General features: G+C 51.1%; 7 protein-coding genes across 24 annotated transcripts; 2 read left to right on the top strand and 5 right to left on the bottom strand.

Moving 5' to 3' along the window:
* Window positions 1-4,637: 4,637 nt before the first annotated feature.
* LOC122365771 (post-GPI attachment to proteins factor 2-like) lies at window positions 4,638-12,343 on the bottom strand. 3 transcript variants are annotated; one of them, XM_043337297.1, is made up of 4 exons: window positions 12,235-12,343; window positions 8,424-10,314; window positions 5,680-6,019; window positions 4,638-5,362 (listed from the first exon to the last, which is right to left on the bottom strand). In XM_043337297.1, the coding sequence occupies exons 1-2, from the start codon at window positions 12,250-12,252 to the stop codon at window positions 9,565-9,567; spliced, it is 768 nt and encodes a 255-aa protein (XP_043193232.1). In that variant the 5' UTR covers window positions 12,253-12,343; the 3' UTR covers window positions 4,638-5,362; window positions 5,680-6,019; window positions 8,424-9,564. The 3 variants fall into 3 exon arrangements, with proteins under 3 accessions (XP_043193232.1, XP_043193249.1, XP_043193240.1); XM_043337314.1 differs by having other exon boundaries at window positions 5,684-6,019; window positions 12,235-12,337; XM_043337305.1 differs by having other exon boundaries at window positions 9,477-10,314; window positions 12,235-12,337.
* Window positions 12,344-14,227: 1,884 nt separating this feature from the next.
* On the top strand, window positions 14,228-20,085 carry LOC122366455 (acylpyruvase FAHD1, mitochondrial-like). 11 transcript variants are annotated; one of them, XM_043338770.1, is made up of 6 exons: window positions 14,228-14,247; window positions 15,062-15,143; window positions 15,831-15,924; window positions 16,846-16,992; window positions 18,706-18,911; window positions 19,624-20,085. In XM_043338770.1, exons 2-6 carry the CDS (start codon window positions 15,079-15,081, stop codon window positions 19,781-19,783), a joined length of 672 nt encoding a protein of 223 aa, XP_043194705.1. In that variant the 5' UTR covers window positions 14,228-14,247; window positions 15,062-15,078; the 3' UTR covers window positions 19,784-20,085. The 11 variants fall into 11 exon arrangements, with proteins under 11 accessions (XP_043194705.1, XP_043194731.1, XP_043194688.1 ...); XM_043338796.1 differs by having other exon boundaries at window positions 14,228-14,252; XM_043338753.1 differs by lacking the exon at window positions 14,228-14,247 and adding an exon at window positions 14,282-14,301.
* Window positions 19,666-27,185, top strand: LOC122366448 (peroxisomal membrane protein 11B-like). 4 transcript variants are annotated; one of them, XR_006253889.1, is made up of 6 exons: window positions 21,683-21,718; window positions 21,931-22,026; window positions 24,703-24,818; window positions 25,025-25,238; window positions 25,537-26,432; window positions 26,873-27,185. XR_006253889.1 is itself a non-coding variant. In XM_043338714.1 (5 exons), the coding sequence occupies exons 2-5, from the start codon at window positions 21,971-21,973 to the stop codon at window positions 25,850-25,852; spliced, it is 702 nt and encodes a 233-aa protein (XP_043194649.1). In that variant the 5' UTR covers window positions 19,666-19,791; window positions 21,931-21,970; the 3' UTR covers window positions 25,853-26,548. The 4 variants fall into 4 exon arrangements, 3 of the variants coding, with proteins under 3 accessions (XP_043194649.1, XP_043194639.1, XP_043194659.1); XM_043338714.1 differs by lacking the exons at window positions 21,683-21,718; window positions 26,873-27,185 and adding an exon at window positions 19,666-19,791 and having other exon boundaries at window positions 25,537-26,548; XM_043338704.1 differs by lacking the exon at window positions 26,873-27,185 and having other exon boundaries at window positions 25,537-26,548.
* A 4,731-nt stretch (window positions 27,186-31,916) lies between these two features.
* Window positions 31,917-37,551, bottom strand: LOC122366434 (putative vacuolar protein sorting-associated protein TDA6). 2 transcript variants are annotated; one of them, XM_043338685.1, is made up of 6 exons: window positions 36,854-37,551; window positions 35,015-35,145; window positions 34,039-34,248; window positions 33,374-33,615; window positions 32,914-33,054; window positions 31,917-32,586 (listed from the first exon to the last, which is right to left on the bottom strand). In XM_043338685.1, the coding sequence occupies exons 2-6, from the start codon at window positions 35,121-35,123 to the stop codon at window positions 32,200-32,202; spliced, it is 1,089 nt and encodes a 362-aa protein (XP_043194620.1). In that variant the 5' UTR covers window positions 35,124-35,145; window positions 36,854-37,551; the 3' UTR covers window positions 31,917-32,199. The 2 variants fall into 2 exon arrangements, with proteins under 2 accessions (XP_043194620.1, XP_043194628.1); XM_043338693.1 differs by lacking the exon at window positions 36,854-37,551 and having other exon boundaries at window positions 35,015-35,174.
* Window positions 37,552-42,398: 4,847 nt separating this feature from the next.
* LOC122366424 (serine/arginine repetitive matrix protein 2-like) lies at window positions 42,399-75,260 on the bottom strand. Its single transcript, XM_043338672.1, has 7 exons — window positions 75,027-75,260; window positions 62,933-66,000; window positions 57,509-57,667; window positions 51,860-51,988; window positions 50,439-50,595; window positions 44,304-44,447; window positions 42,399-43,238 (listed from the first exon to the last, which is right to left on the bottom strand). Exons 1-7 carry the CDS (start codon window positions 75,046-75,048, stop codon window positions 42,847-42,849), a joined length of 4,071 nt encoding a protein of 1,356 aa, XP_043194607.1. The 5' UTR covers window positions 75,049-75,260; the 3' UTR covers window positions 42,399-42,846.
* Window positions 75,261-76,266: 1,006 nt separating this feature from the next.
* LOC122365976 (dentin sialophosphoprotein-like) lies at window positions 76,267-99,313 on the bottom strand. Its single transcript, XM_043337677.1, has 4 exons — window positions 99,144-99,313; window positions 83,450-83,536; window positions 76,795-78,812; window positions 76,267-76,417 (listed from the first exon to the last, which is right to left on the bottom strand). Exons 3-4 carry the CDS (start codon window positions 78,615-78,617, stop codon window positions 76,267-76,269), a joined length of 1,974 nt encoding a protein of 657 aa, XP_043193612.1. The 5' UTR covers window positions 78,618-78,812; window positions 83,450-83,536; window positions 99,144-99,313.
* Window positions 99,314-100,400: 1,087 nt separating this feature from the next.
* Window positions 100,401-108,457, bottom strand: LOC122366411 (basigin-like). 2 transcript variants are annotated; one of them, XM_043338658.1, is made up of 7 exons: window positions 108,274-108,457; window positions 103,698-103,830; window positions 102,900-103,078; window positions 102,384-102,497; window positions 101,801-101,992; window positions 101,292-101,493; window positions 100,401-101,092 (listed from the first exon to the last, which is right to left on the bottom strand). In XM_043338658.1, exons 1-7 carry the CDS (start codon window positions 108,329-108,331, stop codon window positions 101,044-101,046), a joined length of 927 nt encoding a protein of 308 aa, XP_043194593.1. In that variant the 5' UTR covers window positions 108,332-108,457; the 3' UTR covers window positions 100,401-101,043. The 2 variants fall into 2 exon arrangements, with proteins under 2 accessions (XP_043194593.1, XP_043194599.1); XM_043338664.1 differs by having other exon boundaries at window positions 101,355-101,493.
* Between the last annotated feature and the right edge of the window lie 12,536 nt (window positions 108,458-120,993).

Here is a 120,993-nt window from a genome sequence, read left to right as displayed (position 1 = left end):
AGCGATTGGTACCCGCTTTTAAGGTTTCAGGTCAAACGGTGACCTCTGAGGTCAGGTCAAATGGCCCAAGGCACGGGTTCGGTTTTTGGTAAATAACTTCGCAAAAATAGCCGCAGAGCCATAATTTTGGCATCATCGTGCTCGTCTATCTCAGGCACGTCGAGTGGTATACTTTTTGTTCGGGTGAAGTCAACTTATTGTGTTGACCTCGGGTCAAAGCCAAATCAGAGCCCCTCAGGTCACGAAGATGGTCGAAATAGGTCATGTCGCATATCATTCAATTCGGCAGGCCTACCCGAGTCCAGTGGTGGCTTTTCCCAATCGTTAGCTCAATTTGATCGGGGGTTATTGACAAAAAAAAAACTACTATGACCCTAATGACATCATAAATGACGTCACGCCATGCAAAAGTAAAGCATGGGATCTTACAAGGAGCGCATGAAGTAACTTGCTTGTGCTTGAGATAGTTTAACCCGCGCATGACTAGGGGGCTCTACAGAGCCCCCCCTCCCGTTTTTCGGCAATATCTTCTCAACCGTTTCACGGATCAACACGAAACTTGCAGTGCCCTCAGCGGCATCAATTTGACACCTTGTGTTGAAATTTCAACTTTCTAGCTACCATAGTTTGGCCGTAAATGACGTCAGAGTGACGTCATGTCGGCCGATTTTGATGCAAAATATTGAATTACGGCAAACGCTCTCAAGGGCTCAGTTTTAAAGCTAGATCCAATTTCTTTGCATCAGTGGACTACAAATATAAGTAGCTATCAAACTGCTATCTCGAATTTTCGAAATTTGGATTTTTTTGAAAAATATATTTTTATAATAACAAAAAAATATATTTTTGATTTTTTCAAAAAGTTTTTTGTTTTTCGCAAAAACCAGATTATATGTGATAGAACACACACTGATTAACTACTCTAGCAAGTTTCAGCCCAATGCCTTCAAAAATAGCCAAGTTATTTCATATTTACATTATTGTCAAAAATTTACAATTATATATTTTTCAAAACCATTTTTCAGTGCATTTTTGACATCATACAGCAATATAAATGACATCATCGTGTTTCTGAGCTCAAACTGCATCTGATAGACACCTTTTTTGTTGAAAGATTTCATTTTCAAAATTTGACCTTTTCTGACCTGAAATTGACCTGACCCCCGGTAAATTCAGCTGAAAATGACCTCAAATGACCCTGACGACATTATTTTTGAAATCTACGTGTAAAATGAGCCATAAAACATGCGTCACTTGACCGATACATGATATACAATTTTCGTGACCTAGGATGACCTAACCTTGACCTGAAAAATTCGAAGTAAAAGTTCGGTACCCTCAGGGTATCTAAGTCATATACCAAGAAGCTCGTAAACCAAAAATGAGCCTGATCGGACTTGTCAGTCGGCGGTCAGAGCCTAAATTGTAAACAAGCAAAAAATGCCGATAATTTCTACTTTGACCTGACCTGTGACGTCATCGGTGACCTCGAGGTCAATGAAAATAGGATCCGTTCGACAGTTTTTCCGGGGCTATCAGACGCCGTATGAATTTTGTCGATCGGCCTAGTAGTTTCGGAGATAGGAGGGGGGGGGCTCTGGAGAGCCCCCCCTCAGTCACTCGCGTTATGGAAAATAAAAAAGGAAAAAAAAGTAATGCGCGAGTTAACCCGCGCCCCGCTGGGGGGGGGGGCAGAATCCGCCCCTCCCGTTTTTCGTCAATTACTTCCAAACGCGTTACGCCAGCGACGTCAACTTTCAGTACCTTATTATACATCAATTTAAGACGTTTCCTGAAAACTTGAGCGAAATCTGTTGGAAATTTTTTGAGGAAATGACGTTTAAAGGAAAAGGGCCACCTTTAACATGGGGATTGAAACTGAGATAGCCATCTTGTAGCCCGTGTCCGAAAACCTATCTGTCTACCTCCTTACGGCCGATTTCGGCCTCCATTCGTAGTTATCGGCAATTTTAAAAGAAAATACGCCAGGAATGCGTCCTTATCCCAGGAATGCGTTCTTATCCGACAATACAGCCACCCGCGGCGAGGCTTTGGTTTTTTACCAATCAGCTCCAACCAGCTCAGCTTTAAAGGTAGTGTGCCACCTTTGAAAGATTTCCCATTTTATTTTTCCTAGGATAAGAAGCTTCTGTTTTTACCTAATATCGCAAAAAAAAATCAAAAATGGGCCTGGAATAGTGCCTTTTTCGCCTAAAAGTTTTTCGGTTTTTAGATATGTATAACAACTGTAGTGGGCTCACCTGCAAACAGGCGTCGGGCAACAATCGCGAATGCGGCGCACTTGTGACAATAAGCAAAGGTCATTATAGTGTTACGACCATATGACGTACGGGAATGAGTTATCAGCTGTCTAATCGTAGACAACACAATGTCGAGCCTTAAACTGTAAGCCCGTATTGGTATTGTTTCTTTTATTTGGCTGTCGAACATTATTTATGGTTTGAAATATGATTTTATGTAAAATAATTGATATGAAAAAGCCGTCTTATAAGTTATGACCCCATTTCACCACACGCAAGTGGCAGAAATGACAATGATCAGCTGACGCATTTTTCTTGGCCGAAGTCAGAGCGCGCGGCCCGACGCACCACGCGTATTTGGAAATTCCGACCTCGACGAGCATCAGAAGCCACCTAACAGGCGTGTTCGAAACCGCAGGAGATGATGATGAACGGGTTTATCGAAACTTGATTGGATGAGCATATCGGTAATAGCGATTTCAGTGTGTGCATTTATTGTTCATAGTGGTGTGAAATGTGGTTGGGGTACGACCGACAACCCGTCGGGGCGAATTTCGCACTGGGGTACTCAAAATTTGAAGAATTTAAGACGTTTCCATGAGTTTTGAAGGTATGGATAAGTTCTAAAAATCCGGTTCTCCTTATCTGGGCCATTAACTCCATACGGTCCAAGAAAGCTGGCACACTACCTTTAACCAATCAGCTTATCTGACATAATCCGACGAGTCTGTCTTCTGAACGCTGATTGGCTTGAGTGTGACGTCATCGCTATGCCATCATACAGTAGGTGCCGTAGAGAGTATCAACATAGTACCAATATGTTAAATAGTTTTAAATACTTTTTCGCGAATTGTGCACTTCTGGCACCAGTTTTAAAAAGAAAATGAAAAACAATAATGTCAAAATGAAAAACAACGATATCTTCATATTTCACGAAGGTGGCCCTTTTCCTTTAAGTGACGTCATGTCCGCCATTTTCGCCTAAAAAACGGAAAAATTTCAAACGTCGCTAACATATTCATTTTTAAAGGAATCAAGACGCAATAAAAAAGGTTAAGCATGATTTTACTTTGTCTATCAAATAGCTATCACGTTTTTTGAAAATCTTGGATTTTGACACTTTTTTCATCAAAAAACTGACTTTTTTGGAAAATAATTATAAAATCAAAAATTTTGAGTGTATAGAAAAACCGGAATATATGTCAGAGAAGTGGTCTATGTGCACCTACATACCAATTTTTAGACGAACCGGTTGAAAAATGTGGGAGTTATTCAAAATGTTATGACGTCACGAGTACGACACACAAATTTTTTGAAAAAAAATGAATTTTTGGAAGTTCTAGACCTCGTAGGAAACAAAGTAGCACCATTCGATTCACCGTGAAAAACTGCATCAGATAAACACCTTTTTAGGCCTTAACAACCAACTTCAAAATTTGACCTCACTTGACCTGACCTTGACCTGACCTTGACCTGAAATGCATCCAGATGTGGTACATATCGCTTATTGAGTGTGTCTATTGAATTCTATGAATAAAATGACCCATAAAACATGTGTCGCACATGCCCTTTTCTATATTTCGTTTTTGGTGATCTGACCTGACCTTGACCTTGACCTTTGCATGACATTGTATGCAACGAATATTGTCTTGGTAGCCTTCTTGGTAGCCTAAGAACACGTTTTGGGCAATCAGTCTCAGTCCATTCTTCGGCAACTACGGTGCAAGGCCGATACTGTAGAAACTTGCATTTTGTACCCTTGACCTGACCTTGACCTGACCTCTAACCTACTTAAGCAAAAAATGGCTCTTTAGATCCGCCTTGTTGAGAGCTTTCGATGGCCGTTTTCCCTGTCTTTCTACGACCATCGGTTCGGAAGTTAGACAGGGGGCAGAATCTGCCCCCTCCCCCCCCCCCCCCAGCAGGGCACGTATGGCTGAAAAGCCCAGCGGGGCGCGGGCTAATATAGGTATAGCATGGATGAGATAATGAGATAGTGTTATCTCATCCATGAGTATAGTATATTTCGCTCAATCTGACTAGCAATAGGTCATAGTGCGACTATTTTAAGCGTACTATAACATTGTCGAAAGTCTCTTGAATAAATATATCACCTTCCATCTCCAGCCTATTTTTTTTTAAGATCGATGACGATTTAGTTTTTTTTTTGCGTTTTAGTGAAAACTGAAAAGTGCATGTGGAAACCATGTTGGGTATAGCCTAGCTTGCTCCACTTCAAATGGCCATCGTAATGTTTGCATTGCTATAATAGTTATTGTTTCTGTTCGTCTCATGCACTATTTTCATTTGAACTTGAAGTGATCCACCATTCCTATTAGTTAATAAAAACAGCAACAACAACAAGGAAACAACAGATTCAATGTAGTTTTGCATGCATTCTTATATTTATGGTTACATTGCTACTACATCACGAACTTTTCGAAGCATTATTTCACGAAACATTCGAACACTTTTGATGTTCAATCGTTTGATTTAGTTATCACGAATAATTCAACAACAGCATTAATAATAAAATTACAATTACCGTGCAACCAACAACTTAACGTGTTCCATAATAATAAAATAACAATTACCGTGCAACCAACAGCTTAACGTGTTCCAATCTATCGTCATTAAAATAAAGTAGCAACTGCTATATATCAAGAAGCGAAAACAAACTTTCGTTGATGATAACATCACTGCAACAGTGACCAGTGTATGAGGAAGGAAATATTTAAACAAATCAAATTCAATCAATCGCCGCACAGCCGCCAGTCGCAGCTTGAGCTGAGCCGTCACACAAGCTACGTGCGTGACGTGGTGCTCGGCGTGACGCGACCTGTCACAGAGCGCGTCACGTCACTGTTTGGCCTGTCTCCGTGACGGTCGGCGCTGGCCCCACGTGGTCAGCTGACAGCGGCCCGGGTCAGCAGTTTTCAGCCGACTTTCCATTGACGTGGCACTTCTAGATCGCGGATAGAAGGCACATGACACGTGGGTGACCTCACGTGACCTCACGTGACCTGTGCAGGTGGAATGGGGCCCGGCACTTTCTCTCGGCGCTCCCCGGGCGTGGCAAGTTTGGCTGGCTCGCCAGACATCTGAAATGACGGCTGATTCTGGTCATCTGGCTAACATCAGTCAGTGCATGGCCGATCGGCCACACCTACCTAACTCGTTACTCGGGTCAGCATGCCAGAAAAATGTCACGTAATTGCTTGAAAGACCCCTGTAAGGCAGAATAAACAAGATTGCAGAACATATTGCCATTCTACATTGAGGGGGATTGTTGTTAACCATACTATTTGTTTTGAACCACTTGTGACAAGCCGTAAGTAGATTACGAGCCCACTGGGACCCACGCACACATGGGTGCCACCTCTTCCCATCCCCAAACACACACGCAGTCCACACACACCTACGGCTCATAGTCCGGCGTCGCCAGAGATCGCCACGTGTCACTCCGGCTCTGGGCGGGGGCGGCCGGCGGATGCGGCGGCGTGTCTCACGGCCGCGCCGGCTGGAGGCACTCAGACGTCCCCGGGGGCTGACATGCGTCACTGCTTCCCACCGGAGCCAGGTGCCAGTGGAACGGTGTGTGTGTGCACCGTTAGGAGAGGTACCGGTTTTCCGGGCGTCAAATGCCGCAGCTCTACCGGCTCCGCTGGGTGAAAATGCTGCGGGTCTGTCTGCAGCATCGTTCCAACGTGGCTGGTCTGACCTTCGTAGAACGGTTCTAGGTGAACTCGACTGGTGACCTATAACACACCGGACAGAGCGGGTTAGAAAGGGAAACTGGTAATTTGATCGGAAAAAGATGCTCGTCTCGACCAGAACGAATGAGGAGGTTTTACATCAAACTTGTTACGGCGGAGTCTAATGAACGGTACCGGGGGACCACGTCATGGGACAAGGGGACATCGGAACACCGGGACTGTATAGCTACTATAGGGAATTATAAGCATCTTTCAGGTTGAAAGGATGAAAGTCAAAATAGTTGAAATATTGCAACCGCTTGGGATTTCTTTGACTTGCGGTAACCCTTAACCCTCGCCGGCCGAGGGGGGGGGGGGACGGGTGCCGTCCTCCCCCATAGGGTTTTTTCGTGATAGCTCCGAACAGGCTGGCGATAGAGAGCTGAAACTTGGCATACCTGACCTTTGATCCAAGCCGCATGTTTTGACACCAACCGCATTTTTGGGTCAGGTCAGGTCACTGACCTATGACGTCATAAGTGAACCTCTGCACGGTCTTCAGATGTCGCAACTTCGCAACGCCCTCACTGCCAGAGGAGATGTCACAGGGAAATGAAACTTGCAGGATCTAGTATCCATTATGAGTCTCACAACTTGTATATCTCGGATTTTTCCTAGAGGTCATATGAGGTCAGGTCATTTTCGTGACCTCACCATTGTAAGTCAATGGGGAAAAATTCAAACTGCTATTCTGGCGCCGGGAACGATCTCCAACTATCTCAAGCACACAAAATCGTGGTTTGATGCACTCCTTGCAAGGTTAGATGCTTCACTTTTGCAATGTTGACCTTCCGTGACGTCATTTATGACGTCATCAAGGTCATATTAGTTTTTCGTCAATAACTCCCGATCAAATTGAGCTAGCGAGTCGGGAAAGCCACCAATGGACTCAGGAAGACCTGCCGAATCGAATGATATGCGACATGACATCTTTCGACCAACTTCGTGACCTGGGGGTGCTGACCTGACCTTGACGAGGTCAACACTCCAAGTTGACCTGACCCGGACAAAAAGTATATCATTCGACGCGCCTGATCAAGGCGAACACGATGCTGCCAAAATCGCGGCTCTGCGGCCGTTTTTTGCGAAGTTATTCACCAAAAACTGAACCGTACCCTGGGGCACTTGACCTGACCTCAGAGGTCACCGGTTGACCTAGGACCTTAAAATCGGGTACCAATCTCTGCGTCTCGTAACGGCGCACACGCTCGTTTTTTTCCGCGACGCGCTAGCTCCACCAGGGGCGAAACGGCGAGGGGGGGTCGTACCCGCCCCCCCCCCCTCGGCCGGCGCGTATGTAGAAAACCAATAGGTCCGGCGAGGGTTAAAATTTTTAAAGTTTGACAGCCGATTCTGATCGTGGAGCGGACAACATAGGTAAAAAAGTACATCAACAGGAAGTTGCATAAAGCGATACCTAAATCTCTTTTCATTCAAGTAATAGGCAACCCAGTCGGTCTAGGATATCTCCCCCTTTGACTAATGGTCCAGCAGATAGGTAAATATGACGTCAGTTAGCACAGCCGGTTGCACGGTGACGTCACTGACTGGTGACGTCACAGCTCGGTGGGTGGCGGCGGAACGGCATTGACCCGCCGCTGGCTGACCCGCTCGGAAGCCGTGGAAGCGCCGCAGTGATCCAGTTAGCTGACCGGTCCTTACCCGGTAGTAGGGGAAAGGGAGGGGTGCTGTGCGGGCCTCGCGGGGTGGTAAGATGTGACCAGGGCTGGGTGGGAAAGGCGCGGGCGCAAGACAAATTGACTACTACAGCAAACGTGCTCAATCAAAGTTTTATAACGGAAAGGAGGGAGTGATAAGTCCAGGTTGAGGTAACGTGCATTCATGCAAAAAGAAAGAAAAACGCCAATGCCACTTAAAAGAAAGAAATGAAAGCAATGCCATTTAACTCAGCCGACTGAAGGGTATTTTTTGTCTGGTTTAGAAAAAGGGACCCTTTCAACTCACCATAGGACCTACGCCTACTGCATAGTGCATACCTATGCATAACGGTTAACCCAGCCAAAGGATCTCTAGAGAGATCATGAAAGCCCCTTTCATGTCGTAGCTTATACCTAAATAACGTTTGCCATAAAGAATATTAGAAAATTGAACATGTTCTCAATTTACCATACGAACCAACGGCCAAAGAGCATTCGGAGGGCCTGAGAGATCTGAATCTGACCCTCTGATAGCTCAGTAGGTAGGTAACTGACTATATAGCAATAAGGCAATATTTTCTACGGCATGAAAATCATTCGCAAATGATGACGGCATATACGGTGTCGTTCTAAATGGCTGTTCAGTGACTATGTATGTACATTGTACAGAATATGACAGAAAAAAACAAATCGGCACACAGAGAGAAAATCATGCTGAAGGACTATGGAAAGTATGTTGAAAGTATTACCTTTGGCCGGTCCGAGCAAGCCAGCGATTGACAGAAACAAGAGAAAAGAGCGAAAGACAGAGACAAGAAGATGATAACGATACGAAACAAGTAGGTACCTACACAGATGTCGATGAACTAAACAGCGAGTATCATCACACAGCACAGGCGATACAACAAATAGTGAATTATCATCCACATTTTCACTGTAGGATATAGGTTACACCCTGGGTAAATGTAAGTAACAGCAACTCGCAGACTATTTAAATGACCTCAGGATGAGCCATCTGTCTCCCCTAATTCAACACTGCAAAAATGGTCAAACAAAAAAGCATAAGCAATTAGCACTCAGCAGGCCTCGGATATGCAAGGTATACGGACTGGCTACCGACTACAAGAAAAACGACTATGCATACAGGAACCATATCTCGATGACAAGCAGCACAGCAGGCATTTATACCTTTTGACATATTCATGCAGAGCTAACTGGTGCGGTTGGGTGAAACGTATGTAGTAGTATACTGCAGGAACCAGGAACATTAAAAGATAATGGCATACTTTTTTATAAATCGCCCTTTTTGAACAAGAGAAAGCGGATAACTAAATCACTTTTGTTGTTTTCGTTACGAAGCCTTTTGCTGTTGGATTATTAGGCGTATTTACGTATGCCTAGGGATGTGAACTTGAGTGAATAATATGCACGGTTCACTTCGTATGAATACAATTGGTAGGTACTTGTCAAGGCAAGAACAGGCAAAAGGAAAATAAATAAGTACAACGATAATATTTAAATCACGCGGCGATTTCACTTATATCAGGTATAGGTAGGTACCCTATTTCATACAAATGCCACCAATGTCCAACAGTGCATACCTACTCAAGAACCAATAAAAAGGCAAAGCAGCATAAATAACATTGAAGAACTACAATGAAGCTTTTGCAAATGCATCCACAAACATCTACTGGAACGTTTCAATGAGGTCATCAACGATTTTTCAACAGCTTATTGCATGCCGGAAGAGTCGTAACTGATGACTAGAGCTCGATATCACAGCACTGGGTGCATTTACTAACTAGCATCATGCAGCCCAGCTGAGGTAAGAAGGTGCCGGATAGGTGCAGGACGGTGTCCGGCGAACATGCTGCCCTCCTCCAGAGTCCTCTAGTCCTGCGCCACCCTGGCGATGCACAGCTGCAGGTCGTGGAAGTCCCAGTAGGAAGTGAAGTGGAAGGCCATGTTGGAGAGCACCATGCACGTCTCGAAGATGGCGAACAGCGAGTACACGCCCGGCTCGCAGTAGGTGTTGTGCCGCACAAACAGGTACATGGCCACTACCAGGCTGAACACGTTCAGGGTGAGGAGGCGCTGCTTCCAGCGCAGCGAGGTCTGCTCGTGCGGCGGGGGTGGCGCGGCGCGGCACCGCGACAACAGCGCCGTCACCAGCACCATGTACGCCTCGGAGGCGGCCACGAACACGATGAACGACACCTTGTGCAGTGTGTAGTGTTCCAACGAGCCGACAAACGACACCCCAGAGAGGCCGGCCTGCTCGAGGGCGTACAGCAGCAGGCAGGTGGCCGTCAGGCGGCGGCAGCGCGGCGACTGGCGCAGCACGCGCGCCAGGTGCGCGTGCGTCAGGTAACCGAGCAGCACGCGCGGCGCCAGATGCAGCGCCAGCAGCGCGCGCCAGATGAACTTTTGCGGCGAGAACTTGCCGGCAGCAGACGAGATGGAGGGGAAGAAGTTGAAGACCAGACAGTGCGTCCGGTTGGCCAGGTCGAAGTGCATGTAGAGCGACAGGGCGTAGCAGAGGGTGAGCGCCAGCAGCGGCAGCAGCACGGTGACGGCGGCCAGGTGACGCACCAGCACCACCCGGGCCTGCCCGCCGGCGACCCGGTCCGCCGGCTGGCCCTGCCGCCAGAGGCCAGACCCCATCCGACCTCAGACCAGAGCACATCAACAACAGAACGCATCGGCATCGGCACCTTCTTGGAAGCTTAGGCTCAAAGTAGAGTCCGACGTGGTGAATGGTGATTGATACTTTTTCAAAAGTGCCAGGTGCCTAACGATTGATATTTGACATATTCCAATGCCTTTTTGGTAGTTTTTGAGTTAGGGAATCCTCCAAAATTGGTACCTACATATCCAAAACAATGCCAGTGTCATTTACGCATTTATTAAACAGCAAACGTCGAGGAAGTGTAATGCTTATTGCTTACCTATAAGCGATCGTTTGAAAACGCACGCTTTTTAGCATCGACTGTCTATGACCCGGACCCGAAAGGCGAAAGCTACCCCTCCTTTTTTGCAGATTATAAGAGAGGATTCAGGAAGAAATCCGCTACGAATCGCCGTATTGATTTTGCCTAGACTATTCTTGTAGTAGAGAAAATCGGGAACAAGCCTTTGGCATGTAAATGTCTCGTGATGCCTTCTAATTGGCCGTTGATATTAAACGGTCAATCAATTCTCTCCTAGTCCTCTGGACTGGTGGCGCAAAATTGGACAGAAGCCTCAGGCGTGACGTCTCACAATACATGTAACGTTTACCTTCTACAGACAACGACAGGTTATAGGTGCCCTTCAGAACTCATACTGAAATAGGGAGCACCGCCGCCGCTCGAAACGGGCTCTCGTAACCGGTCGGCTCAAATTGCGGGAAACGGATACCTACTTAGGTAGGGGCTACAACGCTAGTAGATAACTTCTTCTTTTTTTCTAAAAGCGCTTAACTTTGCATTATGTATTCCATAGACGGCGGAGGGGGGGGGGGGGGCACCGGGGCACCGTGCCCCCTTGATTTTGAGGTTTTTACATTAGCCCTATGGGCGTCGCATGGAAAGAATGGGAGGTGTTCCATCGCTACTGTAAATACGTTAAAGGGACCCTGCCACCTTCAAAAAAGTTATGAATTGGCATGAAAGTGATGTCGCTCAGTTCAGAAAGAGCGAAAACGAATATCTACCAAATTTCATCCAAAAATATTCACCGGTTTTCAAGATATTATACTTTTACTTTTGTTTACTTTTTTGGGATCTCCGCTGTTTCTAGCGACTTTATTTAAGAAGTGCGGCGTTTGCGGCAGATGCTGCGCGCAAATACCATATACCACCGCGTGCTACAAAGCGTTTTAGTCAAACATTTAAAAATCGTTAGATATCTGCGCTGACGTCACACATTCAGAGGGGTATTCCTAAGCATTAGCCCCTCTGAATCAAAATGCTGCAATTTTGAAATTCAATATTTCCGATTTAAGGCATTTCTCGATGTTGTGAGTGCCGAAACCGGTAATTGTGAGCCAGGGACCCCATTTTGGCTATCTCAACTCAAATCTAATGTTAAGGTGGGAGGGTCCCTTTAAATTAACTTTTGAGCTTTGTGTGCACGGAAATGAGTAAGTTAACTTATGTTATGCCCAGATTACGTCGTGCACAATAGATATGTGTCGCTGTCGGGCTTTTTGCACCACGAGCTGGGGGGGAGGGGGAGAGAGAGAGAGAGAGAGAGAGAGAGAGAGAGAGAGAGAGAGAGAGAGAGAGAGAGAGAGAGAGAGAGAGAGAGAGAGAGAGAGAGAGAGAGAGAGAGAGAGAGAGAGAGAGAGAGAGAGAGAGAGAGAGATAGATAGAGAGAGAGAGAGAGAGAGAGAGAGAGAGAGAGAGAGAGAGAGAGAGAGAGAGAGAGAGAGAGAGAGAGAGAGAGAGAGAGAGAGAGAGAGAGAGGGAGAGAGGGAGAGAGGGAGAGAGGGAGAGAGGGAGAGAGGGAGAGAGAGAGAAAGAGAGAAAGAGAGAGACCTTAAGTGTCAACTCCTCCAACAAATTACAATAAACTCACGTTTTGTTCCGGCTTCATCCGCAACTAGCGGGGAGACCCGGCGGGACCGTGACTCGGCGCCGCATTGCTGCAGAAATTTCCCCTCCCGGACCGAGGCGACGACAGCCCTATAAATCGATAAAGAGGTCAGTACGAAGCCACAATCCTACTAAATTGAAAGAAGTGCTAAATTTACCACTGAAAACTTTTTAAAAAAGTTTTCAAAAAAAAATTCAATGTTCTTCTTTACAAATTAGGCCAAAATTGAAAGGACTTCAAATTGCTTGCATGATGAAATAAATGCCGTGAAATAGAAATGAAAGGGACTATCAATAACATTGGTTTCTAGCAGGAAGAATCTAGTAGCTTAATTTGGTAGCAACATCTTGTGCTGCTACAAGGACGGCGCGTAAGTTACAAAACAAAACTGAAGCATATACACGGCCAGTACACGGCCTTGTAATGAAAAAATATACGTACATGGAGCATAGATCAGTAGGCGGAACTATGGTCAAGCGTACCCATTTTCGGGAACGCATTTTCGTTCCCATAATTGGGAACGATAAACCCAAATATGGGAACGCCATGTAGGCATTATTTAAAACAAGAAAAAGAACCGTTAAATGACGTCCAAAAAATATAAAACGATCGTGAACCGCCTGATAGTTGTCTCAATATTGTTGGGAAAGAGTTTGATATTGTAAGGCCCATCGTAGTTTCAAATCGTTCCCCTATTTCTAAAGCAGTCCATCACCCGGGCCGCGAGCCCAAATTTGGGAACGCTCTCGTACACTGGCGCTGCAAGCGTTCCTTATTATGGGAACGGCGTACCCAAAATTGGGAACGATTTCACCGACGCCTTTCAAGGGCTCTTTTCATTAACAAGCATCACGTCCAACGCCGCAAATTATTGTTAACGCAACAATCATCAGATGACCTTTCCGGCAAGACCGTTGCATGTTTCACCCGGTCTTCTGCGCTTTTATTCCCGTCGATCTCGCAGCGGGCACGCCCCCCTCTGCAGGATTACGTAATCCACAACGCTCAGCGATGTTCAACAAGGTCTTCCATACCTATATCCACCGTCCGTGCCGAGGGTGGAGACATGTCAAGCACCTGTCTGCTAATCACCGAGAGTTGACGAGCACAAGAAGTATCCAAAAATGGGAACGCTTAATATGTTACACCCTCAAAACACCTAGTCCCAATGAAAATCTAGTTTTTTCCTTTCTTAATGAGTGTAAGTGGCAAAAGGCCTGGTAGGATGGGCACGAGGAATGATCGAAATCAGCATAAAAATTATAAATAAGCCACACAGAGCGACCTATATCAGAGAAATTCCCCCCAAACGATCATGCTTAGAAACGCCGAAGACAAAAACCACGCTCATGACGCTGCTTATAAAACAACGCTAAACAGCTAGCATCCAAATAAAATATGTCTTTCAGGGCTGATAAAATACAGCTGAATGATTTTAAACCACTGAAACTGAGTTTACAACAGTAGTTCGGTAAAATCACTGACGTTTCACGCGGTCGATCGCCCCGACACCAAAAGTCAACAATATTACCTCGGGACTGTCCGCGTGTTCGCTTGCATATGTCAGCATCTGGTGTCGCTAGAATGAAACTTCATAACCAGGCGAAAATTATTATACTTGACCTCAAAATGTAAAAAATGCTTCATTTTCCTTAAAATTGCATGTTAAATGTCGTATAACCCATATTTCCACCATTCTGTCATTTTTAAAAAATCATTAAAAATATCATTCCACGGTCAATTTCCTTGTTCCACGGTCAGATTAAAGATAACTTTATGGAGATTTAGTAGATACTTAAATCAGCGTGCACTTTTTTGAGACGTGATGCACTTTTGAGTTTTAGTGGGCGAACGGCCGAAAAATTGCCTTCCGTTCTCATAAATGGGAACGCCCGTTCCCATATTTGGGAACTCCGTTCCCAAAAATGGGAACGTTCCTATATTTGGGTACTCATGACCATAGTTCCGCCTACTGAGATAGAATAAATAGGATAGGCAAGGAAAGGGCTTTGATGAATAATTAAATTTGATTGAATTCTCCTCTCATTAGTATTCAGTTCCATCCTTCTCGGTTTGCATATTGCTGGTATTCTGATGGAATGTCAAATGTGAATTTGAATTGTGATTGAACTTAGGTGTATCAATATAGGTACAAAGAATTGAAATTGTGAAATATGCTCAATCTATAAGTGAATCGTTTCACGTATAATGTGAGCAAAATCAGGTTTGATAATGCCTTAGTCCAGAAGAGCTCTTACAAAATCTGCAAAAGTACTAGACAGATAGTACTAGACAGATGGCTTTATAATATGCATATATAATCTATTTTTGCACTTGTAGAAATAGAGCTAGCGAGCATCATTGCTAAGACTGAACAAGCTATCAATGATGTTGTTTCCAATTCAGTCCAGTCAATCTCCCACAGCTGTGCTGTACAAGATTATATGGTATACTCGTATTATATGGTTGCTTGCTTTTCTTCTTGGGATCTTACTTCACTCAGCATAGGACTGGTCAGCATGAAGCTCAAATGCTCTCCAATTCCATAGCTTAGTTGCACATGTTGCAGAGGGATCAAAACTCAATAAATATATCAGTTTTCCAAATAAGTATGTATTCTTTCAGATACTGTGGTTTTGTACACTGTCTTGCAAGTTGCATGCACCACTTACTACAGTATCTGAGTGACAGTGATGCTCTATAAGACCACCTTAGCTTCTTTTAGTGAATTGCTGCACATGTTAACAGGTACCTATGTTTCCATAATGAATGTTTGACCTGACCCTTGACCCCTGGTCTCTTATTTCAGATAATAATTGAGGAATCATGTCCAGTTTTTCTCGCTTCACAGAGCTTGGTAGGAAAATTGTTGCAGTTGGAAGAAATTATAGGTGAGTTGGTTGTTATGATTTTGATAGCAGAATATGTCTATGATGCAAATTTTGATTACATACACCATTTTCCTATGATGCCTGCATCAAACTACCTACCTACTCATTCATTAGTCTTTCTTTAGTTGGAAATAATCAATATTCTACTTACAGCATGCAGTCATATTTTACATGTAGGATATCATCTATATCAGGGCCACTTCATTCAAATATGGATTTCCTATGTGATATATACATATTTGTATACAGAGATTTTCTGTAGTAGATGTTTTCTGAGCTTCTAGAAAAGCATTGTTTTCACAACCAATATATCTTGTGTTTCCAAGTGCATCAGACATAAGCATGAAACAATCAAAGTTTTGTCCAGTCACTGTAGAGCTATGTTCCCTTAAAATATATTATTTTGATAAGTATTTGTTGATATTTGGTGTATTTTGTTAATGTTTTGAAAATCACATATCGGAGTCATTTCCTTTGAGTTTAACATTTTCTTTTTGCCAAAGTGGGCTCTCAAAAGTCAAAGTGTACTGTATGTTCCCAATTTTGTTATAATGCATTTGGTAAATACTTGATTTTCTCTCCATAACTATGCAACTACGAGTATGAAGGAAGTTCAAAATATTGCACAGTAACAGAAAATGGTTACCTATGCTAAATTTATTTTTGCTAAGTTTCCATTGTTTTCAGGGAACATGCTGCTGAACTGGGCAACAAAATGCCAGACAAACCCATGCTCTTCTTAAAGCCAACCTCATCATATTTGACAGCAGGCAACATCAAGGCAAGTAAACCCTGATATTTATCGGGGTCGGATGAATGCCATCGGACTTTCCGAGATACCCGCGTAAACCCCCGCGAAAAAAGGAACGGCGGATAGCGATGGAACTTTCAGTACCCTCGAGCAAACCAATTTTACACCTATCGTGAAAATTGCATGACCTTCACCACTGATGTTTCCAATACTGAATTTTCCAAACACGAAGTGTATAACTTAAAGCGCCTGAGCGGCGAGCACATTAGCATAAAGGTCGTGGCCAGAAACTATTTTGTTTCTTTTTTTTTGCTTATTTATCAAAAACTGGATACTAGTCATAGGACCTTTAAACTGACTTCAGGCCATTATTTGAATATCTGAGATCTTGAAAGTGCCTACCAGTCGCTTTGCCACTGCATCATGTAAGGGCGTAGACGCTCGTTTTCTTCCTGCAAAACTCTAGCTCAATAAGGGCGCCTGAGCGAAACGGTGAAAAAGTTCCTTCAATTCCCCCATCGACTGGAGCGTACGAGTATGTGCAAATTCGATAGCTCCAGAGATGGCCAATCGTGAAAATTAAGCGGTTTCATTGGTCTGATTAGGTAATAGCTTTATGAAATGGATTTATTAGTTGGTTAATGGTTGGTTCTATTTCTGAAAGTTCTTATATTGTCCTCAGATTCCCTCACATTCGAAAAAAACGTTTGATTAAATTTTATTGACAAAATACGTGAGCAGACACCCTCCCCCCTTCTCGTGGAGCGTGAACGTATTGGAGCCCTAGTTAAGGCCGTATAAGAGAGGTACAGATAGCCCTAGAAAGGCAACCCTAGTAAGGCAGCCCCAGTAAGGTAGCCCTAGTAAGGTAGCGGTGTAACGATCAACTGGCGAGTACGTAGCAGCAGTGAATATGAGCTATTAGTCTCAATGCGTCCGTGTTCTTTTCAGATTCCCGAGGGATGTTCCGAGCTGCACCACGAGGTGGAACTGGGAGTTGTCATCTCTGAAAAGTGCAGCGCTGTACCAGAGGGCGCTGCCATGCAGCATGTGGCGGGCTATGCTCTTGCCCTGGACATGACCGCACGTGATTTCCAGGTAGATACACCGGACTCCGGAGAGTGGGTCAGATTATATTGTGCGAGGCAGGAAGTGGAAAGGGTAGGGCAAATGCTCTGTGTGACCTGTTGGATAAGGTGTGCTTGTTTATACTGTTGGCAGGGCTGGGTTGGATGCTGGTAAAGAGTACGCTATACTTCAATGTTACGGTTATTTTGCCTTCGTAGTTAAAACCGTAGAAGTTAAAATGCCTTATTTTCTTGTTCTTATTTTAAATACATTTATTAGCATGAGGCTTAGATTTTCCATCACATATCTGATATGATCATGAGCCTCAAAGCCGCGCTTTCACATATCAAGTTCTCGTAGAACTGGCCAACAGTGGAGGAACATGCTGCAAACATGGGTGGAGAACCTGCCCCGGCCACCCCGGCCGTGGCCGGGGTAACTTTCAGCCGACCCCGGCGCGGCCGGGGTAACTTTTTCTACTTTTGTAAATCCTAAAAGCTGTCTCCATACAAAAAACTGCCATCTATAAAAGCGTCTCTCATTATTCTTATCTACCTTGAAAAGTTCTTGAAAATTTACTTTATTGCATTTTGGAGCTTCTATGTTTTTAAGCCTCTTCATCGCGGAGCCAGACATGTTTCATCAAACAGATTACAGAAATGAATCATATTTAAGGGCCGTTATCGTAAGATGGCACTTAATAACATCACAAGACAGGACCAGGGTAATATCAGTGAGATAGAAGGACGAGCTGCTGGGGCTCCCCCGCATACTCCCCCGCTCCCGCGCCAGGGTGGTGGCCACTGGCCTTATCGTAACACGTTGAGTCGAGAGGTCTTTTCACGCTCCTTCTAACTCGGCTACTGGGATACGAGGCGAGAAGCGGAACGACGTTTGAAAGAGTGACAAACGTGATCAGAGAAATCTGGCCATGTTTTAGGAAAGCTCAATAATAAAATCACCATAGATCATCAAAAGCCAAATTTCTCTGATTTTAGCGTTCTCCGACAACTTTTCTCACAGTTCATGAACATAACGGAGCTTAAACTCTGCAAACAAAACATTCGATTACTCGTTTAAGGCTCGGTCGCGAATAATGTTTCATGTGCGAGCTCAAACCCATAAGAGGGTCAAAACGGTCAAATTTGACGTTTTGTTTTATGTGAGAAGGTTGCAACTTCCACGGAATAAGCTTTGCAAAGGGCATGATGGCATTTTTAGCACGATCATCCAGCAAATTGGACCTGATGACCTGACCTAGCACTATGGTGACATGCGTCCGAAATTTTAAGGCGTGTTTCAAAATTGTTGTTACAATTACGAAATCTTCCGCACCTGCGTGCAGCAGTTTTCCCTAAAAACGCACAAACGGCAGACATCCATTATTCTATGCCACAGAATAGGGGTTTGTTGATAACCGTTAACAAATATTTGCCAGCATCATCGTCTTTCTGACTTTCGGTCGCCGGCCGGGGTAACTTTTTCAAACATTCTCCACCCGTGGCTGCAAATACCTCCGGTAGGTGCTTATTACTGTCGGTTTGAATAGGTTCTTTGAAGCATTTCATGATTAGATGCCTGCATTAACACATTGTAACAAAATCGTATTGCGATCCGTAAATACCGATATAGGCAAGGCAAAATCCTGTGATGTATATCAGTATTCCTGTGATGTAGCGACCTTTGAGGGTATATAATTTAGTGCCCCATAACGCCAAGTCTCGCTATCCCGTTTTCTTTCAGAACGAAGCGAAGGCGAAGGGCCACCCGTGGACGATGGCCAAGTGTTTCGACACGGCGTGTCCGGTGTCGGCGTTCGTGCCGCGTGACCGGATACCGGACACTTCCGGTGTGCGTCTGCACTGTTCGGTGAACGGCCAGACGCGACAGGACGGCGCCACGGCCGATATGCACTTCAGCGTGCCCTTCCTCATCAGCTACATCAGCAGGTCGGTGACAGGAACGGCGGGACGGTCCTGGCCAAGATACCTATAAGAAACAGGTAGATCCGATGTTTGAAAGTAAAGCCCCAGTCACAAATTTGACGCACCTGTGACATTTCCTGACACCCACGTGACTATTGTATTAACTTTTGTGTTTTGCGATGTTTTGACATTATTTAAAGTACTGAAAGCTCAAAATGTATGATTAATGTTGTTTAAAGCAGCATATTAATAGGTAATTATGTTTGTAAATTATCGATAAGCTGCTTATAGCATGTCACGTGATTGCTACCAGATTATGTGCTCAGAAAGCATCTTTTCAACTTCGATTTTGAACAATTTTTACCTCCTTTGAGGTCAAATGATGGACGGTTTGAGGCACACGATGAAATGCTGAATCCATTGATGCCAAAATTTGTTCGTTTTTTTTGCATTTTTAGACTAGTATATCCTGGCTCAAACTTTGACCAGTTTGTGTGTAAACCCTATGGTGAAGGGAAAACTTCACGCCCAGCAGACGTCATTACAGTGCTGCCAAATCGTGTTTGGTGGGGTCGGTCCTGGCGGGTCGGAGGCGCAGGGGCTCTGAGAGATAGTGTGTATTAACGGTTTATAGTCCTTTTGTAGAGTCCTCCTCTTGGTTTAGAGTCCTCGGTTTGTAGCCCGGTTAACCTATCTGATGATGCCTATCACATGCGTCTGTCCCGTCCCGCGGCAGGTATATCACGCTGGAGCCGGGAGACCTGGTGCTGACCGGCACTCCAGCCGGCGTCGGACCCGTTCGGGCCGGTGACGTCATCGAGGCCACCATGGCCGACCAATCAGGAGGCCAGCTGACCAAAATCACCTTCGGTGTCGAGAAGAGTAGCCAATCGTAAAACCTGGGGTATGTAGCGCGGTTATGTAGTGGCTCGATCCTAGTGCCCGTATATTCTGGTGACGTTGTTACATCCTGCAGGGGAGTACTTGACTTGTTACACGCAACGGTTTGGTAGTCTAAGGATGCTAGTAGAGTGATTTGTGGGAATTTGCCTATGCTGGTGATTGGGCGCAATAGTTACGCATCCATTCACTTTGTTGTTACGCGGATGATGAAAAATGTCATATTTTGTGAATGGAATGGTAACGTTGGGGTCATCTTTCAGCTTCATGTGCAAGCAATACAATGCGGGAGTGCCAACTCAGTGTTAGATGGTTCAAGTCCGGAGAGCAACACGTTAGTTAACCCCGCATTTTCCTAAATCTCGTTGAGCCTATTGAGGAAATGTCGAGCTAAAGCAGCCATTAAAGGGACCCTCCCACCTTAACATTAGATTTGAGTTGAGATAGCCAAAATGGGGTCCCTGGCTCACAATTACCGGTTTCGGCACTCACAACATCGAGAAATGCCTTAAATCGGAAATATTGAATTTCAAAATTGCAGCATTTTGATTCAGAGGGGCTAATGCTTAGGAATACCCCTCTGAATGTGTAACGTCAGCGCAAATATCTAACGATTTTTAAATGTTTGACTAAAACGTTTTGTAGCACGCGGTGGTATATGCTATTTGCGCGCAACATCTGCCGCAAACGCCGCACTTCTAAAATAAAGTCGCTAGAAACAGCGGAGATCCCAATAAAAGTAAACAAAAGTAAAAGTCTAATATCTTGAAAACCGGTGAATATTTTTCGGTGAAATTTGGTAGATATTCGTTTTCGCTCTTTCTGAACCGAGCGACATCACTTTCATGCCAATTCATAAACTTTTTTGAAGGTGGGAGGGTCCCTTTAAAGTACACCTCACAGGGTTGACTGAGTGTCAGGGCCAGTTGTTCCATCGGGACACTTCTGTTGTTCCAGGACGGTCTGGTCCACTGTGACGTATGTATCAGTCGGCCCCTTGCCAGATGGCGGCCCTCACAGTGCAATGTTCCCCACACTCCTATGATCAACTATTTCTGCGACGGCCGTATTTTACCGGAAGAGTTTGCTTACGCTATGCGAAGCCATCACGAAGTAGGTGGCCGACAAATTCCCAATGGAAATATACCAACTGTTTGAAAATTAGCTCGAGCTAGCGCCGACTTCTCAAATTAAGTGCTGAAATCGGGAAACTTTGATAGGCATTCGATGACCAGTGTTCGATGTACGCTAACGGAGTAATCTTTTCAAAAAATGATTGAAGTACCTTTCATCTCTGATGAAGACCTTTCGTACTATCGTCTCTGATGGCGTACGAATCGAACAACGTATAATGCTTGTTGCCGCATGCCTACGAGCTGAGTCGGGATGGGGTGGTGTAGTTAGGTTAAAATAATGGTTTGAGTCCGGGCTTGAATCAGGGCACTAAAGAGCCGTTCTAATGAAGCCGCCTTTAGTTGCTTCAGCCGGACTATTGCATCTATGAAACCCCTATAAGTACCTACTGTGAACTAGCCACATAAGCTCTTACTCATCCACCTCTCTTCTACTGGATTCTTATGGTAAAAAGTTTTTACGTTGTTAATGTGGCATACAGATTATACCGTGGCCTCGTTTTAGTTGAAAAAGTACATTTAGTGCGCAGCTGTTTCAAAACATTTATCGACACCACCTCAGTTCCCTGTTCAATTTTGGCAAGCGTGAGGTCCTTGTGGTTTTGTTTCCATGGCGACTGGAGTTTTAGCCAATGAAAACACTGAATAGTGCCTCAACGAATGGGTCTTTGCTGCAAGCAGCATGATTTCGAATAGAAACTTTGAAACGTTAGTGTCAGTGTAGTTTTGATGGTTTCGTTTCATCAAAGCCATTTTTCGTTTGATCAAAGACGTTTTATGAGATATTGATATTGGAAGGTGCAACGTGAAGTCCGTTTTTAACAGGACAATAAGTTCAATTTGAGATACAAGGAACAGGTTTATGTTTAGTTGAAGTGAAGCATGTAGGGCATGTAGATTGCGAATTGGAATCAGATTGAGATTGCGCAACCAGATCTGAAGATGAGGTCAGAGACTGCCGGCTATGGCTTTCGACCTTTGTTTTTGATCATAGCTTTTTTCTGTTTCAGGTACAGAGATCAAAAAGTATATGCAAATTTAATTGGCACTATGGATACTTGGGTTAAACTCAATGCCAGCTCAGCCGGGAAGGATAAACTTATCAGGTAAGGATTAAACGGTATTAGTAGAGCAGACGTCACACGAAGGCTTTCCAACCAAGGAGAGGCGCTAAGCCTGGAGGTGCTTCTTTTTAACAAAACCTAAACAAACCTAACCTAACCTGACCTAACTTAACCTAACCTACAACCTAAAAACCTTCCCTACAACCTACAAACCTACAGCACCTCTCCTCAGTTAGAAAATCTTTGAGTGATGTCTGCTCTACTAATGCCGATTAAACGAGCAGAGGAATATTCAGATGTTTGAGGAACTACTAGATAGGCTACCTACCTACTAAATGCCTCTGTACTTTACAAGAAGACAGTTTGAGAGAAGACAGAGTGTTTTCATCTGGTTATTTTGTTAACTAGACTGTTGAGTGTTGACTGCCTGATGATTCTGTAGAAATCCTGCTGAAATTGAAGCTGAGGTGCAAACATTTTTATCATTTAATTTTGTTAATGTCTACTGTGCTATGGATTTAATGGTTTTCAGGTGACTCAATTCTGACTTCCAAAAATCAGCTCAGACTCATGGCTGAACTATTGACTGACTGACTGGCCTTGCAGCTCTCACAGAATTGTGGAGCTAATATATTTTTGGTGAATCCAACTCAAGCCTTCAAACTGATTTTGTCTGAATTCAGTTAGGGCTATTGACTCTAACCAACTCCACCTCTTACTCTGCGGCCCTGAATTTCTATGTTTTTCATGTTCTGAATGTGACAATGATGCCTTTTGTGCAGTAAATAATTCATTAGTAAATTATGGTGAGGTTGAGATCACCTGAACTAATCCAATTTAAATTATCAACCAGCCTATCCTCACCCAACCAAACCTTATCTCAATCTAACCTAATCAAACCTAATTTGTAGTACCTGTTGATGCATCATTTCTTCAATTTGTACCAAAATTTCAAGCTCAGGTCATATCATGTCAATTGTCAGGTCAGGACAGGTCAGGTCACTAGATCACTTTGAGTGACCCAGCCTCACCATTACTTTGTGGTCTCACTGTGCAGCCAAAGTTGAGAATATATCATCAAAGCTTTTAGGATTCTGTTAGCCCTCACTGTTATCTACTGTTAGGCGCTAAACCCTACATGTTGATTATGTCATTTTTGTGTTGGTGACATAAGCTCAGGTCAGTTATGTGACCTCTCCATTACAAGTCAACTGGAGGAAGCTCAACTGCCCTCATTTTGGTCTGGACGAAAGTCATACAAAGCACTCTCAAATATCAGCTAACAAGTAAACATGACACATTGAATTGAAAATTGCACCTGTGATCCCTCTTTATGCCCCTGATATGATCTCAGGCCATGAAAGGTTTCTGGCAGTTTTTAGACAATGATTTCTGATAGAGACGTGCCAGAGGGATGAAATCGCCTTCGATGTGCTCAGCTCAATGATATAAATTGACTGGCATGCAACATGATAGTTTTGGTCAAGTTCTACTTACACCCTTGAGTCAATTTTCAAGTAGACCTTTTTAGCAGGGATGCGGAGCGGTGGAAGTTTCAGACGGCTCCGGCTCCGGCTCCGAGTAAAATGGTCCGGCTCTGGCTCCGACTCCGGCTCCGACTCAGTACATCACCTACGCGATCAATTAAATACGGGTGGACAAAACAATGGCCGTCACCTGATGACCGGTCCTCGGGTTCTGGGGATGCAGTTTGCGTGCTGTGGGACACCGGGGATACGTATTAAGCTTTTTTCATTAACGTGATGGCCCATGACGTACCACATGTTTTACTGTCTTGTATTGTCAAACCGAACTAGGTCAATTATTTTTTCCTCTTCCAAAAAGAAAAGAAATCAGATTCGCCCCCTGCTTTGACGGCTCCGGCTCCGGCTCCGGGCTATAATGTTTCACGACTCCGGCTCCGGCTCCGGCTGCAGCTCCGGCTTTGGCTCTGCATCCCTGCTTTTTAGGTCAAATTATAATTCATAGGACACGTTTCGACAAGAGGAACACGATTCCGGCAAAATCAATGTGCGAGTTCTGGGTCACAAGTCATCACTCATCAGAGAGAAAAAAAACCTGTTTTCTGCGAAGGCATCTTTTTTGACATTTGCTTTCTGGAGGCTACACCATTGACCTTAGGTCGAATCTGAGAACATTACATAGAAAGAGCGTCAAAAGAGCTATGGAATGCGATTTTCCGCGGCGCTATAGCTATATTCGTTCCCGAGTAGGTAATGCGCCGATTTGTAGAAAATTGTCGAAAAGGCAAAATGTGACCTTTGATGACATCTGATTACCTGGCAGTTGACTTGACCTAAAATTAACTGAAGTGCTTTCTTCCTTATTTTTACGCTCTTTCGAACGCCGCCTGCTGCGTGTCTACATAGCCCAGAAGACGATTTAGATGGGGGAGGTCCGGAGGGGGAGGGTAACCCCCCCCCCTCCAGCACTCTGAAAAATTCAGACCACCAGCATGGCGAATGTTAAAATTCACCTGCACAAGCAACCTGTGTGCTGTTTCATGCAGGTTCGCTGAATTCGTTCTTTAAAAAACTAAACTAAAAAAAAAAATGAAGCATTAATAGCACCTGAGTGATCTGTTTGCCCAATATTTTTACCCAGCGCTCCATCAGGTACCATTTTTTATCAGCATGCCGCCAGATATAAAAAGGCATGCTGCTTATGTGGGATATTGATCCAGTGTCTTGTTTCCAGAGTGCTGCAGTATACGCTGAAGGTGGTGAATCACTACCACCAGCAGAGGCATACAAATGCTGGCACACTTCAAACATGGAAGCAGCTTGAGGGGTCTCTAAGCTCATTCAGAAAGCGTGAGTCTTGTTGGTTCATGTTTGTCATTTTGATATGCTTGTTAGTCATAAGCCATTCGTAACCTGAACCAAGGTCTGCAACATGCATGTGTACGACCTCTGTCTTTTTGCATTATTTTCCCTGTCTCTACCCATTGCCCTTGTATGTCTCTTCGATCTACATATTTCCCTCTGTTCACCACCGTCTCTCGCCCTCCCTTTTGCAGTGCTGCGGATGGGTAAGAGTGTCGAGGTGCTGCGCGGCACTTCACGCACCATCCGCCTCTCGGACCCCGTCTACCGGGTGACGCTGACCATTGGGAGGATCGCCCAGTCCATGTTCCTGTTCGCCGACCACCTGCTCTGGCTGTCCCGGGCCGGAGTGATCAGCATTGACGTGAAGAAGTGGGAGCAAATCTTCTACCGCTGCTGGCTCTACAGGTAGGTGAGCAGAGGCCGGCTTTGGCAGGTGCCAGGTACGGTTAAAAGGGGAGTTGTCAGAACTGCCTCACGTACCGTTGCATTATGTCAAAGTGGATTGCTGCTTGTATTTCAGTCTTAATTGATCCACGAACCACGTAGATTACAATGTTTTCTTTTTTACAAACTGGTTGACTTTCAATCGCCGCTAAGTTTTGCATTTGTTTGCTTTGTTGTACCGTTTATGTCGATGGTCGTTCGGACACCAGCATTCACGTCACCTGTGCATATCTTTTGACCGTCGCTCCTCCTTCCACAGCATCACGATGAACCTGTGCCGCGACGTGTACGACCTGTGGCGGGCGGCCGAGCTGTACGCCGAACACGGCATGCCTCCGGCGCCGCGCCGCCGCCTTCTGCCCGAGCTGCGCGCCCGGCCGCTGGCGCTCATCCTCGACCGGCACAGAGACCTGGCGGTGGACTTTGTCAAGAACGCGTTCGACCTGATGCTGCCGCTGGCGGCTCTCGGCCACGCGCCGCTGTCGAGCGGCGCCGTGGGCGTCTGCGGCGTCGTCTCCAGCGCGCTGGCGCTCTGGACGGTGGTGGACCCGAGCCTGACGCTGCGGCCGAGCTGAGCGGACCGGCCGAGGGAGAAGGGGAAGAGGGCGTATCGCGGAGAGTGGCGGAAGGTTTCGCCGGGCAGGTCAGTCCAGGGATGACAGAGGGACTAGTGGGTTCATAAGTGAGCTTGCGGAGTAGATATGTTAGTGAGTCCAACCTGTTCCAGTGTGCTAACGTTTATAGCTCCCTAGGTTTGATGGGAATTTTGTTATTAGTCATTTGATGTTTGAATCAAAATATGAAAATGCTCCGAGACGCCGCTTACCCTTGCCAGCAGAGTGCAGAGGAGAGGGTCCTTCCGTGATAATCGTATGCATGTCGATTGTGTCATGATCAATGGTGGTCTGTGTTCCGTACCGGTAGCTGGACAAACAGTCGAACTGCGAATAGTGCATTGTTAGCACTACGGGCATTGATGGACCACATGTCAGTCACATAGCGATATGTTTGAAGTCCTTTGAAGAGCTGTGAATGAATGTGTGCACATTTAACGGCCCATTCAAGCCGAATTACTCAGTGGGAGCCTAGCGTTTATGAGTCCATGCGTGTATTTGGGTACTTGCTAGTTGCTTCTTTGTACAGAGTAGGCATTTGAGTACTGGGCATACAGTGCTGGAAATGAGGCCGCTTTCTGGTCCCGGCGTTTTATTCTCCTCGCGGGTTAATCCCGTCCAGCGTTTAGCCTTTCGGGTCCCACTCAGGGTCGTGGTTGTTTTCGCCGCTCGCCCTAGTCGAGATGCAAAGTTAATAGTCACACGAAGCTTATTTAGGGCCAGCCAAATCAGTCTAGTCTGGAGTTACTGTTAAATGTATGCATATAGATGAAAGTAAAAGGTTTTGTAGAATCGATTAATTTCGAAGTCGTATATTCAGAGGCCCCAAATAAACTTCGTGCGACTATCAACTTTGCATCTCGAATGGGCCGAGCGGCGAAAACAACCGCGGCTCTGAGAGGGTCCCTGAAGGCTAAGCGCTAGACGGGGCGAACTCACCCGGAGAATAAAACGCCGGGACCAGAAAGCGGCCTCATTTCCAGCACTGTTAAGCACAGATGTTTGCAGCTATGGACGCCCGAGAAAGGTGATTGATGACTTGTCCGCGATAGCACAAGCATTGCTACAGCCGCGTCACTGGGGGAATGGCGATTTTTTAAGGTTGTTCGCAAGTGATGGCTGCTGTTGAGCAATTACAATAGCTTCTGCGACGTAAGTCACTTCTGCGATTTTGTATGCCTATTAGAACGATATGGGACTGATAAGTGATATACCGGCGTCATTTCCGCTTTTAGAGTGGTCTTTGATAAAACAACTGATTCATACTTGCAATACATATATTTTATCAAAAAAAGTTTTGCTTTTTTAATTGTAAGACTAATCTTTCAGCGTCATTGCATCCCCAAGCTGACAAAGAAACTTGCAACCTGGGCCCCGAATATCACAACTGCGAATAAACTCATTATGCGAGGCGAGCACGTTTCGCCCTTAGAATATGATATGGGCAGCTCACATTTGATAATCCCGCGCGGTAAGGTATTCAACAATTCATAGCGGGACGCCGACGCCTTGTCGTGCATGTAAGAATGAGATAGCAGGGCACAGCGACTCTATCTTCTACCCCGCATGTGCACTGGGGGAGTCATGGGTGCGTCCTCGTCCTCATCATCTTCTCGCTCCTCGCCCTCCTCGCTGGCTCTCTGGAGGAGCTCGGCCAGCATCTGAGCGTCCTCCGCTCCCTGGGTGTCCACATTAGGGCCCAGCACTGTCTCGGCCTTCTGCTCCTGCTTTTCCCTGTCGGCCAGTTTGCCCTCGGCGTTGGCCAGCTTCAGCTCTGCCACGTTCAGCCGGTGCGTCAGCTCACTGATGTCGTCATTGGCCTCTGCCAGCTGGCTGTGCAGCTCCTGCACGGTGAGCTCGCGCTCGCTAAGCCGCTGCTCCAGCTGCTGCAGCTGCTGCACGTGCAGTTGAAGCGCCGTGGTACGCTCGCGCTCCAGGTCGGTGGAGATCACCAGCTGGCCAGTGTCCGATGCGAGCATCTCGCGCGCAAATAGCTCGATCATGAAGTCTGGAAATGTGATTTTGTGCAGGTGACCGCTGTATTCTGTCTGCGAGCCGCGCTCGGCGGTGGGCTCCTCCATGGGATTCGTTGCGGCGTCAGCGGTGGTAACCGCCGGCGCCTCTTCCTCCTGTTCGGGCACGGCCTTCACCGCGATGTGCTGCGTCCGCCGTCGTGGAGAGCCCCGTTTGCGGGAGCCAGACCTGCCAGATAATGGCGGTGAGGGCGTGATGCTGTTGCGGTGTCTAGGCGTGGCTCCGGGCGCTGCTGTTCCCTGGCGTTTGAACGAGATGCTGCTAGTGCTGTCACCCAGCCCGGACTTGGATTCTCCGCCGCGAGAAGTGATGCGGGAACGGGAACGTTTTCCTCCGCTGGTCAAACTGATATTGCTTCCGGTGGACTTCTTTTTTGATCCTGTGGATATGTTGGAGGCTTTCCTGCGAACTGACTTTTTTCCTTCGGAGTCCGTGACATCAAGTTTGCTTGGTGTTTCGTCCTGCTCGGGGGCTTTTTCGGATGCTGTCGCTTCCTCTTCCGAGGCTATGGGTACCAACAGACTCGGCCTGCCACTGCCGGCTGCTGCTTTTCGCTCGCCCCAATCTCCGGGGAACTTCGGCGTTATCATCACCTCCGAGTCCTCAATCACCGAGGATTGTCTTCTGCTGCCCGCTGTTTGTTGCTGCGCCACTCCGATGGCGGCCTGGGGGCCCACCGCCTCGCTGGTCCGCCTGCTCCTCCATGAGCTCCAGGAGGGCTCATCCGTGCTGACGGCCCGGTCCACCATCAGCTGGACGTTCTCCGTGTTAACGCCGCGCGACCGCGCCGTCACGTCCGGCTGAAACATCTCGCCGCTGCGCAGCTTTGTCATGCAGGTGTCTGACAGCTCAGCCCACGTCTGCGCCTCGGTGCGGAACATGTCCGAGAGGGTGGCCGGATCGATGCCAACGTCGCCGTACGTCCTGCCGCCTTGCTCCTGCACCAGCTGCCACGACTGGTCTAGCGTCTCGGTGGCCAGCGCCAGTCGGCCCTTGATCTTCTGTTGGGTGGATCCGAGGTCGGCTACGCTGGTCGCCGTCGACTCGATGAGGCTGCGTGCCGGGCCCGGTATGCTTGGGTGATAGGGCGCCGCTAGCAGCAGACACTCGGCCGTCCACTGAGTGATGCAGTCCTGCATGTCAGTCAGGTCCAGCTTGGTGTCGTTCATGGTGCTGGCCAAACAGTCGACCACCGTGTTGCGATACTGATCCACCTTCTCGTTGAGTTTTTCTCGCACCACTGTATAGTTGGTACGGCGGCCGTTCCACATAAGTGAGCCGTTGACGTCGTTTGAGCGCTGCAGACTCATAGACCACTTGGCCAGCTCGGTCTGCAGTCGGCCGAGGTCACCTGTACGCAGGTTCCGCTTGGCCCACATGCGAACGTCCACCTCAACTTTATGGATGGTGGGGTCAATACCCTGGTAAAAGGCCTCGTCCAGCAGGGGTTGCGCGACCTTCATCATGTTGTTGAGCTCGTCGGAGGACTTGCCAACCTTTTTGCGGAAGTCATCGTCTCTGATCGGCAGCAGGATGTGGGATTCGGTCTGGAATAGCCACGATTGACGCACTATCTCCAACCTTCCGAGGTTCTTCTCCACCTTGGAGCTACCCTCCAGACCGTCCTCCACCTGGCCGAGCTCGACGGTGAACTGGGACGTCCACTGGACTAGCGCCTTGTGCAGCGTCACCGACTTGCCGCCCTCGAAAGGCGTCACCAGAAACTCAGCGGGGTCAGGGCTCACCGCCGACTTCAGCTGGCTGGCCACCGTCTCCAGACTGCGCCACATCTTGTTGGCGAAGTTGAACACGCGCTGTTCACGATTGTTCATAAAGAAGATGATGTCCTCAACTTTGCCAAGCCAGTCCCTGAGGTAGGAGAAGTTCAGCTCGGTCTGTTCGTTGTCTTTGGTTTCTCGCTCCTCCATAATCTTGTGTGCCATTTGCACCCACGTGTCCAGGGATGTGGCCAGGAATCGGAACAGCCCTAGCTTGTAAACATTGACCACCTTTGAGATCAAAGAGCAGGCTGCGTTCTTCCAGAACTCGCGCTGCCGTGCGTACGAACATGTCTCCTGCTCCTGGCGATGTTTCTGCATCTTGTAGAGCTCGTGGAGCTGGTCAGAGATGCGACTGGTGCTCTGAGCTTCGATGAGCGCGTGCTTGAGCTCCTCCTGTGCAGTGCACATGCGGCCTTTGGTCTGCTGATACACATGGTGCACATTGTCGAGCCCGAGCACCACCTGCACCAGTCGGATCTTGAAGTGGAGTAGTTCCTCCATGAGCCGCCGGTCCAGCGATCGTTGCACGATGTTCTCTTCGTGCAGTGACATCACGATGCGCGGTATGCGGCTCAACAGTCGGGCGTAGAAGTCGCGCAGCTCCGAGAGGATCTCTCCACGCTCGCTGCAGTCGAGCGTCACCTGACGGATGATCTCGTGGAAAACAATGTTGTACACATCCTGCTCGGCGCGCACCAGCTCTATAAGCCGCTCGATCTCCGAGTCTGTGCGCTTCTCCAGCACCACCTCGGACAGGCTCTCGCCCATGCCGGCCTCCTGCAGCAGCCGACGGAACACGTCACGGAGCCGGAGGACCTCCTCGCGCGTCACTGGTGTTCGACTCGGCACGCGAGTCCGGTGTGCTCCGTGATCCTGGCTCTGTACAGTGTACTCGTCCTGGATGAGAGACAGGTCTCCCTTGTGCTGGTAGCGCTTTACATGCAGCTCCTCCGGGATCAGTGTGGCAATGTTCTTGGCCGGATTTCTCGGTTTCTGCAGGTCAGGATGGAAGTCGCGCGACTCAATGCTGGCAGCGAATTCTTTGTTGTTGACGTTCTCCAGGAAGAAGGTGAAGCCGTCGCCCACGCCACAGCGACATGTCGTCCGTTCTGTCTGGTGTTTTAGCTCGTCTCCCTTCGAGAAGCTCCAGACGTTTGGAACGCGCTGCTGGCATTTCGACTTGAGGGACTTTTTGTCCTTTGAGTAGGTCCGCACAAAGTCGGCTGGTAAACTCTGCCAGTCTTGCGCTCTTTTCAGAATCTCTTCCTTGTTTGGAATGGCATCCTCGGGAAATTCATCATCAGACTCGTCGCAATCCAGCATGGCGCGCAAATCTTCTTCGATTGAACTCGATTTTCGGCTCAGTAGGGACATCGTCGTAGCTTCAGTACTCACAGTGTGGGATTCGACATATCACAGATGATAAAATAACAACCGGTACCTATGTGTTAACTGATATGGCTTTACTGGTATAACCGGTTTGATTATGATGTAGCAGCAGCCTTGACCCTTTGTTTGAAGCAAATTTACGGTTGAGACTATTTTGTAATGTTGCAAGAATACTTCAAAATAGTATACGAAACCCCTAACGAGGTATATCGGGCGGAGTTCTCTTAGCGAACAGGCCTGTTCTTTTTCTCTCTGCATCAACGCAACCAAGAACGCAACCAAGAACGCAACGAACGCAACGATCAACGATGTGCAAAGGCATGGCTCATAGCGATTTGATTTTTATTTATCCACACGTGACATAGTCATTGATGATTCTAGTTGTTTGCTCGACACCGTGATGATATGAGAAATGGCAGTTTGGTGATGCGACTTAGCGATATATGAGACTGAGATCGTTGCATAACCACTCCTATTTACAACAAGATGCCGACCATGCCGTGGTAGATTCGACAAGGCAAGGTCCAGCAACCTGGAAGAACCGCCATGAAGCGAATAAATGTTTCACCGCCTGTGGCCATACGCTATTCGGGTGGCAATTAAAGGCTGTGCGGCAGTTAAAACACCCGACATTTCTTTTCCCTCGTAAAATGCATGCAGGTGCCTACACTCCCTTGGGCCCCATCTATCAATACCTATCGATTTTTATTTCGTGTTATAGGTAGGTATCTCGACTACATGCCAGGCGATGCCGCTAAAGTGACAAAATGCAACGCATGGTTGCATTTTGTCAAAATGCATGGTCATTCTTCGTGTGAAGGACAATTAACTTCGTCTGTTCAGAGCCATCCAGTCGATAAATCGTTTCACCTAGGCACTTGGTACTGGTAAAACATGTCGAATATTTTTGTTTTTCACACCAATGTGAAACTCATTGGATGCGCTTGTCACCAATGATCTTTGGGCCGTAGTACTCCATTGCTAGACACGATATGCCTAGCTGACCTTCCATGCACAATAGTGACTCTCGCACGACAGTAGGTATACCCGTGGTCTATTCATTGTCCCAGGTGGCCCTCCCCTACCCGTTGGTACCCTCTCCGCTCAGCGCCGGCCGAGGAGCTGCACCCAGCGCGAGGGGTACACGCGGCCCCTGCCGGTGCCCGGCTCCGCAGCGGCGCCAGCCTCAGCCGGACACTGGAAGTCGGCCTCCTTGAGCGGGATGCCGGTGGGTCCGCCGCTGAGGGCGCACAGCGCGCCGAGCAGGTGCCAGCAGCCGGCCGGGTTGCCCCAGCGGCCGAGGAAGCTCAGCCACTGGGGCGGCCGTCGGTGCAGCAGCTCCAGTTGCTGCCACGTCTTCCACGGCGTGCCGGCGGCCGTGACGTCGGACAGGTGCGCCAGCCGGCTGTAGACGTGTGTCCCGGCCGAGGGCCACAGGCCGTGAGAGCCGCGGGCCACGTACAGCACCGGGTGCGTTCGGAACACCTGCAGCTGAGGGAGGGAACATGGACTGTCAGTGGACTGGTGACCACTCACAGCTCTGGGTGATTGCTGCAGCTGAGGAAGGAAGACAGACATCCGTGGCGTCATATGCTCGGTTGGAACCGAGTAACGTTGGCTCAGCTCTGAAGTGGGATAAAACTGTTCGACCTGAAACTATTCAAATCACCAGACACCATACTGCTAGAGCTCTCTTACCTTCCTCATTTTGAACACTAATATGAACGTTATGCATCTTCGCGAATTTCCATGAATAAAACAAATGAATAAATAAATAACACTGAACAATGCAAAGCAAGCAAAACGTATGGAACTCACCGTGGGTGGGTACTGCGGGCTGACGGGGAAGCCGCCCCTGTTGACCTGCGACGCAAACTGATACAGGTTGGTGGCCCTGTTGTAGTTGTAGTAGGCTCCGAACTCGTGAGCCGAGATGTAGAGCGAGACCGGCTCCCCGTACTGTTGGCGAGACAGGCGCGTTAGCGGACGGTCGGTTGGTATGCGGCAACGGCAACGCTCGACAAGCATATGACTGATCAGTGAACACTGGCGATATTGGGAACAATTCTTACATGAAAATCGCCCATCAATGGAATTTTACATCTAATATCGTTCGAATTTTCATCAACTCGGAATCGGTGGAATATTTATATGCTTCTAAACTTTTCCAGAGGGTCTACGATCTCCTTCACCTCCTTTACGTCGATCCCAACTTCTCGTCCCATCCTTCCCCCTCTACCTATCTCACTTCCCCCTCTACCTCTGGCGTATTCCTCACCTGCACCTGAAGACTGACATGTTCCCAGTCGCCAACATGACTCCCCCGCAGCCGGCCGGCGGCCTTCTTTCCCTCGCTGAACGGATGAAACATCCAGTAGGTGGCCGTGAATGATGGCAGAAGATCGGCGGTCGGTTGACCGGTGTCACACCGGGACACCGTTACGTAGACGGGTACCGGGCGGGTGGCCGGACTGGTGCCGCGCAGGTGCGGCGGGGGACGCACCTGTTCCGTGCCCAGACCTGCCAGACGGGACAAAGAGGGGGAGGTGAGGGTGACTGGAGGGTGGAGGCGGACCTGCTCGGTGTCCAGGCCTGTCGCACGGGACGGGGAGTTGCGGCTTATTGGAGAAGATACCCAGCTGAGCTTTTAGGGCTACGCTGTTATTAACTGCGGTATATAACTTTGAGATACATTTTCAGTCGCACGATTGATGATTCACAATTCTCATATCTTCTCATTTCTCATATCTATCTCATATCGTGAAATGCCCCCATGAAATCAAAAATTTATGGGATACCCCATTGACTTTCATTCTACAGGAGGCTCTCCGACGTGATCTTCATGACGCTGCGTGTGGGTGGGCTCCCCCATCAGTGCTGACTTACAGGCTACAGCCACGGCCTTTGGTTGGTACTGGCCACGGCGCTGCCACATCCACTGACCTGGCGGCAGGCTGGTGACGAGATGTGTGTCCAGACTGCGGCTGCCCACCGGCAGGCTGGCGTCCACCACCGGCCGGCGCTGGCCCGAGCCGTCCTGCACGTGCACGTGAGAGATGAACTCGAGCACGTCGCCGGGAAACCACCGCTCGTCCGGGTGCAGGAACAGCAACGGCGCGTGCTTGGCGACCAGCTGGTCCACCAGCGCGTCGCCTGTCGAGTGAGCGGGAATTGCGGTGGTGTCATTTGCAAGAGGCGAGAGAATGCACAGTGATTACACTGTTGATGAGTCCCTAAATCCCGAGTAATTTGCATGAAAACGTGACCCATGTGTGAGGCAACCGTAGCGGAGGAATCGATAAACAATGATATGCGGCCGCCAGCCGGTTGAGACTAAAGGCAGAGATTGGAGGCAATTCTGCTGTTACTGGCGAGTGGCGTGTTGTGGCATGGCCATGCACAATGTGCAAAATGCATGACAGTTGCCTCAATTGCAAAGCAGTTACGACGCACCTGCTAACAGTTTTGTGCCTGTGACATGTCTTGAAGCTGCTTCTACCTAAAGGCATCGGTCGCTTACGGGCATTGTTTCACCTCTGCTAGAAAAGCCAGCCTATCCTATAAGCACTTCCACTTTGGGCCGATTTTTCATCACCACCTTCTAATCTAACGCCTTCGATACAGTCAGGTTCGATACAGGTTTTTGGTCCTCCGCGTCTCTCCCCTAATACGGCCACTATAACGAGCGGCGGAGAAAGGCTCGCCATCTCACCATCTCTCGACACTTGGTTTGTTTGTTCGTCGGGACCGGGCGAACCACAGACAGCTAGTGACCTGAGGCAAAGGGCTGACCCACATACTCCCGAGAGCTGGGCGCGCACAAACACTGATCCCTCTGAGAGGGATTGATGGCGAGGTTACGCCCGTCTGGAGCCTGCGGGGTGGGACGATCGCTGTTAGCAATCAGTCAACACATTACCTGAAACCTGTTCCGCTCCACTGTGCACGGTCGTTAGCAGGTGCAATAGCGGCGTCAGGAGCAGCAGCGGCGTGCGCGGCCCGGCCCGCGGCTGGCGTAACTCGGCCATGGCGTCACGGTCGGCCCGGAGGCTGAAAGTAAGCGCACTCGGTGTCAGCTGCGCACGCGCCACGGCCCGGCCACATCGGCGAGCATCGGCTCCGTGACGCAACGTCGGGCCTTGTGCGGCGCCGGCGCCGTCTCAGCGGCCGGCGGGGTGTCGCCAGTCGGTCTGCCGCTACCCCGGGTTGTCAGCGGCGGTCCCGATAACGCGAAGCCAACTCACGGCGGGGGCTGAGCGGGTCACGGCTCAACTGAGGTCATCCATTCATCATGCGCCCCCCCCCCCCCAAAAAAAAAACAGTTACAATAATAAGCCGTCAAAACGATCATATCTGTTCTCTGACGATAATATTTCCCTTTCGCATGCGATAGGACCCCCAAGCTCTTTCACAATGCGCCCTTCTTACACCAGGTTCATAGTTCGCACAACACCAACGATTTCCGCGCCTGTGTTGCCAAATATGACAAACATTACAGACATGACAAGCATTAAAAGGAAGGCGATATGATTTAGCGTTCCCGTTGGCGGCGCAGAAGTTACGAATACGTAGCTTATCAGCCAGCAGTAGCAATCTCCGCGGCCATCACGGCCGCCGTCCCTCGAACGTGTCCCTCCGTGACACAAGTCACTACCGTAAATCACATTTCAACACTTCTTGATTATTGGTACCTAGATATGCAAATTGTGCTACCACGCAATTCGTGCATTTCATGAAATGCGTCCCGCTATAAATCTACACTAGAGTGCATTTTTGCGCACTTCCAAAGTGTTCCAAACTGCCTTGAGCAAACCTCCGTGCTGTGCATACAGTTGGCATTTCGTGAAAGGGAAACGAATTTGACCGGTATCGTGACTTTGACGGTGCACTTTTTCCCTACCAGTGAGAGATATCATTGATCATTTGGATTTACCTGATTCCAGATGATACGTAGATCCCATAGGTAGATGCGGATGTTGTTCATCAAAGGAATACCTACACTACACGTAGGTATGTGAGGTCCGCGTCATTGGGCCCAAAGGAACGTGAGCGTGAACTCGAAAGGCTCAAAGGAACCCTCAGAAACCTACGTGGCACCCCTCAAAGGTCCACACTGACCCATCTGAGGCCGCGGCGTGAGCTGTTGGGCTCAGGTGCCGGTGTGGGGCCATCAAGGATAACGTAAGACCCTCTACATCGGCGTGTGGCGCTCAAGGATGTTAAAAAAACCTTTGTGGGGCCCCTCGGAAGCCGACTTTGGTTTATCTGGTGTCAGCGTCGGGACCCTGAGATTCCAACGTAGGTCCGTCGGAAATGACGTGTGGCAGGTGACAGGTCCTGTATGGGATCCTCAAAAATCGGCATGGGCTCTCGGAGGTCAGCATGATGCCCAGACGAGCCTCCGTATCTCTCTTCATCTCTTTCACGGGGGCCACTTATGCACTCGCATATTCATCGGCAGAAGGAATTCATACTTGTGTAGAAACGACTACAAGGGTTAGTTACTTGATACTTCATTCCGGGCATTCCTAATAAGGCACTGCAATATCAACACAGCACGCAATCATGTCTCTTGATTGCTTCTGCTAAACATAAATGATTTGCAGAGACTTAACTCTATACGACATATTCTCTGAACAAATAACGGATTTACGCTGCATGACATTATCGACCGCAATCGCTTGGTGCCGCAACTATACGCCCGGCCGCCCCCCGTTCTCGGCGTTCATGCATTGATGCAAGGCGTTGCTCCACTCACCTGTGCCGAGGCGGTCCGAGCCCGCCGGACGAGCGGACGACCGATCAGCTGAGAGGCAACGGCAAGGTCGTCTGGGGGCCGCGGCTGCCGCGTGCTGTACAGACCCGCCGGGTGGGACACGCGACTCGACACTCGACAGGCCCGCTCTGGCCCGAGGTGACCTGCAGTTCCGTCTTTCGCAGCCGTCGTGACGTTGGGTATGACTGTCTATTCACAATTCCCTCCTCTGTCGGGTGAACTTCACACCTCGAATCTGAGCCCACTTTTTCAGAGTTTGCCGCCTTATGCTCAGTCTCGCCAGTGTCCACCGCCGACAGCTCAGTCCTCCCACTCTCGCAGACAGTCTATCAGTAGCGTTACTCGACTATTTAATGTCACCTTGTTCGTCTTCCTCACGCCTGAGTCGCTCAGTCCTCCCAACCGCCAGTGGTCTCTCCGTCACACTGTTGTCAACTTCCCTTGCACTTGCCGTCCTTTTATGCGCGTCTTTTCTCCGTCTCTCCTGGCTCCCTGCCGTCCGATCACCGACTGGCGATGGTGTCCTCTCCGCGCCCGTCGTCACCACCGTCTGGGACAGGATCAGCCGCTCCAGTGGCCGCCGACCCAGCGCGGCGCGACCCTGGGCCCGTGGCGACCGTCCCCGTCCGCCCCAGCTCACACGAGGTCACGGACTGACCGCCGCCGCCACCTCGACCGCGGAGACCAGGAGCCGTCATCTCACCGCCATGCCTTTCACAATGTGCCGCGGTGCCGCGCCGTGCACCACGTGTCGCCGGGACTCACCCGCAAGGCTTCAGTGCACGTGCAAGGACTGTGGGGGTCGGGAGATACCAATGTAGTCATCCAGGCAGCGCGCTGTGGCAACGTCCAAATGAAGTTGCGAATATTGTGTCAAAGTGAGTTGCATGCATCCTTTTCGGGCATTTTTTTGTAATTATTTTGTCAACATTATATCTTTTCCAAACAACTCCTCATAGCATAATTTTTTTTTACATAAAATAATTTTGATTTTTGATGCACGGCTTCAAGAGACTTCAGGGCCTTGGAACCTTGGAGCCTTAGAGGCAAATAGAGTGTCAAATCCATTTGCATTTCAAAATCGAGAATAACTTGACCATTGGTGACCTGTGATAGCCTGACTTTCAACTTAGATCAAATTGACTAGTTTAGGGTGCGATTTATTTGGTTTTGTAGCGTTTAATTGTTTCCTATTTTTCAGCTCGTCCCTTGTGGGGTATGTAACTGTTATGAACCGGTGGCTAAAGTATTTGACCGAAACAATCCGAGACAAAGGCAATTGAAGCTCATACAGAAGAGAAAATGCAATGGGGGAGGATGAAGCTGTACTTGAAGTGTTCCTAGTGGAAGGGAAATATTTCACACTATATCAGTGTTCAGTAAACCTGATCAAATTCGATCTTTTTACCAAGTATTAAGAAAGCAATTGACATCAAGCTCTTGACGATGCGTTAAGTATAGTCTTCTTTTTTTGCCGACCATATGGTGTCGATTCGCCTTTTCTTTGGACGAGGACTCAAACAAAATGTCAAAGAAGTGCGCTGTCATCATTATGTGAGATTTGTAAGTTTGCCAACAACAAGTCCCGTGGAAGTTCAAACGCCTCCTTAACAAATACAAAATGCTCGATGCAGTTTACCTTGAAATTGCCCATTGTTTTGACGCTCTGGGGCCTTGTCGCTGCAGTTTGCAATAAAATGTTTGTCTTGCGTAAATTAAACCGCGAATGAAATGAAAACTCTGCTTGTTGCAATGATTCTATCTTATATTGCAGATTTGCTTACCTTTACCTACATATAGCTATAAGCTTTTGCCCTTTATTAGCCAGTCTAAATAAGATCAAGGCTGTTCTTGCACCATAACATTGGCTAATTTTTTTTACAAAGGTCGGTAAGTACTTTTTCTGTGACTGATCACTTGTCCGACATATTGAACGTAGCTGAGCTCTCGGCCGTTGTGACATACAAATAGAAAAATAAAAAGAATTTCGTGAAATAAAGTTAATCCACCTGAGCACCGAGTGAAGCAACCCTAAATCAACTGGACCATCTTAATCTGACTGGTCAGAGATACCTCTGAGGCGCTCGGTGGACAGTGTCAGTCGGGCAAGGTCGCCGTGCGGTCCGACGAGTCTGTAAGTCGGCCGGTGACCAGCTGTTGTGACTGTCAGTCGCCTGCTTATGATGGTCAGCTGTAGAGTTGTTACTGCTGTCGCAAATTCGTATTTATTGCTTTTTGGTTATTTTGGTTTCGCTTAGAGTTCACCAACTTGCGGGGAAGACGAGACCAGACACCCGAAAATAAAGTTGCACTGAAAAATCGTCTATGTACACATTGATATTATTGTCGGTATCGCTTTTCATTAACCCGCGCCCCGCTGGGGGGGGGGGCAGAATCTGCCCCCCCTCCCGTTTTTCGCCAATAACTTCTAAACGCGTTACGCCAGCGACGTCAAACTTTCAGTACCTTATCATATATCAATTTGACACGTTCCCTGAAAATTTGAGCGAAATCCGTCGGAAAATTTTTGAGAAATTGACGTTTTAGTGACGTCATGTTCGCCATTTTCGCCTAAAAAACGGCAAAATTTCCAACGCCGCTAACTTCTTCATTTTTAAAGGAATCAAGACGTAACAAAAAAGTTTATACGTGATTCTACTTTGTCTATCATATGGCTATCTCGGTTTTTTGAAAATTTTGGATTTTGGCCAAAATTTTTCCAAAAAACTGACTTTTTTGGGAAAGTATTTATAAAATCCAAAATTTTGAGTTTATCGAAAAAACCGGAATATATGTCAAAGAAGTGGTATATGTGCACCTACATACCAATTTTTAGAAGAATCGGTTCAAAAATGTGGGAGTTATTCAAAATTTTATGACGTCACGACACACAAAAATTTTGAAAAATGATTTTTTTGGAAGTTCTAGACCTCGTACGAAAATAAAAATAGCACCATTCGATTCGCCGTGAAAAACTGCATCGAATAGACACCTTTTTAGGCCTTAACAACCAACTTCAAAATTTGACCTCACTTGACCTGACCTTGACCTGACCTCGACCTGAAATTCATCCAGAGGTGGTCCATATCACTTATTGAGTGTGCCTATTCAATTCCATGAGTAAAATGACCCATAAAACATGTGTCGCACATGCCCTTTTCTATATTTTGTTTTTGGTGACCTGACCTGACCTGACCTGACCTTGACCTTGACCTTTGAATGACATTGTGTGCAACGAATATTGTCTTGGTAGTCTAAGAACACGTTTTGGGCAATCAGTCTCAGTCCATTCTTCGGCAACTACGGTGCAAGGCCAATACTGTAGAAACTTGCATTTTGTACCCTTGACCTGACCTTGACCTGACCTCTGACCTACTTAAGCAAAAAAATTTGGGCTCTTAAGATCCGCCTTGTTGAGAGCTTTCGATTGCCGTTTTCCCCGTCTTTCTACGACCATCGGTTCGGAAGTTAGACAGGGGGGGCAGAATCTGCCCCCCCCAGCAGGGCGCGTATGGCTGAATAGCCCAGCGGGGCGCGGGTTAAAGTATAACCAAATATAAAGTTTATTTCATATTAGGGCGGTAACCTTCTGTCTTTTCATTTATCGGATCAATGTGTGATATAGCCGGTACCCATGCCGGTGCCTTCCGCAATCATGCGCAGGCCCGGCGCCTAACGGTGCATTTTCCTGTAGTTCGTTGCAGTCTCCAAGCCTTTGGTGCTACTGTGGAGTGTACGATTGCAGTCTCCAAGCCTGTGGTGCTACTGCAGTGTGTACTATTGCAGTCTTCAGGTATGTGTGGTGTTACTTATTTGTGTACTGTTGCAGTCTCCAAGCCTGTGGTGCTACTGCAGTGTGTACTAATGCAGTCTTCAGGTATGTGTGGTGTTACTTATTTGTGTACTGTTGCAGTATCCAAGCCTGTGGTGCTACTGCAGTGTGTACTATTGCAGTCTCCAAGCTTTTGGTGCTTTTGTTGTGTACACTATTGCAGTCTCCATGCTTGTGCTACTCACGGTGTGCTACTGTTGTGTGTATTATTGCAGTCTCTAAGCTTGTGGTGCTACTGCAGTGTGAAGTGTTGCAGTCTCCAAGCTTGCCGTGCTATTGTTGTGTGCTGACATGCAGTCTCCATACTTTAGTGCGTAGTGTGTACTTTTGCAGTCCCCGTCTTGCGGTGCTACTGTAGTGTGTGTACTTTTGCAGTTTCGAAGCCTGTAGTGCTTCTGTGGTAAGTGCTATCGCAGCCTCCAAGCGCAAGCCTGCATTGCTACTACTTTGTTGTGTACGATTGCAGTCTCTAAGCTTGTGCTACTGTGGTGTGTCCGTTGCAATCTCCAAGCCTGTGGTGCTACTGTAGTGTGTACTATTGCAGTCTCCAAGCCTGTGGTGCTCCTGTATTGTGTACTATTGAAGTCTCCAAGACTGTGGTGCTACTGTAGTGTGTACTATTGCAGTCTCCAAATCTGTGGTGCTACTGTCGTTAAATGATATGCAGTCTCCAGTGGAATTCAAGCTCCCGTTCCAATATGCGAGTGAATTGGCAGTTATCCGTTTACAAAGGTGCACTGGGTGGACAGCATCGTAGAACAGCCAGCATTACAGCCGGCATGTATGATTTCGAATGTAAAGCGGCCCTTTGAAATCATTAACAAACAACGATGCCCAGTCTACTAAGTATATTAATAAAGTGCTCTTCTCGGCAGCATGCGTGCGTAGCTGGGTGATCGACACCTTCTTGACTTGGGATTAACCACAGACTAGTTTTGGCCAGTCGACCCGGAATGTGTGTTCGGCAACACTCGTTGATGTCCTAATCACTACGCGACGCGCGTAAGATCTGATTCTGACGTAATCCGGTGGAGAGATGTCAAGCTCGGCAATGACTGATCAGTTGGAACTGCCCAGAGGGAGGGAGGCACGCACCAGCTAATACCGCTGTGCTATCTATCATGTGTAACCAGCCATAGAGAGGTAAGTATGTGAAAACTAAGGAGCGGGCAATGCCATTATCCCGCTGCCATCTTCCCAACGTAGCGTCAAAAGTGTAAGTTAGCATCGGTCCCCCTTCACATCCCATGGGTTATGTCCCTCTAAAATAGGCGATTCGTAACAGCACACTGCAATGAATAAAATAGATGGAAACCTATGGTTGCTGATAGCGATGACCGGATATTAGACGTTGCTTTTCGCGTCTAGTTCATTTTGAATTGACGAAGTAACTTGAAATGCAATATCGGCAGTAAGTAAATGGCCAACGGTGAGCTGCTCTACACTGATCGGACATAGGTGCTGGGTCGGACTGCCAGTTTTGGCCGCCATATCACGGGAATAATGCTTGCCCGTTGATACGACAAGCATTATTTCAAACCTAGACTGTAGGTTAAATATGTTGCCAAAACATGAACTCATTGAGGTGAAAGTCAGTGGGTACCGCTTTAGTTGCAAGTCATGATGCATGTCTACCGTCACGCCAGGGTAGATGTCGCCCCAACCAGTCAAGGTCCTGCCCAAAACCACTCCGAGTACTGGTCAAAGTGTATTACATTACAAACGCTGTATTAGTATAAATTATCAGTGGGGTAGAAGCGTGCTCCTCGCACGTGACACAGGCACACATACATTACACATTACACGGCACTCGCTAACATCAGCACACTCATTGCACGAAACATGAGCTGCGGCTCCGGGAAACGGGAACCAACTCACTGAGTCCAACTCACGGAACTCACGGCTAGGAAGACGGACGAGACTCGTCTGAGCGTTTACAATCACGGTTCTGTCTCGATCAGAGCACGGACGGACACAAGCTGGGGGAAAGGTCGGCACGGTATTACGGCCCGACTCACGGACCCAGTGTGATAAAGATGGCCCGTGACACAAACATCATTGGGTTACCAAGTTTCACGTTCCGGGTAGGTCACAATCGATCACGGTTGGAGCGCGGGCGGTCGCTCCGCGATCACAGGTGGCGCTAGGCCTGTGGCAGGACCACGGCGGGCGTCCCCAGCGGCGCCGCCTTCGGTGTCACCCCGGCTATGACGGGTCGCGTGTCGGCGCGGCCGGCCGCCGGTAGGGCCGTGGGCCGGGCCACGCCGGCCGCCGGCGCTGGCCGGGCTTCCTGCGCCGACTCTGGAGAGGTGGGAACGTCAGCCGCCGGCGCCGCGGGGGGCTGGGTGGCGGCGTCTGCCCCGGAGCCGGGCCCGTTCGGCAGCCACTTGCGGATGGTGAGGCGCACCAGGCCGTCCGGCTGCTTCTTCAGCAGGTTCCAGGCCTCGATGCGCGCCATGTGCGTGATGTCCTGGTCGTTGATCGCCAGGATCTGGTCTCGCACGTGCAGAAGGCCACTCTTGTCGGCAGCTCCGCCTGTCGAGAGGGGAGGGAGACTGTCAGCGCCCTCTGTCGTGAGTGAATGTCAGCATCATTATGTCGTAGGATTGTCAATACCGCCTGTCAAGGAATTATCAGCTCCGCCTGATGTAAGACAGGAGAGGCTGCCAGCGCTTCCTGCCGTGCTGGTCGTGGGGGATTGTCAGAGCCATCTGTAGTGCGACAGTGAAAGGAGAGGCTGCAGCTAGTGCTATCTCAAAACTGCCAGCGCCCTCTGTCGCAGGAGACCATCAGCGCTGGGTGGCGACCCGTGCCAGTCGTGAGGGGTTGGTCACTGGTCAGAGTGGGAGGGGAGCTGTGCTCTCAGTGCATCTCCAGTAGGGAGCTGTGAGCGCCCCCTGTGGTAAGAAGCGAATGCTGACGCAGTCTGAACAAAAGTGGAGCCAAGTGATCGCTAGGGCAGCCCCAACCGGGCTGTTGTACACCTAGTGTCTGTAACTTCACCGACAGTCACTCCTAGGCTGACAGCCACTTCCGAAAGCAGCACGCCCTTTAGGAGAGGGCCCCTTTGAGTAGCTGTGTGGCCTGTTCCACCGGAGCACTCCCTTCTCCACCAGATGGGTTAACGTTTGAACTACTGCTGCGCACCAGTCGGTGGTCAACTTGCCCCATTGTTTCCCCAATCCTCCAATCCCATGGCCCTGAAATGGTCTCAATAGACTGAAAGAGCCTAACCCAACAAAAACAACACAAACAAACGACAATGTGAAATCATGGCCGAACGCCGCGTGTTAGTATTTGCCACGAACCCACTTACTTTTGGCATTTACTAGACGTCGTACCCAGTGCCCGGGACTACTACACACGAAATTTCGTGGATTATAGCTATAGCATTTTCCTCCTTTTGGTTCCCGGAGTAGCAAGTGATATCACCAGCAGGGAACGTAAACATAAGTAAGCAGCTGGTGGTAAAGGAGCACTTTTACAGGCAATTACAGTTGAAAGTCAGTACCTGCTCCAGGGACTTTGATGTCGTCCCGTTTAGCAAAACCTATGAAAACGTACCAACATCGTTATGCAGTTACATATCTGCATGCGTACCTGTGAATATCTTTTTGGCCACGAGTGGCCGGTCTCCCAGAGGCGAGTCCTTGCCGCCCTGAAGGCTGAAGCCGAGACCGGCGCCCTCCTTCTTCAGCGAAATGGTCACCGGGGGACCCCGGAACTCGTCTTCCTGCGCCAGCTCTGCCAGAGGTCACACAGAGGTCAGGTCGAGGTCCAGAGCAGGTCAGACGGAAGTCAGAATGACGTCAGATTATGGGTCACTTACAAGTCGAAATACACTGGCCAAACGAGTGTCCAATAATGGTGACACCGGCATCAACACATGGAGGTCAGACACTTGCAGATGCAATGGTTGTAAAGAGAGGTCAAACGAAGGCATTATACATATTTGGCATGGGGAATTACGATCAATCTCAATCAGCTGCAGGTCAGGTAATGGTAAGAAAAAAATATCAATCAGAGTTAAAGGGACCCTCCCACCATAGGCGTAGGAACAGGGGGGGGGGGGGGGGGGCAGGTGGGCAAGTGCCCACCCACTTTTCGAGGTGGGGGGGCCAACCATGTGTTTTGGCCCACCCACTTTTTACTCGAGGCCCCTCGTCTCGATTTGAGAGGACGTCGTCACCTTCCAGAATAAACAAACTCGGTAAAAATAACTTCCACGAATCCCCACGCACGGACTCCAAGGGGCTGTGATGGATCCAAGGAGGCCCTCTGTTCATACTTGTCAGTCGAAGCCCCTGAGACTGATGGCCTGAGAGGCCCTAGTGGATCTGAGGAGGCCCCAATATCCACACTGGTCTGGGGAGGCCCCTGACACTGGCGGTCTGGGAGGCCCCTCTATCCACACTAGTCAGAGGTCTGAGACTGGTGGTCTGGGAGGCCCCTCAATCCACACTAGTCAGAATAGGCCCCTGACACTGGCGGTCTAGCCGAGGCCCCCTACCCTCACTAGTCAGAGGAGGCCCCTCTATCCTCAATAGTCAGAAGAGGCCCCTGAGACTGATGGTCTGGGAGGCCTATCCATCTACACTGTAGTCAGAGGAGGCCCCTGAGACTGATGACCTGAGAGACACTTATAATCTCACCAGGCAGAAGAGGCCCATGAGACTGAACGACTGAGAAGCCCTTCTATTCATACTGGCCACAGGAAACCCCCAAAACTTTCGGTCTGGGAGGTCCCTCAATCCAGCACCAGTCAGAAGAGTCCCCTGAGACTGATGGCCTGGGAAGCCCTTATATTCACACTAGGCAGAGGAGGCCCCTGAGCCTGATGGTATGAGAGGCCCTCATATTCACACCAGTCAGAAGAGGCCCCCGAGGCTGATGGCTGTGAGGCCCTTCTGTTCATATAACTGGCCACTGGAGGCCCCTGAAACCGGTGGTCTGGGAGGGCCCTCTATCCACACTAGTCAGAAGAGGCCGCTGAGACCGATGGTCTGAGAGGCTCTTATATTCATACTGGCCACAAGAGGCCCCTGAGACTGAAAGTCAGAGAGGTCCACTCCTAATGAATCTGAGGGGGCCCTCTATCCACATTTACACTTTCCTAGGGAGACCCCCGAGACTGATGGTCTGAGAGGCCCTTTTATTTATACTGTCCACAGCAGCCCCCTGAGATTAATGGTCTGAGAGGCTCTTCTATTTATACTAACCAGAGGAGGCCCCTAGGATTGATGGTCTAACAGGCCCTTCTATTTATACTAGCCAGAGGAGGCCCATGAGACTGATGGTCTTAGAGGCCCTTCTATTCAAACTAGCAGATGAGGCCCCTGAGAATGATAGTCCGAAGAGCCATGCGGCGGCAACTGGCCGTGACCATATTTCGGCTCGATAGGGCCCCACAGAGCTCATGAGAGCACCTCAAGGGCTCCTAAGTAGACACGCTTATCCCCATAAGGGTGCCACGCCGGCTTCTGAAGGCTCCTTGTAGGCATCTAAGGGCCCTTTCCGGCCTCTAACGGCTCCACCCGCCTGTGATGGTTCCACACCAGTGTTTATGAGCGCCACACAGCGGCGCCTTTGAGGGTCATACTAGTGTCTCTTAGGGCCCTGTATCGGTGGCTCTGGGGGCCCCACACCGGCGCCTCTGTGGGCCACCACACCTGTGCATCTCAAGGCTCTATAGGTACAGTCCACAGCAGAAGTAATGTGGGGTTTCAGTCATGGGTATGTTCTGCTTCTGAAGCTTAGGAACGATTAACCAGACTACAATGAAACTTTGAATGTAGCTTATATGTATCGTCACCCTTGCAGCTGCAACTTTAGCTATTGACATCTTCTTTTCGAGCACTCCGCATTAAACAATCGCCAGTCAAAGCCAACCGTTGAGATTGGTAAAACCACACATTACTTTAGCGGTGGGCTGTACATCTGAAGGACCCACACCGACACCTCTGAGGGCCCCACACCAGTATCTCGGAGCTCTGAAGGCCCCACACCGGTGACTCTGAGGACTCACCGGCTCCTGAGAGCACCATGTTGATGTCTAACGGCTCCAGAAGGCCACTGAAGGCACCACACAAGCTCTCACTGAGCTCTAATGTCCATGTACCGGCCTCTCAGGGATTTAAGCCAGCACATTCATAGCTCCACACCAGCAATTGTTAGGGCTTCACACTGAAGTATCTGAGGGTTCCACACCGGTGTCTCTAAGGGCCACATACCGGCATCTCTGAGGGCCCCATACCGGCGTCTCTGAGGGTCCGCATCTGGCGGGCACCCATCAGCGACTGAAGGTCCCACACTGTCGACTCCGAGAGCCCCATCTGCGTCTGGGAGCACCATGTCGTCTCTAAGAACCACAGCGGCTCCTCCGTACGAAAGATGGGCGCCTGCATGCCAAAGGGGATCGGTTCTGAGACAGTAGGGCACCTACGTGCAATAGAGGGGCGCCTATGAAGCCCATAGGCGCGCCTCAATGCGAAAGAGGGGCGCCTCTGAGGCCTACATATATGGGCGTCCACATGCAATAGAGGTCTGCAAATTGCAACTGATCAATGCCATGGGGGTGCATTCATAAGAAACAGGGGCGCCGGCATGGCAAAGAGAGGCGCCTTCAAGTGTCCATAAAAGAGAGACGCCTATGATAAGCGCACATTGTATGCGACAACGGGGCGACTGTGGGACATATAGGGATGTCTCTGATGACTATACCTACATAGGACGCTTATATGCCAAAGGGGGCGCCTATGAAGCTAATGGGGCACCTGGGAAACGAGGAAGACATTTGTGTAAGGGTTTTCAGGGGTCATGCGCCGTTTGCGGCAAATAGATTCTAAAAAAAATCGGAGAGGGAATAAGTTTTAAAAATGGTGCGGACTTTCCGCACTATTTGCTTAAGCGGTTACGCCCCTGGGTGCATCTGCCCGATCTCAGAAGCTAGATTTGGAGGTCATACTTGAAAGCAGCCAGCAGGACGAGGCAAAAGTTGGAGGCCCCTGAAAATAGGAGGCCCCTGGAAAAGGAGGCCCCTTGACAGGGTGGCCCACCCACTTTTAATGACGTTCCTACGCCCGTGCCTCCCACCTTCAAAAAAGTTAATGAATTGGCATGAAAGTGATGTCCCTTGGTTCAGAAAGAGCGAAAACGAATATCTACCAAATTTCACCGAAAAATATTCACTGGTTTTCAAGATATTAGGCTTTTACTTTTGTTTACTTTTTGGGATCTCCCCTGTTACTAGCGACTTTATTTGGAAGCAATAATTTGGCAGCCTTAAAGTGCGGCAGACGTTGCGCGCAAAGCAGCGTATACCACCACGTGTTAACGATGGTTTTAGTCTAAGATTTAAAAATCGTTAGATCTCCGCTGACGTCACAAATTCTAAGGGGGCATTCCAATGCATTAGCCCCTTAGAATCCGAAAACTGCAAGTTTGAAATTCCCTATCTTCGAATTAAAGCATTTTTCGATGTTGTGAATGCCCAAACCGGTATTTGCAGGCCATGGCCACCAATTTGGCTATCTCAACTCAAAACTAATGTTATCCCTCGCCCGTATTGGTGTTTTTCCAGCCGCGAACGTATAGGGGGGGGGGGGGTCCGTTGGACCCCCCCCCTTGCCGTTTCGCCCCTGATCGAGCTAGAGCTTCGCGGAAAAAAACGAGCGTGTTGCCCGTGACGAGAGGAAGCCGATGATACCCAATTTTAAGGTCCTAGGTCATTGGTTGACCTTGCAGGTCAGGTCAATGACCCCAAAGTCGGGAAAATCGGGACCTGTTAGAACGTCGTAAAGTGTGGCTGCTATGGGTTTTTTTCGGGGTGCTGATCACGAATATCATGTTAGTTTTGATCACAGATGATGTCTTCATGCATTTAGGCCAGGTCGGGTCAGGTCAGGTCAGGTCAACCAGTAAGGGTATTCGTAGTAGGTGGCAACCGCCTCTAACAGCTTCGTAACATGTTACGAAGGCACCAAAACTACTTCGTAAATGTTCATATGGTTGCTAAATTCGAATTCAGCTCCAAAAACTGGTATAGAAACATGTAAAACTCGAAAAAGTGAACCGAGGTCATCAAAGGTCAATGACCTGACCTGACCTTCAGGTGACCTTGACACCCACCCTCATGCATGGGGGCAACATCATATCACATGTTTGAACGCTTGAAACCACGAAAAGACTGCAAACGCGCGGCTAATGCTAGCCGACATACGCCGGATCGCGATTCCGGCCAAACATGGTCTCGAAAAGTAGGTCACAGGTCAAAGGTCATTTGGGTCAGGGTCATGAAATTTTCGGGGTAGGTGTAAAATTGATGAACGCGAGGGTACTGAAAGTTTCGTCGCGATCGGCCGCTTTTTACGCGAGTTATTTGCGAAAAACCGTGGGGGGGGGGGTCCGTTCGACCCCCCCCCCCCTATACGGGCGAGGGTTAAGGTGGGAGTGTCCCTTTAAGAGGCCGGTCGTAGGGATGCGTATCCAGTAAAAACACATGCGCTCTTTCCTCCGTTCACTGGATGGTTCAGGGGAGAGACTGGCATTAAAATTCATGCGATAGTTATTGACATAATAGTAGCTTACGCGCTCTGCGATAATGACCGCGATAATAGTGTGCGATTGTTTATCTCGAACTGGTTCTGTTGAGCCGCGACGGCGAGATATATAGAGCATCGAGAGTGATTCATGGAGAGTGACATAGCTACCCCATTGCATACATAGAGTGGCCAACACCTCCCAGGTCGCTAGAATTATATCAGACCCATCCCGCATCACTCCAGCATACCGCCCATGGCGAGTGTTACCGCTGAGTTCTGGCTAGTGTCGGCCGCCGAGAGGCGGGACCGCTCCGCGCGCCACTGACGCTCCCATGACCGACAGATGTCGCTCGCGGTGTGTCCCAGCGCAGCAGCTGTACCGCTGAACCGGCCCGCGGAGATCGTGGCCGAATTAAGGCCAGCCGGGATGAAATCTCCGCTGGGACGACATGTCTCAGCGCTACGTGAGAGAGCGTTACTGGCGCGGATGATGGGTGGTGGTCGGTTGTGTGGGGCGAATGAATGGTTGTGTCAAACGCAGACCTTGACAGACTGTCTAATGTCGTCATCTCGATTTTGCGAGGTGAGATGAATCCAGAAAAAAACTTTGGGCTTCAATCTCAAACATTCGTCCATTGAAGCATTTCCGTATACCGCAGCGTGCAAAATATCAGCCGGACATCCATAACAAATCCCTTTGGGGTCATTCGCATGCCAAATATCTACTAAATATAGATGGAACCCATGTCGAGCCAAGCTCCGAATTTAACCCTCGGCACGGCGAGCCGTCCCTAACTCCGCAAATACGGCTGGCCCGCCGCATCTTATCCGTGCTAAGTCCAGCGCAACATGCTCCAGCACGGCTTGAGTCACCCGACATGGGCAGACACTCTCCGCACCGCTCATGAGGCGTAATTACATGGTCATGGCAGTGCCCAGCCAGCGTGGATACAAAGGGAGGCGCGTTTCGGGATGCAGTGAGCGACTCCTTTTCGGGGCCCGTTGCTGCCGACCTGAAGCTTGCATCAAATCACCTACCTCGGCAGAATCGACAAATTATTTTTGTAGAAGCTTAACTACCGCGGCAAACCACCTGGTGAAAGGCAATGAGTAAATTGCAGTCTTGAGTCTACCTAAGTAGGGTTTTGGTGCAACAAGCTTCTGATGAGTTTGTCACGTTTGACGTTGCACTTACCGGAGGCCAGGCTCTTGCTGTCCATGGGGCTCTCGAGGATCTTTGGTGGCCGGCTGTACATGGTGCTGATGGAGGGCCGCTGGTCCTCCGAGTTGGGGTCGTGCGGTGTCACCGAGCGTGACCTGGACAGCACCAGGACGACCTCTGCGCGCGGCGCCTGCGGGTGGGTCAAACAGAGCGCGGTCAGGGACGCTTAGGGCGGGTGGTGCTCCTGGGGTATTACGGCCGCGGCGAGAATTAGGTGGAATACACATTACACAGGTGGTCGTGGTCGGCGGACCGGGACACCGGTACGCGGCGCGCAGACGGACCGGCGCTGAGAAAGGCAAACAGGACAGCACCGAGACACAAGAGGCGGTCTGTGCCGCTGTGAATCGGCATAGTGAGACAGCGCTGCGAGACAGAGGCAAACACACCGACACACAGCAGAACTGAAACAGCTGTGTCAGCCATTACTTGAGACATCCCCGGACCTCACAGTCGTGACAGGCACACAAACACTGCCCCCCCCCCCCTCCGGCCCCCTCCGCCGCCCACGCCGGCCGGCCGGGCGGCTCGTTGGAAGGCAGCTGGAGTCGGCTCACGACCTCCACCCACCGCCCACGACTCGGGCGCACCGCCGGCCGCCCGCGCCCCTCCCGGCCGCTGATAGCCGGGCGGTGACTGGTCAGTTCCAGCACATCGGCCACGGGCGCGGGCGCGCACCTGAGGCAGAACACGGCCGCGCAGAGTCGACCGGCCGACCTTGCGGTCCGCGCAGCACCCAAGCGGCGGCAGCCCAGGTCCGGCTCGACACGCCAGGGTAGCCAAATGAAGCGGCCCAATTAACCCCAGCGCCAAACATGACCGTTGCTAGGTGACACAGACATCCACTTGGATTTTTAACAGATGAGCTATGCGGATACAGGAAAGGTTGTCAGCTAGCGGCCGAATGAGTGCGATTGTGTTGTGATTGTGGCCTCTCAGAGCTGGACGCATGACAAATGGCGGTGCATCTCCCCACACCGCTGGAGAATGGTTGGGAAACAGCGGGCTGCCGGACCGAGTCCGGCCGTGATCTGAAGAGTTCAATGAAGTACGGGAAGCAGACACAACGGAAGTAAACAGATGTCTGTGTATAGACAAAACCGAGTCTCAATGAATTCACAAAGGTCATGCAATCCGTTAGTTGTGCAAGCTGAAACAGCGTAGAACCAAATATAATTCTGCCATAAAGTTGCAATATGCGAACGTTCGTGAAGTTCAGTTCGGCTGTCACTTATACTCGTAACGCTATCCACAAAATACCTTAACCTCTGCCACAACGCATCAACGTATCTGAGCCACAAGTGGACTCTCTGTCCACTTGTGCAGCACCCAGTGTCCACTACATATGTCCATTGTCCAGCGTACCCAGAGGTGCGCGCACGTTATGCACTGACCTTGAGCGTGTTGAGAGCTTCGCGGTGGGACATGCCCTTGGACGACCTGCCGTTGATGGAGATGACGCGGTCTCCCTTCTTGATCCGGCCGTCGCGGTCAGCCACCGAGCCGGTGATCACCTTGTTCACCTGCAGCCGATCGAACGGGCAGCCGTCAGCCGTCGGAGGGAAAAAGGGGCATCGAACACGCATCTCAGCCGAATGGGAAGACAACGGAGCTGAATATACTGATGGGGGCAGGTGTCTTGCAGCATACAAATGGGTACATATAGCGGCATGTACATAGACACATCACTGCATTACTTTTGTAAATAATTTTTATCGCAATGCATCGTACCACGATGAACAAAATCGTTAAAGTGCTATATAAAAATTCATCCATACAATGACATGGTCTATTTGCAGCACTGAAGAATAAAGTTTGATGCGCGATCGTATCTAACAGCCGGTGAACTATAAATCGTCAGGATATATGTAATCCTGCTTAAATTGGACGGTTCATGTGCAATACAAAAGGACAAAATTGCTAGCAATGTTTGTTGTCTTTTCGGAGACATCAAACAACTAAAACATCTCCATTCATGTCTGGTAATCGGTAGTTTTCCGGTGTTCGACAATTGCAGTGCCCTGCCGAGCCACTGTCCAATAATTCGGTACCATGGTTGTAACAGGCCACACAATGGGCTGCGGCCAACTGCACAAACATTCCATGGTGAATTATTGTCGCACGGTGATGCTCGCGCCGCGTGAAGGTAAGCCCAGGACATTCATCAACGGTGGACAATAGGGGAAGCCGGGGGAAGCCCGGCATAGTAAGCTCTTTTTCATTTTTATTACATACCATACGTGCTGTATAAAATGTTGATATCCAGCTAGCTAGCTAAGTTCATTGGCCGTGTTTTCCCAAAAATTCGGTTTCGTGGAATAAGTATAAGGTTGAGAAAATCGAGTTTTAAAAAAGTGTTGATTTTTCTGGGGTAAGCCCGGCATAGGGGTAACGCCGGCCACCTCCCCAGCGCTTTACAACGAGTTGATGAAACCATTATGTGTTTTCCAAATATTAACGGAAAGTGAAATATTAAGGTACTGGTTAGCTCTGAACATCTTAGAGTTTATGTCACTACTGGTATTTTAGCTAGCGTCTACTACATATACAGTACAGGTCGATGAAAATCGTGATGCAAAATTGACAAAAAATGTGCATTTCAAAATTCCTTAAAATTTATTTATCTCTTTACCTTAATGCATCATATTGCATATCATTCGACTCGGCTGATGAAGAAGAACACAACGACAGCATTTTTGAAGCTCTAGCTTCATTGTCTGTCGCGTTATCTGCAAAAACGTAGTTTGACCCTAGTTGACCTTAAGTGACATGACTGGCTTTGTCTATGATAACATGTTTATTTTCGAAATTTATCTTTGATCTAGGTGTAAACCAAACCTGCTCAGTACCTATTATCTCATGGAAAACAGTGGTTTAGTGGCATCGCTCTCGGTTGGGGGTAAGCTTGGCCACTCGTCCGGGGTTACCCCAATGTGCTAATTTTTATTTTAGAACAGCGATATTCGAAAAAAATGTCATACTTAAGCCAGCCTGCCTTGTCACCCCTCACTACAAACACTTAAACGGTCCTTACATAACATTCGTATAAATATTAGTACTGTATGGTATAACATTTACAGTGCAACATATCTCACTTTTTAGCTAAAAACCCTTAAAATATCATTTTTGCGCTATAACTTTAACAATATGCAATTTTTGTCAGCCTTAACTTTTTTGCTGGCGTCAGCTTAGCTGCCACGCTGTAAGGACAAACAGTTGAGCATTTTATTGTGAATAATTTAGCCGGAAACGGGGTGGCCGGGCTTCCCCCGCGCCCGGGCTTCCCCCGGCTTCCCCTACGTGTTTAGCGAAGTGCATGTTGCGTGAAAGCGATTCGTGCCATGTCGCACTAGCGACAAATTGGTGGTGGTTTAATCTCAGGCGAGGCAAGTTTTATAGGGCTGTTGGAGGTAAAATATGAGACGGTCGAGCCAGGCGTTACCATTTATGGAAGACTGACTAGGCAGTTAGGCTGCTCCCTCTTGGCTTTTGCAGATGGGTTTATCGCAAACCAAGCACATCTGATCATCATAAAAGGTTCATTGCGCCCTCCTCTCACGTCGTTCTACTCGTTTCTGCAGAGAACTGAACGACCCGCAGAAAATCGCAGCACGTCGTGCATGCAAACTCCGAAAAATATATAATCCAATATTTTGTGGCTATTCAGCTTTGTAATAGCATCAATGGCTAAAGGGCAACTGCATCTGCAATGATCAAATATTGAGGCGACGCGATAGCGGCATGCGACCTCGCGGATTTTGAAATAACGATAGTCGATAATGTTATAATTACGATGGACTTTGGAGGAAACAACATTGATTTTAGCTACCAAGTGAGCTCATTACTAAAATACAGCTATTTAAGATGGAATGTGTACTGCAGTTGATTTTAACTACAAAGTGAGATGACGTTTTGATGTCACTTTCGCATAAATGATTATCCCAAGCAGATCACGAAAAGGCAACGTTCAATAACTTCTCAAATACGTTGAACATCGACTAAGAGGGTGACAGAAGCTCGAGCCCCACAGGGCCGACGTACCCAGCGACCAGCACCATTCTCCGTGAGAAGCCTGGGAAGCGGAAATGGTCGCCAGTAGTTCTATTTGCGGAAAAGACCGGTGGCAGGTGGTTTAAAAGAATTGACCGCTGTATCCATTCCTCACGCGTCGCTCTTAGGCTAGTGTTAACCCTATTAGTGGCAGGGGGGGTTGTTTTTATCCACCCCTCAGGTTTTTCGGGAATATCTCCGAAACCACTGAAGCAACGATGCTGAAATTTTCTGACTTTTCCTAAAACTAAATTGGGCACATTCCCTGAAAATTTCAAGTTCATAACTTTACCAGGGGCGGCTCCAGAGCACTGGGAATTGGGGGGTCCTATTCGTGAAGCGAGTCATTTGGGCGAAGATCACGATGCTGCACCAGTTTTACGAACAGTGAATGAAAGGTATCATGTGATAACATATAAAAAGTTATTGTGCATCCTCTTTTGACACGTTTTTGCTATAATAGGCGGATCCAGGCGTCCAAAAAGGGGGGTTATTTTTTACCTCCCAACATAGGTGCCCTGACACCGCCTATGCATGACCAATACAATTTTAGTCGTTCTCTCATAAGAAAATTGTAACATAACAAGACCATTGCCACCCTTTTTAGAAACAGTACCAACAAAAACCTTATTTACTATACTTTTTGTGTACCCCCAATCTCAATGATCTGTATCCGCCTATGATTTTTGAAAATGCATATTTTTAGGATCCATGTGAATTCCTGGTTCATTTTCTATCGATCGGCAAAAGTTGCGTTAAGATTGGTTCAGAAACCTGGCCGTGATAAACAGTCTAAAATGTATCTGCAATTTGCCCGTTTTTACCCCCCTCTACCCCCCTATTGACATTTTTTAATTTTTTTTTTTTTTTAGAAATGTAGATCTCGTTGAGCCACATCGAATGCCGTTTGAATTTTGAAAATCGGCCCGTTAGATCTCGAGATATCAAGGGGGGGTCGTAAACAGCCCCCCCCCCCCTGCCACTAATATGGGGTAGCCAGGAGCCTGCCACTAATAGGGTTAACATGACTCAGAGCAGAAGTACAAAATCCGTTGGCGGAAAGCCTATCAGGAAGTCAATGTTGTTAGCAAGACTGCGTATCTCGGACCGAGCAAGTGTACAATCACAAATGCGACAGGTCACTTCCCTACAGTAAAATTGGTTTTAACCTCGAGTTACTACTTATTTACGCTTTTGGAATCTACGTAAGGTTCTGTGCGTGGCTGAGACTGTGGCACAGAGCACCTGTTCATGGGTGTCGAGCTACCAAGCCTCAGTCAACCTGTATTTAAATCAGAACGCTATGGTTACAGCGTTTTACGTGCACATTCTTTCGGACAAGTGCCAGCGATATTGGATCGTAAATAGGCAGCGATCCATTTTTTGATAGAAATGACTGTAAGCAAATACATGTCAACAAAACGTACCTATTTAATGGTAAATCGATGTTGCCAGTGTAAATCAGAACTTGCATCACAAGATACGATTTATGTAGGGGAGAGGCGGGAGAATTGGGACTTAATTCTCAAGCCATATTTACTGAGATATTATTTGAAAAGTATTGTTGCCAAGCTGCTTCGTGCAGCACCAATAAAAGATAGGCCATTTCTCTGCAGCATGCCATCATAAAAAACCGAGCGTATGCAGTGGTGTGGTTATGTGTGGAGAAAAACAAAAACACTTATTTTGGGGAGAATAGGGACACACGCAGGAGAAAAGGGACAGACACGAGGCTGAATTGGGACACATAAAAATGAGATATTGGGACAACATTTTTATCTCGAATTTTTGATCTGTCTATGCCTAGGCAATCAATTGATACGTTGGAACTTATATTCACACTATCTGCTTCGTTAAGGCCGGGATTGTCATTCACGATCACGATGTTCCCATGAAATGTACATTTTCAGATTTCTTGGTCTTCGCTTTGATGTATTTGTGGATAGGGGGCGCAGATGCAAACCCGTCCAAAACATGAAGGTAAATACACATCTTTTTGCACCATTTTACCATTTTCACCATTTGGTGTCCCAATTCTCCCACACCACCACCATATCAAATCGCGCAATTTTTCGGTCATTTGTCAGTTACAGAGCGTGTTCATGCAATCTGGCAATCGCATAAAGACGGTGTTTAGCTAGCATCGCAACATCTTGAAAGAAAGATAGTTTGGCATATGCAATACACAGACAACTCAGAATAACACTCGAAAAAACAAGTTTTTTGGTGCTCAGACAGCACAGCCCAACCGACGGACACAAAAGGGTTGCTGAGGCTTCCCATTGTTGCACGACACATCGAATCAAAAGGTAAAGGCAAAAATCGTGCAAGGACGCTGCCCATTTTTTAAATATTGGCGTGTCCCTATTCTCCTGCGTCCCAATTCTCCCGCCTCTCCCCTATGTGCCACCATTGTGCCACAATCATACCAGTCTCGGAAAGAAAGTAATGCAACCCAATGGAGTAATCGCGCTGTACAGAATGGATCACCTATAAATTCACTTGACAGCTGATCCAGTGGACTGATAAATAGGTACCATAACCGGTCACCGCTGCCCTCGACACCTATCGAACATGTGGACAACTCGCGCAGCAACGAGACATTACATAACAGGCCGATTGCATTTTTAATGGCAGAACTAGGAATCGGGTCGGGTCCAGGTCCAGGATGCATTGCGTTTACAGTGTCTATCAATGTAAACGTTTCATTAATTAGCGTTCTAACGTTTCAACAAAAATAAGACACAATAAATAATTCCTTCATTTTGTTCAATAGACGACGTAGGTAAACGTCTCACAGACCACGGCGTGTAACAATTTAATTATGCATAGTTAAAACAGATATCAGGACTTCTCCAATTTTCTTTTTTTCGCAGAAAGTAAATAAATTAGACATGTGTGATTTCGAGCTAGCGCATAGAAAACTTCAAACGAAAGAGCATTTTTTAATCTCGTAAAACACGCCTTCTGCCATATTTGAACCGGCGACCCACCGATATCTCCTTGTTCTCGTAGTCGGCGCCTCCTGCCAGCGTGACGCCGATGCTGCCGCCCATCATCTCCCGGTGGATAACGGCCACGATGATCTCGTGAGAAGGCGTGCCGGACTCCTCCAGCGACTGGTTGGCCTCGTCAATCAGCTGCTGAAGCTCCTGCGGGCCGCACAAAGTCCGTGTTCACTCGCAGTGTCATTGCCAAAAACTACAAGGAGATAAACAGCATGCATGTATGTAGCGACACATCATTTCGGCGGAACGAAACATTCATTATACATTCAACGTGGCGATGATGTGAAGTGATATGAAGTGTAGACGTTAATAAGTCTGGACCAGCATAGTGAGGTGGCTATGTGTTGAACTTGAAACCACTACCGCAGCGCGACTGCACTGCAGCACGGTATAGCCGTCTGTCCAGTGTCCGTTCGGTATACGTCTCCCAGCGGAGTAGCGACGACACCAGACCGGAAAAGGGGCGGTGCGTGCCTCACAACTGGTCGGAGAATGCTGCCGACCGGCTCCATGGCGCTCACGGGACAGACGGCTGGCGGCGCGAGCCGGCCGCTCTGGAGTCATCGTGGATCACAGTGTGTAATGCACACAGTGAGCACACTTGAGTTTGAACCAATTCTGAATGAAAAGGATGCGTTGCAACTCGCTCGGTGGTCTAAAAAAGAAACTGAAGGAAACGGATATTGACTTGGGTTACCGAATTACTCGGTAAATTATCGTCTCGGCGTAACTCGAGTGTAATGCTACAGTCAGGACAAATCAGTTGTCCTGCTGCTCAAAGCCCATTCGTAATATGAATTCGCATGATCATTAGTGATGCTCCTACCTTACAGACTTCATTCGTTACTCGAGAGACTAGCCTATAATTTTGTTGTGTAATTATGTCAACCCTGAAAGGAAAGAAAAATGCCCGCGAGGTCGACGCTTCGCCACGGATGATAGCTTTCGCGGCGAAATGTACTACCATTAACCCGCGCCCGGCTGGGGGTCCTGGATTTCCACGCCCTGCTGGGGGGGGGGGGGGTGTTCAAACACCCCCCCCCCCTTGTAACTCGGCTCCTGGGCCACGTAGCGATACGCGGAAGGCGGCGTTCGAAAGAGCGTCAAAAATAATGACGAAATCACTTCGGTCAATTTTTTGGTCAGGTCAAAGGTCAGGTCACCAGAGGTCATTAAAGGCAAAAATTCGCCGATTTCCAGGTCGAATGTCGAAAATTTCCAAGAAGCTAACGCATAACTCGAGAACAAATAGAGCTACAGCGCCGCGGAAAAGCGCATTCGATAGCCCTTTTAACGCCCTTTCTGAGTAATTCTCTCAGATTTGACCTAACGTCAACGGTTTTGCCTGCAGGGGGCAAAAACTGCAAAAATAGCCGATTTTTTCGGAAACAGTTTTTCTGCAATAACTTTTGACCCAAGCCTTGTACGAGCTTACTTTTACCGGCATTGTGTTCCTCTCGTCAAGACGCATCGAATGAACTATAAGTTGACCTTGAAAGGTCAACTTGAAAATTTGACCTCAGGTCAAGGTCATGACCTGACCGGAAAGGGTCATGTTGCATATCAGTCGATCCGTATCGTCGAGCTAAACACATCTAAGGCGTTTTCATCGCTCTAGCATGCCTCTATCAAAAGTTATTTGCGAAAAACTGTTAGATACCATTCGTGACCTAAGATGACCTCAGGGCATAAACAAGGGTCACAGACACCATTTTCATGTTCATTGTGTCTAAAACACTTGTATTTCGGTGTTTGGGAGTGTTTATAATGTCTTTTGTCCAAAACAGACGCTTTTCAATTTTCTCCCATTGACTTATAATGGGGAGGTCGCAAAATTGACCTGACCTTAGGTCATCGATATCAAAATTCTGAGATATACATTTTGTATATGCTATTCCTCTTAGCAATCGCTGAAAGTTTCAAAGCGATCGGTCACTCGGTGTAGCTATGACAGACATTGAAACTTTTTATGAGGTGAGGTCACTTCAAGTGACCTGGTGACCTGACCTTGAATGACCTTGGTCTGAAATTTTCACAACATGTGTAGAATTGATGTATGATAAGGTGTACCAAAAACGGCGGCGCGGACGTTTTTGAGATATTTGCGAAAAACCACAAGGGGGGTGTTCAAACACCCCCCCCCCCCCAGCAGGGCGCGGGTTAAAAGTCCCTTTCTCCGAGTCACTTCCCAAGTGCATTTGTCAATGTATGAACTCACATCCGGGCTGCGAAAGCAGTGGGAAGCGGCGTAGAGAGCAGAACCAATCGAGTGCCACTGCTCCGGGAGCAGCCTGACACGGCGCCACGGACCACTGGGCACATGGCGCCACGAACTATCGGCTCTGCGCACTGCAGTGGGCTCGCGGTATTCCGGCAGAGAACCGAAAACCAACGGACTTATTCCGCCCGAAATAGGCCTAAACCCTTCGCTCCAAGGCCGCCGTGAATGCACGCCCATTTCAGTACGCCAGGAGACTGTGTCGGTAACGGGAGAGATGATGCATGCTGTGTCCATATCACGATAGATGGTTTGAGTCATCGAATTTGGTAATCAATACATTTGGCTTTGCCCATGCATTTGGCTTGCAATGCGTCACATTTGATATTCAAAACGTACCGGCTGGATTGACTTTATTACGGAGCGAGCGAAGCGAGCGTAGTCTTTCCTTAGATTTTTGAGGATGGAGATGCTAGTACTGAGCATTGTGTTACATATGATGATGAAGAAACCACTTGACCGATTTACACGCGGTAATTTTTGTAGGGTAGCTTCATTCCTTCTACCAAGTATTGGACTATTCCCGATGCATGTGGGTGACCCCTTATGCACGTGCCACGTGCAAAACGAAGAGGTCTCACTTTTGTAATTGTTGCAATATCTCGGTAACTACTTGGCCGATTGCGCTGAAAGTTGGCATGTAGGTAGGCACCCACTAGGCACTGCATATACATGTGCCAGAGTTGGGGTGCTGCTGCACGTGCGCACGTGCAGGGGTCGTTTCCAGATCTCGAGAACGGCTGGACCGATTGCGCTCAAATTTGGTACACGGTTAGGGACCGGTTAGTAGGGTGCCGTGCACAAGTCAGTTGGGACCCATTTTGCACGTGCGCACGTGCAGGGTGCCGCTTCCAGATCTCGAGAACGGCTGGACCGATTGTGCCCAAATTTGGCACATCGCTAGAGACCAGTTAGTAGGGTGCCGTGCACAAGTCAGTTGGAGGTACCCCCTCGCAATTTCGCACGTGCAAGGCCCACCCTCTCGCTCGCTCCGTTAGTCGCCCCAAAAGGCGTTATACTGGTATTTTTTACTGCATAAGGCATCGAGGCGCACGGAGCTACGGTTTCGTGCCACACTTTAGAGTTAGAGTTTTGGTTCGAGGTCAGAACATTTTGTCGCTAAACACGCTACTCGGGAGGTGCAGGTAGATAGGTACTAATTTTTTTTCATAGGTGGAAGCAAAGCTGAGAAAAATACCACTTGCACAAACGGCGCTTATGTTCAAAACGGGCCCTCTGCCCCATTTACAGGAGGCACCACACGGGCGCTGGGTGTCGAGTCCTGTCCTCGGGTATCCAGATACCATCTGTTGCCGCCCACGGGCGCCGCAACTGCTAACAGGGTAGAGCCACCAACCCCCGCCGACCGAATGGCGTGACCCACAGTACGGGGCGGGGACACGGGCCGCCCCTCGGTGATGACACGCGCCGGGCGGTGCCGCCGCTCACACTGGCCGGATGGGCCCGGGCGGGGCGGGGCAGGGCGGGGAGCCGATAGCGGGCGTGGGCCGCCCGGATGGCACGGATGTGGGCCCCGCCCGGCGGAACAGCCGGCCCGCCGCGCTGGCCCGCCCCGTCAGCTGCCCGACCGATCCAGAGAGCTCAGAGGGGTGGGAGAGTTTCACGCAAGGACCCAGACAACGCTCAGCGGGCAAGTAAAAAATTGAAAACCAGACTAGAAGTGCAAAGTGTCACCCCTGATCGTCATGAATGACCCAGTTGAAATATCCTACAACACATCCCACTAGACTGAGAAAACCAGGCTCCCTCTCATGTAAGGCGCGCTATTGTAACACATCGCGCAAGAACCGGTGTATGGGATTCACAGGTATACAACTGGACAGTGAGTGGCTGTTTTACGTGCCACGAACGAGTGCAAATGAAACATACAAATGGAAAACAGGTGCGACTGTTTCAGCATCGCCCGCTGCTGTGCTATTGAAGAGCAGCCGATGGTGATGAAGGATCCTGCATACGAAGCGTGATATTATGCAGCGCCCGGTTATTACCTCCCACGTGCGTCATCACGCCGGTACACATGGCCCACATCGTGGCCGCGATCCTCTCAGCACGGGATCAGAGGTCAGCGGCGACCTCTTGAGCCCACAGCTGGCTCACGCGAGCCCGATTAAGCGGTCGGCCGCGCGAGAGCCGGCGCCGCGGCGAAGACAGCGAGAGCGGGCCGCACAGCGCACGGCTCCGTGGAAAGCTACCTACCGACAGCGGCGGACGGAGCCGCCAGAGCGGTATGCCCGACAGCTGATCTGCAATGCAGAGAGGCCGGCGGCGTACAAAGCCCTCGAGAGTCGGCGGCCGGCCCGCTGGGACGGCAGGCGGGTGATCGGGGAGCAGCCGGACGGGGGAGAGCGCGCGCGGCCAGTGTCCCGGTAGATAATGTGGCCGCTGATGTGTGCAGCCGCGGCCGGTCGGCAGCTGCAGCCAGCCGTGCAGGCCACAGATTGCCGGTCAGCTGACCGCCGGCCGCCCGGACCGCCGATATACGGTCGTCACGGCCCGACAGCAGACCGGTGCGTCGCCAATGTCCGCCCGTGTGACACGCGTGGCGGCGCAGCTGTGAGACTGGTTGCCATGGCTACTTGGTTTTGGCTTAGGGCGTGACTTGTTCATCTGCGTTTGTGTGCCGTTTCTCGTGTAGCGGGGTGGATACACGCTGCGTCGAGGAGATAGCGCAATCAGCGACGCAGAGAAACCGCGGTTAACGAAGCGGCACGGGAAGTTGTTCATTACTGACTTTCGACTTCAAGATGGTATCTAAATGAGTTTCACTCTTACCGGCAGTGAAACTAGCGATAACTATGCATTACTGGGGTCGATAGCCACGCATTACAGATATCACCGTTTACCCTTTCCACTTGGAGATCACAATCACACTAAACTGCTTCACATTGTTGCATTATCTCTTACATTGACTGCTGCGTAAAACGATCGGAAAATAACACAATAGCATCCTTTAGCCGCTATCAACAGAACGGCGACCGTAAGACGATCCATGCACATGTTTTTTGTTCATGACCATCTATCATGTCTGATGTAAGTTAGTGTATCTGGTCTACTGTCTACACATGAGGTAAGGTGTTTGATGTAACTGATTGCACCAGTTCCGTACTCACATGAGGCGAGATGAGGCTGGTGGACGAGGCCAGCGACGTGATGCTGCCGTAGTGATCCCTGGCCGTGGTCGGCGACGCGGTGGAACCGCCGCCGGTCAGGTGGCCGTCCTCGCTGGCGCTCGAGTCCAAGGACGACATGCGTGTGTGACCCGAGTTGCCAGAGTGCGGCCGGCCGTCCCAGCGCTCGAACGCGCGCCGCAGGTCACTGACACTGAGCGCGTGCCGCGAGCGGGCCGTGCTCTTCAGGTTAGCGGTCAGCATCTCCAGGAGGCTGCTGGTCGAGCCACTGGGCGACTTGGCGCTCTCCAGCGAGTCCATGATGTTCTCCTGGCTGGAAGCCACGCTCGGTGAGCGCAGGTAGCCGCCCAGCTCCCGCTCGCTCTCCATCCAGCTGTGTGGACGAGAGGGCACAGAGTCTTTCTTTTCACGGAGCTGCAGATCCGGCGAACTGTAGCTGGGCGTACTCAGCTTGCGGTCCAGCCCAGAGCGGTCCTGTAGGGAGGGCCACTCGCTGTCCAGAGCCGGAGAGGACACGTCAGCTGGGGCGTCGGTGACGTCCAACGGGGAATCAGTGATGTCGTTCAGAGAGCTGGTGGTGACGTCGGCTGGAGAGTCGGTGACATCAACAGAAGAGCTACTGACGCCAGTGGCATCGCTGGTGTCAACAGAGGATGGAATGTTGAGTGACGAAGACAAAGGAGAGATTGAAGACGGAGGGGACCGCACACTAGAGGAAGCAGGTGACTCTGCTACATTTTCTGATCGAGTTGATGCCGTCCTCGGCGAAGTCGTCTCCGCTCCAGAACTGTCGGCGTTGAGCTGCTGCCACTTCTGCTTCAGTGACGTCACCTTTGTCACCTGTCGGAGCTTGGCCAGGTCGCGGGTCTCACAGCCGGGCGGCGGAGCGCTCGGCCGCCGTTCCCCGGCAAACTTCCTCCAGGCGTCGTCGTCGAGCAGTCGGGGCGGCGACGGTGAGCCGGCGGCGGCCGACAGCCGCGCCTGCTGCTCCGCGTCGCCGGCGCGGCTGTGGAACCTCTCTGCGGCGCGCAGCAGCTCCTCCTCCACATCCAGCTCCTTGACGGGCGAGCCGTGCAGCGTGGACGTGCTGGCGCGGTGGTCGAACTCGAGGCTGCCGGCGCGGCCGCGTCCGGCCAGCTCCGGCTCCTCGCTGTCCGCCGGCTCGTTGACCAGCGTCAGCGTGGACCCGCCGCAGTCAGAGTCGGCCGGCTCCAGACGACTGCGCAGATCCGCCGCGTCGTCGTCGGAGATCTTCCGGCGCAGCTGTCCGAGGGCGCTCAGCGGCCGGGAGTTGAGCGAGCTGCTGCGCTGTAGTGGCTCGGAGCTGTCTGCCAGGCGCGGCCGTGTGGTGCGCGGTTCACTGCGCCGGTCGGCGGAGCGCGGGTCGCGAGGGAGCGGAGAGGTCCGAGCCAGGTCCCGACGAGAGGGGCGCGACAGTTCGACCGAGGACCCACCCAGCTGCGAGGACGTCGACACCAAATGGAACGCCGAACCCGAGGAACCAGACGACGAAAGCACCGAGATGTTCTTCCGTTTGAAAGCTGGCGAGTATTTCTGCATGTTTGGAGACTCTGACTTCCAGGGCGGAGAGGAGAGCTGATGATCGACTTTCTCCGATCTCGGGGTCGCCGTCGGTCTTGGTGATACCGCAGCAGATGCAGTGCCCGAGACGCGGAAGCTAGACGAACTGAGTGATGAGAGCGCCTTACTCTTGATCGTCGGTAGGTCGACCGGGCCCTTCTTCGCCAAGCCATCCACCTTGTCCGGGATGACTAGCCCACGAAGCCGAGACAGACTCCGCTTCCGCTCTTCTGTGATCGAGTTCAGAGACACCTTTCTCGTGAGGCTGCCGGAGTTGCCAGAGTAGCTGAACTCCCTCTCCTGCAGGCCGGCGAAGCTATGCCTCTTCTCCGGCTGTCCCAGGTCGAGCAGGCTCTGTGAGCGCTCGGAGAGGGGTCCGGGGGACACCTCTCGGTACCGACTGGGTCGCTCTGAGAGGCTAGTTACAGAGTCCGAGTGCAGCGAACTCAGGGTGCCGCACTCGGAGGCTCCCCGCAGAGGTCTCTGGCCCAGCGGAGGCCGGCTGCGCTGGGGAGTCACTGGGTTCTCATCGTTTGGCTTAAATCGTTCACCGGATTTGGTGTCTCCACTAGGTACTCGACTGTCGCTGTCTCTTCGTTCACCGAGGTGCATGTTGAGCATGCTGCCAAAACGGGGTCCGCGTCCCTCCGCGATTCGCTTCCTCCTCGCCAGCACGTCCCCAGGTCGGCTTCTCGCAGACTCTGTCTCGGACAGTTTGAGGTCTGACTTCGATCGCGCCTGAGAACGAAGAGGACCACGCGTTGGCAAGTCGTTTTCCAAACTTTTGTGTTTGAGAAGCTTCGGATGTGGCTGGGACAGCTGCTCCACAGACTGACTCGAAAAGAGCGCAATTTTGTCTTTGACGCTCGTCTGACCGCGAGGACTCCTTCCACCGAGCACGGAGCGTCCTCCTGTCCTCTGCAGGTCGTCCATACTCTGCCGTTCCCGGGCCGTCGCCCGCCTGAGCAAACTCGAACTCGGCTCGCTCTCACCAATCCTGGTGGTGGCCCCTCCGAGCGAGCCCGACCGGTGGTTCCTGCCGCGGGTGGCAGTGCTCAGTCCCCGACTGTTCTCCGCGACCGACGGGCTGTCGGCCTTCTCAGCCGTCGGCGAGGTGCCTCTATCGCTGTACCGGGACGGCGGCCGCAGCAGCGCCGGCGTCGTGGACGGAGTCGCACTGCTCGGCCGCCGCTCGGCAAAGTCGGGCGGGAACTCGTGTCCGTCGGGCGGCTGGCGGGCGCCCGACGGCGGCGGCGGGCTCTCTGGACTGCTGTCCCGGCAGCGGCCGGCGCTCGGCGCCCTCCTGGGCCGCTCCCAGTCCGAGTCCTCGCTGCTGGCGGGTCGTTCCGGGTCCGTGTCACCGCCGCCGCTCCAGTGGCGACCTCCGAGAGGGCTGAGCTCGTCCTGGGCAGACGCCTTTCGCCGGCGCTCCACCGACGAGCTGACCTCGAACGACATCGAGCCCTGGTCTGCAACAGACGGAACGGTGCCGATCAGATGGATGTCTAGGGTCAAACAGGTGTCGTCGACAACGTACCATGGCTAAAATAATGCGAGCCGGGTAGAATAAAAATTGTAAGCGCACAAAACTTATCTAGAACACAATGAAAAAATGCACAGAGTTTCGGTCAGCATTTCTTGGAATCTGAAACCGTAACATTACACACATGGGAACGTGAGCAATGAGCATATCGACGGACGGATGCGTCGTAGAACGTAGTAGATGAAAATATGACTGTGTAACCTCAGTTTCTGAAATATGTAAGGTAAAGATAACTAAAATCGGGTCGATCCGGGGCCATCCCACGCATACTACGCCGTCCTCACGAGTATCGTTCTCTACGCTTCAGCCACCCACACGGCATGCCCATAGGCATCTGGCGTCAGCCACAAATATCCCATTCCGGGCGCCAGGCATAACTCAAATCATCTACCCATTATGGAGATGAGCCACGGCCCACATGAACACAAACGAAGCCATTGTGCGTCCTACTCGGAGCGCCATTGCCTGGCCGGCGGAGACGGGGGCGGCGTGGGCACAGAATGCCGGCCGCCTCCCGGCCCGAATTCAGCTCGCTCCACAGAAAACTGTTTGCTCGGGCCTGGCGTGTCTCTGCGGCGTTCATCAGATACGCCCGGCGACGGCCGGCTGCTGGAGCGCAGCTCTCTGAGAGACCGACACGCCCCGACTGACAATGTAGCCGCCGCCGCGGGCTCTGCGGCCAGCGCGGCGCGCGGAGGCATGCCGAGCGCACTGAGACGCGCCGTCAGAGGCCAGTCATCGACTTCAAAGGCGTGTGCTGAACAGCGCTGCAGCGCCGGTCGGCCTGCCCGCGGCTCGCAGATCCAGATCTCAGCGGTCTTTCGGGGGTTATCGCTAAAGTGGCCGAGCCGCGGTAGGCGCGGTTACGAGGCCGTTCACAGGGGCTGCAGAACGGCCATCGTGATCGGCGACATAGGTCGTCAGACGTGTTTTACAATCGGTCACGTGACGTTCATAATTCAGTCGTAGACACGTCACGTGATGTGCTCAGCGCGTTGGTCGTTCAGTGGCGGCGCGTGACAGCCATTGGACCCCGAGTAGCAGTCGTGCTCAAGTGGAGAACATTGTCCGACACTCGACAGCAAAGTGGCACTTACCCAAACCGACGCCGGGCGCGTCTCAGGACGGGGGGAGGGGCTCAGGGTCGGTCCGATGGCCGGCTGGGTGCGCCGCACACCATACCCGGCACACCAGGCACGGATCTATCGGGGCCGGTCACGGTGGATCACCATCTGCGCCACAAGTGGCCATGACGGGCCATCAATGCCAATCGGCCAGCGGCTGCCGCCCGGCCGGCCGCCCACACGGCACTACTTGTATACGCTGTCCGGCGGGTCCCAGAAACGCCAGCTATGTTTGACTGATATCGCATCTACCGATGCGTCGTGACTGATATAGGTACCGTATAGGAGACCTATTCGAAACTTGTTGCAAATGCCAACGCGCAGCGTCACTGAGATTTGACAAAGTTTAGCGAGCATGAGTTAATCAGTAAGCAAACTACAGCTCAAACCAATCTCGTGCCGCGAGTCATCAGGCTAGAGAATTTCCGTAAGACTGGACCCACTCTGCACTGTCGTGAGCCACCTGTCGCAGCCAAGCCCCGGTTCGGGCCAGGTTCGGGCTTCGAGGCCGGTAGGCACCAGTCAGTCGTCCCAATCTGCAGCCATCAACTCCACTCCCATCCATCCATCCATCCATCCAGCTGCACTCTCCAATTCTCCACCAGCAATCAGTTGCGACCCGACTCCATCTGGCAGTCGCAGCCAGCCGTTGCGCCAGCCCTGCCTCTGGCCGTCCTCAACGAACCGTCCTCCGCCGCTCGCCGCACTATCACCGGCGCCCATCAGGGCCGGTGTGCGCACACGCAGATTTACCCGTCGCGCGTGCACGAGCAGAACTCGACCAGGCCGGACAGCCATTCAGCTGGGGACAGTTCATTCATCAACCTGATCGCCACCTTATTTGGGACGATTGTAGTGAGAACGACGGCCGGCTTACTACAGTTATAAGAAACATAAAGCTGCTTACGTCCGGAGCTCTGTGCAGAACAATCCTGACAAGTTACATTTCTTAGATTTATGCCCACACATGTCATATATTAGATTTATGAGTGACAGCAGCTTTGCAGAATGATGGCGTCACCAGTTGATCCTTCCGGGCCATGCGCGCCGTGTCCGGCTCGGCCGACAGCCAGCCTTCAGCGGATCACTCTCTGGACAGGGCGGGGATGCCGTCCCTGAGCCACAGCTGGAGGCGTGGAACAGCTGAACATCCACAGCTGGACCTTCAGAGGCGAAACGCGGGCCACCCCGCCTGAACGGCTCCTCCCCTCTCCCACTGCCCCATTGACCACTCAGCCCCGCTGCACCTGTGTTTTCCTGCGGTGCCGCCCGGCCCGTCCGGCCGATCTGCAGGCGGTGCCGTCCCGCCCCGCTGGCCGTCCCTGCAGCCGCTCTAACGGCCCCGTCTGTTGACGGTCGTGGCGTGCGTGCGCGGACGGCGCGCCCTGCAGGCAGCCGGCACCGCCCGGCGCCTCGGCACGCCGTGAAAGGCGCCGTCGGGCTGGTTTTCGGCCCGCCCGCCCGCCTGGCCGGCCGGCTGACCGGCGCGGCGCGGCGGACCGGTCTGAGCGGCCCAGCCGGTCAGCGAGCAGCCCCGACCACACCCGCACAGCTCGGAGCAGAGCCGGGTCAGCCGCGGCAAGCACATTCCAGCCGGCCATCCGTCTCCGGCGGCCATGAACGATGGAGCCCGGCGGCGGGCCCGGCCAGCCGGCCGGCCGCGCCGCAGCTGGGCCGATGACCTCGGTCGGCGAGCGGTGCGCCGCACTGAGCCGCCGCTCACGGGCCGCGCCAGGTCGGCTGACTCGGCTGTGTCCGTCCGACCCAACAGCCTGCAGCCATGGGAATCCGACAGTATTGTCAGCGGTCCGCAGAGCGTGGTCAGCAGCGGCCTCCTGAAAACGACCGCAAACCATCGCAGCACGGCTGAGAAACTCGTCACAGTTCAGGGATGCGTCCTGAGTTCAGGCATCTAAGCTCCCGCGTCTCCTAACAGCCGAATCCCAGGCCATAGAAAGCAAACGATAGCGGTCCGTTAGGGAAGACGGGAGGCTCGGCACATATCGCCAGTGACCCAGCTGATAGCGGATGGACGTTGTCGCCGTTACGGACATCTCCCATGCAAACAGCCCGCTGTGAACCAGTCAGCTAGCGGCTGGTCGGACGGCGGCAGGCGGCGAGCGGCGGGCCCACGCGCGGCCTCGTGTGCCGTGATCGGCCTGCTGACGGCCCGAGCAGCCGCTGACGTGGACCGCCCACTGACCGGACCGGCATACGGCGCCCAGCGGTTCTGACCGGACCGGCATACGGCGTCCACCGGTACTGACCGAACGACAGCGGTACCGATCAGACTGGCATACGGTCAGTGGCACTGACAGACGGCCAGTCAACTGATCGACAGACAAACCGACAGACGACCGCCGGCCGGAGTGTGACGAGTACCAGTCAGGATTTGACGGGCGGTCTCCCAGGAACACGTCAACAAACCGAGCCAGTCGTGTCACTGTCGCCCATTGGCGTATCACCGTCCTCGATGATATTCCAAGTGCTAACCCAAACGCACGATTCCTTCACATGCAGCGTAACACCAATCCGTTCTTTGAGTGTAGTTCATTTCGAATTTCCAGCTTTCCAGCCAACCATTACACCAAAGCTTGTTTACTGTTTTGTTTGCTGTGTGCGGTTTCGAATGACGTGTTTGTTGTTTGTGGTGTTGCTTGATAACCGTTTACCGCTAACAGCTATCCACATTCACAGTCCGATGACCAACGCCCACCGTTAACATCCAGTCGCTGACACACGGCCAGAGTCTACGGACCACCGCCCACCACCCAACCGTTCAGAGAGCGGCACACCGTGGCTTGTCGAGCCTACCAGCTGAGCACCAGCTGTGATCTGGTAACCACCCCTGCCGCCCGTCAAAGCCCTCCACTAGCGCTGACAGGCTGAGAAAAACGGTTCCGAAAACATGGAACTCTCGACAGCCTGCGAACGACTGCCCCGGCGACAGACGGGGACTGACGACAGTCGGCGACTAAGCGACAGTCGGCGACAGTTGGGTTGCCAGCTGAGCGTGACCCTCCGCGGCGCACCGCTCGCTGATTACGGGTCGGCGTGGGTACAGGACGCGGCAGCCGTATGTCACGCCGTTACAGACGAGCCCACGATGACAGGGGTGTCGTTACATGCCACTAGAGTTTGGACACGCGAGCGAGTGACGGCACTACCGGCCCGCTACATGCTGGAGAGCGGAGACGCGAGGGCAAGAGACGCCCCTAGGGAACACAGGAGGGCTCAGAGACGGGGTGGCGGCGGGGCCGAATGATTACGGGAAATGTTGGGAGCCGATAATGTGTTCCGAGTTATAACGGGCCTGCTGACGGCAAACCACCAAGGTCGAGCGGTTTGTATCAACAGACTCGTCCGTGCTGACAGCTGAGACTGCCTGATCGGGGAATGTAGGGCTCGTTGGGATGTTTGGTCGGGTGAGAGGCAGACGTTCCAGCGATCAGATGGTATAATGTTCAATGTTTGTTTGTTTTAAGCTATAATGCCATGCTGAATGTTTCCACTGAAAGCTTAGTAAGTCGCTAATAAAATGTAGAAAGATAAAGATGTTCTTATTTACATTTAGATCGTTTATCAATATAACATTTTTGCATCGATCGGGATGTGCGTAGTGTACCACCGGTTATTTACCGCCTTCGTTTGCAAAGTGCACAGCTGTCTGCGCTTCCAAATGTGTCTCCCCAAGGATTAGCTCTTGGACTAGAATTTACAGCTCTCCCAGGATGCCACACCAGACTTCGTGACCAATGGAGCAGATTAACTGCATGGTCACCGTGGGTTCCTCAACACAATGATCAAGGCGCGCGCACGACCTCAGCCGTTCTGTTGAAATTCGCCAAAGCACCCCGCGCTGATTGCGCGATTAACGCGGAAATCTCTGCATGCCTGGCGTATTTGAAGCGGTGATCGGTCAGACAATGCGATACCTACAGCTCTAAGACATGTCTTTGGCTTGTAAAGCTCGCTCAGAACTGCACTCGGCGGTGTGAGCGCGGAATTATTCACGAGTCCCGGCACCCCACAGGTGGTAGGTCCCGGTCAGAAGGACCGGTCCGGACCGACTCCGGTCCGAGCCGGTCCGAGCGCGCTACATGGTGTGTTTTGTCCGCCTCGAGACCGGCCTACTTGTCAGTCGGTCGTCATATCGTGATCGGACACCCTCCACACATGGTGGCGCCCGCCTTATATGAACATTACTCATTTCATACGGACGGTAATCTACTTAAGTTGATGTAGCGAATCCAGTGCCGCCGCTGTATTACTTTCAGAACACATGTCGAAATGTGCAGAGAATCGAGCGGTGTGGTAAACTTTCGGGATCACCATTGTGAGCTGCTATCTTTGTACGAGTTTCATTGTTTTGGTGGACGATAAAGACCTGAACGAAACGACACACCCGCTATGAATGGCGGCACATTTTTCCTGGTGATTGAAGATCTAGGAGGCATGCCAGACAAGACACGTTATATGCCATTGTCAAAGTTGACGAATGATGATGGACAGCAGCATAGAAACATTCGAAAATGGCCTAGAAACAGCGGCACACACAGACTGTGACTGGCCCTATTTGCCGGCCTCAGCAGTCCCTGCGTGAGGCAGGCTGGGAGCAACGACAACAACATATACAGTTCTTCACAGGAGGCACAGGGAACAGAGGGCCAGTGCAACTGCATTTCTCCCGAGACAGGTATTTTCTGTCTCGGTACTTTGACTGCGCCAAGTATAGCGCCGCAGGGGACCGGTCTAGCGCAAGACGAGCCAGTTTGGTCCCGGCAACTAATCAACGGCCACAATACACTCCTGTTTTCGTCTCACAATGAGGTGACCGAAAACAGCCGAAAGCTGTGAATTAAACAGGAAATAAGGAGGGCGAGAGGTGTTCGAGTGAGCTGAAGCGGTCAGTGAAAGGCACAGTGAGAGGGGAGGTGAGAGAGACGGTGAGAGGGACAGCAAGAGTGGTGAGAGGGGCGGCGGGACAAACTGAGAGGAGCAGTGAGATTGAGTGAGCGAGGCAGTGCGTGAGCCCATGGCAGGGTTAGGGACGGCGAGAGAAGCGAGGAGGTAATAAGGGGGGCGGTGACATAACCACACCAAGGCGTGATTGGTGCGCTCTTCAACGGTTCCTACTTAGTGTTCACCTTCTAATAACAAAAATTTGAGTTCATTCTGGCTCTTGAATGGTAACCGCGGCCGAAGAAGCTCGTCTTATGCTAAGGCCGTCCCATACATAAACAAAGGAAGAGTATTTGAAGGCGCAACATTTGGCGCCGTCAGCCTGATTTACCGGCACATTAAATAACTGCAGAGATATGGGCTATTTTGGCATGAAGTTTTCTTCGAGCTTAGAAGCAAATTTTTATGCTCACTACTAAGCAACGAAATAATGTTGGAGCTGCCAACTGGCGTGTTACCTGCACAAAGTGCACATAGCATATATATATATATATATCCGAAATTTACATTATTGGTGTCCATTAGGAATTGGATATTGCAGGAGTCGCAATTTGATAGGCGGGACTAGGGATACGTCTCGGTTTTCTCGTCTCCGTCCCTGCCTGGGCGACGAGCACTGGGCAGAGACTACTGGACCTAAATAGCCGAGAGTTTACCGCATGCATCTTGGCACATTCATAAATCCACTTCGTTGATTTAAATTGTGCAACGTGCATCTCTTCGTCAGCATCATATACATAGCTATAGGCAGCCGGTACCATAAAAAGCGACTTATAGAGTAGATGGAGGCAGCGAAGGTACGGTATTGTCTAATCATACTTACCTACTAACAGAGAACATGCAAGATATACCATAGCTAGTTCTCATTTTAAAAGCAGGACGCCAGAGACCAGTCTTATTGTTTCCTTTCCAGTTTGAAGTCGGAGCAAATGCGCAGTAACAAACCGCCTGGGGGCTGGGTATGTGCACAATTACATGCAGTGACAAGAAACCAGTCCCGACACTCCACAGCCATCGAAATGCTGCATTGAAGCTGACAGCAATAACAAGTCAACTGCCGACCGACGAGCAAAACCAGTCTCCGGTTAAATAATTCCGTCTCACATCTTAATTCTCCATCACATGCTATAGGGAGCGAACTGAACACATTTTCAGGCCACTCCGTTCTCTCCGTTCCGTAAACTGCAGTTCAAGTCTCATTAAAGTGTTCCGAACGCCGTAATGGACCCGTACTAACTATTCCACTTCAGGCTGTTCGGTGCCCTTTACCAGTCTCAATTCTGTCCAGTCTAACTATGCCACGGCAGATGTGCCTGTCCCAGTACCACACCAGCCAGTCTGACTGTCCCAGTACTGTCCCACTACGGTCCCGGCACTGTCCCGGCACGCTGACGGCTCCGCGGCACCCACCGTCGGCGTGCCAGGGTGCCATCGGAGCCGGTCTGCCACGCTGCGCCGGCGCTCCCGACCGGTCGGCGGCGGGCGGCTGCCGCAGCCCGTTAGGAGCTGGGTCAGCCTGTCCCGTACCGCGACGGTACAGCCCGTTCAGCCGCGCGCCGGCGGGCACACGCGACTCGTCGGCACATACCACTCCGACGGACCAGACCGGCAAAGGGAGACGGCTGACGGACTAGATACGAAACAACCGACGAACCGAACTAACTGAACAAATGCGGTAGGTGAACCGACGAACTAAACGGGAGGCGGCCGACGAACCGACTAACTAAACAGGAGGCGGCCGGTGAACCTAATCGAAAGACGGTGTACGAATTACGAACCATCTAACCATACATGAGGCAGCCGACGTACCGACTATACGAAAGGCGGTCGGCAAACCAACTACCGAAACAAGAGGCGGTAGACGAACCGATCTAGCGCCGCGCTTACAGCTGCTTATTGACAAGTGAAATGGTGGGCAACTGCATAGTATGTCGAGAAGCGGTAAATGATAGGAGGAGAACTGTGTCCCTGATAGATGGTGTGAATAAATGCCCTTCGGTTATTGCAGCAAACGCTGGCGTTTTTACTTTGAGTAAACAACTAAAACAAGACGGCTCACGGTTCTTCCTGAAAACGTTTACAAAGAACGTGTATAAGCGGTTGGCAAAACGCTCCATGCCAGAATAGTTTGCGTCATCGCAGTAGTTTGGCACGGCATCCATAAATGTCGCAGCAGGCGGTCGGCTCCAAACATTTGACGCTGTATCGCGTTGAGGCGGCCCGCTACACGCTGTCGCCCCCTGTCGTGACGTTTGAGGTGATAATGCGACAGGCAGCGGACTACATAATTTGGCCAGTCAACACGTGCCTCCCGTCTGCGGCGGCACGATCACCAGTCGGGGTAACGGTGGCAGTGAGACCCTCCCGGCGGCGGCTGGGTCCACACATCGGACCGCGAGCCTCGGCGGAGAGCGGGTCAGGAATCAGAGCTCCGGGCCGCACCTCTCCCTTCACAGCCGCCGCGTCCGGGCCCAGCTGAATATTGATCAAACTCCCCTCCGACACCGGCCAATTAGTATGAAAATGAAAACGCGACAAGCACGGCAACAGCAGCCCTCTTCACACTTCAGAATATTAACGTGCATAGGAATTGTACCGACGACTCCTCGCCAGTACAAAGCACCCGCTAAATGAGTTTTCTCGCAGGTGCACACTACATTATGGTGCATTAACACGCCTGACACACGCCCATGTGCGTGCCAAACCCAAACTAGGCGGCCTGTATTCACGGGGCGACACCGGCCGCCGGCGGCCGACCCCGGCCCGTCTGCCCCGTCATTGAGCGCATTAAGTGGACTGGCCTTGTCTGTGTGCCGGGGGCCGGTCGGCGCACGGGCGCCGGGCGGGGGCCATTCTGAACACGTACCCCAATAGGCGGTGGCCTTCATGTCTGTGCCGACGGCGGCGAGTGCTGCCCGCGCAGCTGCCGTCACTTGTCACCGGGTCACTGCTGTGTGGTCACTGATCCACTGTCACCGGTTGACACCTCGGGAACGTCACGTCACTGACACGTCTCTCGAGCACGCCGCGGGCACGTCCGAGCACGCCCGGGCCGGCGGCACGCCCGCTGACCGGTCCGAGCACCGACACCGACTGGCCACGGCCGGACGGAGCGGAGGCTCGCCCGCCCCCGGCCGTGGCGCGAACGACGGCGCTGACATCTAGTGGCCAAATAAGAAGCTATAGTGTCGAGAGACGGCGTGAGGGGAGACTGCGTTGTGGCATAGGACGGTATCACCAGTCACCACCCTCGCTACCCCTCCACCCAAGCACACTCCAAGAACCCATCCATCCGCTCTTCTCACACCCAGGGTAGTCTACACTCATCCAACAACCTCACTTTCTAGTTGCAGTTGACGGTCACCCAACAAGAAGCGGTGAGGAATGAGGATTGAGGATCCCTGAGAGCTCAGTCCAATGTCTCCTTCTGATCCCATCATCTCCTGGCTCCGCAATCATGGTCTAGTGCTAGACCGAATGGGCGTGCTTTCCGCAAAACAAACCATCAAACAAATAATTTGACAGTCTGAATGGCCTGTCCCATCAGAGCGCAGCCTCAACGTAATGAACTTAGCTGCAGTGGCGAACCACTCGGTGGTCGATCAAGCCCTGCGTCTCCCCTTATCCTCTCAGCCCATGGCTCTGAAATGGTATCCATCAAGTATCCTTCACAGTAGCAAAATAAATAAATAGTTATACTAAATGATAACCCCTATGATTGTGCATTCGACAGCATCGTTGAACTCACCTTCAAAATAAGCACCCAATACCCATTTACCTTTATAGAGCATAACATAATCTACGAGATCTTAGTCATCATGACTTTAATTTTACATGAAATTAACCATACCTATTCTTTTTTTAAACCTAGGACCTCAGCACACTCAGCACACTCAGACCTCCTGGATCACGCCTCTCTTTGCCTGGCTGACGGTTACCTCGCCACAAGGGTCACCCCACGCCTCGGTCACCTCCCCAGACAACTGTTAGGAGTAGTCCCGTCCTCCGTGGGGATATTTACCTCCGGGGTGACCTTTTGAGTGACTGGGGGACTTGCTACGCCTCCTACCGGTAGAGACCCCGGACCCAACGGACGGGCTCAGCTCCTACGACACACCAGTCGCTGGCTCTGCTGCAGATGAGCTGTACTCACCATATCTTGGGCCTGGCTGGTTGTGTTTCTGCTCTTCAGGTGTCGCTGCTTGCGTCTCGGCGTCAGCGGTGGCGCCGCTGTCACTCTCCACAGAGTCGTCGTCACTGAGGACAGGAGAGTGCCGGTGTCCGGCATTAGCGAACATGAATAGTATACAGTGACTGGTCACTAGCTCAAGCGTCTTTTCCATCGGATGAAGCAAGAACCCACAAATAAAGCACGAATTTAGGAGCTACCTGAACATCGCATTATCATAAAGGGCCACATTGGCGGTACACAATATTTGCAACAAGACATAATTAACAGCCGCCATTAATTTTGACTGAAATGATCGAATGAAAATATAACTAGGCTTGTGAACTTCAATGATGGCTTTGTGAGTCTATACAAGTACAAGTATCACAAGCCATCATGTGAGTCTTATCAGTACAAGTACACCCACTAACTCATGCTCCTACCTACATACCCGTATGTGACTTACCTGTCGGCCGGGACCAGCACCATACTGCGTTTCCTGGGCATCGGCGTCGGCACATAGTTGGCCAGAACTCCCTCCGAAGGGCCCTCGTCCAACAAAGCCGCTTCGGTCGCCGTCTTCACATCGGTGTCCGCCGTCTCGGGCGGGTGTGTAGCGCCGGACTGGTCAGATTGTAGAGAGGATTCTGTCTCTTCTAAAGCGTCGGAGGTAGAATCAGGTGAGTCTATCGCCACTTCCGCAGCAGCGTCCGCTTGTTCAGCAGTGTCTGTCTCATCGGCGCAGATTTCGTTAGCTTGATCTGCTTCGTTTGAATTGAATTCGGGATCTTCATCAGAAACATCACACGAGAATGTGGATAACCTTTCAACACGTGCTCCTGATTCTTCCTCAGAGCCCTCTCTGTCTGGCTCAGTCAGGGACGGCTCCTTCGATCGAGCAGCTCTCTCCTCTGGCGGTGACTCCTGCTCCTCATCAGACTGCGTTATTTCATCAGTCTCCAGGGTCCGGTCTTCCAGAGGACAGTCGTCAGTCTGGGCTTCAGCCTCCTCTCCGGACCCATCGCTGAGCCGGCGGTGGCTAGCCGGAGGGCTCGCTCCACCACTCCCGCCTGAGTCATGGAAACCCTCGTCCTCCTCAGCTGGCGAGGACGGCTGCCGGCTGATCGTCCTCGTCTCGTTCCTCTCCTCCTCCTCGATCTCAGAGTCCTCTGCGAGCTCCGGTCTGTCCTGGAACACCTCGGGAGGCGGCAGGGGGCTCACACTGCCCTCCTCGTCCGCTCCTCCGGCCGCGAACACACTGTCCATGCTCAGCTCACGTTCCAGCCGCTCGAACTGGCGCAGCGCCGAGGCCAGGTCGAGCTGCGGCGCCGGCGGCGGCGGCAGCCGGCCGGCGCCGCGCTCCACCACCGTGGAGGTGCTGCTGCGGCTGCTGCACGAGCTGCCGTCCGACTCCAGCGCCGTCTGCAGCCACGCCTCCTGCGCCGACAGCGCGTCGGTGGTGACGAGCGGCGCGGCCGGCGCGCCGGCGGCCCGTCGCTCCCTCCTCCCTGTCGGGGATTTATCCCGAGCGTCGACCTCCCGCGCCGGAGACACGCGCAGGGTGTCCCCTCCGAGCGAGATGCCGCTGTCCTGGCTTACCAGCGTCTCTCGCCTGCCCAGGTGTCTGACGCGCAGTTCCACGGCTAGAGGGGTGTCCTGCAGCAGCTGCACGCACTGCAGCCGGGTGAGAGCCGTCACCGGCCGGCCGGCAATCGCCGTGATCCGGTCCCCGGGCTGCAGACGACCCCAGCTGCACGAGGCGCGTGCCGACGGACTGCCCTCGGCACACGACTGAACCGACACACCCTGCACGGGCTCCTCAGCACTCTCACCGCCGCGGAACTTGAGGCCGAGCCCCAGCCGCTCGCCGGGCAGCCGGTACAACGTCACCAGCTCAGTAGTGTGAGACGACACCGCCACAGACGATAGCGTCTCATCGCCGGCCAGTTTGGTGTGTTTCACATCCATCTCTACTGCCTCATCTGAGACCGAACCCACCGCCAAGTCTGTGAAGCTGTCAGTGGTTACCGCCACTCTCTCCGTACCGGGCGCTGAAGGAGAGCCCTCCTCACCACCATCCCTCACGTCCAGCACGGTGACAAAGGTGACGACCTCTTCGCTGCTCTCGTTGGGCACCTGGACGCTCAGTTTGCGGCCCTCCAGCACGCTGTGGTACTGCGGGTTCTGGTAGAACGCCTGCGGCGCCGGCGCCAGCTGACTTTGACTTATATTCACCACTGTGACGAATGGGTCGGGCTGTGAGCGGCCGGGCGCCGCCGCCGAATCCATGGCGGAAGGCGGCGGAAGGGTTCGCACGCCTGCCGGCGACCACCAGTCGTCGGACAAGGGGCTGCCGCAGACGCTCACACCGGAAGCCACCACTTCCGGCGGTGGTGTGACGTCACCAGAGGGACCCACGTGACCGGGTGTCTGCTCAGACGGTCACGTGACCGGATGACGGCCGGTGTCGGACTCAGAGCAGTCCTGTGAACGGATTAATAAGCACTGTCAATTCAGTTGGCTATGGTTTGTTTTCCTATTGCTGCACATCGACTAATGTAATCATCGACAAAATTCAATGTTCCTGTCTGCGGCGATGCATAACACTGCCGGGATGTCTCTGAAGTACAATAGCTTAACTGATAATAGAAAAACCGGGGAAAATCGAAAGCAAATTGCGACACGTATAGGCAATCTTTTCCAACCAAACACGCCTCAGCGTATCTGTTGATGTGCCAAACCGATGTCAAACCTTGACCGTATCAGCCCTGGCCCAGAGACGGTATATCGAACTACAATGGACGATTTCCATAGCTATCAAGCGTCGCTAACCTTCTTCTCGATCACGTGTGCTCGCTCAGTGAACACGTGTCGACTGTCGGTACTGGGGGACGTGATGGGTCGTCATTGGTCACCGTCAGTGACGCAGCGGGGCCGGGCGTCACTGACGGTGAGGGTGTCATGGAACTTCACTGATGGCGGAGAGGCAGAATGAGTGGTTTATGGAAGAAAAACGAGGAAGAGAAGGCGAGAGAGAGAGCCGCTCTATGCGCCACAGAATATGGGCGGAGTAAGAGTAAGGAGGAGAGAGAGGAGGAAAGAAAAGATAAAGACGAGGAGAATGGAGTTTCGTTCTGATCTCTGGTGGTGCAATTGATTCGCTGGACAGTTGTCAGCAAAGCCTGAAGATGAGAGTACCTATGGCCCGAACACATCAGCTATTGTTATACGAGTATCACGATGCGTGCCGTAATTGAGACGATATAGGTAAGGTTAAAACGAACAGACAGGTGGGCAGGAAATCAAATTCCGCGAGCTGTGACCAATGGCATTGTCCGAGCCCGAGGTCGGGGGTCCAGGAAGGGCCGGCCGGCCGGTCTGTCGGACCACCCCTGCCGACAGCCACCCCCTCCCCCCGTGCCCCGAGGCGTCATCGGGACGTGCTTCAGAGGGCCCGCCGCCGGAACCACCGGGCCACCTTCGGGGGCGACCGACTAACCTGATTTCCCTTATTTGGCGGCGGCCGGACGCGGAACCTTGAGAGCTCGGCGGCGGCAAGACAGGCAGAGGCCGCATACTAATGGCAATGGCTTCGTGCTGACGGCTCCGACAGCTCAGGGCGACGAGGGGAGGGGCGAGAGGAGGGGGCGAGAAGACCCCCGAACGCCGCCGGCCGCCGCTTCCAATTACCTACAGGTGGCGGGGCGTGTCTTATTGTGTGAGAATGACAGCAGTCACAGGTCTTCTCACATCTCCCGAATCCCAGAAAGCGGTTACAGCTGTGCGTATAAAGGCTAGATAAAAATACCAAGGCTAACTTTATCAGTCTGGCAAGGTCGAACTTCGGAGACAGCGTGCATGTTTATGATTCAGGAGATATCAGAAATTTTCGGGTGCATAACTACACAATAGATTTTATGTTGCCAGCCCGTCGATTAAACGTATATCGCTTCACCAAGAAGTAGCGAGGCGTCATCTGATGTGCCGCTGAGCTCTAACATCTAACAGCGTCAGCGTCCTGATGACAGAACCGGGGTGTCTACATGCACCATTTTCCAGAAATATACGAAAATGGAGCACCTTCTTCGACCACGCGGTGTTAGCGAATTACACCGTGACGTCATTACGTTAAACCATCACGTCATAACGTTACACCGTCAAGTCATTGGCCCACATATTTGACTCCCATTGAACCAACAACATCAGCACGGTCAGCACAATCCTCCTCCTCCCCCTGCGGTGAATCGCCAGATTGACCTATTGACGCCCTGGGGAATATCGGCAGCGCTGAACCAACAAAATGCATCGGACGGGCGACCAAGGTGACACAGTTTGTCCGCCAGACATCCGACAAGGAATGACTGGATCGTTTTACTGAGTGTGTCAGCACGGGCGACGGGCATGATGCGACGATGTCTTCAGCATCTCGAATGGAGCTAACACGACTCGTTCAATCCGTGATTTTCTAAAACGACGCGGATAGAGTCAGGTCAGCATGTCACGACTTAGCACGACTCTGAATATCATCGGAGCTGACCGACGCTTTAACGATGCATGATTTTATTCCTATGTATGCCATTATTCTTTGAGGTATATCTCATAGCTTCAGAAACACGACTCTCCCAACATTTTTTTTTTTTATTGCTAATAACGACTCAAGGCCAATAGGTGTTATTAGTTATATCAATTAACCAATACTGAGGAATGTTGTCATTGAGTCAACACATTTTGTAAAGGAGCCTAACCCTAGGATCGGACTGGCCAGCTGCACGCGCAACATGCATACCTACCTACCGGACGGCGGCGGCGGCAACGGTCATAGCAACGACGTGACCTGGGTAGGGTATGCATAAAGTATGGGTCTGGGTCTGGGTAGGGTATGGGTCGCCGCCTGGGCGCGGTCACATGTGGGCCTGATGACGGTTGACGCGCACTAACGAGCTACGCAAAGCTAAGTGGACTTACCGGAGCAACCCAACGAGTCTCCTGTCCTGTTTTCAGTCAAAACATGGGCGTCAATCTTGTAAATAAAAATTGATGGGGAAATGATTCACCTACTTACCTTATTGACTTTCCACTCTCAACCAGGCAGATCAAACGATGGAATGGTGCGGTAAAATCGCTCCTTCCTTTTCCCGAGAAACACCAGCTGTGCCTACAGCGCCCTCCCCCTGGCCCCTTCCTGCCCCACCAAAAAAAAAAAAAAAAACGCAAATCGACTATGACTTATACGTAAGGCAGAACGTCAAACGCAGTCAAGTACCCATTGGCATTCACATATCCTCGGAGGCAGTCATGGTTTCTATATGAATAATGGATTATTATTTTGACCTCTAGGCTAAAACACACCCTGATTTTTAGTGAAATCCTACGAATTTAAATGCATTTTATGCAGCTGCGCACCGCCCGTTTGGCTTCAAATCACGACGCCATTCATATTCAAACGTGAAGCCCGGTCATTGGAAGACGCTGATGTGAAACTGAGCTCCCAGACTCAAGCCCAGCCGCGCTGGTTACCAAACATTAACCGGTAGTGACCGGCACGGCCCTTCCACCGGCTCACGGCTCTATGCTAATGCCCGCTGACATGTGAGCACGTTGATAATGGTCATTACATACCGCACGTGGCCCACAGCGGACTCGGTCAGGAAATGGCTAAAGAGGAGGCCGACAGGCCAGTTCCGTTCGACTGAATAATCACCCCGACACCGCAGCGAACGCGCACGGATCCATGCCGCACCGCCCGCTTAGTGATTGTTAAGGCGACCCGGTGACCCGCGAGAGCCGGTTCATGTCGGCCGAGCAGAAATGAATAGTTCATGAGACATCTGATAGACGTACAATGGAATTCTCCGCCTGTCTGAACAGTCTAATAACGCTCATTACATATGCGATCAGCGAAGATGAACAGCACTGTCGATGACTTTTTCCCTCGCTGGGTCTGTTTTCGTGTAACACTGCTTTCCGTTCCTTTTTGTTCGGACACACGGTTTCACGACTGGACCGGGGTGTGACCGTTCCGCTCCACATGCACCGTCTTTGAACGATGTCACACCATTACAAAATTACATATGGTCCCGTTTTGTCACCAAAATATATGTCGCTTTATTTAGCTACCGGGTGTAGGTAGTAGGAACACAAGAACTGAAGCGTGTTCACGGTCTGACGCTTCATTTGCAGTGCAACAGACCCGTTGGCTGACCCCATCTAGCCAAGACAAAACAATAAGCAGTGCTACAGCGCAACTGAAATAAACTCATGATTACAGCCTGGAGAGTTGACGACTATCGGAGGAAACCAAGCCTGGAATAGCCCGCCATCAAGATGCCGTGCGTCGCTTTTCACTCAATGAACGGAGGTGGCGCGTTTTAAAGCTGTGCGGCTGTCGACCATGAAACACCTCCCACTTCCGGCGCCCGGCTCTCAGGCTGGTGCCGGCGTGGGAGCCACCGGAAGGGGACTGACACTGCATACAAGCAGACAGTCGGAAGGATGGACGGGAGGGGAATGACACTGCATACAGACGGAGAGACGGACGGACGGACGGGAGGGAGCACACACTGCAGACAGACGAACGGGAGGAGAATGACACTGCAGAGAGACGGACGGGCGGACGGGAGGGGACTGATAGACTCTAATACAAGCAGATATACGGGCGGCGGGGACGGGACTGAGGAGACTGACACCGTATAAAGACGGACGGGAGGGGAATGACACTGCAGCCAGACAGACGGACGGACGGCGGGACGGGAGCTAGGAGGCAGGGGAGCGGAGCGTCTGCCACTTCTGGCGGACCGTAGACGGGAGTCCGATGGGGTGGTCCATCTTGCAGAAGGGGGCGGGGCGGGGGTGCAGTGGACGCAGGTGATCACTGCTCACGGACGCTCAATACAGACAGACGAAGAGACGAAGAGGGGACGGGACTGACTGATCGAAATGGGTGGACAGCGGACAGACGGTGGAGGGACGATACTGGCTTACGACGGTAGGAGTGCCGGAGCATACGTCGCGCGCTCACCTATTCAGTCGGATCAACCCGGGACTGATACGAAAGACGGGAAAGAAGTGAAGACTCGCCGGAACGCATGAGGCTGGTCGATCCCAATCACTTTTTAACTTACCAAATCCTCGAGTACAGGCGTCCCTCAATTGCTGTGTCTTCACACTCATGCAAATTTCTTGCGATAGAAAGACCTTCAACCGGTATTCTGAAACAGAAAACAAATATGAAGCAGACCAATGTGATACAGTCCTATATCTACCGTACAACCGCTGGTACAGGCCAAAAAAACAGCGATTGAAGAAGGATAGGAGCAATAAATAGGCAAGGATTTGTATAGAAATACACTGGCTTTGTCATTTGAGTTGACATTTCGGCAATGAGCATCCTGGCACGGCGTATTGAACTAGATCCTCGTGAGAGGCCCAGCAATGCATTAGAAGACCTCTGGCGTGGCTTATGTCCGGTGATGTAGCGATCCTGGCGTGTATAGGGTTTATCATCGCCACACAATACGGCTATAAGGATAAGGATAGCTATAAGGACCAACCTGGAAGTACCAATCAGTGCGGAGTCCACTGTCTGTCCGTCTGCAGTCTGGATGAATCAGTATGGACGGCAGTATTGACCACCTCGGCGTGGGAGAGATGTCCTGAGGTATGACCTACTCCGGCCCTACAAGCCGCCCCAAAAGTATCACCCATCCAGACCTTGAAGCCACCCGACGGTAGACATAGCCCGGCGCTTTGACCCATCCCGGGCGCTGTGAAGCATTTCGGGCTCTTTAACCCGTTCCGAGCGCTTTAAACCCATCCCGGCGCTTTGAACCATATCCCGGCGCTTTGAACCGTCTCGGGCGTGGGAGAGCCGCGGCCGCGGTGGGCGGCGCTCCGTGGTGCGATCCACCACTGATGGAGATGAGTGGTGGGATGCTAAGCGACTCTGAGCGGGAACCTTCTCAGCCCGGACACACGGACGATAGTGAGGGGGTTCGGCCACCGAACGGGTAATGGGTTAGGTGTGGCGCTAATGCAGCGGGGGCCGAGGACTTCGTGGTGGGTCGAGCTTCCACTCCGCCGCCGAGATGAGTGTTGTATGGCGCGAGAGAGGCCAATATATCAACATTATCTTTAAAAAAATCATGAAAGTAAAATGCATGAACTGGTGCATGAACTTAAAACGCTTCTTTGATGCCAGTAAATTTGTCAAAAAAAAAAAACACATGACAGGGCATTTGTCGAAAGCCCTGGCGACTCAACTGGATCCGTTTGAGCTTTGAAACCTGATAACTTGTCCAAAAATGAGCCACGCCAGCAAATATCGATTGTCACATGCCCGTGCCGACCACCGCTGTATCAACTGCCCTCCCTCATGGCCATTCCTCCGCCTTTCGCCTTTATCTCTGATCTCCCAACCACATCTGACATCATCATCGCTCTCTGTCTTCATGCATCACCCGTACGAGCCAGTGAAGCGCGACCGTTCCACCTCCCACCTCCCCGTGGGGAGGAAGGGCCAGAGACTACCGAGCTCGTCCACCCGGCGGGAGAGCCTGCGGTCGTACAGAGCGTCAGGATCCACCGGAGGCCTTCACAGGTGACCGGGCAGGCACGTATACCGCCAAGTTGGGCTCGGTGAGAGTGCCTCAACGTTGTGATGTAACCGACAGATGATTTGAACGCCGCGACAGAGCTTCACTGTGTGACGCAGTGTGAAATGTTGATTGGGGCTGTGATAGTGGGATGATGAGCTAATGTGATGGCAGGTGATTATGTGGCTAAATGCATAGGTATCGCACGGTTACATCTCGCTGGAGAATTGCCAATTAACCATCAATCGCCAATCTACCTGATGAGCGGTCATCTGATCCTCTTCATTGAAAGAAAAAGAGATTTATTTGGCTACTGCTTTTTTTAATCTCATTAGCGGCTGTCAAAGGCTATTTATAGGCTTGTGTACTAGGTAAAAATGACATGGATATATTAGCTGAGATGATCCAAAGCTGTAGGCAACTGCGTAACACAGCTCAGTCACGTTTAAAATGATGACGTTAATCGATGTCCTTTGTTGCAGCTGACAATCGACGAGGCTCGGTCACCTTAACCGACCTATGCCCTAAGAATGTTAATGTCTGAATTACAGTTCCAGTAGGTGCCAAGCGCACAGGGCATTCATTCATCAGTTTAGTCTTGTTGGCTCTGTCTCCCCATGGGCATCGAATGGTGCTAAAGAGCTTCCTGTCTTTCTTTCCGATGCCTTGAACGCTGGTGCGATGATAACGCGTGCTAAGCACTGTAAATCGCTGAACTTTCATCACAGCATACATACTCCGCAAGACAGACCCGTTCTCAGCACACCGGCAACTTTCGAAGGCGCAGATTTAGAAAACCCACCACCCTGCCAATAATTCTCATCATTGTCCCAAGAAGTTCGACACCTCCATTTCACCAGCACCTACAGAGACACACCCTGTGGTTACTCAACTATCCAGCCATGACGCCGTTGCCACAGGCCTCTGCCGACGGGGCGCTCGTCTCTCAGTGAACAGAGACAGCCGCTCTGAAAACTGTTCCACCGAAGACACCGGTTACCTCAGACTTACGCCACCGATGTGTCGGTGGGCCATCCGGTGGTAATTGGGACGCTGTCCGCGCCCACACACACGCCATACGCGCTCCGAGGTGGTCCGCCACTAAAATACACCGCAATATTTCCACTGCACCTACCGCAGTGTCTCTACTGCCACAGTCACCGCCAGCTTGACCAGCGCCACCGTCACCGCCGCCGCCAGCTCGCCACTGTTTCTAACCGCCTAAAAAGCAGCTTTCCCCATTGTTGAGCATCGCCTGCCGTCCGATCGGAAAAAGGCGCCCGGTCCCGAGAGGTGTGGACGTCTAACGTCTCTAAAGATTCAGCCACCGCACGACTTCGACCAGACCACTTGACAACACAACAGCCACGGCAGAGTCGGCGCACGGTCAAAGTGAGGCGTGCATGGACAAAATGAAAAGTGCACAGATAATGCTTGTCGACGTGCACATGACAAGGGAAAGGTATCGGCGAAAGGGCAGATGGATGCATTGAAAGTGGGACGAGCTGTCCTACGCCGCGTCTGTACCCTGTTCTCAGGGTTCAACTCGGCGGCAGTGTGGGTCTCTGCCCCACGCTGCGACAGTTCTCAGCGTTTCAGCCCAGCTCCGGCGGCGTCTCCCTGTCCTACGCCAACACTGCCATTCCCTGTTCTCAGCGTTTAGTCGGCGCCGCCGCGGCTCTCTGCCCTGAGGCAGTGTCCGTCCGTCTTTGTGGCGGTGCCCGTGCCGAAAATCGGCTCATTTTCCGCCCACTGGTCAGGCGGACAATGACCTTGGACGGCGGTCAGCGCGACTCCCACGGCTCCCTCCCGGTCCAAATGGGCCCGTCGGAGGCTGATGGAAGACTTGCCGACGGCAAAAATATTGGTGATGTATCATGGGAACCGGAAAATAGGTGCACTTTAACTATCCTCCGTCATCCCAAAGGGATATGGTTTACGAAGGACGCACATGGGCGTCGATGCCAAAACACCTACGCATAAAAACTGCACACACGGTTCTGCAAGATCATGTCAAGAAACACGTTTTAAAACCGAACTAATGGCTTGCCACCTTGTTTCAGGCTTTGTCTTTGACAATTGTCTATCTATTCTTATTTCTTTTCTTCGCTACTGCTGTCCTCCTCTAAGAATCTCTGCCTTCGTACCGTTCTAGTCCCTCTATCCTAGTCTGGGCCGTCCCGGTGCGCCGTCACGCCCCTGAGCACAGAATGGTCGGAGCTGTTCCTTATTGTGGCACCGCCACGCCGCACCGAATAATTACGCTACGCGTCCCGTGACGGCAGACTGTGACGTCACGGTCACGCAGAAGTCAGGTGGGAATGGGCCGCCAGCTTCGCTCTCGCTGCCAGGCGCTGTGCACCATGGGACCAATATTTCTTTGCTGGAACCGGCGGCTGGTAACTGAGCTTTGAGTTCCCAAGTGACAGCGAATTAGTCGTCCGGCGTAACCATCTCGATCAATGTCACACATAAATGCCGGGATTATTGTCGCAAGTAATTACAATGAAATTCGTTCACGCTGCCACTCGTGCACTTTTGGCACATATGATCATAATCAACCCACTTAAGAATCTAACAACCCAAGGGTGTCAACAGCAGCCCAACGCAACAGCCCATTCAGTGGTGTACAATTTTGATGCTAAAAGCAGCAGCTTAGCTAATGGATGTCTGCCCGTCAGTAGCCTCACAGAGCTGATGCTGGACCAGTCATCTCTCTGATCGGTCACCCTTGGAGGACGACCTCAGGCAGGCGCCTCCATCTTCCAATAAGGCCGGCTCCGGTCACCCTTTGAGGACGACCTCAGGCAGGCACCTCCATCTTCCAATAAAGCCGGCTCCGGTCACCCTTGGAGGACAACCTCAGGCAGGCGCCTCCATCTTCCAATAAGGCCGGCTCCGGTCACCCTTTGAGGACGACCTCAGGCAGGCGCCTCCATCTTCCAATAAAGCCGGCTCAAAGTGGAGCCGGAATAAAGCGAAACTCGACTCAGCTGCGCCGCCCTGTCGTGCTTTTATTTCCCGGCTGAAGTGTCATAAACTCCCAATGGGAATGGCATAGGGGCTTCGGGATTGCCACGGAAGGGATGTGATATGCCGATAGGGTGAAGTGAAACGAAAACTCGCATATTTCGATACCGCTCCAAACCCAATTCGCCCGCAGCCAGAATTAGTCCGTTCTTATCGAACACCGTTCGGGTTGACTTCACATGACCGAGCGCGGTTCGGCATCGCCTGAATTTACCAGATCCACACGTAAAGCCGCCGCCAGTCTCATCTCATCTCTTTCCCGCTGGCAGTTCGGGTGGGTTTAATTGGTCCGGGCAGGTCCGGCGACGTTCAGTTCAGCGCTCTGTTCGGTCGGGCGTGCTACTAATGAGTCTCATCAGGTGGAACCGCCGTGGTCGGCGACCTCTGGCCACTGAGTTCAATGAGGCGAGAATGGGAGTAGCGGGCTGTCGGTAGGTGTCCGAGGGATAGAGAGGCCCAATAGGAGGCGAGAGCCTGTTACAGCAGGACAGGACACTCAACACTGAAAATGCCTGACATTGCGGGCTGTCACTGATCGGGACATCGTATAAAGGCGTTAACTTGCAGAAGAAGTGTCGGACTAGTATTGGGGTTAGTATCCGTGGGTACCAAGCCAACCCCATGTCGCTAATTACTGACATCGGATGCATCCTCTGACAACGCGCATCGGGTTGGTATCACATGTTTGTGCTGTTAATCGACACCCGCCGCCAATCCAGATTCCAGACCACTGACAACCGACACCGGTAACAGACAACTGACACCGGGTGCCATCAGCTGACATGGGGAGCCATCAACAACTGACACCGAGTGTCATTTACAAATGACACGGAGTGTCACTGCCAACTGCCTGCAACTAACGCCGAGTGGAACTGACAGCTGACACCGGATTTTGCTTACAACAGACACCGGGTGCCTTTGAAAACTGACACCAAGTGGAACTACCAGCTGATACGGAGTGTCAGACAACTGACACCAGGTGTCTGACTTCTGACACCGAGTGAAACTGACACACCGGGTCACCGTCCATCAGCTCCGGAAGACAGCGTCCTTGCTGCTGTCGGTGTCGGTGTCGGCGCTCCGTTTTTACCGACCGCCCGTGCCGCTTCTCATCGCCTGCCGTTCGCCGCAGCTGTCGGCACCCCGCCGAGACAAACTCACACACCGCCTCCCGACCGGGTCAAGGCGAGCAATTCATCTTCCTGCATCGATAACAATAAAACCGCCGCCCGTCTCACCAGTCATGTCCCGAACACAACTGCCACTGGCGTGTCGGGCGCCCGCGCGGCCCGGGGCGCCCGGTCACCGGCGCACAAAGGGCGCCGGCGCCGGTGCGCGGGCGTCGCGGCAATCCTCACATCTCGCCGCCGCTGCGTCTTGTCCGGCGTCTCTGTCGGCTGTGTGGTGCCGCCGCCGGCAGCCCGCCGGCCTCGGCTCGGCCCCGGCTGGGCGGCCGGCGCCGCGGGCCTCCATTACCGTGAGAGAGCCGGGTCAGCCGGCCGGCCCGCCGCCGCGCCGGGCCGTTCCACTTCCGCGCCCGCCGCCGCCGTGAGCCGAGAGCAGCGATTGAGGTTGCGTGGCCGCCGCGCCGCCAGTCCGGTCGCATTTCGGTCAACCGGCGCGGGCGGACGGGCTGCCGGACACCGCGGAGCGCTGCAGCCGCTGCAGGAGCGTTGCATAGCCAGCCTGTCTCGCACCTTACATGTACTCGTCCCGGAATGGTGTCTCGACAGCTAGTCGGATGCCATTCCGCAGTCAGCGGCCGGTAGCGCGACAGGCTGGCCGAGCGGGAGGGAGTGCCCGCTCTCCATCAATGCACAGGTCAGAGAAACTCCCGAAGAATGTCGCCAGAGATCCGTGGAATGTGACGACAGGTAGCGGTAATGTCACTGTCGCTCCGACGAATGTCGCCATGATCGGAGGAATGGCGCCCCATTTAGAGAGCATGTCGCCAGGCTAACGAAAAATCTACAAATATGGAACGGAATGCATTGATAGCGCATGCTAGCGCGCACGTCGATAAGATACATCACTTTACAGCTCCCAATCCCGCTACCACGTGCCGGAAGCATGTCGAACCTCCGCAGAGGGTCCTCCCTAGCGTCTCCAGCCATCTCACATTACAGTTCACCATACCAGTGCCCGCCAATCTGTCCAAAGTGCTGTCGGCGCCGGCAGCCGGGTGTGATGGGCACCGCCCACCGCTCGTCTGGGAGGGGCACAAACAAATAACCGTTCCCTGCAAACTGACCAAACAGCGGCGACCCTGAGGAAACGGCTGCTCACGTCTGACAGTCGCGGCAGGATGTGCAGATAAACTGCAGAATAGCGGAGACGGGAGCATGCCCGTTGCTACCGAACTTCATGGTTCCTGTTTGTGTTCTGTGAAATAAGTTCGCCAGTCATGCTTGTTGCAAGAAAGTGGAAGAGCGCAACGAGGTGATTCGTTAGTTAGTCGACTGAGCGATTCGTCAGTCGGACAGTTGGCGTTCTGGCCAACCGGTCGGTTCGGGTGGCTAAGCCCCGCAGGCCGCAGTGGCTGGACGGTACCTACATATACAGTCGTGTACAGGTTGATGGTCCGCTACTCTTTATCCACCGGGTTCCTATGGCTCAGCATTGGCAGCAGCCGCCTGGTACCGGTAGGCTGTGCCGCATGACCCGAGAGTGAAGCGGCACAGCCTACCCACACTGTATGACACCGGCTCGGGTCGCCTGGTAGAGCGATTTGACCGGACGCTGCGTTACACCGGCTAGGCTGGGGGGAAGGGGGGGTAAGGGTCGGGCCTGTCTATTTGACTCGGCTCGGTGGATGAGGTGGGCTGGAGTGTGGTGTGGGGCGGGGGTGATGTGAAGAGGGAGTGAGCGAACCTGGGGCTGGGTGTGTGTGGTCACTTGTCGCATAGAACCAATCGTAATCCACCCTCCAAAAATTCGCTTTAGAGATATTCACAAAACCCGGGGAGGTTCAAACACCCATCTCCCAAGTGGGGTGCGGAAGGACAGGTAAGGGCCCATCATACGGTCTCCTCATGAATTGCAGCAAAGAAAGAAAACAGACCTGTCACCAAATAATATTTCTGAAAAGTGGACTAATCGCATAGCCTCGGACACAGAAATAAACATCCGGCACGCGAAGCGTCTCGAACCGGGCCTCCCACTATCGGTCAGTTTGACAGTCTAGCACTCCTACGCTGAGCTACACCGGGTGGTGGCCACGGCCGGGGCAAAGTCTGGCCGGGCGGGCGGCGGGGCCGGGAGGTCGGCAGCAAAGTCAATGAATGTTTTTGTGATTGCGGGTGCCGGTCGCTCTAGCTTGGTGGAATGATGATGGATCATTGGCAAAACTTTCAACGTGGAGTCCCGGCTCGAGCCTCATCGGGGCTCCGGCTACTTTTCCGAGTTAGGATCTAGTTTGATTTTAGTGGTTGCGAGCCATTTATACGGTTTTATATCTACTTGTCGATTGTCGATTGATTGATTGATTCATTCATTCGTTCATTTAATACATGTCGACATTTAGCATACGAATTGACATCCAGGATCAATCCGATCAATCTACTATTTTCATAAGCGTATTGCCTAAATATCATGCATACAGTGATTTTTTTTTACTTGTTAAAAAGTAATGAGGTTTAGTGGGGTTAAAATGCAAATATATATTGTAGAATTATATACACTCAGAAAACACTTTGAGAACATTTTTGAATAAGGGCTCATATGAGTGCCAAAACAGGGCTCAAATCTGTATGATTTTAAAATCGGGATCAGTTAGGCGCCCTTTTCGGGCTCAAAGTACATTAGCCCCGAAAGCGGCATCAGTTCGTCTTCCTTTTCGGGCTCAATTCGAGCTGCGTTTTAGGGCTCCATACGACATTCCGCCATTCCGTCTTTTGCTGTTTTCAGTGCCATGTGTTGGTGTACCTACCGCCGTGATTTCAAAATGAATGGTAAGTTATTAGTTATCAGTTATCGCTATCTTTTAGAAAAAATCAAGATGTTGATGCTCATGCCATTTTAATCCCTTATCAATTAAAATTGTGGTGGCATTTGTTCAGAAAAGGTCTGATCTACAATTGTGGCGCCGTTGATACGAATACGCACGGGTTTGATTATTCGTTTTTCTTGTATTTGCGCCACATGAAAGCATCATATCTGGATTCAGGATGTCAAATAGTGTAAGAATGTGCAAAAATTTTGTCTGGTTCTTCGTGATGATGTGATTGAAGCAATGCTTTCAAGGGTAGGTAAGGATTTTGTTACTTGTTCGTAATGGTTATCTTGATGCTCAACTAAAATTAATCCTAACCTTGCCTACTAACCTATTAAGTTAAACTTAGTACCAATACCTACCAACCTACAACCTATTTGGATCTTTCATATACTTATAACATGCTGCTGCTTCTGCTAACATGCTGCGGAATGCTGGTTGACATGATGGAATGCTGGTATGACAGTGTTCCATGTTTCAGAATTTTAGGTGAATAACCACACATGATGGGGAAAATGTTTTCATCCTAAAAATATGACAAGTGGCTTTATTTCATCTTTGCTAAAAAAATATGTCAAAAGTTTGATTCAACAGCCAGCTGCCAGGTTACGCATGACTTGACAGTTGATGCATCTACTCTACATCATTTCATTTCAGATCCTGTGAAGGTTCTGACAAAATCTGAGGTAAAAATGGCATTATGCAGTTTTGCGGAAAGACTAAATCTATCTCATTTTGTCTTCAGATTTTTTTTTTATTGGGACACCCAATTGAAATCCAATTTTAGAACACTGTGACACCATGCCTGTGTGCCAAGTAAGAGGAAGGGTCTACAAGTATACATCAAGATAACCAATTATGGACAAGTTGAGACTTGAGTCATGAGCTCTTATTTGTGGTTACAATACCTTCAACTGCATGATTTTGCACAACTTCCATACAGGCATCCAGACTGGAAAAGGTTCAAGTCCATACTTATTCTGGTGCTTGAATATGGCAGTTCAAAGATGGAAGGCATATGATGCTACAAAATGAAAAAAATAATTCAACTTACAAAAAATAGGTATTCATATCTATCCTAAACTAAACTAACCTAAACTTACCTAACCTAATCCAACCCAACCCAACCACCCCAACCAGCCCAGCCCAGCCCAACCCAGCCCAGCCCAGCCCAGCCCAACCCAACCCAAAACCTACAGTCTAAAACCTAGAGCTAAAACCTGCAGCCCAAACTGGAAAACATCCTTATGGTACGCCGGACGCCCGTGAAGCCGTCATGCGCCGAAGTTCGGCGCAAGCTATTTTGCACTTTGCGCTGAAATTTCTGCATTATTTGCGCCGAAGGTTAGTGCCCTTTTGCGTCAAAATTAAGCCACTTATACAAAAAGCACGTTTACATCTGCTGGCCAAGGTTTTATAAACCAGACAGAACGCTCTGGGCCTTAACCACTCCTGACTCCCATGTTTGAGCGTCCAAATTAGTTGATGTTTCCATGGAAGCTGAATACCACAATACGTGTAGCGCACTGTAGCATCGTGCCGTGAAATAAGGCTCGGGACGGAAGTTCCGGGGTCACAAAAATTGGTGTGGCGGTGTTGTCGCGGCTGGCGGGCTCCAGCAAGGGGTTTAAGTTTACGACACCACTCTTGTTTCAGGAGAGGTGTCAGCGATTCGAGACTACTTGGGCATGCGGGCAGCGGGGTCGGCGTGGCTGCCTGCGGCTGCGGCCACACATCTTGGCGTCCTGGAGGCGGAGATGCTGATGGTGGCATGAGTCATCACTGGCTGCCCGATTTCCATGCTCCAAGACTCGCCGTGAGGGCCGAGGCGGGCGTCGTGCCGATGGAGAGATGAGGAGGGATGCGCTGGCATCGCGCCTACTGGCGAAGGCGCTCTCCCTCCCGTCGGAGGACCCGCCGCGTCGTGGCGGAAGCCCCCCCCCCCCCACCGTGACTGAAGTCAGTGACCGGCTGGAGAGAGCGCGGGGGAGCGGTGTGGGACCACTGGAGTGGCGCTGCCCGCCGAGGCGCGCTTATCCACGAGACTGCCCCCGTAGACGCCAACAGACGGCGTCACGGTCCACCTGGACCTGCTGCCGATCGGGGCGTCCGCGACAGCGAGGAGGAGTGCTGCGGAGGCGTGACTGGGAGCGCTCCCCCAGCGTGCGACGTGGGCCTGGGTCGACGGGTCTGCGACCGGGGGAGTAATAGGAAGGCGGCGCTGGGGTCCTCACCGAGCACCCAGACAGTACAACATTGGTACTGCGGGAGGCGGCGGGGAGGATTTGCTCCATTTACCGATCTGAGATGGTGGCGCCCAAAACGGCAAAGCAACATCTCCTGAAGCACCCGTCCTTCGAGGAAGACCCCATAATCATTTGCTCCGACTCGCAGGCGTCGCTGGCGACGCCACGAGGTGGACAAGTGGCCCAGACACCCCCCCCCCCCCTCATCCCCTAGGTGCCGCCATCTGGGAGTATATGATGGCCCTAGTGGCTGTAGGGGGCCGAAGAATCCACCATAGAAGGAGGGCGGCGATAGCCCGATTAAGCTGGGCGTCCAGTGGAGCCTCGGCTCTATCATGGGCATTGGGCAAGGACTCTGCGAGCACCCCCGTCTCCTCCATCTTCGACGGCACTCCAGTCAGAAAGCTGTCCCCACCCGAGTTTCCCAGCAGCATGGGCCACATGAAACCGAACAGCGCCGAGCCGCTCGACGCTGAGGACCAGGCGAGAGTAACAGTGAAAAGGTGAAACGCTCGAAACGGCGCGCGCCGCCGGCCGAGGGCGCCGAGCCGGCCCAGGCCGGCTGCGGGTCAAACAGAAGCCGTCTCCGCGGCGGCCGCCCAGTGACAGCGACTCGGACTGACGTCGAGGCACCGCTGCCGCCTCCGCCGACCAACCCGCCGCCCAGCAAGGGCAGTTTGAAGGCGGCTGCGCCGGTGAAGGTGGCGCGGCCTGGCAGGGGCCGCGGCCGGCCCACTCCCAGCTACCCGTCCCGCGAGGTGCTCAGTACCACCGACTCGTCCGATTCTGAGGCAGCGCCGTCGGCGGGCCGCCGCCAGCAGTGACGACGACCGGCTGGCGGCGTTCGCGCGGGACTTGTCCGACTCCTGGTACTCGGACTTGCCGCCCAAACTGGACGCCGGCGGCGTGAGCACCAGCAACGCCAATAAAAAGTCCACCTTCATCCGGCTCTTCTCGCACCGTGTCAAAAGGACTACGCCGCGCGGCCGGCCGGCCAACTCGAATGAGCGCAGCGAAGGGCACACGTCCCCGACGGCGGCACTGGCGCCTCCCGCCGCGCCGCTGCCGGCGTTGCTGGCAACGCCGATCCAGGCCCATCGATTTCTACTGTTTTGTTGCCTACGTGCCGCTGCCGCCGCTCAGCCAGCACAATGGCGTGCCGGTGTTGCGCTGTCGGATCGAAAAGCGGCTCGTGCAGCGGACGGACGGGTGCGGCCCGCGCGATGAGCCGCCGCCGCACACCGAGCTGCGCCGCGCGGACGTGAAGGTGGAGCTGGCAGCGGCCTGCTCAGTCCCCTCAACGGCGTCGACCGGCTCTCCGGCGATTTGCGGTCAGAAACGCCGCCGCTTCTGGGACCAAGGTGTCAGAGCGCGGCGCTGCCCATGAGACGTTACGTTAGCACAGGCAATGTCGTCTGCACTCCTTGCAGTTCATGTTGAATACACAACCATGTTGCGAAGTAATAGGCGCCGGGTTTTTCAGTTCATAGAACTTTTTCCCTGGCTATTACACCCCACAACCGAACACTGACACCTTGCACAAGTATGACTGTGTGTATGAATGTTAATAAATACATGAACCAATGTTGTGTTTTCGGTTCCAGTACCTTCTTTGGGCACCTCGGCAACAAGTAAGTAATCCGTTAGCTTTGCCACACCTAAGATAGGCTCCCACGTTGTTATTTGCTCCCGGGTTAACATAAACCGGTTTAACGTAACTTTTGCATCCCGGCCAAAATTGCCGGTTAACTGTCCCACCGCTCGAGACTGGCGCTAGGCTGGCCGAGCAAAAAAAAAGTTTGTCCGCGGCTTCGTCTTATTCGCAGCTGCTGGACACGGGGGAGGGGGGAGGAGGGGCTGCATCGGACGAAAAGCGGGCTCTGGTATTAACTGGATTTTTTGCCAGCTGGCGCCGTATGGTGGCGCTAGCAGAGCTTCTTACATATCAATGCTAGATATATGTAAAAGAATGAATATTTACCAATCAATTTTTCATTTAAAGCCATTTGAAATATTTATGTCCATCCTACTACCGCGCTTAGGTATATCTAAAATTAAATACCTTTCGTGCGTCGCCAGCTGGCCAGCCAGCTGACGCAATCCAGCTTTTACCAAAGCCCCGAGAAGCGATGACGTGAGCCCTAATATTGGCTTCACCACACAATTTGAGCCCTCAAACTGGAATCAGGTGAGCTCGAAAATGGGGATCAGGCTGAAAACTGGTATCATAGTGAGACTAGTTTTAGAGCTTGACACCGATAATGGGTACTGACTGAGCTCTGTTTCTGCGATCAATGATACCGATTTAAGGGATCGTATGAGCCCATGTGGCGCTAGCTCAGAAAGTATTCTCGAAATGTGCTGTCTGTTTTGAATATGGTACATTAGCCCGAAAACTGGTCTCTGAGCCCGAAAATCGGGACACTGTTTTCTCAGTGTACCAGCATGACGAGCATTCTGGGACATTTTGATTTCATGCAGACACGATGTGAAGGAACGACCATCGTGTATTTTACTTGTGCTTGAAGATACCCCCTCTCTCGCCGACACGAATCAGCCCGCCTGAGCACGTGTTGAACGGCACCATGGACTCCCATGCTCATTAGGCGGACTGAAAAGGCTCCTATCACCCATTTTCAGCTCTGCCAGATATTTCCAACGTTTTCTTGTTATATCTGCCATACCTGGGTCCAAAAACTAGAAGTCTAGAAAGGGCAGGTCGAGGATTTTGCTACTGGCGGCCCTGGTGGTGTCTGATTCACTGTTTTTGTTTCTCCCTGGAGACTGATTCTTCAGAGGCTGCACATACGCCAGATGGACCGTTTGAATGTTATTTATGATTAAAAGCTTGTTCATGCATTATTTAACGTCTTTCTGAGGTATCTCCTTGATGATCCTATGCTTCGAACTGCCTCAAAGCTTCAAAATCATCGTTTTGTGTCGTTCCTTACTGAACGGCGGTGGACCATGCGTCCCCGATTGGTGGGACATTTTCAGGCTTCATTGGGGCCTTCGGTTAAAAAGGTTAAATCATGACACCATACAAAATGTCCCAGATTTATCTATTACGTGCATTGCTTTTTTGCACAAGATTTTTCGCTTTAGGGACCACCATTGACGTTTACTTTTTAACAGTTAAAAAAAATCACCCTGTATATGTGGCACAAGACCTATGGTTGTCTCGATACCGTGCCAAATCACGTTTTGCACAATGCACAAGTAAATTATATTCGCTGGGTCTTCCGTGCATTGTGCTTAGCAAAAACAGGAATGCGATTGTTAAGCGACGCAAAATGTGCAATGCAGCAAGTGACCACACACACCCGCCCAGCCCCCCTGGTCCACCAACACGCCCCACACCACTCGCCAGCCCACGCCAACCACCGAGACGAGCCCCTCCCCCCGCGCTGGTCTGACGCGACAGCTGGTCTACAAAGCGCTCCACCCGGCGACCCGAGCCGATGTCAAACGGCGTGGGTAGACTGTGCCGCTTCACTCTCGGGTCATGCGGCACAGCCTATCGGTAGCAGGCGGCTGCTGCCAATGCTGAGCCATAGGAACCCGGTGGATAAAGAGTAGGGGACCATCAACCTGTACACGACTACCACCAATTACCTAACGGACTGGTGCGACGCGACGGTTGACTCGTCCTACGACCTGTGTACGTCGTGCGATACGGTAGAGATCAGGTCGGGATGGAGACCCGGAAGGGATTGGATGTCACCGTCGCCGTCACCGTCATCGTCACCGTCACACCGTCATGTCACACGCACTGAGCGGTACCGTGACGGGGGCGCACGCGCGGAGGACGTCACCACACGCACAACGAATCAACATGCGAACGGCGAAACGCATCCTCACGCGGAACTGACACTGGACAGACAGACGGCGGCGGGGTGGATTTTATGAAGGTTCCCGCCCAGTATCATGAAACACATTTCACGTTTGTTGTAGCTGCAACTCTCGCTGGCATTGACCATTCTGCGATCTGTATCCTTCGACGGTACGGGTGGACGTTCACATGACCCCTCACATTTGCCCCTAATTGTCCTAATTATTTATTTTTGCTAAGCTGGAGCTTAACAAAGCAGGAGGCTAATGGTATCCGATTTCAAGGGCTCATGGGAATCCATGATCTTACAGGCCATGGCATAAGCCAAAAAGTCTTTCTTTTTTTGGCGAATAACTTCTTAAAAAGTTAAAACAATGTCACAGAGCCAAATCCCAACAACTATTTGGTACTGTTAAGATGCCACGAATGATATACCTATCTACTTTTTGTACGAAAGGGTTGAGGTCAAGGTTAACTCTGGCACATGCTAGGTCACATTAAATCAAATAATCACAACACGAAAAAACGGTCAGTAATCAGTCGTTTCTTTCGTTAGGTATACAGGCGACATGGCATTATCCATTTACATAGATCGGGTCTAGCTGAGCAGCGAGCACTGCTCAGTGCTCAGCTCATAGCGGGCTCCCCAAAATGAGTGACAAAAAAAAAATGCAAAACCAACTTGGCTATAGGCATGGCAGACATGCTTCTATGTAGGTATGCAAACAACGACCCTTTCATGACCACGACAGACCGATTCTGTTCATCACAGTTGTGTCTATCACGCTACATTACAGGTTCAGGAGCTGTAGGCACCCACAGCAGAGACTCGCTTGTTGTGCCCAACCGGAGCGACTCGGCTCGACACGACGCGAGAGACCGGGTCGGGTCGACCCCTTGACCCCGTGACCCGCACCGCGCTCAGAGGCCGCAGCATCAGCCGACCCAGCGGCCGCGAGGGAGGGGAGCGGGGCCACGGTGACGGGGTGGGGTACCGTCACTCCGGCGCAGCGCAGAGATAGGAGAAACTGGGCTGGGATAGATAAGAAATGCCAGACAGAAACTGAGACACTGAACCAATCAACACTGAATAACAAGGCGAAATACATGTTAAATCAGACCTACCTCTCGCTTTCCGTTAGCGTTGACGGTGTTGCTTCCACGTCACGATAGTCTTGACACGCCCTCAGGCATCCTCAAGTGCCATACACCAGTCACAAGTCAGTCCATCTACTCTCCCCACGTTCGGTCCATACCGGCACAGCGCCCCACCTTGTCGTTTGACGGGGCCTCCCTCCATGCCCCGCCCGCCACGGCAGCAGCGGGCCGACTGGTGACTGCCGGGCGCCGCCTGGTGCCGCCGGCCCCGTCCCACATACGGCCCATCCTCCCGGCCGCCACAGCCGCCGCCCGAGAGGCGGGAGAGAGAGAGCAGACGGAGAGGAAGGGCAGAGGGCGGGAGACGGGCGAGAGGAGAGGGAGGATGCGGAACGGGGAATATTGGATGTTCGGGAAATGCAAAAATGCGACGGATGAGTTTCTATGTTGTCCCCTTCATCTGATGTTTCACATAGTTTTACGTTCACAACTTTTTTTCTAGAGTAGGTGGGCATGAACTATTACTGGGTACTGGGTAGTGTCCCCATCGCAGCGTTCAATATCACCTCTCTTGATGCGTCGCCAATGAGCTTAAACAATTGCTCTCAAATACCCGAGTCTTGGTGAGGGAACAAATGACTGGCAATATCCACGAGCCCCGGTAATTTCCGTTATCCGCCGAGGAACAGAGGCTCCTGTCCAGGGCCGTGCTCCTGTCTATGTAGAGCCCGTCCAGATTAACAACAGCGGTGTAGTGTCGTAAACTAACGGTTAGTTAGGAGCCACGGCGGCATTGTTACAGCCCGACGCATAGAAGAGGCCTAGTTCGGAACAGGGAGGCCTCGGCTTTGCCCAGCTGTTTAACCTAACCAAAGTCAAAAACATCCTTTGGAAAACAAGGTCCAAGGCACACGGAAGGAACTTCCTAACAGAAGCATCATAACATGCAGTTATACAGGTTTCAAGAACCAGTTCGGTCATCGAATGTGAAAAAGTTTGTTTTCTAAGGAAATGCATATGTCCGACCATACACTACTGTATCAAACAAATATAGATACGTAGAAGTCTATGGTCCGACTAATTTTACGCTCCTAAAGGGGTTGCATGCAGGTCTATTGGTACCATGCCGATAAAGGTAAAGACGTGAGTGAAAATAATGCTAATGAAAGCTAAGGTAATGTCATGGGATGGGCTTCAGATAACAACAAATGCTCAGATACCACAACGAAATACTGATAGACGAAAGGCATCGGTAATGTGTAAAGCGCGCTCAAAGAAAATGAAAACGATGTGCTCATGCATTTTAATGTCCACTGCACAACATAAATGTAACAACGAACTCAAATCACTTTGAAAAGTGCACAGCGCGCAGAAGTCATTCACAACCCCTTACTCACGGAGGGGCTTTTGAAAAGGCTCAAAGGAATCGGAGTGCCATGCGCTAAACCTGCTTTTAACCACGCCCATGTTTGCAAATGTCAGTTAACCCCAAATATTGAGCAGGTAACATTTACACATGTGATATTGCACTGGGGCACATGTGAATAAGGTAGATAGTGATGGGCCTGAGAACCTTCAGCAGTCACATAACAGCAAACCATTCACACCACGAGCCAAGAATGATCTCGGTTCCAACCGTCGTTCCTCAGCAAAGAGGATCCACTAGTCAGATAAATGTTCAGTTAAGCTTGGTTCAGTTAAGTTACAGAGTTAAACGTATGCGCAGGCCAGTCTCCATATTTTTTGGGCTGGTTATCCCAAGCTGCACACACCAGGGGACTCGAAACACAGAGAAACTTGACGAAACGGCGAACAGTAAAACCCTGGGCACTGGGCAGCGGAGTCCTGCCGTCTCTTGGGATTCCTGCAGACCTCTCCTCTTGCGAGAGTTGATAAAACGCTAGGTTCCAAGCTTGGCCGCAGGTGTCTATTTGCGCTGTCGCACGTCCCCTGCAGTCTGTCCCGGTGGAGGAGGTCTAAGGAAACGGAGAGAGGAAAGGGCAGAGCAATCAGGATAATCGAGGAGATGGGCTGGAAGGAAGAATTTTCAAGTGATGACAAAGAAACGTGAAATGCTGCCGAGTGCTGATATTCACACTACAACCGGCATGATCGATATGACAGTCTTAATCACCCTCGTCTAAACACCCCTAAATGTCCCGGTTTGTAACCTACGCTAAGTAGCTATCACAGCTGACGACTCGCGCCGGGGGAACGGCCGGGGCCGCGGTCACTGACTTGTCTGTGGAGCTCTCCTGGTCGGGATCCTCCACCACGGCCGGCTTGGGCTTCCTGGACTCGCAGAAGGAGATGATGGCAGCGAGCAGCAGCAGCTCGGCCACGATACCGATCACCGGCCACAGCGCGGCGTATTTGTCTGACCGGGGGACGAAATGTATCAGGGGGGAGCTGGAGACCGATTCGACGGGGACATCACTAGAGACGTGCTTGTCTGTCCCGGGGCCGGAAATACGTCAGCCGGAACCCGGAGGTAAATTTTAGGAGAAAAGGACATCGTGCATACTGCTGCATAGTAATTGGTAACGTCTCCCGAGAGGCGACCGCACCCTGTCACGACAGGGTATGCATTGCGCTCTTTCTATGCTCTCATCCCCTCCCCTCCCCCGTTCTCCCACTCTCCACACGTGTCGTATCCCCCCCCCTCCATCCCCTCTGTGACTGACCTTTGACCCTGACGATGGTACATCCGACGGCCGCGTTGGCGACGCTCTGGGCGTGGCAGCAGTAGTCGCCGACGTCGTCGGGCCGTCGCAGCGTCGACAGCGACAGCAGCGCCGACGGGAAGCCCAGCTCGTCCTGCTCCAGCTGCAGACGGGTGGAGGCGTTCCCGATGGCCTCGGCGATCGGGTGGGCGTCTGACGGCGGCGAGTGGGAGGTGGGAGGCTCGGCGGGGGGGGGGGGCAGGCTGGTCGGAGGTAGGTGGGGATCGACAGAAAGGATGCATATTGGGGGCATGTGTAATGTGTATAATCAGAAGCTATCGGTGAATTAGCCGTTTTCAGACGGTCATCTAGTAAACATGTTGTTTTCATTTGATGCAGACTTTAGTCAAATTAGGTTCATAGTTATTTTAGTGAGTTTTCAGCTTAGGGAGCAGTCGTTGATCATTTGAATCAAATAAAGAAAACCAGACTCAATCACAACGGCCTTTCAGTCAGCTATAGGACGGAAAATCGGGTGCATTTAAGACGATCTCGATAATTTATACCGGTAAACTGTGAGCGCAGCGGATGGTTCCATCCTCACCTTTGGTCCAATGGACGACCGGCCAGGGTTTGCCGCGCATTTTGCAGTGAATCATCAGATCCTCTCCCTCCATCTTATTTATGGAAACCCCTGGCATCCTCACGGTGACGTTTGCTGCCGGCACGTACGAAGGGACAGGGACGTGATGAAGTCGAAAATGAAATCGTCGATAGCACGCACACACAATAGGGAATGCATGATGTAATATGTATGCAAGCATGCATACACATTACGTAGTCTCTTCAATCGTCTCTTTTTTACAAAGATCGAGAGAGATGAGATAGGGTGGCACACGTACACATAATTGCCAGATGATTATCTCACAATGCAGTTGGGCGTAATTAACGTACGTCATCTCCATTCTTTATGCACTGCATTAGACTTATGGTTAGCACTTAGCAGTTAGTTAACACCGGACACCTCCATAGCGCCGCTCGCCAGCAGCTCCACCGTTGCGTCACCGCCCTACGGGTCGCTCCGCTCCCGTCCAAGCCGTGGACCCCCGGCCTGACTCACCAATAACCTGGACAGTAGCCTCGGGCCGGCCTTCGGCCGTTTTCACGTCGAACACACACGTGTAGTTGCCCGGGTCGTCCATGGGCGACGGCTCCAGAATGACCAGCGAGTCTCCGGCCGTCTTCACCCGGTCGGTGGAGTTGATCTTCTTACGGTCACTGCCCTCCGATGATTTGTACCTGCGGATAAGAGGCATTTGAAACTATAATGCTATATATCTGAAAATGAAAATATGCGATTAAGTTTCCGACCCAAGCAGATTTCCCTTTAGAAGTTTCACAACATTATGAAAGAAACTTCCAAGAATTCAAGGAACCAGTCTAGCACTGCCTCTTTATGAAGACGGGTTGGTTGGCAGCAGGGCTGCGGAGTCGGAGTCGGAGTCGGAGTCGGAGTCGGTCGGAGTCGACAGTTGTGACCGGAGTCGGAGTCGGAGTCGGAGTCGATTTTAGAAACCCGAGCCGGAGTCGGAGTCGGAGTCACCGAAAATATGTCGACTCCGCAGCCCTGCTAGGTCTGCGGAGTCGGAGTCGGGAGTTCGAGTCGGTCGGAGTCGACAATTCTGCCCGGAGTCGGAGTCGGAGTCGGAGCTGGTTTTTGAAAGCCGGAGTCGGAGTCGGAGTCGGAGTCGCCGAAAATCCGTCGACTCCGCAGCCCTGGTTGGCAGCACAGAGCTGTAACTTCTACTCAAATTTACGGTGAGAATGACTGAGTTCTCATTGCGACGTGGGACGCCCCCTCCCTCCCCCAAGTGACCCCCCTGTGTGCCCCAGTTCAGGCGGCAGAAGCGGAACCCACCAGGAGACGACCAGTACGTTAGGCGCGTCGCTGTTCTCCAGCGAGCAGTTGATGATGAACGGATGCCGGGGCATCACCAGCAGACGATCCGTGTCGTCTGCGCTGGTGCGCACGGACATCGCCGGAGCGACGGCTGGAACAGGGTGTAAGCAGGTGAGCTGTTGTAGGCACGGGAAGGGCTGCGTGGTTTGAGCATGCACAGAAAATGATTGGGTAAGCATAATGTTTGGGCATCTCGCATCCCAGATCCAGATCCAGACGACACATCGTAAACGGAAACGTCAAACGGTCGTCCCCACACCAATACAAATATGTCGTAAAAAAGTCGGGGCCGTATTCACGTCAATCATTTTCGTAAGAACTTTCTTGCGCATGACCTACTTCTTATGATTTTTTTAACGTGGACTCTGTCGATAAAAACTTAGGCAACAAGTGTTGACCCGAAAGCCAAATTATGCTTACGAAAGAAAATCGACTTACGAAGTCGACGTGGTCGTGAATACGACCCCAGGGCCCAGTGCAGGGATTTCAATTTTAGCGGAATCACAGAGCAATCAGTTTGTAAAATGTGCAGGCACATCATAGGCGTTCCCAGGGGGGGGGGCACGGGGGCCATGACCCCCCCCCCCTTTGGTGCTGAAAGGTGGGGCCATACTATCTTTTGGCCCCACCTTTCAGATCGAACAGAAGTCCTAGAAAAACTTTTTGTATGTTTCATTTTCTTTCTTGCACCATCAAAGGATGAAATTTCACTCATGAGTGGGCTCAGTTTCGTATTCTGTCAATTTGGCGGTCAGAGTCGCTGGCACCGGTTCACGAGTATGGCCGGATCTTATATGGAATATCAGCGTGGGTTTACTTGAGACTCTCGTAGGCCCAGCAATGGCTGGCATGAGACCCTCTTCCCAGTGGCGGGTGGGCCCTGCCAAATGAGCGTGGCTCTACGACACTAAAATAAGACCTCATGGGTTGGTGCTGTGCACCTCAGAAGCCCGGTGGTGACGCCGTATGCCGGCTTGGTTTCTTAAAGGAAATAGTTCACTTTCACGAAATTATTTTTTTGCAACGGATTTATGATTTTTTATGTTCAAAATAATCAGCAAAGAAAATAAAACCTTTTTATAACAAAATATTATTTTCTATATTTTGATATAGGAAGAACTTTTCAGTTTCTGTAAGGCACACGCGATCCAGTATGAAAAGAGCATGGGTCCCGAAAATTCTTCAGAAACAGAGAAATTATCGCAGCCACCGGCATTTGGGCGATCTGCTCGATCTGATAATGTTCCCCTGAATGTCCTAATTGATCAGTACGAGAATTTCTCTAGAGTTCTCGTAGATAATTTCTCTAGTTTCTGAAGAATTTTCGGGACCCATGCTCTTTTCATACTGGATGGAAATATATGCAAGGCACACATCCTCAACGCAGGACACCTTTTTCGGGACGAGAAATAGAATATCTTTGCCTAGGGTGATCGTTGGGCTGTAAAAGCTCCTGATTTATGCTCGTCTCAGCCCAAGCTACGGAACTGCTATTCCAGTTCAAAACCCATGTTAAAAAGTGAACTATTTCCTTTAAGGATTAGCGTGGGATCTCCGGAGCCTGCATAGAGCTTGCATTAGCCAGTATGTAATTCCAGAGGCCTGTATGTAATGCGTACACAGTGGCGGTCGCGGGGGCATCAGGGCCATGCCCCCCAAGGCACATAAAGGGGACCATCATATCATTTGCCCCCCCCCCCCCTCAAGCAACCGATGGGCCCCCATAGGTGTATGGGACCCTGGCCCTGATTCGATCGTCACGAGGCTAAAAAAAAAAAACACGCCCAGCTATTAACCCGCGCCGTGCTGGTGGCCTGAACTTTCCGCCGAGTGCTGGGGGGGGGGGGCGTTTTCACGCCCCCCCGTCTAACTCGGCTCCTGGGCCACGTAGCGACACGCGGTAAGCGGCAATCGAAAGAGCGTCAAAAATAAGGACGAAAACACTTCGGTCATTTTTTGGGTCAGGTCAAAGGTCAGGTCACCAGAGGTCACCAAAGGTAAAATGTTGACTATTTCAACATTTTGGAAACTGCCAACGGCTATCTCGGGAACCGATAGAGCTACAGCGCCGCGGAAAAGCGCATTCGATAGCCCTTTTACAGACCTTTCTGAATAATGTTCTCAGATTTGACCTCAGGTCAACGGTTTAGCCTCCAGAGGGCAAAAACTCCAAAAATAGCCGTTTTTACGAAAAACGTTTTTTCGTCAATAACTTTTGACTCATAAGCGCCATGACATTACTTTTGCCAGCATCGTGTTCCTCTCGTCGAGACGCGTCGAATGAACTATTTGTTGACCTTGAAAGGTCATTTTGAAAATTTGACCTCAGGTCAAGGTCATGACCTGACCGAAAAGGGTCATGTTGCATATCAGTCGATCCGTATCGTCGAGCTGAACACATCTAACGTGTTTTCACCGCTCTAGCACGTCTCTATCAAAAGTTATAGCCAAAAAACTGCTGGCGACCGTTCATGACCTGAGATGACCTCAGGGGCACACAGAGGGGTCACAGGTGCATTTTTCCTATTCAGTGTGTCATGTTTACCTATGAACCGATGTTTGAGAGCGTTTTGAACGATATTCGTCCAAAAGAGGCGCATTTCAATTTTCTCCCATTGACTTATAATGGAGAGGTCGCAAAATTGACCTGACCTTAGGTCACAGATATCAAAAATCCGAGATATACATTTTATACATACTGTTACTCATATCAATCGCTGAAAGTTTCAAAGTGATCGTTCAGTCGGTGTAGCTATAGCGAGCCTTTGAACTTTTTCTGAGGTAAGGTCACTTGACGTGACCTGGTGACCTGACCTTGAACGGCCTAGGTCTGAAATTTTCACAACATGTGCGGAAATGATGTAGGAACACGTGTACCAAAAACGGCGGCGCTGCGCGCCGCCGTTTTTGAGATATTTGCGAAAAACCTGAGAGGGGGGCGTAAAAACGCCCCCCCCCCAGCACGGCGCGGGTTAATACAGCTCCCACACCGGTCTTTGAGCGTCCAACACTGACCTCTGAGGGAACTTCAGTGGCGGTCAAGCGCCCACGTTGACCGCTAAGAGCCCACATCGACCTCTGAGGCCCCACATCTGACCTATGAGGACCCCTAACCGGCCTCAGGGGCCCCAACCGGCGTCTGAGGGTCTCACACTGGTCTCTAGTGGCCTTATTGCTGTCTCTGGTGTCCCAAGACGAACATTTAGGTGCCAATGAGGGCCCCGCATTGGCTGCTGAAGACCCGATGCTGGCCTCTAAGGACCTGCATTGGCCTCTGAGGAGGGCTCATCTTGGCCTTTGAGGGCCCTCTGCTGGCCTCTGGGTTCCAACGACGGCTCATTCTGGTCTTTTAGGGCCCCACGCTGACCTCTGAGGGCCCCATGTTGGCCTGTAATGAGTAGGACCCACATAAGCCTCTGAGAGCCCAACTCGGTCTCTGATGGTCTCAAACTACCGGCCTTTGCAGTTTGCAGGCCCTGTACTGGTCTCTGAGGGCCCTAAACTGGCCTCTAAGTGAAAACATACATGGGTGGGCTTCTGAAGATCACAGGGCTTACGCAGACTCCTGCACAGACGTACGTTGGTCCTGATCGAGATTACTTTACGTCCTGATGGTCCCGCGCAGATTCCTTCCTATTTCGACGTCGGGACCCCATGAGCCGGTGTGGGTCCTGGGGCTGGCAGAGACTGATGAAGTCCTTAGGGCTCAGGGCCAGTCTTTTTAGCAGTAGGACTATAAGGCAGGTTGAGTGAGGCTGAGCCCCAATAGAGCCGTTGCGAGGCCCCGCGTGAGTCGTACGCGGCCCTCAGATGCCAATTTTGAAAACCAGGAGCCTGTGGGGCCGGGGGTCTCCAGAGGTCGGTGTACCTATTCTCTCCCGCCGCCAAACAACTATATGGGTAAATGTCATAGTCTGAAAATGCTCTCTGGGTTTCACGTGCTTGTTCAAAGCAAGAGGTATCCGTACTTTTCCGAATTGTTTTATTGTGGTAAGGTCATGAATCCGCGTGCCCGACCTTCCAGTATATGCTACACCGATCCGTCGCCATGGTGCAGTGGCCCGACCGGTGGAAACACCGTGGGATGGGAAATGGAACTGGTGCTTTTGCCTTAAATTGAGCTGAAAGATTTCACGCAAGAATGAGGTGGATGAAGCATAAGTAATGCCAACTGCGCGGCGCCTCGTGGACGTAAAAACTTAGCCGATCACCCCCCCCCCCCCCCCCCCTCCGGTGACTGATAAATGCTATGTCCCGCAAGTGTGACTTTGGCCCCCCCCCCCCTTTTGCTGGCGGCTGCGACCGCCAGTGAGGCACATCAATATTGATATAGCCTTAGCCAAGGCTGCGGAGTGCGGAGTTGATAAATGCTCGGTGACTCCGACTCCAACTTCCAAAAATCCAACTCCGACTCCGGTCAGAACTGTCGATTCCGGCCGACTCTGACTCCGACTCCGGCCTGGCCCAAGGCATGCCTGGCCTTACCCTCGGGCTCGGCCTGCTCGGTTCTATAATACATTGCACCCCAACTCACCATTGCAGGCGGAAATGAAAAAGACATGTAGGGCAACGGCGAGAATAACTTTCTTCATGGTCCTTCTTGAAACGTGCGCTCAATCTGTCCAATAAATCTGGTACAGGCAGCACTCAATGATAAAAACACTGACACATTACGATTACGGGCAAAATTACGGGTACCGTAAAGTGGGGCTATTTGAGACAGTGGGGCTATTTGAGACAGTATTTAAAATCGCTATAAAATGAAAATCGTTTGATTTTTGTGTGATATTTCTGCACAGGGAGGTGTGGAATCGGGCAGTAAATCGCCTGAGCAAAAAATTAAGCATGAATCTTAAGTGGTTTTTATGTTACAGCAATTTTAAATACTGTCTCAAATAGCCCCACCTTACGGTACCATTACAATTAGCGCCGTTAGCGCCTTGCCCAGCCTTCAATATACCCTGGCCCAGTCTAGCCATTAGCACTTTGTTTATATTGATTTCAAATTGAAATTTGAGCAGCTCCAAGGTCAGTCAAGTGCTGCGAAATGCGGATAGGGTGAATTGAGATGAGTAGGTATACAGTGGACTAGTCCCATAGCTGCATTCTATGAAAATATTAATGCAACTATTATATTAAGCTAAAAAAATATGACTATCATTGAGCAGTTGAGTTATTTGAAATGATGGTTAATTTTAAAAGCACTTGTAATAGAGCTGCAGCTTTTCGTGGCGCATTACTGCCAATATACCTTGACAACACTAGCCGGCACATTCGCTACGCGCAAAATACCAAATCATCACCGTTCCGTGCTTCTATCCTCCTTCTCTTCTCCTCCACGCCGCAACCTCCCTCCGGGCTGGACAGGCAACTATCTCATGCGGGCTGCTCCCTTGGAGCGGCACCGCTGCTCCCGAGGGAGCGCACCCCGTAGCCGGGTGCAGTGAGTGCCTTGGGGCTGGGTGGCCTGTCCTCTGGACGGGCTCAGCCCCGGCGACTCACTAGGGTGCCTGCCCAGACCATTGACCTCTATAGTAACCTAGACGGCCTACTCCCGCGCCGCAATCGTTCCCGTATGGGGGCGCAGTCCCAGCCAGCAATTTTGCTCCGGGCCCAAGCAGGCTCAAGTGCGGATTGCCCGAGATTTTTAGTCGGGCTAAAGTCGGCTAGGGCTTGGGCTAAAGTCGGCGTATGACACAGAAACGCCGACTAAAGCCCATGCTCTGCCGGAGGTATGCCCGCTTTGCGAGCTCCGGGCAGCCGTAGTTTAGCCCTAGTTGAGCGACGATTGGCGTTAGCCCGATTTAAGCCCGAGCAGTGAATCCATTTATATAATGGAGATTACTCTGGGCCCGAGCGGGCTGAACTCCGGCAAGCCCACTCTGTGTGCCCTGTCTATCCCGACTTAAGCCATAGAAGTGAATGGGGTTTATACATTGCAAACTGCTGTGGCTTTGCTCGGGTTCGGCTCGAGTGACGGCTCCTGTTTTCTCAAGTCTCGACTTGACTTCATCTTGCTTTTGCTTCACACTGGATCAAGTAGCAAGGAGCAGCCAATGCACTTTCAGCAGGTTGTGTGGTTTTAATGCATATTTAAAATTGCTACGGTCACTCATATGCTCTGTTAATGTAGCGAGGGGATTTAGAAAAGAAGAAAGGGAAAGGGCTGAATCTTCGCGGTTGATGAAACACCGCTGTCCATTGTTGTTCGGCTGGTTGTAGCAGAAGAGAGAGAGAGAGCAAATTGCTGCTGGGAGATCCCCGATAGTAGAACTGGTAGAACAGGGGAGCTTGGGAGTCGTTGAAGAGATCCCGAGATAGATTTAGAGAGAGATCCAGATAGTGATGAGATCCTGAGATAGATGTAGAGAGGGATCTTGATAGAGATCTTGAGATGGTGTTGAGATCCACCTGAGGGAGATGTCTAGAGATCCACCTTGCATACAAATACATCTGATGGAAGATGCTTTTTAATTTAGAGGCTTGATGATTCTGTTCATTGTATAGACCATGATGCACGAGATGCTTCTTCACTGCTCGGATTAGGGATAGAGGTATCCGATCAGCTGGGTTTGCGGCACAGTTGGGCAGGTGAAGGACAGGGCATTCGAAGTCCCGATGACCACTGCCAAACATATGGGTGGTAATTACATTGATAAATTGAATGTGATCATTCGTCCAGTCACCCATTCCTATATCACTGGCCTTCCCATTAAGAAAATTGCCCACTTAATTCGTATTAGCGTTGCTAGTTTTAAGTTGCCCTCGAGATTAATTAGTTTGACTGTCCTAACTGAGCTTCGCTAAACTCCCATCGGCCTTATCCTAAGATTCATCCTTTACCATTCTCACTCTCATCCTCTCTCTACGTTCGTTCGTCATATATTCACCCCAAATTTATTTAGCGCCCCTCGAATTCCCTCCGATGGCGTTAGGTGCCTGACTAATAGCGATCTCCCCGGCGAGATAAATGTCTCTTTCCGAAATCCATATGCATGCTCCGCTAACCGGCGACAAAGATACTTACCGCAGGGCCGTCCAGAATAATTGCATAAATATCCACCCTACTAATTTATGGGATTCACTACACGACCGATAGACTTATGGTACACGCATACACGATTTATATCCGACTTATCTCTCTACCGGGAGAGATTACCTATGCCCTCTTCCGGTCCGCGTGTAACATTCCCGTTCACGACCCAGGGACCCTAGTTCATATCCTGGAACTATCCTTAACCATGGGATTTACTATTCAAGGCCTTACGTGTCCTGGAGTACATTCTTCCCTCCCCTGAGGCTGTCCAGTACCGATTAGAGTACCTTTACGAAATAAGTATGAGGACTTATCCGGGACACTACGGCTCGCCTTATCCGCCCTTTGGGTGACTCACCCCTGACCTTCGGCTTCTTGCCTTTGGCATAACTTACTCTCCACTGCATACTGTGCCAATCTTCCCCTTCCCCCCTGCCGTAGAAACCTCTCACTGCCTTCTCACCCAGTGTTACCTAAGCGGGAAAATTAACAGTGGCCGGTACCACTGGCGGAAAACGTGCATATGCCCTGCGTACGTGACGGTGTGTCCCTCTTATTATTCCGGTCTGGACGTGGGTTTCGAGAAGTGCATCTGTGTCTCATACAGTCATGCTGGTAAACGTTACGCCATAGGAGGCGGCAAACAAGCCGTCTGTGCCTCACAATGCCCTGTGCCAATATTGTTGGAGTAATTATTGGCGCTAACTCGCAAGAACGCGAATAGCAGAAACGCATAATTTAACCAAATCTAATCGTAATCTCAAGTCCTAATTGCTGCTACACGCGTGAACCTTATCATCAGTTCTCGTATACAATCCTAGCAGACCTTGAACCGCTCTTGATTTAATCAGACATATGATCTAGAACCAATTAACACGCATCGATCTGCCGTCTGGTTGTGATCCACCGTACCATAGTGAATTACTGAATGCTCAAACGGAAATGCCTCCTTGAAACTCGTTCGATAGCTTCTGATGGGCTACTAGTTACCTAAACAAATTATCTTTATAGAGTGCCAGAATATTGTCATAGGGTCCCTAGCCTTTCATAGGGAATCTAATTTAAATCATCCTATTAGCAGTAAACAATGCGCATCAAACGAAGTGCAGTCCTAGATATCATATAGCATATCATATTTAACTGTCTACGTTCTTATCCCGTTGCAACTTTCCGCAACTAACCAGACTCCTATACGTGACCTTCACCTACCGCCCGCGCCCCAATTACGGCTAACCCACTGCCCCTGTTGTGGCTGCTTCTCGCGCCCTCTGGCGGCTCAACGCCCGTGTCGGGAACGACGATTACGACGGCCGCCGGCCGGCGCCGCGTCGACAGTCGACAGTTGTCAAGGCCGCGCCGCGATGGGCGCGTCATCACTCGCGGTGCAGTACTGGTGTGTGCGGTCTCTTCGGGCCGGGAGATTCAACGGCTGTGTCAGTGAGTGTGAATCTGGTAAAATATCGCTTCGATATCTCCCTGTTCGACATCTCATCAGCTCCATTCCACGTAAGTTTTTTTTTTTTTTTTTACTCCTGTCCCATTTGATCGTTTCCCAACAAAGCTGGTCCTTTCTAGTATTTATTCTACAAAGCACAACGATCGGTACCTATATTAGTCGCATATTAGTTCTAACCACAAACATTTCTACATCTACCTGTTACTCGACATTTCGCAATTTCAATGACGCAAAGTGACCATCTAAAGTCGCAAAGTGTCAAACCGTCAACCTCAAACCACTGCTCGCAACTATGCACCTAAGTAACAGGAAAAATTCCGCCGTACGCTCAAGCATTCGTATCTGTCGCAAATCATAATTCATAGCCATATTCATAGATCGATCGCATGAATCAGTCGCCACCTTAAAACATTACATTCCTTTCAAACGTATTTACCTGTTCTATAATTGATTTCGACTTCCATTTTAGCTTCCATTTTAGATTACAGCAATATTACCAATGATTTCGCAATGCAACTTTTAGTGAGTACAGCACGAATCTAAACCCTTTATTTCACAAACGTTCCAACCTCAAAACGCACCTGGCCATCGCCCATAATAAATCGAACGAACCATCTTGACCGAAGACAAAGACATTTCAACGTTGTCACGCATCCTGTCATCAATTTCAGCGTTCGTGACACTGAGCTACTTATGTAAATTTTCGGATCTCGCTCTTGGCCTAATCGTGAACTCCCACTGACAATAACGGTTTGCTGGCGACTCTGACATGACCTCGAAATTCAGATCCTAACATGCTACTAGGGTGTCTGGACCAATAAGTTCAAAGTAATTTAAGTTTTCCAATTCCAATTGAGAGTGCATTTTATGGTAACCGAAAATGTTTGGCAGTCGTCACGGGCACGGCACGCTGGGCAGAGGGGGGGGGGCAAGGATTGGGATTGAGCAGACTTTCAACAACACTCACATTCTGGAGTTCTCTGCGCTTCCGCTTCTCAGTGTGGTCTCAAGCGTCGGCGGTTGTCCTCCGGCTCTGGTCACTCGAACTGAAGAGGCTTCTCGCGGGTGACCCGGACTGACGGCGGCTCCCAGATGGCGTCTCCGGCTCCAGCTGTGGACTGTGACTCTCGGCTGCTCGACTGTGATTCTGCCTCTGGTTGGGTGGCGCACCCTTTTATAGTTGGGGGGGGAGGGGTGACTGCCACGCCCTTGCGACGTCATCTTCCTCTGCCTTCTTCTGGTGGGTGGGGCCGTAAGATGGCGCCCTCTGTCCTGTTTAGTCACCTTGCTCCTCTGTGCCTGCAATTTTTGGCCGTCGAATCGTCTTCGTGTTGAGTGCTTTATCATTTTAGTAATCGCTGGCATAAAACAATCCCCGAAAGGTTTGTGATTTTCGAGTTTTAATTTTGATTCTTCAATTTCATTTTATTCAAACTTTTGTTTCCTTCCGTTTCGTCTGCCGGCAACGCCCCTTGTGACGTCACTCTTGCTCCGCCCACTGGCCCGGGTGTGGCCGTAAGTCAGCGCCTTCTTCCTCTGCGGAGATCTCTGGAACTACCTCATGAGGCCATTGTGAGGTCGGTCACCCGGTTGTTTTGCCAGGGTCACTCACCCTGGGCTGATGTACCCGACAAAGGAGGCTGTGTGCTCCAGCCGGCATCCATCCTTGACACTGCTCCATGATCTGTTGACATATCTTACTGATCCAGCGCTCCCAGCCGTTATCTGTCCTCGGCGTGGGTCCATGAGCTGTTGACAATGTTACTGATCCAGCTGTTACTTGTTGGGGTTCGAATCGTTCATCCTGCGGTAGCTGTCTCCAAAAGCGCGCGTCTTAATGGGAGTTTAACGGCTGCCCATTCTGTGCGGACAGTGATAGATTAGGGGAACTGGGGGGGGGGGAGAATTGGGTGTGGGAAAGCGAGCTAGGCGTGTGGCCGGACTGCGAGGGAGAGGGACTGCCGGACCGAGCCGTGCCGAAAAGATACTACGTTAAATGTTCAAGATGTAGCGTGCTACATCTTCAGTCCAAACAACCCTAGTTGCGTCCTCGCAACTCATACGAAGAAAAGTCATACCCCTTACTCATCTAAATCTACACAATCATCTGATCTTCAGCAACGCCTACAACATGACATCGTATACCTAGTACAGTACACACACGCACCTGTTGTTCCTCGTCCCCACCTCAGTTTGTCGTTCACCAGATCCGGGTCACGGGCACCAACCACTTTGGTTAGCCCGATGTCGTCGGTGGCCGTTCGGTAAGTGGCTTCTCAGGAGGGTGAAGGCTGCCATGGCAGCCCAGGTGGGCGGCCTCAACAGCAGTTCGGGTGGCGGCCTCCATGGCAGCCCGGGTGGGCAGCCTTCACGGCAGCCCGGGTGGCAGCCTGGGTGGGGCGGCCTCCACGGCAGCCAGGGTGGGAAGATTCCACAGCAGCCCGGACGGCGGGTTCCGTGGCAGCCCGGGTGGGCAGCTTGCACGGCGGCCCGTGTGGGCAGCCTACGTGGCAGCCCAGGTGGATGACACCTCTGTGGCAGTCCGGGTAGGCGACCTCCATGGCCGGCCCTGCCGCGACCTCTGTGGCCGCCCGGGTGGCAGGCTCCGTGGCAGCTCAGGTGAGCGACCTCCATGGCAGCTCAGGTGGGTGACCCCCGAGGCAGCACGCGAGGGCAACGCATCCCCGTGGCAGCCCGGTTGGGTGACCATCGTGGGAGACCCGTGACAGCCTCCGTTGTAGCTCAGGTAGGCGACTTCCGTGGCAGCCCAGGTAGGTGACCCTCGTGGCAGACCCGGTGACAGCCTCCGTGGTAGCTCAGGTAGGCGACTTCCGCGGCAGCTCATGTGAGTGACCCCCGAGGCAGCACGCGATGGCAATGCATCCCCCGTGGCAGCTCAGGTAGGCGACTTCCGCGGCAGCTCAGTTGAGTGACCCCCGGGGCAGCACGCGAGGGCAATGCATCCTCCGTGGCAGCACAGATGACATCCGTGGCAGCTCAGGTATGCGACTTCCGCGGCAGCTCAAGTGGGTGACCTCCATGGCAGCCCGGGTAGGTGACCTTCGTGGCAGACCCGGTGACAACCTCCGTGGCAGCTCAGGTAGGCGACTTCCGCGGCCGCTCAGGTGAGTGACCTCCGAGGCAGCACGCGAGGGCAATGCATCCCCGTGGCAGCACTGGTGACCTCCGTGGCAGCTCAGGTAGCGACCTTTCGGCGGACCAGGTGACCGCCGTCGCAGCAGCCCAGGTGGGTGATCTCTGCAGCAGCCCATCTGAATGGATCGTTTGGCAGTTGGTCTTGCAGCATCCTGGCACCCTCTCCTCGTTCACCAACATGATAATCGCCTTGGCTGTGTTGTGAAGACGACCGTGTTTGATTTTGATTCAGTACAACACGAGGATTTCGCCTGTTCTTCTTCCTCTTCTGCTTTTGATATTGCTGTCCTTTTATCCTCAATACTCTAGAAAGTTCGAGCTCTCCTTTGCAATACAGCAGCTGACCGAGACTTGGACTTGTTGTACAGCAGAACGTAGAAGAATTGATATGCTGATGCAAACAATTGTCAAGTTTCATTTTCGGCCTGTCTTCTGTATTAGTCTGATCCTTTGTTCATGAGACAGCTTCATTTCCTTATCTTATCTTCAACAACTTCTTCTATGTCCTTTTCAGTATTCGTAAGACCGCTTCCTCTCATCAGCCACCATCATAAGCTTCATCATCTTCACACATCTTTCTTTAGCTCATCCTCTTCCTTCACGTCGACCCCTGCAGCACGTTTATTTCCACTGCTGTCAGTATTTCGAACACCTGCTCAATTCTTCAACTTCCCTGTCATCAGCCACCATCATAAGCTTCATCATCTTCACACAGCTTTCTTTAGCTCATCCTCTTTCTTCATATCGACCCCTGCAGCACGCTCATTTCCACTGCTGCCGGTATTTCGAACACCTGCTCTATTCTTCAACTTCTTCCTCTTCTCCATACGGTTGACTTTCAATTCATCAACTTCGGGTTCGGCGGCTTGTGCCAGTCTACCAGCTTCACAATTTGAGAATTATCAAAGCCCCACGTTGGGCGCCATTTGTAGCGAGGGGATTTAGAAAAGAAGAAAGGGAAAGGGCTGAATCTTCGCGGTTGATGAAACACCGCTGTCCATTGTTGTTCGGCTGGTTGTAGCAGAAGAGAGAGAGAGAGCAAATTGCTGCTGGGAGATCCCCGATAGTAGAACTGGTAGAACAGGGGAGCTTGGGAGTCGTTGAAGAGATCCCGAGATAGATTTAGAGAGAGATCCAGATAGTGATGAGATCCTGAGATAGATGTAGAGAGGGATCTTGATAGAGATCTTGAGATGGTGTTGAGATCCACCTGAGGGAGATGTCTAGAGATCCACCTTGCATACAAATACATCTGATGGAAGATGCTTTTTAATTTAGAGGCTTGATGATTCTGTTCATTGTATAGACCATGATGCACGAGATGCTTCTTCACTGCTCGGATTAGGGATAGAGGTATCCGATCAGCTGGGTTTGCGGCACAGTTGGGCAGGTGAAGGACAGGGCATTCGAAGTCCCGATGACCACTGCCAAACATATGGGTGGTAATTACATTGATAAATTGAATGTGATCATTCGTCCAGTCACCCATTCCTATATCACTGGCCTTCCCATTAAGAAAATTGCCCACTTAATTCGTATTAGCGTTGCTAGTTTTAAGTTGCCCTCGAGATTAATTAGTTTGACTGTCCTAACTGAGCTTCGCTAAACTCCCATCGGCCTTATCCTAAGATTCATCCTTTACCATTCTCACTCTCATCCTCTCTCTACGTTCGTTCGTCATATATTCACCCCAAATTTATTTAGCGCCCCTCGAATTCCCTCCGATGGCGTTAGGTGCCTGACTAATAGCGATCTCCCCGGCGAGATAAATGTCTCTTTCCGAAATCCATATGCATGCTCCGCTAACCGGCGACAAAGATACTTACCGCAGGGCCGTCCAGAATAATTGCATAAATATCCACCCTACTAATTTATGGGATTCACTACACGACCGATAGACTTATGGTACACGCATACACGATTTATATCCGACTTATCTCTCTACCGGGAGAGATTACCTATGCCCTCTTCCGGTCCGCGTGTAACATTCCCGTTCACGACCCAGGGACCCTAGTTCATATCCTGGAACTATCCTTAACCATGGGATTTACTATTCAAGGCCTTACGTGTCCTGGAGTACATTCTTCCCTCCCCTGAGGCTGTCCAGTACCGATTAGAGTACCTTTACGAAATAAGTATGAGGACTTATCCGGGACACTACGGCTCGCCTTATCCGCCCTTTGGGTGACTCACCCCTGACCTTCGGCTTCTTGCCTTTGGCATAACTTACTCTCCACTGCATACTGTGCCAATCTTCCCCTTCCCCCCTGCCGTAGAAACCTCTCACTGCCTTCTCACCCAGTGTTACCTAAGCGGGAAAATTAACAGTGGCCGGTACCACTGGCGGAAAACGTGCATATGCCCTGCGTACGTGACGGTGTGTCCCTCTTATTATTCCGGTCTGGACGTGGGTTTCGAGAAGTGCATCTGTGTCTCATACAGTCATGCTGGTAAACGTTACGCCATAGGAGGCGGCAAACAAGCCGTCTGTGCCTCACAATGCCCTGTGCCAATATTGTTGGAGTAATTATTGGCGCTAACTCGCAAGAACGCGAATAGCAGAAACGCATAATTTAACCAAATCTAATCGTAATCTCAAGTCCTAATTGCTGCTACACGCGTGAACCTTATCATCAGTTCTCGTATACAATCCTAGCAGACCTTGAACCGCTCTTGATTTAATCAGACATATGATCTAGAACCAATTAACACGCATCGATCTGCCGTCTGGTTGTGATCCACCGTACCATAGTGAATTACTGAATGCTCAAACGGAAATGCCTCCTTGAAACTCGTTCGATAGCTTCTGATGGGCTACTAGTTACCTAAACAAATTATCTTTATAGAGTGCCAGAATATTGTCATAGGGTCCCTAGCCTTTCATAGGGAATCTAATTTAAATCATCCTATTAGCAGTAAACAATGCGCATCAAACGAAGTGCAGTCCTAGATATCATATAGCATATCATATTTAACTGTCTACGTTCTTATCCCGTTGCAACTTTCCGCAACTAACCAGACTCCTATACGTGACCTTCACCTACCGCCCGCGCCCCAATTACGGCTAACCCACTGCCCCTGTTGTGGCTGCTTCTCGCGCCCTCTGGCGGCTCAACGCCCGTGTCGGGAACGACGATTACGACGGCCGCCGGCCGGCGCCGCGTCGACAGTCGACAGTTGTCAAGGCCGCGCCGCGATGGGCGCGTCATCACTCGCGGTGCAGTACTGGTGTGTGCGGTCTCTTCGGGCCGGGAGATTCAACGGCTGTGTCAGTGAGTGTGAATCTGGTAAAATATCGCTTCGATATCTCCCTGTTCGACATCTCATCAGCTCCATTCCACGTAAGTTTTTTTTTTTTTTTTTTTTACTCCTGTCCCATTTGATCGTTTCCCAACAAAGCTGGTCCTTTCTAGTATTTATTCTACAAAGCACAACGATCGGTACCTATATTAGTCGCATATTAGTTCTAACCACAAACATTTCTACATCTACCTGTTACTCGACATTTCGCAATTTCAATGACGCAAAGTGACCATCTAAAGTCGCAAAGTGTCAAACCGTCAACCTCAAACCACTGCTCGCAACTATGCACCTAAGTAACAGGAAAAATTCCGCCGTACGCTCAAGCATTCGTATCTGTCGCAAATCATAATTCATAGCCATATTCATAGATCGATCGCATGAATCAGTCGCCACCTTAAAACATTACATTCCTTTCAAACGTATTTACCTGTTCTATAATTGATTTCGACTTCCATTTTAGCTTCCATTTTAGATTACAGCAATATTACCAATGATTTCGCAATGCAACTTTTAGTGAGTACAGCACGAATCTAAACCCTTTATTTCACAAACGTTCCAACCTCAAAACGCACCTGGCCATCGCCCATAATAAATCGAACGAACCATCTTGACCGAAGACAAAGACATTTCAACGTTGTCACGCATCCTGTCATCAATTTCAGCGTTCGTGACACTGAGCTACTTATGTAAATTTTCGGATCTCGCTCTTGGCCTAATCGTGAACTCCCACTGACAATAACGGTTTGCTGGCGACTCTGACATGACCTCGAAATTCAGATCCTAACATGCTACTAGGGTGTCTGGACCAATAAGTTCAAAGTAATTTAAGTTTTCCAATTCCAATTGAGAGTGCATTTTATGGTAACCGAAAATGTTTGGCAGTCGTCACGGGCACGGCACGCTGGGCAGAGGGGGGGGGGGGCAAGGATTGGGATTGAGCAGACTTTCAACAACACTCACATTCTGGAGTTCTCTGCGCTTCCGCTTCTCAGTGTGGTCTCAAGCGTCGGCGGTTGTCCTCCGGCTCTGGTCACTCGAACTGAAGAGGCTTCTCGCGGGTGACCCGGACTGACGGCGGCTCCCAGATGGCGTCTCCGGCTCCAGCTGTGGACTGTGACTCTCGGCTGCTCGACTGTGATTCTGCCTCTGGTTGGGTGGCGCACCCTTTTATAGTTGGGGGGGGAGGGGTGACTGCCACGCCCTTGCGACGTCATCTTCCTCTGCCTTCTTCTGGTGGGTGGGGCCGTAAGATGGCGCCCTCTGTCCTGTTTAGTCACCTTGCTCCTCTGTGCCTGCAATTTTTGGCCGTCGAATCGTCTTCGTGTTGAGTGCTTTATCATTTTAGTAATCGCTGGCATAAAACAATCCCCGAAAGGTTTGTGATTTTCGAGTTTTAATTTTGATTCTTCAATTTCATTTTATTCAAACTTTTGTTTCCTTCCGTTTCGTCTGCCGGCAACGCCCCTTGTGACGTCACTCTTGCTCCGCCCACTGGCCCGGGTGTGGCCGTAAGTCAGCGCCTTCTTCCTCTGCGGAGATCTCTGGAACTACCTCATGAGGCCATTGTGAGGTCGGTCACCCGGTTGTTTTGCCAGGGTCACTCACCCTGGGCTGATGTACCCGACAAAGGAGGCTGTGTGCTCCAGCCGGCATCCATCCTTGACACTGCTCCATGATCTGTTGACATATCTTACTGATCCAGCGCTCCCAGCCGTTATCTGTCCTCGGCGTGGGTCCATGAGCTGTTGACAATGTTACTGATCCAGCTGTTACTTGTTGGGGTTCGAATCGTTCATTCTGCGGTAGCTGTCTCCAAAAGCGCGCGTCTTAATGGGAGTTTAACGGCTGCCCATTCTGTGCGGACAGTGATAGATTAGGGGAACTGGGGGGGGGGGGAGAATTGGGTGTGGGAAAGCGAGCTAGGCGTGTGGCCGGACTGCGAGGGAGAGGGACTGCCGGACCGAGCCGTGCCGAAAAGATACTACGTTAAATGTTCAAGATGTAGCGTGCTACATTAACCGGTCATCGAGCATTGCGAAAGGAAAGTAGTGGTTGACTTTGATTTAATGTTTATTTCAAACGACTACAGACACGTCAAATGAAACACAAATACATGAAACAGTGGACTGCAAACTGCAGCAATAATATGGCATGAGTCATGAAAACGCGCCATCAAAACTATAAATCAATCACAAGACCCGCTAGCCTTCCTCCCCGTTCGGCGTTCATAATACTTGGTTGAACACTTAACCGAAAGCATAAAGTAAGGACAGCAAGTAATCGCTCATAAGACATAAAGCAAT

This window comes from Amphibalanus amphitrite, unplaced genomic scaffold, assembly GCF_019059575.1.
Source record: "Amphibalanus amphitrite isolate SeventyFive unplaced genomic scaffold, NRLGWU_Aamphi_draft 000029F_arrow, whole genome shotgun sequence".
In the NCBI taxonomy this organism is placed as follows: Eukaryota; Metazoa; Arthropoda; class Thecostraca; order Balanomorpha; family Balanidae; genus Amphibalanus; species Amphibalanus amphitrite.
This window is presented reverse-complemented; position numbering and strand designations above follow the sequence as displayed.

Bases quoted from the DNA above. Each gene is read 5' to 3' on its own strand.
- LOC122366411 (XM_043338658.1), bottom strand. From the start codon at position 108,331: ATGAAGAAAGTTATTCTCGCCGTTGCCCTACATGTCTTTTTCATTTCC. The intron at 103,831-108,273 runs GTGAGTTGGGGT...ACCCTGTTCCAG, and splicing joins TTTCATTTCCGCCTGCAATG to CCGTCGCTCCGGCGATGTCC. The intron at 101,494-101,800 runs GTCAGTCACAGA...TCCCCCGGTCAG, and splicing joins TACCATCGTCAGGGTCAAAG to ACAAATACGCCGCGCTGTGG.
- LOC122366424 (XM_043338672.1), bottom strand. From the start codon at position 75,048: ATGAAGGCCACCGCCTATTGGG. The intron at 57,668-62,932 runs GTGAGTACGGAA...TGCGGCCCGCAG, and splicing joins CCAGCCTCATCTCGCCTCAT to GAGCTTCAGCAGCTGATTGA. The intron at 44,448-50,438 runs GTAAGTGCAACG...GACCTCTGGCAG, and splicing joins CAGCAAGAGCCTGGCCTCCG to AGCTGGCGCAGGAAGACGAG.
- LOC122366455 (XM_043338770.1), top strand. From the start codon at position 15,079: ATGTCCAGTTTTTCTCGCTTCACAGAGCTTGGTAGGAAAATTGTTGCA. The intron at 15,925-16,845 runs GCAAGTAAACCC...TGTTCTTTTCAG, and splicing joins TGACAGCAGGCAACATCAAG to ATTCCCGAGGGATGTTCCGA. The intron at 16,993-18,705 runs GTAGATACACCG...GTTTTCTTTCAG, and splicing joins TGACCGCACGTGATTTCCAG to AACGAAGCGAAGGCGAAGGG.
- LOC122366434 (XM_043338685.1), bottom strand. From the start codon at position 35,123: ATGGCCGAGTTACGCCAGCCGCGGGCCGGGCCGCGCACGCCGCTGCTG. The intron at 33,616-34,038 runs GTCAGTGGATGT...CCCGTCTGGCAG, and splicing joins CGTCACCAGCCTGCCGCCAG to GTCTGGGCACGGAACAGGTG. The intron at 33,055-33,373 runs GTGAGGAATACG...TCTCGCCAACAG, and splicing joins ATGTCAGTCTTCAGGTGCAG to TACGGGGAGCCGGTCTCGCT.
- LOC122365976 (XM_043337677.1), bottom strand. From the start codon at position 78,617: ATGGATTCGGCGGCGGCGCCCGGCCGCTCACAGCCCGACCCATTCGTC. The intron at 76,418-76,794 runs GTAAGTCACATA...TCCTGTCCTCAG, and splicing joins GTGCTGGTCCCGGCCGACAG to TGACGACGACTCTGTGGAGA.
- LOC122366448 (XM_043338714.1), top strand. From the start codon at position 21,971: ATGGATACTTGGGTTAAACTCAATGCCAGCTCAGCCGGGAAGGATAAA. The intron at 24,819-25,024 runs GTGAGTCTTGTT...TCCCTTTTGCAG, and splicing joins TCTAAGCTCATTCAGAAAGC to TGCTGCGGATGGGTAAGAGT. The intron at 25,239-25,536 runs GTAGGTGAGCAG...CTCCTTCCACAG, and splicing joins TACCGCTGCTGGCTCTACAG to CATCACGATGAACCTGTGCC.